Source organism: Poecilia reticulata, chromosome 16 (genome assembly GCF_904066995.2).
Source record: "Poecilia reticulata chromosome 16, P_reticulata-male-v2, whole genome shotgun sequence".
Lineage (NCBI taxonomy): Eukaryota > Metazoa > Chordata > Actinopteri > Cyprinodontiformes > Poeciliidae > Poecilia > Poecilia reticulata.
Window position 1 is genome coordinate 19470515 of NC_088845.1, and position 105559 is coordinate 19576073.

General features: G+C 38.1%; 9 protein-coding genes and 1 long non-coding RNA gene across 28 annotated transcripts; 8 read left to right on the forward strand and 2 right to left on the reverse strand.

Moving 5' to 3' along the window:
- Nucleotides 1–983: 983 nt before the first annotated feature.
- c4b (complement C4B (Chido/Rodgers blood group)) lies at nucleotides 984–20438 on the forward strand. The gene is made up of 41 exons (XM_008432456.2): nucleotides 984–1103; nucleotides 1360–1543; nucleotides 1631–1808; nucleotides 1895–1965; nucleotides 2046–2131; nucleotides 2213–2295; nucleotides 2435–2522; nucleotides 3251–3359; nucleotides 3443–3575; nucleotides 4461–4573; nucleotides 4699–4848; nucleotides 4930–5100; nucleotides 5223–5414; nucleotides 5660–5803; nucleotides 5897–6020; nucleotides 7868–7939; nucleotides 8027–8242; nucleotides 8339–8453; nucleotides 8598–8668; nucleotides 8763–8902; nucleotides 9003–9218; nucleotides 9298–9349; nucleotides 9433–9522; nucleotides 9603–9809; nucleotides 10372–10447; nucleotides 12625–12817; nucleotides 12908–13003; nucleotides 13396–13558; nucleotides 13914–14098; nucleotides 14219–14380; nucleotides 14461–14520; nucleotides 14602–14692; nucleotides 14765–14936; nucleotides 16885–16975; nucleotides 17882–17956; nucleotides 18032–18134; nucleotides 18208–18297; nucleotides 19321–19425; nucleotides 19667–19750; nucleotides 19853–19985; nucleotides 20059–20438. Exons 1-41 carry the CDS (start codon nucleotides 1039–1041, stop codon nucleotides 20198–20200), a joined length of 5091 nt encoding a protein of 1696 aa, XP_008430678.2. The 5' UTR covers nucleotides 984–1038; the 3' UTR covers nucleotides 20201–20438.
- A 2255-nt stretch (nucleotides 20439–22693) lies between these two features.
- tnxba (tenascin XBa) lies at nucleotides 22694–31330 on the forward strand. The gene is made up of 16 exons (XM_008432454.3): nucleotides 22694–24378; nucleotides 25150–25235; nucleotides 25445–26960; nucleotides 27048–27179; nucleotides 27258–28028; nucleotides 28145–28267; nucleotides 28416–28559; nucleotides 28647–28766; nucleotides 28878–29033; nucleotides 29114–29223; nucleotides 29289–29421; nucleotides 29504–29655; nucleotides 29731–29827; nucleotides 29948–30109; nucleotides 30628–30791; nucleotides 30879–31330. The coding sequence occupies exons 3-16, from the start codon at nucleotides 25568–25570 to the stop codon at nucleotides 30975–30977; spliced, it is 3756 nt and encodes a 1251-aa protein (XP_008430676.2). The 5' UTR covers nucleotides 22694–24378; nucleotides 25150–25235; nucleotides 25445–25567; the 3' UTR covers nucleotides 30978–31330.
- Nucleotides 31331–31425: 95 nt separating this feature from the next.
- Nucleotides 31426–37281, forward strand: cyp21a2 (cytochrome P450, family 21, subfamily A, polypeptide 2). Its single transcript, XM_008432453.3, has 12 exons — nucleotides 31426–31780; nucleotides 31882–32073; nucleotides 32154–32243; nucleotides 33248–33402; nucleotides 33501–33596; nucleotides 33837–33947; nucleotides 34039–34125; nucleotides 35129–35212; nucleotides 35332–35445; nucleotides 35543–35709; nucleotides 36237–36340; nucleotides 36425–37281. Exons 1-12 carry the CDS (start codon nucleotides 31666–31668, stop codon nucleotides 36664–36666), a joined length of 1557 nt encoding a protein of 518 aa, XP_008430675.1. The 5' UTR covers nucleotides 31426–31665; the 3' UTR covers nucleotides 36667–37281.
- A 2954-nt stretch (nucleotides 37282–40235) lies between these two features.
- LOC145547748 (uncharacterized) lies at nucleotides 40236–42894 on the forward strand. The gene is made up of 6 exons (XR_014084055.1): nucleotides 40236–40527; nucleotides 40604–40888; nucleotides 40964–41245; nucleotides 41338–41592; nucleotides 41674–41784; nucleotides 41949–42894. It is a non-coding gene; the product is annotated as an uncharacterized LOC145547748 (long non-coding RNA).
- A 299-nt stretch (nucleotides 42895–43193) lies between these two features.
- LOC103478542 (uncharacterized) lies at nucleotides 43194–45805 on the forward strand. Of its 5 annotated transcripts, none has more exons than XM_081597676.1 (9): nucleotides 43194–43396; nucleotides 43801–44082; nucleotides 44159–44443; nucleotides 44519–44800; nucleotides 44887–44988; nucleotides 45070–45147; nucleotides 45284–45346; nucleotides 45427–45452; nucleotides 45550–45805. In XM_081597676.1, exons 1-9 carry the CDS (start codon nucleotides 43324–43326, stop codon nucleotides 45661–45663), a joined length of 1305 nt encoding a protein of 434 aa, XP_081453802.1. In that variant the 5' UTR covers nucleotides 43194–43323; the 3' UTR covers nucleotides 45664–45805. The 5 variants fall into 5 exon arrangements, with proteins under 5 accessions (XP_081453802.1, XP_008430672.2, XP_081453801.1 ...); XM_081597675.1 differs by having other exon boundaries at nucleotides 43203–43396; nucleotides 45230–45346; XM_008432450.3 differs by having other exon boundaries at nucleotides 43197–43396; nucleotides 44893–45147; nucleotides 45230–45346.
- On the reverse strand, nucleotides 45687–51164 carry LOC103478539 (uncharacterized). Of its 2 annotated transcripts, none has more exons than XM_008432445.3 (8): nucleotides 50941–51164; nucleotides 47484–47822; nucleotides 47117–47392; nucleotides 46967–47020; nucleotides 46719–46874; nucleotides 46425–46481; nucleotides 46224–46286; nucleotides 45687–46141 (listed from the first exon to the last, which is right to left on the reverse strand). In XM_008432445.3, the coding sequence occupies exons 3-8, from the start codon at nucleotides 47286–47288 to the stop codon at nucleotides 46131–46133; spliced, it is 513 nt and encodes a 170-aa protein (XP_008430667.1). In that variant the 5' UTR covers nucleotides 47289–47392; nucleotides 47484–47822; nucleotides 50941–51164; the 3' UTR covers nucleotides 45687–46130. The 2 variants fall into 2 exon arrangements, with proteins under 2 accessions (XP_008430667.1, XP_008430666.1); XM_008432444.3 differs by lacking the exon at nucleotides 50941–51164 and adding an exon at nucleotides 47965–48487.
- On the forward strand, nucleotides 48809–50680 carry LOC103478540 (allograft inflammatory factor 1-like). Its single transcript, XM_008432447.3, has 6 exons — nucleotides 48809–48953; nucleotides 49096–49157; nucleotides 49241–49307; nucleotides 49396–49437; nucleotides 49588–49753; nucleotides 50295–50680. The coding sequence occupies exons 1-6, from the start codon at nucleotides 48935–48937 to the stop codon at nucleotides 50380–50382; spliced, it is 444 nt and encodes a 147-aa protein (XP_008430669.1). The 5' UTR covers nucleotides 48809–48934; the 3' UTR covers nucleotides 50383–50680.
- LOC103478541 (casein kinase II subunit beta-like) lies at nucleotides 50737–53809 on the forward strand. Its single transcript, XM_008432448.3, has 7 exons — nucleotides 50737–50868; nucleotides 51159–51234; nucleotides 52691–52793; nucleotides 52871–52986; nucleotides 53075–53150; nucleotides 53233–53422; nucleotides 53534–53809. Exons 2-7 carry the CDS (start codon nucleotides 51163–51165, stop codon nucleotides 53622–53624), a joined length of 648 nt encoding a protein of 215 aa, XP_008430670.1. The 5' UTR covers nucleotides 50737–50868; nucleotides 51159–51162; the 3' UTR covers nucleotides 53625–53809.
- A 1147-nt stretch (nucleotides 53810–54956) lies between these two features.
- Nucleotides 54957–95006, reverse strand: LOC103478711 (uncharacterized). Of its 14 annotated transcripts, none has more exons than XM_081597665.1 (34): nucleotides 94888–95006; nucleotides 79780–81176; nucleotides 78602–78880; nucleotides 78399–78503; nucleotides 78198–78316; nucleotides 76234–76452; nucleotides 75979–76066; nucleotides 75481–75633; nucleotides 75033–75130; nucleotides 74265–74437; nucleotides 74071–74172; nucleotides 73228–73434; nucleotides 72907–73026; nucleotides 72074–72793; nucleotides 71601–71762; nucleotides 71348–71479; nucleotides 71021–71227; nucleotides 70713–70895; nucleotides 70374–70607; nucleotides 70107–70280; nucleotides 69751–70014; nucleotides 69506–69673; nucleotides 68282–68482; nucleotides 67952–68143; nucleotides 67156–67361; nucleotides 66495–66563; nucleotides 66332–66382; nucleotides 65695–65757; nucleotides 63038–63217; nucleotides 58882–59271; nucleotides 58283–58405; nucleotides 57943–58059; nucleotides 57783–57863; nucleotides 54957–57408 (listed from the first exon to the last, which is right to left on the reverse strand). In XM_081597665.1, exons 2-34 carry the CDS (start codon nucleotides 81166–81168, stop codon nucleotides 57379–57381), a joined length of 6999 nt encoding a protein of 2332 aa, XP_081453791.1. In that variant the 5' UTR covers nucleotides 81169–81176; nucleotides 94888–95006; the 3' UTR covers nucleotides 54957–57378. The 14 variants fall into 14 exon arrangements, with proteins under 14 accessions (XP_081453791.1, XP_081453788.1, XP_081453787.1 ...); XM_081597662.1 differs by lacking the exon at nucleotides 94888–95006 and adding an exon at nucleotides 89231–89432 and having other exon boundaries at nucleotides 71348–71476; XM_081597661.1 differs by lacking the exon at nucleotides 94888–95006 and adding an exon at nucleotides 89231–89432.
- Nucleotides 95007–101086: 6080 nt separating this feature from the next.
- LOC103478538 (potassium channel subfamily K member 5-like) lies at nucleotides 101087–105034 on the forward strand. The gene is made up of 5 exons (XM_008432443.3): nucleotides 101087–101473; nucleotides 101986–102097; nucleotides 102415–102581; nucleotides 103575–103743; nucleotides 103834–105034. Exons 1-5 carry the CDS (start codon nucleotides 101291–101293, stop codon nucleotides 104532–104534), a joined length of 1332 nt encoding a protein of 443 aa, XP_008430665.1. The 5' UTR covers nucleotides 101087–101290; the 3' UTR covers nucleotides 104535–105034.
- The last annotated feature ends 525 nt before the right edge of the window (nucleotides 105035–105559 follow it).

Sequence of the window (105559 nt, forward strand, 5' to 3'; positions counted from 1 at the left end):
CAGTCCAATTCTTTTCTTGTTATTCCAGATAAGACGTATCTGATGTTGCAGATTCGGGTGTGGCTTCACATGAGCGATGAGACGTTTGTAGCCCCTGTGTGGAGTACTGCTCTGCAACTGTCTTAACACATTAATTGCTTGTACTTAATTGTCTAGGAAGAGAGTCTGTGTGTACGTAGTTGATTATCCTGTACATCTTTGTGTTGCTTTGTAATGGACTAGTGAGGAATCCAGGGTGTTTCCTACCTTATGCCAAATGACTACTGGAGACAAGCACCAGACCCATCAGTAGTGCTGCAATGATAAACAGATGTAAACTATAAAAGAATGTATGAAGAGGGCAGAGATAGGGTTGCAATAACAGCAAATAGCACAAAACTTCAATAGTGTGAATGATTTGCGATGGATACAATTTCACATTTTATTAGTTATAGTAAAATATATAACTGATAAATGTATTAGCTGTAGCTAGAAATTTCAGATAAACTTCTTCTTGACTCCTGTTAAAACAACACTTCATTTTTTTTTTTTTTACTCATGCACAAATAGCACTTGCTTTCTTGTAAATCACATGATTTGGGGTAAATTTGGTTCACTTGCAATGACCAATGAGAGGAGGGTTACACATTGTGAAACCTAAGTAAACACTTTTCCCACTGAGAGCCAAAGAGTGATATAACCCATCTTCAAAGCCAGAAAATCCACTTATCTTTTGCAATATGTGCTACAGAATGATTTTTCTTTCTAATGAATATGAATGCAGAAACCAAAGTGTGGTATAGGCAACTTTCCCTTTACCTTCTCATTCATATAATATTTTTCTGTAATTATTAACTGCCTATTAATATGATCAAGAATAGACAGCTATCTGAGTGGTACGTTTCTTCAGAAGACATTTCAAAGTTTTCTCAGAAAGGAAGAAAAGGTTGAGAGCAATGTGAGAGAGCCAGTGATTGAGAAATAAAGGGGTGGGACACCTATAAAACCACAGTTATGCCAGAGCCTCTGTCAGAGCAGAAAGAGTAACAGAGCTGCAAAATGAAGTGGTCTCTGATTTCACTGCTTCTGTTGATCTCAATACTGAAGGACACATTGGGCCAGAGGTAAATGAAATTCTAATTATCTATTTGTATGCAATATTATTATGCCAATTGTTGTTCACAATTAATCTGAACAATAATTCCATAATAGCCTTTGCATGTAACTTTTTGTCTGTGAAATATTGTCTAAATACTATTATTTTTAAAATGTTAAATATGTTGCACTACAATTGTTTATCAGCATGCATTGAATGCAGGCGATGCAAAGGATGCCATTAAAGGATACAACAAAATCTAAACCTCTTCAATTTGTGCACAGATTCTTCATCTCAGCCCCCAGTGTCTTTCATGTGGGTGTCAAAGAGAAAGTGCTTGTCCAGATGGAAGGTAAATACCTCAACAAACCTGTGAGTGTGTACCTGGAAGAGCAAGGGAAGCTTATGTCTGAAAAGAAACAGACACAATGTAGAACAGAGGAGGACATGAACATTGTTGAGCTAATGGTATGAACATTTATTTACATTCAAAAGATGTATTCTGGAAGAAAAATAATTGTATTTACCAAGTTTGTTTTCTTTGCATATTTATAGATAGACAGAGACAAATGGTCACAAAGCAAGAGACGATATTCAGAAAGACCATACCTTGATCTTGTGGCAGAGGTCCTCGATGACCGTACAAGGAAAATAACAAAGGTCCTGGTTTCAAACCACAGGGGATATATCTTCATACAAACTGATCAGCCAATGTACAACCCAACACAGAAAGGTAAAAAAACAATTACTTTGAAAAATCATCAACAACATAGTATAGTCAAGAAGTTTGGCATTTCTTATTTTCTATTTTATTTTCAGTGAACTACAGGATTTTCACTCTTAATCACATGTTTAGACCACATGAAGGAACTGTCTACATATCAGTGTTTGTGAGTAGATGTGTTTGACCCTCAAAACTCAAAACAAAAAATATTTTATACTAAAAATGTATGCACTTTGCTTGGAACAGAATGCTGCCGGAAACAAAATAATGAAGACCTTGAAGAGAACAGATGGGATTCTCAAAGGCAGTTTCCCAATACCGAGTGTCTCTGAGTATGTTTAAAGATAAACTGTGAAACCTGCATTGACATGGAAACAGAATCAACTGAAGTAATTAGAAGATTCTTTTTGTAGATCGGGCACATTCAAGATCACGGCACACTATGAGGATGATGAAGCGAAGGCTGCTGTACGAGAGTTCAAAGTTCAAAAGTTTGGTAAGACAAATCTTATCAAGAAATGTATCTCAGAGTAATTCACAAAAATATTTTTGTTATATTTAAAAAATTCAACATGATATAAAATGATAAAAAAAACAACCTTTTGAAACGTCACATTGTTTGGTCCTTTTTACAGTTTTACCGAGCTTTGAAGTGAGCATTGAAACAGAACGACGTTACATTTTGTTGAGTGATCAAGAGTTTAACTTCACCATTTCAGCGATGTAAGTGCCAATTATTGTGAATTTGCTCCTGCAGAAGGTTATCTTTTGAAATCAAATGGTCTTTGTCAATAATATTATGACTTCCACACTCAGGATCTGACCTTTCACCCACACTTCACCCTTCGGACCAAGCATTTTCTAAAGTTCTTCAACAAAACTTGATTGAGCTCAAATTATTTATTTTTTTTATCCCACTGATGATTTTCCTGACTCTGCAGGGTTATGATCAGAAACTGCAAGAATGAATGTAAATACAAATCACAGTGACACTTAAGGAGCATTTTATTCTACTCTAGTCAGAAACTCTTGAAATAAGCTATTAGTAGAACATAAAAGAAAAGTTAAAAAATTATTATTTTGTTTAATTGAGTGCATGTGAATCTGCTTATTTGTGGAGTATTGTGTGAAACATTGAATTAGAGGAGGCTGTTTTCAGTCATTGAGTTACTTTTATCAATAAATGTAGTTTAAAATGGAATTATTTTACATGTTTTCAGCTGTACAGTCTTCTCCTTTGAGAGGAGGAGTCACAGATGGACTGACTGACTGTTGCTGTTGGATGTGTCTGCTATCTATGTCATCCAACAGCAAATCTAATTGACAAGTGGAGACAATAAACGTTTTGGCCTAACCATATTCTAGGCATTTAAAACATGTCTAATACAAATACAAAATGCACTAATGATGCATTTTGTATTTATGCAGACTCTCTGTGCTCTGTTTTCCAGGTATTCATATGGTGAAAGAGTCAAAGGTGCTTTCCACTGCCAGTTTGGTTACATGACAAAAGGTCAAAAAGCACCTCACATCATCAGGGGTCTGGAAAAGACTGGTTCGGTGAGGAAAACACTTTCTATTTACAGTTTCTGCTTTTGCACGTTCGAGATGTGGGGAAATAACAATAAAAATTGTTTTCACAGGTCACAGATGGAAGAGGAAGAGCTACTCTTCGGCTAAAAGACATTGATTGGACACAGCTGAACCGAACCCTCTCTGACTTGCAGAACAGTGGATCTCAGCTTTACGTGGGAGTATTTGTCACCAACATTCAAAGTAAAAACCCCCTCAGTGTCCTACATCCAACACCTTTTACACTCAGTTCCAAAAGTCTTCCTGTTGTTATGTAACTAAAGAATGAGTGTGGAGATTATAATTACCAAATGGAAAATTGTTTCCTGTGTGTCTAACACTAATTCATTTATTGTGGTTGTTATTTTAAAGATACTTTATCATCCATTACTGCAACCAGTGACTCGAATACATTGGATTAATATTATTTGTGCAATAAACACAAGTAATAGGAAATAAAAATAAGATGTCAAGATATCTTAGAAAATATCACAGTGAAATTGAAGAAAAAAATATGTTTGCGAAGTAATTTTTAAAATAACATTTTATTAGCACAAAGGCAGAGTAAAAATTGCATCTTTCAATTTTACATATGAATTATCAGGTTATAGCGACATTTAAATCACAAGTGCAAGATAAATATCAGATTCAACACTGAAAAAGCTTTTTTTTTTAACTTAGATACACTATATTCAGTTTTCATAGGTTTTAGCACAGAAAGCAACAACTACGTCCCTAATTCCAATGAAGTTGGGACATCTTGTAAAACATAAAAATAAGGATACAATGATTCGCAAATCCTTTCCAAGCTTTATTCAATTGAATACACTACAAAGACAATATATATAATGTTCAAACAGATAAACATTGTGTTTGTGATGGAGCATATGTTGTGCTTTTAATGTAGTCTAGGTTAGATTAAATTATTAGAGTAGTTGGAGGGAGTATTTTGTTTTTAAGGCTTTACATTTTGTTATTAAACTATGAATCTATTTGAGTATTTTGTCTGATACTTGTTGATATATTGAAGATCAGTGTGTACATACGTGCAGAAAAAAGTGACGTTACTGTGTGAATTTATTTATTTAGATGGTGAAGTACAAGAGGAAAAACTTTACCTTCCCATCTTTCCTCATAAATACAGCATAGACCTGTCTCGAACTCGGTCGTATTTCATTCCTGGATATCCTGTTGAAGTGGTGGTGAGTTGGAGAGAGACAAAAGTTTAACATTTTAATTACAATACAACATGCCATTCCCCTTATGACTATTCTATTTTTATCAATTTGTTTCTTTATGGTCATTCTGCACCCCTTTTCTTATATAGGGGACTGTTCGACACCCTGACGGCACCCCTGTGGTTGGTGTGTCAGTAACTATTTCCATAGCAAACCAACAGGCTTCAGACGTCACTAATGAGTACGGGGGAGTGTATTCTGCCTTTAATTTTAATCCTACCTCTTCGGTTAGAGTTGATGTAAGCATTTACAAACTCAGTTACAAGAACTACCATTTATTCTAATCATTTTGATGCTCATTAAGCCTCTGTCTCTTATAGGTTTCTGCAGGTGATCTTCAAAGGAGCAAAATGATTAAACCTGCTTCATCACCAACAGAAAGTTATCTTTACATATCATTTACCAACAAGGTTTACCATGTGGGTGAGGTCCTATCTCTAACATTTTTCACATCAACTGTACCAAACCCTGGTGGATACATTTATTACATGGTGAGAAACTTAGACTTTGACATGTAGTATAAAAAGAAAAATAACCTATAAAAATAAAAATAACCATTTTTGTCAGTGTATGACATTTTTGATAATTTATCATTTAATTGCATGTGTTGCAGGTTTTGAGCCGTGGGATGATAATAACAAAAGGTTCACATCGCTATGGTACGCGCACTGCAGGCAGTGTGACGATAACGGCTGATATGGTTCCATCTTTCCGTCTGATTGGTTACTATCACGGCAACAATGGTGACATCATTGCCGACTCTGTGTGGGTCGATGTCAGGGATGAATGCGAGATAAAAGTCACAGTGAGTACACAGAACGGATAAGAATCCAGAGAGACAGCTAGCAAACAGAACATCAACCCAGTTTATGCCATTTCAGGGCATTTGATGATTTCTATACAATAGACTTACATTAATTGTGAGAAATGTTTGACAAGTAATTGTTGGAAGTTCATAAACTGAAGACTTGAGTTTATGTGAAGTATATATGATTTATAAGTTTGTATGTAAAGTATGATGAAACAAACAATATCTCTACTTCCCCTTAGGTTCAACATAACAGACAGCCTATACCAGGGAGACACATTAACCTGGACATAGATTTGCATGGCCAGACAGCTAAAGTGGCTTTGCTAGCCGTGGATAAGGCACTCTATGGTCTCAAAGCTGATAATAAATTGACAGCCAAACAGGTAATACACACTGCAGACAAGTTTTTATTATTATTATTATTATTGGAATTCTTAGAAATAGAAATTCAATTTTTTTTTTTTTTACTTTTGCAGATGTTTTCTACCATGGCTTCATATGATCTTGGTTGTGCCTATAGTGGAGGCTCTGACCCAGCAGAAGTGTTCATTGATGCTGGCCTTTCTTTTATTTCTCAGGCCAAATCACCATGGAGGCAAGGTAAGAAAGTAGATAATTCCCATTGAAGTGGCATCTTATATGTTCTTTATTGCAATCTACCCTGGTGGCTTTGAATAGGCCTTCTATTGAATTTCAAAACTTTCTCTTTTATCAATCTTTGCTATATATAGTTTATGGAATTTGACTTGAGAAATTCAATTTGAAAAACTAAATTGTTTTTTACTGATTGTGTCTCAAACTTCTGTCAAGAGAATCTGGCCTGAGCAGGTTACACAAATAAGTTTGAAAGAATTGTGAAAAATCGAAAGTCCCGCATATTGGATTCTGGCTGATTTAGAAGCCATAAGATTCTGATGTCCAACAGAATTGTTCTTCCTCTGTACTCAATTAATATTTAGCCTAGTCTTTAATTTATTTATTTGAATATATTTTGTTTGAATATATTATAATAAAGTTTGTTGAACAATGATTTAAACATTTATTGCTGTTTTAAATCCAATACGCAGATTTTAAACCTCATATACAAAGAAAGGACATGTAGTTCATCTAGGGGGAACTCTGACCTTTTTGTAAAATCTCAATGTTTCCTTTTTGGATTCAGCCAGACTTATGAGTACTTGATTTGACAGGTCTGGTAGTCATCAGTTTCTAGTGTGGTTACTGAAACTGTTTGGTTAATAATAGTCCATAACAGAAGCAGTTTTATGAATTCATATGTTGATTTGAAAAGCATTTTCCTTTTAATAAATAATATCTCACTTAAAAACTACACTTGGGGATATATATATAGCTCAAGGTTGGTCAGATTTATGAACGCTAATTTTGGCCAGCCATTTTCTAGCTCCCTCCTCAAGCACTCGGAGGTTCACTTCACTACAGTCGGTAACGCAATAAAAACACCGGGATGAAGTTTGTTTTGGTCTGTGGCCTGCAAAGATGGCACCGAGCGACTGGACCTAAATGCCCGACGTCTGATGCAGTGATGTTGGTTCCAAAGCTCTATTGGCCAATAGTAGACAGAGAAGGCAGCTCTCCTCATTAACATAACGATGCAGCAGAAAAACAGCAAACGGAAAAACAGCAAGCAGAAAATGGAGAAGCAAAACAAGGCAAAGCAAAATATCTATTTTCTTCACAGAAACTCATGTGTAAGGAAAAGGTAAAACTAAATATATATTTATGCTTTTATTTCTTATCAAAAATATATATTTATGCTTTTAATTCCTATCAAAAATATATATTTCGTCTTTTATTTATATATGTATTCTTTTATTTTTTATTATGTCGGATATATATTCTTTTATTTATATATTTCTTCTTTTATTACTTATTATGTCGGATATATATTTATTCTTGTATTTATATATTTATTATTTTATTTATATATGTCGGATATATATTTATTCTTTTATTTATATATTTATTCTTTTATTTCTTATTATGTCGGTTTTGGTCCTCCGCAGTAGAGTCGTGCGCTGACGACAAGGCAAGTAAACAGTTGTTTACATACAGTACCTTACGTACCACTAGGTGGCGCCTGCGGACCACCAGTGGTCCAGGGACCACAGTTTGAGAAAGACTGACTTAGAACTGTAAAAAAACAGATCCTTTGAAAGAAAGTTACCACATATATTTTGGTCCGCACTCTACTGCGATTGTTGCGTCAACATTGGACAGAAGTGAACCAGAGTTCATTTTAAATAGACTTATCACCTTGGGTGGGAAAACACCCTAAGGTGATAAAGATCTGGTTTGGTACATTCAAACCTTGCACCTTGCTTCTGTTTTGGGAAATTCTAATATTTATTTTTACTAAATAAAGATGTAACATGACTTTTCATTCATACTTTGTATATTGATCATATTTTAACAATATTTTTGTGCAGCTTTTGGGTGTGGATCACAAAATGTGAGATCAAGGCGTGCCGTGGACCTTCAAGAAGAAAAGAGGAAAATGGGTAAAATTTAAGGCCAAACCTTTTTGCTTTGATAATATTACAATAAGTGTTGTAACAATACTAAATATATATTATTTTCTTTCCCAGCATTAGAGTTTGAAGATGCTGAGCTGAAAATATGCTGTACACATGCATTTTCTCACATTCCTATGACTGAAAGTACATGTGAGACCAGATCGCGGAGGGTCCTTCTAGTGAAAAAGAATCAGATGTGTGCAGCTGCTTTCTTAAAGTGCTGCCTTGCAGCTGAGAAACTGAGGAAAAAAAAGATGCGAGAGGATCTTCAGATTGGACTTGGAAGGAGTAAGATGATACCCTGTTTTGAATTAAAGGAAGTGACATTTCCCAGATATAATTTAGAATCTTGATACAAATATTGCACTTTTTTCTTGCCTCTAGCTGCAACAACAGCTGACATTGAAGAGTTCTTTTTGGATACTGCTAATCAGTATATTAGACATTTTTTCCCCCCAAGCTTTGAATTCAGAGAGTTTTTGGTAACTGGAAAGAAAAGGTAAGACGGCATAATACTGGATTGTATATATAGTGGTTTATTACATCCACTGTTGCAATCCACTGCATCTAATAATGCCAAAACATTTTTAGAAACGACTGTTAAAAATGTATTTTAAAGTATAAGTTGCTGAAAATGTTTCAGGCACTTTTTGACGCTCCCTGACTCTATCACCACGTGGGAAATTCAAGTAGTCACTTTATCTTCAGAAACAGGTAAGAGAGCAGACTGTCAAAACAAGACTTTCTTTCATTATAGCTTTTAAATATTTGAAAAAACAAACTCATATCCTTGCTTTATTCATGTCAGGCCTGTGTGTTGTCAAGCCATATGAGCTCAGGGCTTTCAAAGAGTCATTTGTGTCTCTGAGGCTGCCCTACTCAGTGAAAAGGTTTGAACAACTGTCCATTTCACCTGTTATCTACAACTATGGTGAAAACGATTTACAGGTAAATAAGTTATATAGAATAATTGTTTCAGAAAACCGTTTACTCAAAATATTTAGAAGGAAATTGACATTGCTCTACTTTTGCACATGCATTTGTACAGGCTGCAGTACATATGGAACAAACTGAAGGCCTCTGCTCCCCTGCTTCCGCCACCACCACCTCCTTCACTGAAATCACTGTAAAGAACCACTCTTCTCAGTTTGTTCACTTTTCAGTTGTCCCCATGGTAACTGGTCCTATACCAATTAAAATACGTCTATATGACATTGGAAGGGAGAGCGGAATAGATGCATTGGAGAAAAACTTAAACGTAAAGGTAAGAGGTTAAGAGTTCTGCTAAATAATGATTTCCAATATCACATAGTAATCGGTTTCTCTGCTTAATTTTGTTGAAGACTGAGGGATTAGAGCAGAGAGAAGAAAAAACAGAAGTATTTTATTTAGATGGTGAGTTTTGGTTATTTCTTAGCGATTCTTGTTTGGTTGTTGTAAAAGTTTTTGTTTTTAAGCACACGTCTTTGTCATAACAGGGCGAAGCTCACGGACTATACATCTTGATGGAGCTTTGCCAGACAACACAGTTCCCGACTCCAACTCCAATATATTTGTTTCAATGGAAGGTGGGTTGCAGTTGGGCTCAGATTTACAACTCAGCTCAGAAATTATAAGCGTCTAAATCTTTCACTGCTCTCATCAACAGGGAATGGATTTGGGGGATCACATGTTAAGAATCTTCTCTCTCCAGAAATAGTTTCAAGGCTCATTGTACTACCCAATGGGTGCCTTGAACAGACAATGGTGAGACTAGCACCAACAACTTTAGCCATCCGCTACCTTGACCTGAGTGACCAGTGGTTTGACCTAAAGGCTGGCGCCCGAGATGAAGCCTTTGATAAAATTGAATTTGGTATGAAAACACCACACAGCTATTTACGCAGTATCACTGTTTGTGATGAATCTGCAGAAATCAATGTACGAATGAAGTTATTTTCTTGTAGCAACCTCCTTATGTATAGGGATGAGGAGATCTGTTACACTTAAATAGTATACCCTCTAGTTTTTTAAAGAGTGGCTAAGGCAATACCTTGGGGTTATTTTATTAATTTTATTTCAGGAAAACATGAAGTCATGGATTTAATATTAAATGACCATAGACAATCTACCTTTAAGCTGGTTAGATCTAACGACAATAATATTTTACTTCCCTTTGTTTCATAGTAATTGTGAGACTGCCATTTTGGGTGGAAGCAATGATTTCTTAGCATTATAGACTCCTCGGTATAAACGTATCTAGGGTAAAGGTTGGTCAAGATACAAGAAATTGTGATTAAAATGAAAATAATGGAGTGGAATCATAGTTTATTTTAAGATGTTTTCCCATCTTTATGAGAGTTGCAAGTAAACATGATGGGTTCAATGGCATTGCTTTTCTTACTTATGTAGAACTTAAATGGTTCAATCATTTTCAGGCTATATAAAAATTTTAACATACAAGAAACCTGATGGATCCTATGGAGCATGGTCATCTGTGCCTTCAAGTAACTGGTGAGTAATTATTCTAGATCGCTTCTATGAGTATGGGAGTTACTTATTTTCATGACAAATAATTTCTAAACCTTTTTCACCTTGGGTGTAATATTTATCCTGTGAATTTAACTGAAAAACAGTTTGTAGGGGAAAATTTATGAATTAATGACGGAATAGTGAAACAAAAATTTGTAAACCATTTATGCACATTCATTAACTACAGTCCATCAGCCTCATTCTTCTTGACTTGTTAATACTAACACACTTTTGCAAAGGATCTTCAGATTAGTAAGATCAGTCCTTCATACTCTCACACTCAAATAAGATGTATTTTGGAAGAGATTTTTCTTGATCCTTTTTGGTCAGCTTATATCTTGGACTATGCTGGAACTTTGTTTCAACTGAAGAAAAGAACCAAGAAGTCAGACAGCTATGGATGTTTTCTTAAATTTGATAAATGGCATACAATTGTTTGATTAGCTGCACAGCAGTAGTACTGTTGCCTTGCAGCAAGAAGGTCCTGTGTTCGATTCCTGGCCTGTTGTCTTTCTCCCTGTGCATGCATAGGTTCTCTCCGGGTGCTCTGGCTTCCTTCTACGATCCAAAAACATGACTGTTACATTGATTGGTCTGTCTAAATTCTCCTGTGAGTGTGTGTGTGGTTGTTTGTCCTGTTTGTCTCTGTGTGGCCCTGCAATGCACTGGTGACATGTCCAGGGTGTTTTTGCAATGCATTTATAGATACTTGTGTTCACACACTTGGTTTCATATATTCTGACATTTCTGTAGAATAGTCTACTCCAGATTTAAAAAGTATAGGTGTTGTAGTTTTGGAATAGGTGTTGTCCAAAAGAGACACTAATATATCCCTTGACTGGAATTTTTCCCCATTCTTGGTATTCAGTTTGTTCTTTATGGTAAATTTATGTTGTGCCTCTAACCCTGATTTTTTACATGTTCCCTGCTCCTCTCATACCATCTCTTTCTCTCTTTCTCAGCTTACCTGCCTGGTCTCTCCTCACAGTTGTACTCTGTTTCCAATCAGTTACCTCATCTTTGTCAGGAATCAAGTCTCTTCTGCAGGGGTGTCCAAAGTCGGTCCTCGAGGGCCGGCATCCTGCATGTTTTAGTTCTCTCCTTGGTTTTACACACGTGCATCAAATGATGGCTCATCAGAAGGCTTAAGCAGAAAACTGACTTCCTGAGGAGATTGTTCACTAGGGAGAGAATTAAAACATGCAGGCTGCCGGCCCTCGAAGACACCCCTGCTCTTCTGTATCTTCACTGCTAGTAGAGTCTAACATTAACTTTATGACACCTGGTTTTTGTTGTTTTTGCCACTCCAATGCCGTGGCTCTCTGTCTTTTCCTTTGTTAAGCTCCTGTTAATGCTTCTTCACCTATCGCTGTCTCCACACTCTTAAAAAGTGTATTTGGGCTGTAGTTTATGTTATGGACTTATTTACATTAATCTCACTTATTTTGTTTGGTTTAGTGATGACAATTTATTTTTTTATGTTGAATTACAATTTTTTTTAACTTAAGGAAACTTTTTACTTTGACTTAACTTGAATCAATAAAGTTCAATGTTGCGTTTGTATACAACTGATATCGTGATACAAGCTTGACAAGGGACAGATCCTCTACCAACCAGCATGCTGGTGGTGCAGGGCTAAAGCACAACCCAAGGAGGCCCTAGTCCTTGACGCGGCCGTCACAGGTTTGACTCCAGGCCTGAAGATCTTTGCTTCATATTTTCCCCTTCTTTGATTACTCGCTTCCTGAAAAGCTGCCTGAGCCAAAAAAGAAGATCCTTTCTTAGTTTGGTTCTTTATTTGAAGAAAACTAAATATTATGAGTAAGACTGACTTCAATTTGTCAAGTTAAACCAACTTATTAAGTTACGTTGGCTAAACTTAATTGAATTACTTGTTACTAATTGAACTCAATGAAGTTGGTTCAACAATTTTTATTTTTTCAGTGTGCAAGACCTGCATCTTGGGCCCAATTATCTCCAAAAATGATGACACCCCAACATATCTGCCTTTCAGTTATTTTTACAATGTAAATGTGATATGTTTGAGGTTATTTATCAACATGTCAGTTTTTTTGGTCTTTAAAACTTAGAATTTTACCAAAAGTCTGTAAACTTTTAAAAACCAATTCTTAATAATTTTTGTGCCTCATTTTCCTAAGGGTGACTGCGCTTGTTGTAAAAATTCTGTCACTGGTGGCAGAGCGTCAAACAGATGGTCATGGAGAGCGGGGTCGAGTGCTCAAAGTTGTACCAGAAGAAGAAATTCACCACTCTGTCAGATACTTGATGTCAGTACAGCAGAGCGATGGCTCATTCAGAGATCCAGAACCTGTGTTACACAGACATGTCCTGGTAAGGCACATTGGAGTGTATACATATTTGACAAAACTGCAATTCAATAAAAACTAGTTCAAGTGAAAGATATAGCTTTCCTTTATATAGAAAGGGAAAGACCAAGATGCCGCCATGACTGCGTTCATCACTCTTGCATTGATCCGGTCCCTTCCATTTCATACAGTTGAAGATCGAAATAAAGTGGTGAGATTTCAAAGTTCGATTTTTTTTTTTTTATCTTTAAGAATCAAATTAAAAATATAACATACTATAAAGCTGGTCTTATGACAACATGTCCGTCTATTATGCTTGACTGTATCTTTGTTGATTTTTACATTTTTAGACCAAATGTATTTTGTCTATTGTCTTCAATATTTTAACAAATCCTTGTCAGTCTTGCCAGAAGCACTTTTGCTAACACTTGCTAACACAATCATGAAAACTCCTTTAGCTTCATGACAGGGGTTATGTCACGTTGTCATGTTTATGACAATGTCATGTCATGTCATACGGCATGACACTGTCATAAGTTTATATATATATATGTTTTGTTTTTTGTTTATTTAAAAAAAGTACAACTTTTTACTTTTTAACAGGAAGCAACCATAAGAAAGGCAACGACATATCTCTCGTCACAGCTTGAAGAGCTGAGCCATACTTATGCAGTGGCTATAACAGCGTATTGCCTATCAGTCGACCAGCCAAAGGAGAACAATCAACTTCGTGCCTGGGAGAAACTTCAATCAATGGTTAAAACAGGCATGTGTAATCAAACGGATGCTGAGCAGGGGATATATCAAATTAATTGTTTGATATAACTTGTTTTGTGCTCTTTTATATATAGACAACATCTGAGGTTGAAAAAGATATGAAAATTATATAATGTTTTCTGACTCTGAGTCAGACTAAACCTTTCTTGCTCAAAGTAACTTAGAATTTCCAAAATGTCTTCTTTTTGCCATATATATGACAATAATACTGCCGTGCCCCCCACTCCCTCAACCAATGGATTTTTAGCTACTGCAACCTGGTATTCAGAGTACTTTTGATATGCATTGAACATGTAACTATTTATTGTTGCTTTTTTCTTTGTATCCTTTTTTTTTAAAAAAAGACGAGAATGGTTGCTATATGTGGACAAATAGCACCGGTCCAGAAAGACAGAAGGCCGTCACAATTGAGACAACAGCCTACGCTCTCCTTGCTGCAGTGAAAAATAACAACACTCATTGGGCAAACCTAACAGCCTGCTGGTTAGTCCGCCATGAAAACTATTTGGGGGGCTACCGGTCAACTCAGGTAACAGTCCTCTTTTTTTGGAGACTGTAGTTTTTGATATTTTTGTTGTCATATGTTATACAATAATCAGAAAAAGCAGGACAAGTTAAAGATAACTTAACAGGGTTTCTCTCTGGCCAGGACACCATCATGGCGCTGGAGGCCTTGTCAGAATATGAACTATCAAAGACTACTCCTCGTTCTATCATAGATGTTACAGCAGAGTTCACAGTCTCAGGAAAAAATGACATTATTGAGCTTCAACTGAAAAATGTAAAAGAAAAGGTGGAAAAAGACCTCCAGGTATTAAAGAGTATTTTTCCACACAATGGGAAAGGAACATGTCTTTCTCAAGTAATTTTTGTTCTTATCTTTCCTTTTAGAAACTCAGTGGGAAAAACATTACAATAGAGTTGAGGGGGCAAGGAAATATCAAGCTGAAAGTGAGCTGCTTTCATTTCCTCTTTCTGTATTTCATGACTGACACCTATAGACTTTACAGTAAATCTCCTACTCTATTGCAGACTGTGAAGGCTTACCATCTCTTGGACTCAGAGGAGGATTGTTCCAGACTTAATATCAGTGTTAAAGTGGAGGGAAAAGTCAAATACACTGGTAAGCCTTTTAATAATACTTTTAACAGAAATCAATAACACTTTTTGCTTACCAACATCTCTGTGTTTGCAGAAAAGATCATAGAAAATTATGACTACTACGACGACTATGATGCTACTGAGGGAAAGCAGACCAGAGAAGCACAATCAGCGATTGACCGGTTTGATGCTCTCACACGAAGCAGAAGAGATCTTGAAAATGATGTAAATTCAGACAGCATTGTTACTTACACTGTCTGTGTCAGGTTAGTTGATAATCCACTGTAGACACGGTACTGTGAAAGGAACTTGACCTATTATAGGATTCTGTTTTTAGCTTTCTTTCACACATAAATGTTCCAAATGAAGCAATTTCAGAAAAACAATAACCGTAGTAAATACAATAAGCAGTTTTCAAATGATGACTTCATTTATTAGAGAAAAAGCTATTCAAGACAGCTTCAACTTCAAAATAATTGGCTCCTAAACCTATGAAGGCCACAACAACAATTAAACCTTTGAATCAATTACTGATGTTGTCGATGTGAAAGAAATTTGACTCAACTTTTTGTTCTAATTATTTTAGACCAGTATTTCTCAACCTTTTTCGGGCCAGCGCCCCCCTAACCTTTAACCACGTCCCTCATCGCCCCCCACCAAAGAATTTGCAGGCTACTTTGCACTGACCATTATTTTATCATTAGTATTACTATCACTATTGTAGATGTTTTGATTTTTATGCTTGTTTCTGAATTTATCATCAAAAATTATTTCCCAGAGAACAAAAAAGTCATGGGAATAGAAATTATTTTCACAGGTGTCTACGAAAAATGCAATGAACATTCAAGTTAAAATTGGTAGGCCTAACAGCAGCCAGTAAGTGTAAAAAATATTCGTATTTTGTGCCATTTTCTAGTTGTTAAACCTTGCACAAAATGAGCAGATAAAAGATATACAACATGCCAGTTTAAACTTTGAACTATTTGCAAAACGACTGAGCTCTGCAACATTAAAACATGGATAGAACATTAACTACATTAATCATAACTCTTCTTCTCTTCAGTGTTTCTGTCGGTTTCTGGTGGTGCAGCTCTGTGCTGCCTTCAGGAGAACGGGACATCAGAGCATCATCCATAAAACTTCACCACATGGCATTTATTGTGCAAACCAGAGCTTTCAGTGGAAAAACAAAAGTTCCAGGTCATTTTAATGCCATACAAATACAGTATAGGACAGAAACATGGATTATATCTTTATATAGACCTGTCTATTGATTTATAGATTAATAGTTTTATTGGACAGAAATTACAAGGAACAAATCTGGTTCTTAATCAAATCCTAATGAGTCAAATTGAAAGTATCATGGAGTCATCAGCCTCATGACAATAAACCCAGACATGAAAAATAATATTAAAGAAATAAATATATCAAATCTAATTAAAAACATAAATAAGTGATTGATCAGTTCTTTACTGTTATGGTCTGTAACATATATTTATTCTCAGTACTAGATGTGGTCTCAACAAACCCATAACACTTCAACAATATTATTTTACCTTTTATCTGGAAATAGTGTATTTTTATTCTTGCCATACAGTCCTCAGTATTAATTATTGCTCGAAAGGTCTTGCCATACCAGTTTATTCCTCTGTATTTACTTTGGTTTCTTAGTTTATTCTTGCATTTTGTTCTTCATTCATTTCCATTTAGTTTCATTTGATTAGTATTATCCTTTCTTGGTTTATTGCTATGTCCACTTTAGTTTCTTTCCTGTTGCTACATTTATTTTATCTTTTATTTTTTCTGGCTTCCTCCCTAAATTGTCCATAGGTACGAGCATGACTCTCTGTGGCTGTTTGCCACCTCCAGTCACTTGCCAAACAGTTATGGTCCAAGTTTATTTGGACAGCTTTTGTAAAAAATATATATTCATTTGGAAACATGAATATTGTCATATATTCATATGAACCAGAGGAACAACCATATGTAGTTCCTCTGGTTGTCTTGAATGATAGTAAACTTTGTTTGATTATGACATTTAACTGTGACAGTAAAATAAAAACCTTAAATATTCCGCTAGGGGTCAAATATGTTTTCTCAGAACAATTTCCTTCTTAGAAAACAGAATTTGCAATAGCAAAAGAAGAAAAGGTAAACACACATAATTTGATTGATTTTGTTTGTTTGTTTGTTTGTTTGTTTTTCTTCTCATAGTTATAACCCAAATAACCCTCTCACTGGAATGGGCATTGCAGACATCACATTACTTAGTGGATTTGAGGTGAAAGTTGAAGATCTGGAAAGGGTTTGTTGTTCTACTTCCTCTTCAAAGCTCATTTGACAATGTAAAGGATCATTTTATATGTGACTCAGCCAGGCATGTCTTAATAATTGTTTCCAGAAATGTTGTGCCGGTCTTTCTTCAGGGGATGTAAACGTCTTACTGTAAATGTAAAATGCTGAACTATACAGATGTGTTGGATGATACATGTTTTGAAAAACAATAAGAATAAAACTACCTGCAAATTATTTACTAACTTTCAATACATGTTAGCAACATGTTAGCAATTAGGAGAATTTAGAGACCAGTGACTTGGTTAATCTGCAATTAAAATTCCCCCTATGTCTCCATAATTACAAACTCAATCACAAGATATAACAGTAACACTTTACTTGGAGGGGGTGCATAAGACTGACATGACACTGTCATAAATATGACATAACACCTTCATGAACATGAACAAGTCTTTATCAATGTTTGTGGTTGTTGTCAGGAAGAGTAATTCAGTAAATAATGACAATTTTAAAGCAAAGTTACCACTTTTAATGGACTTTTAATGTAATTTTTAAAGAAACTTTGCATTAAAAGTGTTATTTGCTGAATGACACTTCATGACAACTGTCATAAAAATTCATATCTATTCCTTTATGCTCATAACATAATAGGTGTTATGTCATGACAGTGTCATGGCAGTCTTATGCACACCCCTTCAAATAAAGTGTTACCAATATTACACAGAAAAATCAAATTGTGTTCAGTGTAATAAAGTTCAAACCAGTTACTGTCTCATAGAAAACTACTTTCCAATCATCTACTGCTCTCATGTATTTAAATTCTTATTTAATTTAGACCAAAACATTTTATCCAGTAGTTACCCCGAATAAATGTTTTGTCTATTTTCTCAGAGTTGATTTTTTTTTTCCATCTCAGCTTAAAGAACCCCCAGAGCAATACATTAGTCATTATGAGCTGTCATCTGGAAGATTGCTGATGTACTTCAATGAGGTGCGGTTAAAATTGAGTTAAAATTAGGATATTTCGGATGTCCAGTAGTAACATGGGTTTTCTCTTTGTCTCCAGATGTATGAAGCCAGGGAATGTGTGAGCTTTACTGCTACTCAGATGGTGCCAATTGGCCTTTTGCAGCCTGCCCCAGCTGTCTTCTATGACTACTATGAACCTGGTAGTATATTCTTTTCTATTTTACATAATCGCTTAATGTCACCCATGTTGAATTTATTATTTTTGTTTTGCAGATATAAAGTGCACCGTGTTCTACTCTCCTTCACGAAGAAGCAAGTTGGTCTCCACCTTGTGCTCAGAGGATGTTTGCCAGTGTGCAGAAAGTAGGCACTCGCTTCAAAAATATGTACACATACAGTATCTAACCATATTCCTACTGATTTACCTTTTCCATGTTATACAAACACAACCATTATTTAATTGAATTTGCATGTATTTGACCAACATGCAGTACTGCACAACTGTGTAATAGAAGGATCACTTTGATATGTTTTGCTGCTCTGGCCCCTCAGGTTTGGGTGGAAATCCTACTCTTTTTGGGCTTGGGATATCGCTTAATAACCTAAACCTGCTTTAAATCTTTCCACAATTTTCTCTTTGACCTATCTGCTGCGTTCCTCAACCTTTATGAGTCTGGGGATTTTTTTTGCTACTGTCCTCCAATGTCCTCTGAGGCTTTCACAGGACAGCTTCCATTAATACAGATTATCTTACATACATGCAGATTTTCTTTATTCACACATTTGATGCCATTGGACGCATAGATCATTGGCATGAACAGGAATAATTAGAAATGCATAAAATCCCTTTTTCTTTTTCTTTCTAAAATAATGTGAAAATGAATTATCACTATTTTCAAACCTCAGTTTTTACTATCAGACAATTTTTTTATTAACAAAAAATTATTTTTGTACTTAAACATGAATTGCAGAATCATAATCACTTCTGAACTGATATGAAAAAAGGCATCTTAAAATCAGACCTGGTGACTGTTATGTTTATGTGGGTAAAAAAAAGTGCTGGAATAAAGGAGTTCCTCTGTCTAATTGGTTTAGCTGGACACTGTCGCCTGGACTTTAACTATAATTTCTGAACAACCAACATGAAATAAAAATGATCAGACAGCACATGTACTGACTCTTAAAGTCCACAAGCACTTTTTGTGCATCTGTGACCTGGGACAGGTTTTTAGCACCACATTTTGCCTGTTTTTCTGTTTTGCTCCATTAAGAAAGTACATTTACGTATGTGTCTTAGAATTTGAGAAAAAGACATTTGGACCCATGTTACTTCTGTTAAGCATGTTTCACTTATGGATTGCAAATGTCATTGTGTGCTTTCTCTAGGACCCTGTCATAAAATACAAGAGACCTTCAAATCTAACCGAGCCAAAAACATAAGAAAGAATACTCGTTTTGAATATGCATGCTTCTCCCCCCGAGTGGATTATGGTAAGTAATTTCTAAAAGAATTTACTATTCTGCGAGGATATTGTTGGCAAATAACTCTAAGGATTTGCTGTATTTTTATCATTTTTATATCTATTGAGAGACACAATCCAATAAATAAAAAAAGTCATGTGCTACTAAATCATGTACTACTTCAAATAAAACCGTGATAGGTATGTTTAATTTAAAAATCTATCATCCATAACAGACTATTCAGATTTGTATTTGTGTGTCTTTATACCAGCTTACATTTTAGAAGTCCAGAATATTTCTGTTAAGAGCAACTTTGAGCTGTACAGCAGTAAAGTCGTCGACATCCTCAAATATCGTAAGTGACCAACCAAAGCAACCAGGGGAGGTTGAAATAGAGGTTTTTAAATTCTTTTTGGGCTTTTTTATGGTTAGAAATATATATTTTTTTGTTTACCAGATGGAGACCTGCGTGTGACAATCAACAGTGTTCGGGTGTTTGCCAAAAGGCTTCAGTGCAAAGGCCAGCTAGAATTAGGAAGACAGTATCTGATTATGGGCAAAGATGGATCCACTAAGGACTTAACTGGAAAGTAAGTAACATAAGTTTTATTAACAAAAATACAGTTTTAAATACACTGTAACTGTTTTTTTCTGTCTTTGTAGCATGCAGTATCTGTTGGAATCAAACACCTGGGTGGAAAATAAACCTCTAGATACTGACTGCAAAAAATCTGCAAACACACGTACTTGTAATGAGTTCAATGAATTTATTGACGAGTACAAAACCGATGGCTGCAGACAGTAAATGTGACTCATGAATCTGTTAACCTTTACTACAATTTACACCTTACAACTGATGGATAAGTTGCCTTCTGTAGCATAAAAAATATATCACAAAATTAAAAGTAATAATCACACTGAAAGTAAATTACTTGCTAGAGCGCCACTTTATTTTTTCCAGTTAATGCATTGTTTTTATTTCCTCATGTTGGAGTCACATGATATGTAGCTGAAATAAACAGGACTTCTTGTTGGGAAAAAAATGTGTTGGGCATTGCTTGTACATTTCAAAATTTACCAAGACTTTAAATTATTCAACTCTTACTGCAGTTTCAAGAGAACTGTCTAAAATGTTTCAAAGAAGACAGAAAAGGTCCTGGTCAAATTCACAAGTTTAAAGTCAAAAGTACAGAATCTATGCTGGCTGAAATTGGCAGCAAGAGGAAGTAATCAAAAGCTGTCACCAGTTTAAGGAGCCAGGTGGACAAAAACCCAAAGTGGTTTTCTGGTGACACTAAAGAATGAAGAATCTGCTGAAAAAACAACATGCCTACAGTGATACTCCTAGTCATCACTCTAATTTATAGCTCCCTCTGAAGATTCATTGTCTGATTCAAGTGTGGACTCTGGCTGAGCCTCTCCAAAACACTGACATTAATTTCAATCTGAACAAGCCTGCTGGTTAAATTTAACGAAGGTTTTAAGATGAAATCTGCAATTGTTTTGAATATTTCTGGGCTCCATGGTGCTAAGGTGGCCATATTTGTGGCCTGACTTGAACTCTAGCGAAAGTCTCCGCTACAAGTTGAAAAAGGAGATTGCAGCATGCAAACCAAAGGATATTGATGATATGGAGGCCTCTGTCAATAAGGATTAGGCTAAAAGGGAATTCACATCAGTAGAGATGAGTTAAATCAGTGCATTAATTACTGTATTTAACACAGATTATGCGTGTAATGTTGGGAAATGATAGGATCATAGTTATTACATTTGCAGCAGGTCATAACAATGGGTGGCTTCACTAAATCATGAAGATATTTGGAATAAAGAAACTTTGAGATTACAATATACAATCAAAGCTGCATTTTCTGTTAAACTTATCAGATGTTCACATGAGCTTTTTAAATTGTTCCTGTAGCTGAATAATTTTTCATTCATACTTAGACTGAAACTGAACATTGAAACCAAAGTGTAGATTTGTTTTCCCACCTTTCTTCCAGAAACATGATGCAGCTGGGTTTATTTTAGCCTTCCTGTGAAATACACTCATTTTTTTATGTTATCTTTTGCTTTTACGGGCAGCTAAGGATCTGAGAGGTTTCTCTGTGCTCAATTTGCCCTCCTCTTCCTGCTTGACATCTGCAACCAGAGGGAAAAGGAGGCGGGAAGGAGTGGTTTGGTTTTTTTTTTTTTTCAGGTCCATTCAGTCACTCTTATTGGACGGCCAGGGTTCAGATCAATCATACCCCTCATAACGACCAAAATTCCCCTTAAGAGAGAGTTTATGTCTCTTCTCCAATGTGGTCAAGCAGGAGACGTGATGCAGAAGGTTCTCAGTGCAATTACATAATTCAGAGCGAACAGGAGCGGGGAGGCCGTAGGTGAGGAGGCTGTGAACAAGCAAAGGCTTATGTGCCTATATTATTCTAATCTCAAGGAGCAGGTCCAATGTAAGCAACACGGGGGGACTGACCGTCACTTCAATCATAGCCTGTTCAATGGCCACACTGTTTCAGTCTCACTATTAGACATTTCATTAAAGTCAGATGAAGAAAGGGTAAATAAATATGCAGATTTCTCACATACTTTTGGTTACTGTCAGCAGCCAACATCATGATTCGAGAAAAGGAGCTTTTTGCCAAAGACTTCTTGGAATAATCAATGTATTATCAACAGTGAGAAGAGTACACTTATGTCTTTTTGAAGGATTTCAACTTTCAATTTGACTGATTCATGAATAGGCTGCAGCAGAGGAAGATTTGTGAAAGATGTCTTTAGGTTGGCTATTTCAATGAAATCTAAATTAAATGAATGCAGTTTTGAGAAAGATGCTGATCTCACAAATTTCCCTCAAACAACATCTAGAGATTTACAGGACCAGATGTGTTTTCTCAAGTGTGCAAGTCCTAGTAGGTGTTGAAATGAAGCTCAAAAGGCCAGGTCACGGTCAGCAGCCTGATGGTGGTCCATGATGCAGAGAGGTATAAGATTGGAGATGTTTTTGTAGGCTGCCATCTAACAGAGATAGACCACCTACTCTGGAGTTCATGGAATTTTTTATTTTCATTTGAGGCTGTTATCAGCAATTTGTTTGCAGAAATGTCACCAAAAATCTATTTATTGCATAAGATTGTGCTTGTGCTTGGAGGTTGGATATTTTTTGCCAAAGCCTTAAAAACATTTATTTTAAATTCACTTCTGTTTAAGTCATAAGGAAAACAAATCAGTAAAAATCTCTTTTAATGTCCTATTAAGATTTGGCCATTTACTGATAAGGATGCAAATTTTCAGGGTTATTACTTGCATTGAGAAGAGTGCATATTTCTGGGTTTTTTTGTTTTGTTTTTTTGCACAGAAATACAAAAATACCACCAAGAAACCACAACAATGAGCAATTCCATATGGAGAGTAACAGATGAATCAGTAGTATAAAGTGTTTTTCTTTAATACTTTAATCATGACCGGAGATAAAACAAAGTGTATTTTTTTCTTTTTATAGAATTAGTAATGCAAGAGAGAACACAACTAAAAGAATGACAGTGTAAAGAAACACCATACTGAAGAATTTAGTTTCTTCTTAATGTGTTAACATTATTTCAAAACAGATCAATCTACAGCACCCTCCACACTTATTGGTAACGCTTCTGAAAATGAGTGGCCATGTGGAACTTTTCCACATGTTCATCCCTTGTTTGTTCCTGTATGCAGTGTTTCCTGTCCAGAAGCTCAAATGTAGTTTTGTCTGAAATGGGTCACAATAGTGTTTAGGAACCTTCTTATATATTTGCATTTGTAATATGAGAGAAAAAACCTGCTATGCATCAGAAATAACCATTTGGCATTTTGAAAAGGAGTAATGGATCGTGCACTTCTGAAACATTTCCGTACCTCACTTTCTGTCCTACTTATCATTTGTGCTGGTAAGATAAACTTGAGTCATCACCCATCCTCCCTCGCCACTGTATTTCAATGATTTTGTTACATTTCTTAGTATTCCCTTAAAGTTAGACAGCAGCCCCCACTACTTTTGTGTCTACATGGTGATTCTACGTATAGAATACGAATAGATAAAATATTGATGTCAATGTCATGGTGAAAGCGCCACACTTAATTTACAATAAAAGGCTGTGATGATCTCAGCTGCTGTTTCTGACCTCTTGTTAACGTGCAAGAGCGTCACATACCCCCCGTTTGCTCTAAACCTTTTATATCGTTTTCTTCATGTGGTTTACAAAAGGTGGGATGGTGGGTGGCCGGTGGGTTAGAGATGCAATACCGGCACAGAGGATTCCTAACATCCTGCGGATAGTCGGTTGCTAGCACAACTCACGCACAGTTACATCTCATTACCTTCAACAAACAGCCGATTCATATATCTGGGGGGTTTCTGTATCCTGGAGTCGGCGCTGGATACTTACAGTGTTGGGCTTTGTATTCCAGCTGAATCATGCATTTACAGTGTGCGCTGATGGCAGCTGCAGCTGAAAAAATTCAAGACACTTGCAGAACATGATCAAATCAAATTGTAAGCATAGCTTTGCAATGTTTTTCATTTTAGCAACTAAAACATGATGTACAAGAAATTAATAATATAGTTATATATACATTTATTAGTAGATAATTCTGGTGCTGATTAGAGTAGACGTCAGCAAAACATGTTAAATGAAATAATAAGAATTTTCACAGAAAATGAAAGTGGTACATTTAAGGTTTGAGTGAGTGCAAAAGTCTCTGTTTTTTGTAACTCCTACACAAATATTTTTGCCCGTGGTCAGGCGTTGAGGGACCAGTAGGCGTGGTGGAGGTGTGTTTGTAATAGGAAGGTGTAGGAGGTGTTAGCAGGGCCAGTCTTCATCACTCACCTCCTTTATATTGGGGGTCCCTTTTTCAAATCTTTCCTCTCAGATCCGATCCCGTCTGCTGGAGTTGCTTTGGCTCAGATGGCGTCAGAGACATAAAGCAAACAACTCATTCATCAGTCAGGTAGGTTTTCTTCTCCATAATTATTTAAAAGAGATAACTGGACTCTTTCAAAGTAATAATACATAGCATTTGCTCCAAAGGTAGACATGACAGTGTATATATACTATGTTGTGTTGCAGTATTCATGGGGATTTACCTTGTTTTGTGTGAATTTTTTATTTGTTGTGATTTACATGTAATGCTTTTGATGATGGAATGAAAAATACATGGATATTGTGTATGTATGCAGGTTAAAAGTGTGTAAGTTGTTGCAACAAGTAAAACTTTATTATAGTGCTTAAAAAAATAAAGTCACACAAGTTTTCTTAGTTCTCCAGTTTGATTCTTCATAAATTTATAACAGCAACTGGACATTTGTGGGAGTTTTAGAGTTTTGGCTTCGCTGGTTTGTGCAGCTTTCTGTACCTTGAAAGGTCTACCTTGTCTCACAGTTCAGTACAGTGATGCTTTGTTACTGCTCAGCGTACTCTCACTGGTCAACTCTGGGTTTTCCACTCAAGTCTTGCTTCTTCCTGGTCATTTAAAAACTTGGTTTGGCAAGCTGTTCAATCCAGGGCTGTGTTTGTATATGTGTTAGAAAATTCTGTTTTAACTATGTAAATGTAAATACATGATTATTGGATGCAAAATCCATTAGTTTGGAGGACTTTATGTCAAATCAAAATTGTATCTTTTTGACTGTAGCATAGTTATTACTCGGTGTAACATTAATATGAAATAAAACAACCTCTATCCAATTACATATTCTCTTCTGTTTTTTAAACTTTACAGTCTGTTTAAAGAAGGTAAAGACTTTCAAAGAAGACATCTACGCTAGTTTCCAAAACAGCTACACAACTTTGGTGCAGTGTTTCATGGTAAAACACTACCCAACAAATACACTTGTCATAAATATTACTGATGTAAAAAAATACCTTATCTGAAGAGTGTAAATGGGAACTCTGTGAATCTGGAGCGAAAAAAGACCAAAAATACTCCTATAATCAGAAAAAGTGTGCTAGCAACTTAAACACATTTAAAAACTCATAGATCTGTAATTGTAATGATTTCCTTTTTTCATCCATAGGAGAGACCTGCCAAAGTCACCACCAGCAGCATCTCCTAAGAAGCATAGAGAAAATACATTATTGATTTTGTATAGTAGTTTTCCAAAAGTTTTACAACATCCCTGCACAGCAGCCATTGCAATATGCTAATTACCTTCGGACTTATCTTACTCCTAACCCCATTCCCCTCCTTTCAAACCACGACCCTTGACAAAAGAGATGCTGCAGGAAGCAATGTGACCAAAGCCAATACTGTTTCAACCTTATCAAAACCAAAAACCACTGCTGCCCCTTCTAAACAGAGTTTGAACCCCACCCTAAAGCCAAACACTGTCACTGTGACAATTTTACCCACTGCAGGCTCCAACCAAAAATCAGCAGCCAATGCTGCAACAACCACCAAGAGCAAACTCAGTGTTGCAGTGGTTCAAACCACTCCACCATCACCAGCAAAGGCTCCTAAAGCCACTGACAACAACAGAGACAAACACAAACTCAACCAGACAGCTTCAACTAAGCTTCTGTCACTTAGTGAAGAAAAAGCCAATAAAATGAAGTCTGAGCCTACTGGAGTTCACCAAGACCAGTCAACTATCACAAAGCTTTCCTCAGACAGTACTTTGAAAACCACCAGGAACAAACCTCAACAATCTCTCAATCAAACTACATCATCAAAATCTCCTTTAGCCAGGAATGAGAAGAATGCTGAGGACAAGTCCAGTCACAATGTTCCTTCTGTACCTTCCAGTGGCAGTAAGCCCACCAAAGACAGGGCTGCAGCTGGTAACCAGACTGTTTTTGATAATCCCCTCACCACCGGTGATGAGAAGCCCAAAGACAAGTTAACTCCAAATGTTCTGTCTTTACCTACCAGTGGTGGCAAAACTTCTCGAGTCAAGACAACAGCCTCTGGTAACCAGACCATTGCTCAAACACGCACCCCTAAAAGTGATGAGAAGTCCAAAGACAAATCAACTCAGAGCTTTCCGTCTTTATCTACCACCAGTAGACCTACAAAAGTCAAATCCACAGTATCTACTAATCAGACAACTTCTGATAATTCTCCTCCTAGTGGTGATAAAAAGTCTAAAGATGCTTCAAATACTCTGCCTTTACCTACAAATGGCACTAAAACTACTAAAAATAAGCATAAAGAGTCTGGAAATCCATCTGTTGTTGATAGCCAAAAGATCAATGATGAGAAGGCCAAAGACAAGCCTGGTGAAAGAGCCGGAGGATCCAATAAAGATAAAGAAATGGGCACCATTACTATTACTCAGAGTCCTTTAATCCAGGCAACCAGCAAAGACAATGCTGGTCCTTCACAGCCCCTTAAAGTGATCATCAGTTTCAATGGTGACTGGAGCCACACAAAGGAACAGGAGCTGACATTAAAGCCTGGTGCTCCACTGGTGATGACGCATAGCATCAACCTGCTACCTGGTGGGTGTGCAGGGGGATGTGAAGCTGAGGTGGCTGCTCTGAAAGGACGCCTGACCCAGCTGGAAAGAGAGATGTCCCTTCTAAAGGAGAAATGTAGCTATGAAATAAAAATATTTTAAATCTAACATCAGACAATGGAGACAGGGTTTAATAATCATGCTTCTTCTTTTTGTCAACCAGGTCCATGTTCTGCAAATTGCCCAAATGACTGTAGTGGCAATGGGAAATGTGAGAAGGGGAAATGTATTTGCCATAAAGGATTGATAGGTCTCGACTGCAGTAAGTGTGCAAAAGATGCCGAGTGCTTTAAAGGTAAGAATACGTTTGTTATGTTTCCAAAGTTCATTTTATTCCACCTCTAACTAACTTTAAAATTTCCCTGTTCACAAGATGAAAAGAAGGGTTCAAATACAACCACTGGATCTATGAATGACAGTGAAAAAGAGGTCCATGGAGAAAAACCAGAGATCAAAAAGCTTCCTCCAGCAACAACTCCACAAAGACCAAGGAAATTACCGCTCCAAGATGAGCCACGATCAAATGTAACACAGAGCAATGAGAATAAAACCAACAGCACAAAAAGCAAGGATGAAAACAAAAACAACTCTGTTGAGCTTCTCAACACGAACAAGAATCAAGTAAAGACATCCACTGACATAAACCGAATTCCAACAAGCCCATCAACAGAGGACAACAACAAAGTTCTTGAGAACAATACAATAATCGATCACTCCTCCAGAAAACATGGAGGCTTAGGATCGGTGAAGGCTGTGAACATCTCCACCTCTAGCTTCACTATCACATGGTTAGCGCCACACCGTATGTTCAAGAATTTCACTGTGATCAGAAGAGAGCCTCGCACTGACAGTGACACTGACGAGAACGAGGGGCTAGGAGAGGAGATTGTTGAAAGAGACTTGATGCCTGGCACTAGAACCTCAACTGAAGTCCACAGTCAGAGCACCAACACAACTGTCTCCTCTGGTAAAAGTGCTGAATCTAGAAGTAAAACTGAAACTAAGAGGATCTCGAGAGTGGTGCCTGGCAGCGCACGATCCTTCAAGTTCAGTAATCTCAAGGCAAACACACGTTACGTGGTCCACGTATTTGGTTCTACAGCAGACAGAAGATCCAAGGTTCACAGAGTTACAGCAACCACAGGTGGGATATGAAATACAAGAAACATATTTCCAAATGGTTTCAACACTCTCAAAATAGATTTTGCTAAGAAGCTCTGACACTAATCAATGAATAAAACTACTCGTTTCTATTTCCAGGTCCTGAGAAACCCACAGAACTGGTTTTTAGTAATGTAACAGAGTCCTCTCTGACTGTTTCTTGGACCAAACCAAACACCATATTTACAGGCTTTAGAGTAACATACATCAACATCGCAACAGGTTAGTCAAACCAACTTTATCATAAGACAAAGGCATTGATTAAAGCAAAAGAACCAAAGTCAGTAAATATAGACAGAAACCCTGCGATGTGGGTTACAAACTTGAAAGAGAGGTAAATGTAATACAACGCTTGTGTTCATGTTGTCAGGGAAAAGCCAGTTTGTGGCTGTGGACTCTCACCAATCAAGTGTTGTTCTGTCTACATTGTCTGCTGGATCATCCTACATTATTAGTGTCACTACAACCAAAGGAAGCGCTCAGAGTGATGAACTCACTTCAGTTATCACAACAGGTATTGTTAGAAAAGTTCACCCAGTACACATGGTGTACAAGAAGGTCAATTAATGTGCTGTGAATGTTTTTTTGTTTTTTTTCATAGTACCTGCTCCTCCAACACATCTCCAAGTCATCAATGTGACAGATAACACGGCTATGCTGCGTTGGACACCCAGCCTGGGGAAAGTAGATCGTTTCATTGTTGGCTATGGGTCCTCCAAGAGTGAGTTTGAACTGACAGTAAAAATAAGTGTAAACATGGAATTGAATGATCCATCAATCAATTGCTTTTTTTGTTTTGTTTTGTTTTTGTTTTTTATATTTTTGAGTACAGCTCCGAATGTTACAGTAACAGTGATGCTGTCAGGAAATTCAGTGCAGTACCAGCTGAAAGGTTTACAGAGAGGGACTCTGTATAAGGTCAAAGTGCGGACCCAAAAGAACAACCTCCAGAGTATGGGAATATCTACTTCATTTACAACAGCAAATGGTGAGTACAATAAGAATAACTGAAGGCTTTAGAGTTTTACCTTCTTAACCTTAAACATATGCACTTCTTCTGTTTCCTAGTGGTTAAGGCCAGTGAAATTGGTGGTCGGTCTGCAGTGATCGCCTGGAGGACTTCTGTTGTTTTTCACAGCTACAGAATGATCTATCAGATGGCAAAAGAGGAGGCAAAGGTGAGTGAGTATCCGCTTTTGATTGGACCAATTTGACCAAATTAAGACTCTACTTTCTGTGTTAGGAAGTCATCCTGGAGCCACCCATCACAGAGTATAAACTGACTGGCCTGATTCCGTCATCATCCTATTCTGTTGTGGTACAAGGCGAGAAAAATGGAAAGTATACGTCACTTGTCACGTCACAGTTTGTCACCGGTGATTATTTTTTTCTCACTATTTAGATTAGTTAGAGTTAAATATTCATATACTCTAAGGCACATGATTCTTTGCCTTCCAGGAAAATTGCGCTTCCCTTTCCCTACTGAATGCTCACAAGAATTGCTAAATGGAGCTCTGGAGTCAGGGGAAGTGACCATCTACCCGCAAGGGAAAGAGGGGCGAGCAGTGAGAGTTTACTGTGACATGGAAACAGACGGAGGCGGATGGACGGTACAAGAAACTGCAAAGACATTTACGAAGTCAGTTGGCGAAACAGGATGCAAAATCAATTTGTGTGCTTTATAGGTTTTCCAGAGACGGATGAATGGAAAAACCGATTTCTACAGAACCTGGAGTGAATATAAAGCTGGCTTTGGAAACCTGAGTGAAGAGTTCTGGCTAGGTATTGTTGGACATTATTGCTCATTTCATTATCCGGACGTTGTTGTTGCATTTTAAAGGAAAAGAAATATGCTTTGTTCACCTATGCAACTTAGTGTTTTTTTTTTCTGTCTTTGGCCAGGAAATGAGCTCTTGCACAACCTGACCAGTATTGGCCCCGTGAGCCTGAGAGTGGATTTGCAGTCTGGAAATGACACAGCTTACGCTCGTTACGTCAACTTTTCTGTTGCTTCAGAAGGGAGAAACTATACTCTTACTGTATCTGGATACACAGGAACAGCAGGTGCATTTTAAAGGAAAAAAAAGATTTGTAAACAACTCTATAAACATTTTTTCAAAATTAAAATACATGTGTGAAAACTCATGCTAAACATGGGTTAAAAAGTTTAAAATTCCAAGAATAGGCAAACATTACAACCTTAAATTTCCAAGTTATTATTTTTTTTTCCTTTTTGTGATATTGATTATTTTTTAAGCTTAATAAATTATTAAGCAAAACAAAAATTGCTGTCCAAAATCCTAGTAGGAATATGAAATCTCTCAGGAAACCACTTGCAATGGTACAAAAATTATGTTTTTGCATTTATTATTATTATTGCTTATTTATGGCACCTAAAAATGCTGTAACCTTATGTTTGTGGGTTTTGTTGTATTGTCCATGTTTACCGTAAGTTACAGGTTAGCATAATGTCCTTGGAAGTTTAAAAAGAACTTCATAGAAGAAACTGTAACAATCTAGTTTGGTTTTTTTCAGCTAGATATCAAACAGATCCTAATTTAGATGCTTTTTTTCCCTGCTAGGTGACTCCATGAAGTACCATAATGGCCGCCCATTCTCAACTCGAGACAAGGAACCAGACCCTCTGGGGATCCACTGTGCCAAGGCTTATGTGGGGGGCTGGTGGTACAAAAACTGCTACAAAGTCAACCTCAACGGCCTTTACGGCATGAACAGCAATAATCAGGTTACCAACTTTCCTCACATTTTTCAAATACTATGGGACTGCACATAGACCACAGATCAGTGATTTTCTGTTTGTTTCTGTTTACAGGGAATAGTCTGGATAGACTGGAGAGGCAAAGACGTGTCCATTCCCTTCTCTGAGATGAAGTTCAGACCGTCTCGGTTCTCCCCTGCAACTCACGGCTAAAGATGCTTCAAGCTCCGAGACTTGTACATACCTGCGTCTGCATGTCTACTCCCACAATAAATTTCATGTAGGATTTTTTTTTTCAGATACTACTGGAACAATCAGTGTATGTAGTTCAGTTTGAAATATGTTTGTTTTTGTTTTGTTTTGGGGGGTTTCTGAGCTATTCTTATGGAAAATAAAACAAGAGAGTGGAAGAGTAGCTCATTGCATCTGAATACTAAAGAAACCTTTTGCTTGAATATGATTTTATCTGTTTTACCTCTAATAAATCTATGTGCACCGCACACATTAATCCCACTATTACTGTATTATTATGCACTGTCAATTGGAATAAATATTGCTTAAGTGGGTCTCGCATGTCATTTTTTGCATTTTTCTTGTTTTAAACCAGAGCTATTTTGCAGAAAACTTGCACAGCACAAAGCTAAACATCAGCCTGACTGACATGTAAATAGAGGTGTGTTTTAATACCCTTCAACACGTCCTGACTGTGGTCATCACGTTATCTCTTGTTATATGTGCTGGAGTCATTACATCATTAGATATGTTGACCTAAAAAAAAAAATATTTAGCTATCCTTGATTACAGTGCAAACACTGACAGCTTATCAAACTGAGAAGTATAAAAGAGTAGTGTAGTGTACGGACCTGCTTTTTAAAGTAGGGGATGTGTGAGAGAAGACAAAATGGCAGTAGGGATGTCACTGGTCAGTGTCGGAGCATTATTTTTTCTTGCGCTGCTCATTTTGGTACTGATTGCCAGTCAACGAAACACTCATTCGCAAGGACAGGATAAAAAAAGTAAGTGTGCTGGAAAACTCTATTTACTGTGTGAATAATTCATATTTCATGTTTGCTTAATAATTCAACCGTACCTTTTTTTCTCTTCTAAAATTTGAAAGGAGTAAAAATTGGACTTCTGCAGCATCTGTATCAGTTTGTTCGCAGTTCTTCAAAACCTTCTCTCCCCGGCCCCCCGAGTCGCTTCCTTATTGGCAACATGATGGAACTGACACACGATCACTTGCCGATTCACCTGACCAATCTGGGCCAACGCTACGGAAGCATCTACCGCCTAAAATGTGGAAAAACAAGTAATTGTTCACATAAGGGTCACATAGTTTTTCTCTGTCTGACAGACATGTAACCCTTCATTTCTGCTCTGTTTGTGAAGCCATGGTGGTGCTCAACAGTTGTGAAGTCATCAGAGAAGCACTGGTGAAGAAATGGTCTGATTTTGCTGGGCGACCAATTTCCTACACAGGCAAGATATTCTTCAGTTTTCTTGATAGACATATCTCTATGAATTAGGAAGTTGATGAAATTATGCTTTGTCAGTAATTCAACTCAAAAGGGGAAACTTGATTTTTAACACACAGGATGGTTTTTTTCTTTTGTTTTTCTGTTATTTTGAACCATTTTTTCTGGCCCATTAAGAACAGGGACAGTGCAGGTAGGCGTCCATGTCCTGCTGGAAGATGAAATCAGCATCTCCACAAACCTTGTCAGCAGAGGTAATTATGAAGCATTAGGTGTCCTGGTAGGTAGCTGGGTTGAACGTGAATAAACACCAGCAAAAAAAAAACATGGCTTTTTAACTGAGCGCTGTGGAAACTTCCCTCTGGACTTCAAGCAAACTTGGACCAGACTTTCTGCCTCTCTGCCAGCAGAGAGACTTTTTAATCCGATTAAAAGTGGATGAGTTTAATGAAAAATTGTGTTTTATCTGAAAAGACAAAGTCGAGGCCTTTGCTAAGATAAGATGCATCTGGTGTTGTCCCAGATTTAGGAGTGAATCAACTCAAGGAGTGCAACGCTCATGTGAAGTAAACATTTGTGTGTGGTGGCTCTTGAAGAACTGACTCCTGCTGCAGTCCACGTCCTGTCAACATCCAAGCTCAAAAATTGTCCTTGCTTCCAAATCCTCTCAACATTGTAGCTTTTCTTGTTGCTGGTTCACCATTTTTTTATTTATTATTATTACTTTTTTGTTTTAAACAAACATTTTTTTTCTACTAAACTTTCCAATAATCTGCTTGGATACAGCAGTATACTCAGCCATTTTCTTTATCTAGTCTTGTGGCTTACCCTCCTTTAATTATTTATTCCCTTTTTATTCTGTCATGTTTATTCCTTTTATTAGCTGTAGCAGCTTTCAAAGTGAAATGTTCAAAAATTCTCCACTCTGTATAAACATTTACGTAGCTGAGTTTAACTTTACAATTGTAGTCTCTATATTCCCTGATATTTTCGTCACACTCGAAACAGGAGACATTGTATCTGGAGGAGGACGTAACATCTCTCTGGGAGATTACACCGAGGAGTGGAGGGCACACCGGCGTCTCGTCCACAGTGCCTTGCAGCGCTGCTGCCAGCAGTCTTTACATGGGGTGATTGAGAGACAGGCCTTGCATTTGAGAAAGGTACAGAAAACAAGGACAGGTCCAGTGAGACCAAACCGAATGCCGGGGAATTTCCAATGTTACACAACCTGATAAAGCGCGGCCTGTTTATCTCTCAGGTTCTGATGGATTATCAAGAAAGTGCTGTTGACCTCTCAGAAGATTTTACTGTGGCGGCCAGTAACGTCATCACCACTTTAGCTTTTGGGAAAGAAGTGGGTCTACTTTCTCCAGCTGTTTATTTTAAGCTCTTGAGTTCTGAGGACAGTTTATAAAATGTGTTTCAATGAACAGCTGTGATTGTGCCAGAGCTGAAATTGGTTGTTTGTTTGTGTTGGGGAGAGCGCAAAGTTTCTGTTTGAATAGTTGTGTTTAGGGGTGAGGGTTGCAAAAAGATGGTCACGTAGTCCATTTTACCTTAGAACACAGTGTGTATCCTTTTTTTTTTTTTCTAGTATGATAAGACATCACCAGAGCTGCAGGAGCTGCACCACTGCCTGAACAAGATCGTTGCCCTGTGGGGCTCCTCGTGGATTTCAGCCCTGGATTCTTTTCCACTGCTGAGAGTCAGTAAATATTTAATATTATGACCAACAGTCACCAGGTTATTAAAGCACATTTTATTCATAAATTCATGTTTTATTTCCTCTCTTAAAGAAATTACCAAATCCCGTATTTGCTTGTCTTCTCAAAGAAGTGGCCAGGAGGGATGCAATCATAAAACAGCACCTTAACAGTTACAAGGTTGGTGAATTTCAAAAATAGATAAAGCATGAAGCATGTCTATGTTTTGTAATTGATCACCCTGTTACCGGTTCATCATGCAGTTTTGTCACAAACATTTTCGTTTCACATGTCCGTGCAGGGTAAGTACCTTCTGATCCAACATCTGTAGGACCAATTTAGGGGTGCACCTTCCAACCACAGCACTTTTGGATAACTACATGTAAAAGGAAAAGAAATGTTTGGTTATAGGCTGAATGAATTATCAGTATTTATGCACAAATGCAAGAGCCAAGACACAGAAACAGCAGCACAAAACACACAGTAACGGCAGCTAGGTAGGTTAGGAAACTTAAAAAATAGGCTAACTGAATGACAGACAGTAAATTTACTGTTATGTAAATTTTCTCATACATAACAGTCATGAATGACACATAAATAGAGTAATGTTAGCTAGTTTGAGAACAATAAAATAGACTAAAATAATGGTAAACACAGTCACACCATAGGGATGGATCACACATAAACATTTAAACATCCACACACAGTAGTAAGGGCAGATTTTCCTCTCCACTGCTGCTACATGCATGTTCAGTATGAGGGATTGCTGGAAGTCAGCATTCAAAGTCAAGTGAACCTGATGGACTTTGATAACTAGCATCAACTGGAATGAGATTGTATTGAAATGATTTTTGTGAATTTGTAAATAATGACAATTTAATGCAAAGTTGACACTTTCAATGGACTTTCAATGCAACTTTTAGAGCAACTTGGCATTAAAAGTGTCATTATTTATCGAATGACACTTCATGACAACTGTCATAAACATTCATGAAGACTTCTTTATGTTCATGACAGATGTTATGTCATGTTTTTGACGGTGTCATGTCAGTCTTATCCACACCCCTTCAGATAAAGTGTTACCAAAATCTCAAGGATTAAATTCAATTAATAAGATGCTATATCCAAGTCTGTTTAAGTATCATTTTTAAGTTATTTTTGTCTTTCTACATTCTGTTTGCAGGCACAAAACAATATAAACGAAGATGCTATAACAGGATTCCTCCTCCAGGGCCTTGACAAACATCAAAGCACAGAAAATGGAGAGGTATATACCTTCATTAAGTGCCAGGAAATATTAAAAAGGAGATATTTATAGAAATACAATATTTTTAAGTAAGCAGAACTTAATCTGCAAACAAACTGTAGACATGTTCTCATTTCCAGCTCCTGACTGATGTCCATGTCCACATGGCGACTGTGGATCTGATCATCGGTGGAACAGAGACCGCTGCAGCTTGGCTCAGCTGGACTGTGGCCTTCCTGCTGCACAGACCAGAGGCATAGGAAACTTTTACCCTTAATATTTTTAATGCCATTTACACATCTTGCAGGTTGTGTCTGTGTCTCATCTCTTATTTTTTTTCCTATGGTTTAGGTGCAGACCAGCGTATATGAGGAGCTGTGCAGAGTTTTAGAGGGGCGGTATCCTAAATACAGTGACAGACACAGACTTCCTGTGTTGTCCTCTCTTATCAGTGAGATGCTCAGACTCAGGCCAGTTGCTCCTTTGGCCGTTCCACACAGAGCCATCAGGGACAGCAGGTTAGCTCAGCTACAATTGCATAATGTGATAGTGATTCAGTGCATTTGTTTATAATTTGGATTCATAGAGTTAAAATTTCTAAAATTTTCTTTACATATTTGAATAGAGGCTATTTAGTATACTAATATTTTTACAGAGCAGATGACAAATAAAAAAGTGGCTGGTGAACCAGGTTTCTTCTGAAATGTTGACAATTAACACTCATCTGTCTAAACTGAATGATACGTCTTTCCCATTTTGAAGAACAGCCATTGGGCTCAGTGTTACGTCATCTTTACTGACATTGTAAGAGCTTTCAGTAGTACTTTCTGAACATAGAATTTAATAACTCAACAGAATTACAATTAAAGGTTACAAATTTTCTAAATGTGATTTTCCTGCTTTTGCTATTGCAATAAAATATTTATTTAAGTCATTAATTTAAATGTATTTATCAATGTATTATCTTTACCTTTTTGTTTGCTTGCATTGCTTTTTCTACAGTGTTTTACTTGGAATTTGACTTTGATTTTGAACCCATGTGAAGCATCGCAGGTTATTTCATCCCGAAGAACACGGTCATCATTCCCAATCTTTTTGGAGCACATCATGATCCAGCAGTTTGGTCCGAGCCGTACAGCTTCAAACCTGGTACAGCTTTACATCCCCAGCTGCAGTGTCCTGCCTGAGCTGGCTCAGCAGGTTTCAATTTGAATCTGTTATTTTTGCTTTCAGAGCGCTTTCAGGAGGGAGGTGGCGGCTCCGCTCGCTTCCTGATGCCTTTTGGAGGGGGTGCTCGGCTCTGCCTGGGGGAGTCTGTTGCCAAAATCGAACTCTTTCTGTTCACTGCTTACTTGCTGAGAGATTTCCAGTTTGTCCTTCCTCAGAACGAATGCTCCCCGCCTGACCTCAGGGGGGTCGCCAGTGTTGTGCTTAAGATCAAGGCCTACAAAGTTGTGGCGTGTCCTAGGCCTTGAACTAGTCCTTGGGTAGTAGTGTGAACACGTTTTCATCGCTGTAAATGTTTTCCTTTTGTTGCATTTGAGTCAGAAGAAGTTCCTTAACAAATTCAACATGTGGATCAAAACTTCTGGAAAGAACAGAGCGGCAAAAATGTCTAACCTTAACCTCTGTGTAGCAATGCGCATGGATCCATCTGTATCTGATTATGTACTGGAGACTCTAATTTTGAAACAATTATGGCACCACCAAGTGGACAAACACTGTACATGCATGTTGCTTACTTTTTGCATCTTCATTTTTTATTCCAAAGGCTAAAAAGAGTTATATGTAGTCATACTTTAAGAAAATGATTAACATTTTTCTGGATTTGGTCACCAAATGTCATCAAGTTGAATGTTTATAAGAACATAGGAAACAAATCTAAATTTGGTCAAATACTGCGACCAAATTTACTCAAAATGAGTGAACTTATATTTACACTTGATGAACAGCTACTTATGATTGAATATTACATTTTGTCTATGAAGATTTTTTTTTAAATCAGTAGCTCAAAAAAATGGTTCAAATGAACCAAAATTATAGCTAAATTTTACATGCATGGTTTTTAGTAAAGTAAAAACCATAGCTAAATGTACCAGTACACACACACACACACATATATATATATATATATATATATATATATATATATATACAAACAATACAGAGAATTATTTTTTCAAGTCATGCCATGTGCTTATTACCACAGTTTACAGCTCAAAATCTAACTTTATTTGTTTAATTCCCAAATAGCTCCTGTGTTGAGAGTAAACTTCTGTTGAATCCGATGTTTCTATGAATTATGATTGTGGTTAGGTTTCAGAAAAGTCTTGAAGTGAATAATAAATGATAAAATAATTTCAGCTATTTTTATTTAACAGTTGTTGAAAACCCCATTCCTGCAGAGGACACTGTTGAGCTTATGTGTTCCCACAATACATTTATAAGATTTGTTCCCTACAAAAATAAAACAGGCATATCAAAAAGAAAACTTAATTGGGTATGTTGATTCAATAACTGGTAAAAATCCATCTGTTTACTTTACAAAACTCATTATAACCAATTAACTGAGTGACCGTGACAGGATATGGAAATGTCAAATAACCCAGAATGGTGAGGTTAAAGCCTGTGCTAGTTACAGGACAACATTAGGAGGTAATGCTCTTCTATAAGAAATTCAAACTGTGGTTAGAATGTGGTTTATGTTTATGTGGTTTGAATGAATTATGGCAAGTACAAAGGTTGAGCTTTGCTCTCTTTCCTGTAGATGGGCTGGAGGAAGTGTTCACAGCTGTTGGTAAGTCAGTGCGTAGACATAATATAAGGATAGACGCCTCATGGACCGTTCTCGCCCATTGTCGCTGACGAGATTTAGGGCGGCCATCTTGGAGCGGTCCACCGCTCCACTCAGCGTTATGTGTTTAGCAGGCATAATGACGTATCAGCGCATTTAATCGATCATAACACGCTTTTTTGTTACTGGAAACCATATTCAAGCATCTATCAAAGCTACATTTATAAACAATTGTATTTTTTAAGTATGTTTTTAATACATAGTTCAGCATATTTAAATATGATTAGTGACTATAACAATAGAATAGGAATGGAATATTCAGATATTGATGTATGATGAGCATATCACAAAGCACACAGCTGTTCATAATTTATTTACTAAATTATTTAGTAATATCAATACATATTTACATAACTATACAAACACAAATAAATAATGATTAATACTGAATAATATATATTGGATACATGTTATATGTATGTATGTATATACATACATATATAGATGTATATGTTTTTCAGCCGAGGATTTCTAGCTTCAGAGAGATTCAACAGCTGAGATTGAGTCCAAAATCCGATGTGAGATTCATCCGAGCTACAGTGAATCTGTCTCTCTTTAAGACATCTCCCTCTTCTTCCTCACATTGTGTCTTTAGGAAACCTTCAAAACAAAAACGGAAGATTTGGGAGCTATCTTACTTTAGCCAGAGTGAAAGAATTACATATAACAGTCTTTACCACCTCTTTAAACTTTGCTGGTGAATGTTATAACACATAATATAAGTTTTATAATATATGTTACACTGTTTATTTCTAATGTGTGTCAGATGCTCTTGTGTCAGATAATCTAAGTCAATGTTAGAGAATAATAATTTTTTTTAGATTTACGGAATCTCAGTTAGCCTTCATAGCGGGGCTGAACCCCGTATTACACTAAGCACTAAAGCTAATAGCTGGTATCTCGCCGGTGGACATAAATACACTTAAGTAATATTCTAATATGAATATATACACAATAATATGTCCATCTTACTTGTGAAATGTTGTCTGTCGAGCCCTCACATCAATAGTCCATCGATCTGAACAATATCCCTCAGTGCTGAGGCATCTTCTATTGTTTTGGTTGAGCAAAATATCAGGGACGACCGCTCCAAGATGGCCGCCGTATTTCCTGCGCCATCCAATGATTGGATGGCGCAGTGATTGGATGGGTCCAGTGATTGGACCCCATCCAATCACTGGACCCCAAAGATCACCTGGTGACATCATGATGTAGAGCTGTGTATCATCCGCATAGTTATGGTAGCTAATGTTATTTCCTGTCATAACAAGTGGGAGCATATAAATATTGAAAAGAAGAGGTCCTAGGATTGAACCTTGGGGTACCCCACATGTGACCTTTGACCTCTCTGATGAGAAGTTTCCGATTGAAACAAAGAAATCCCTGTTCTTTATGTAAGATTCAAACCAGTTGAGCACTGGACCGGAGAGTCCGACCCAGGTCTCCAGTCGATTCAGTAAAATGTCGTGGTCAACAGTGTTGAAAGCTGCACTGAGGTCCAACAGAACCAGCACTGTGGTTCTCCCACAGTCTGTATTTATATGGATGTCATTGAACACTTTTACAAGTGTTCAATGATTTTCGTGCTGTGGTGAGCACGAAAACCAGACTGGAAGGAGTCAAAGCGATTCATTATTGTTAGGAAGTTATTCAATTGTTTAAAAACTACTTTTTAAATAATTTTGCTGATGAATAGGAGGTTGGAGATCGGCCTGTAATTCTGCAGCAGTGATTTGTCTAGATTGTTCTTTTTTATCAGTGGTTTGATAACTGCTGTTTTCAAAGCCTGGGGGAAAACATCTGAAGAGAACGATGAGTTTACTATTTGGATCAGATCATTAGCAACGACGGGCAAAACTTTCTTAAAGAAATACGTGGGTAGGACATCCAGACAGCAGGAACCGGAGCTTAGCTGACTTTTAATTTCTTCAAGGGTTTTATAATGAAGTAGTTGAAATTGGGTCATTTTTCCTGCATTTATTTTGTTTGGGCATAGTATTGATACTGGCTTTGGAGTGGATGTGTAGATTAATCATCTGATCTTTTGAATTTTCTCTGAAAATAAACTGGAGAACTTGTTGCAGGCAGCATTAGATTGAAGTTCAGGTGGCAATAGATACGTGCTACCTGCTTTGAAAATAAATGCTCAAGACTTATTTATATTTTTAGTCTAAATGCATTGTTTTATTATTACACATAGATCCTGTGCTGCACTTTGCTATGGCAGGAGACAGAGTTACCTTGACATGTGGTTTACCTTCTACTGGATCCTGCTCTTCAGTAAACTGGACAGTCACAGCTGGGATATGGGATACAGATGAGGTGGTTACAGCTGGAAAAGTGACACATTTAAAGGAAAACAAGTATCGTCTGCTAAAGGATTGCTCCCTGGAGATCCCTCAGATGGAGCGTGATGATGCCAAGTTGTACACTTGTCAAAGTGGAGAGCTAAATTCAAGTGTTGCCCTTCGGTTTGTTGACAGTAAGTAGGACTGTGGTTCATAAGATCTTTTAAAGTGAATATTGAATGAGAGAGTAATTTTGATTTTATTCAATAGTTTCTGAGAACAAACCTCCAGCAGAGGGCACCATAGAACTTCACTGTTCCATCAGTAAATCTACAGGATTTGACGGCTGTAAAAACACAGACATACATATCACCTGGACAACAGAGGATGACGTACCAATAACTGGTGATAGATTTAGATTTGAAAATTAATCTGTTTGCCTCTCAAAACTCATCATTACCAGGAAACTGACCGACCATCACAGAATATGGAAATGCCAAATAACCCAGAATGGTGAGGTTAAAGCCTCTGCTAGTTACGGGACAACAGTAAGAGGTAATGCTCTGCAATAAGAAATCCAAACTGTGGTTTAGTATGAACAAAGGTTGAGCTTTGCTCTCTTTCCTGTAGATGGGCTGGAGGAAGTGTTCACTGCTGTTGGTGAGTCAGTGTCACTGCTCTGCAGAAACACTTCCTCTCTCAGACTTGGAGACAGAATAGAGTGGACACTGAATGACAAAACACTCAGTGATGTGTTACCTGAAAATGGCTCAACAAATGTATTTCATGTGATCAAAGACTCATCCTTAGTAATCAGCAAACTGACTCCTCTGTATGCTGGAGATTACCAGTGCATGGCTTCATCTGATGAGCAAAGAGTGTTACACAAAATTAGGGTTCACACCCTCGAAGGTCAGTGAGAAAAATAATAGTAAATAAATTCAGACTCTGAGAGCTATATAAAAGTTTCTTCTGACACTTTTTTTTCTATGTTACAATTGCAGCAAATACACAGCCAATAGGAGGAAATCTTTCTTTGACCTGTGTGCTTACTTGTGTTGAAACATGTGAAGAAAACTTCAACTTAACTTGGTCTGGAAGTAACCAAGAGCGTTGGCAAGGCAGATTATTTCATGTCAACAACACATTGATCAATGAGCTTCTTCTCCCGGTTTGGCCAGTTCGCTCTGATGCAATAACCTGCTCTGTGTACAGAGAAGGTTCACTGAGGGCGTCAAAAAGTTTGAACCTTGATAAAAGTATGTATGTGGGGTTACATCTATAAAAATTGTACAGAAAATATAAGAATACCAAAAATGACTAGACTTTAATCTCTTCAGCTCTGCAGCTTTCCTGGATTTTAGCCCTTCGTCTTGGCCTCGTAATATGTGTAGGTGTAGCTGCAGTTGGATTTTGCATCTACATGAAGTGGAAACGCTGCAAAAATGCAGGTACTGCTGATTTACAAAATGTCATTTGTTCTGAAAAATAAGATTAAACATGATTGTTGTTTTCATATTTTTATGCTGCTAATAAACAGTTTGTCAGAACTGAACGACTTTGCAAATCAGGCAGGAATGTTCAAATGTGCTTACATCAGTTTGCTTCTTCTTAGAGCCATGAGGAAACACACCGAGGTAGAAGAATCACAAGAAACAGAAGACAACTTTACTGCTGGTGTTCTACAATTTAAAACATTTATTTGAAAAATATAAACATTTTTGTGTTTTGTAGAGGGGGAGAAAAAGCTTATGCTCACCTGGCTGACATTAAATGTCTCTACATCTTAAGGCCTAAAATTATGATTCTGGACCATCACATGGCTCAGTGGTTGAGCCACTTTGTCAATGTTTGATTTTACAATGTTTTATTTGTCTATGCCACATCTTTGCATCTGTCATGTAAGATGTCACCTTTTAGCTGCTTATCCACGTTTCCAGCATGGATGTAACCTTCTGCAGTAGTGCTGTTCCTGGCTTTGCTGCTGAATATTCAGCAACCGGTAAGTTTGTTTATTATAGGAAATATGACAACATCTATCAAAATATAATAAAAAAGCCAAATAAATATGAATTGAGCAAAAATCTAGTTTACTTCTTTTTGAATAATTTGTATTGACATTTTATTTAAACTTGTTAGCACCCTTAACAATCACAGGAAAAAAGTATTACTGCAATCATACTATCTGAATAATTTCTGAACAATGTTTTTGCTGGTTTACAATATTAAGACAATTTTTGCTTTAGTTATGGGCTTCAAGTCTTTGGGGTTCAAAGGACCTAATCTTCATCTCCCTCCTCAGATTCCTTGTCAGATTCATCAGAGACTCCAGCTGGGTCAATCTGAAACTTTAATATACATCCAGCCAGAGGAGGCATGTTGGATAATATTTATAAACATCTGTAACCCTTAATCTGCCTGGAGTGAATGATGTTTGGCTGAGCTGTACTTTTTATTTGCTTTTCATTTGAGAATCAGACCAGCTTTCTGTAAGATCAGAACCTTTAGAGAAGAACCAAAAACTGAACCAATAATGTGAGGAACCTCACACTGGATCGGGTTTATCAGGCAGCTTGTGTTCAGTTTTCATCTTACAGAATAGACAATGAACTGGACTCATCCATGACCATGAAAAGAAAAAAAAACAAAAACACATCTTTGCTAATTTTGCAATAAAGTGTCTAAAACTAACTCTACAAAAAATATGTGTTAACATGTCTGGCATCCACATGAGACATGGAGAAGAATAGGCTGAAAGTAAAAGTTATATTTACTCAAACATCTGAAGCAGAAGAACAAATTACAGGGACCTGCAGAGCGACAAAAACAGCCCAGAAGAAGATTTTGCACACATTCAGTTTTGCATTGAAGTAACATCCTGTCATGTGGTGACAAAAATACTTCCTGAAGACGTATTTTAAGAAACGGTTGCCCTTACTGAACTTGGTCATATTTGTGAAGCATTTACACAAGAGTCTTATGAAAGGAAAATGAATTTCCAGCTTTTGATTGGACTGTATCTTATATCTCCTCTATGGGCTTCGCTGGCACTTCATTCATCAGGTAGGTACAACACTTCTATTATATATAATCAGCTCATCTAGGTTGTATCAAGTATTTAAGTAATTATTTATTGTGGTGATTTGCTTTACCTTACAAATTTTAAAATGTGTGTAAGGAGAAAAAACATCCAATACAGTACCATGTGCAGGATGCTTTCTCTGTATTCGGTCATCGATTGCTTTGAAAAGCCTCCTGAAGCTCAATCAGCATAGTCTGGTTTTCAGTTCTTTAATCTTGATTAATTTGTTAATTATCCAACACAGAAACAGAGAATCACCTGAATTCACTTTGCAAGTGAATATAGGTTGAATTACCATAGATACCTAAATACCTGCTTTGAAAATAAATACTCAAGATTTATTTATATTTTTAGTCTAAATGCATTGTTTTATTATTACATACAGATCCTGTGCTGCAGATTGCTATGACAGGAGACAGAGTTACCTTGACATGTGGTTTACCTTCTACTGGATCCTGCTCTTCTGTAAACTGGACAGTCACAGCTGGGATATGGGATACAGATGAGGTGGTTACAGCTGGAAAAGTGACACATTTGAAGGAAAACAAGTATCGTCTGCTAAAGGATTGCTCCCTGGAGATCCCTCAGATGGAGCGTGATGATGCCAAGTTGTACACTTGTCAAAGTGGAGAGCTAAATTCAAGTGTCGCCCTTCAGTTTGTTGACAGTAAGTAGGACTGTGGTTCAGAAGATCTTTTAAAGTGAATATTAAACGAGAGAGTAATTTTGATTTTATTCAACAGTTTCTGAGAACAAACCTCCAGCAGAGGGCACCATAGAACTTCACTGTTCCATCAGTAAATCTACAGGATTTGACCACTGTAAAAACACAGACATACATATCACCTGGACAACAGAGGATGACGTTCCAATAACTGGTGATAGATTTAGATTTGAAAATCCATCTGTTTGCTTCTCAAAACTCATCATTACCAGGAAACTGACCGACCATCACACAATATGGAAATGCCAAATAACCCAGAATGGTGAGGTTAAAGCCTCTGCTAGTTACAGGACAACAGTAAGAGGTAATGCTCTGCAATAAGAAATCCAAACTGTGGTTTAGTATGAACAAAGGTTGAGCTTTGCTCTCTTTCCTGTAGATGGGCTGGAGGAAGTGTTCACTGCTGTTGGTGAGTCAGTGTCACTGCTCTGCAGAAACACTTCCTCTCTCAGACTTGGAGACAGAATAGAGTGGACACTGAATGACAAAACACTCAGTGATGTGTTACCTGAAAATGGCTCAACAAATGTATTTCATGTGATCAAAGACTCATCCTTAGTAATCAGCAAACTGACTCCTCTGTATGCTGGAGATTACCAGTGCATGGCTTCATCTGATGAGCAAAGAGTGTTACACAAAATTAGGGTTCACACCCTCGAAGGTCAGTGAGAAAAATAATAGTAAATAAATTCAGACTCTGAGAGCTATATAAAAGTTTCTTCTGACACTTTTTTTTCTATGTTACAGTTGCAGCAAATACACAGCCAATAGGAGGAAATCTTTCTTTGACCTGTGTGCTTACTTGTGTTGAAACATGTGAAGAAAACTTCAACTTAACTTGGTCTGGAGGTAACCAAGAGCGTTGGCAAGGCAGATTATTTCATGTCAACAACACATTGATCAATGAGCTTCTTCTCCCGGTTTGGCCAGTTCGCTCTGATGCAATAACCTGCTCTGTGTACAGAGAAGGTTCACTGAGGGCGTCAAAAAGTTTGAGCCCTGATAAATGTACGTATGTGGGGTTACTTTTCTGTTAATGCAACCTTGTTTAAGCACAAAGAAAAAAGAAATAAGACTACATTCTCTTCAGCTCTGCAGAGTCTGGCATGGTTAGGTCTCCTTCTTGGTGTTTTATTATGTGCAGCAGCAGGAGGAGTTTTTATTCACTGGAAGAGGAAGCGTAACATGGATTTGGGTCCTGAATCTGGTAGAGGAACCCGTCATCTAAGCTTTCACTTTTTGATCTTGTACCAAATGTCACAACTGATGTTTTCTCTCTTTGTGCAGCTGATGAACCGTCAAGCATCTCAATGGTAAAAAGAAATAAGTATATATATCAACATTTCCATTTGATTTGTGTCGGTCTGATATATCCCAGTCTACTAATGTCATTCTGGTTGTTTCTACCAGAATCATGTTTATGATGTCGTTCAGGATGAGGAAGCACAGCAACCGGGACCGCGAAAAAGAGAAGTTGCCACCACTGATGATGGTTTCTACAATTTATTACAACCTGTCAACTAAAGTAAAATTAACACTGCTCTGTCTTTACTTAAATGCTGAAATAGTTTTATTTGCCAACACAAAAAACAAGATTTGCAAAATAAAATACACAAGAGAAGATCACATGTTCACTTTGGATGAAATAAAGCCTGTTGAAAGACAACAGTGTAGCAAACAAACTTGAAAAATATGGATCATTTGAAATAAACTGACTGGAAACTTTGTTAGGCACTTCTGTCCAGTGGTGTTAGCACAAGTAAGGAATCAGCCAATTACATTGTAGCAGCTCACCGCATTTAGGCATTTAGACATGGTGATAACAAAATGCTGAAGGTCAAACCAATGGGGGAAAAAAAGGATTTATGTGATGCTGAAGGTGGCATGTTTCTTGGTTCAGGCAGGTTGGTCTTAATTTTATTTTATTTTATTTATTTTTTGAGGGAACAGAGAAAGATCTTCAGTGTTTTCCTTGAGTAGCCAGAAAATGTCTAGATTTGAACTGCAACAAAAATGGGAATATTGGAATATTTGCATGAATCCTCAATACTGAAGCATTAGAGTCGTCATTGCCATATACTTACAGGTGAGTCCTTCTACGTTCTCCTCTGGGAAAGCATACAAGCTGTTGATTCGATTTGTAGTATCTGTGTGTTACACAAACATTTCTCATTTAAAAGGTGGAAAATGACTCTAGTTTTAAGGCAAGAAAATACAAATAATGAGGGGCAGTTTAGATATTTGATTAAAGAAAAGTGGCACCAAGGTCATAATTTTACTCTCACCTGGTGAACATGGAAGACTGACATTCTCATAAACATCTGCAGGCTCTCTAAAGCGGACTGATTCACAAGTGAAGAAAGGGGAAAACGCAAAAAAAAAAAAGAATATATATATAAATATATACACATACATATTTACATGGGGAAAGAGGAACAGAGAGAAAACGAGAATAAGTAAGTAAAGTTTTTTTATAAAGCGCTTTTCACAGACATAAAATCACAAATCGCTGTGCAATAGAAATCAACCATAAAACCTTAAAACCATAAAAAACAGAAAGAGAGAAAAAAAGAGCCCACCTGCAGAGTTCCTCTGAGTTTTGTATCTCCTGTAAATAAGCACTCCTGTTAGTGCTGCAAGTGTGAAAATCGTGGTGATGGTCAGGACTACAACCAGAGTCGAGGTTCCACCACTTCCTTTCGTCCTGTTGGTCTCCGAAGCAATGTAAGGAGAGGCTGGAAAAGACATAAAGATGAAGGGATTTCAACATCTCAATACAAATAGACCACTGTTACAGTGTATGCGGAAAATTAAGCAGAAAATGCACCTTGGCGAGTTTCTGTAAATGCAGATGTTGGAGTCATGGTAGTTGCGGACACATCTGCTTAATAAAACAAAAAAGTGGAGAAATAGTAACAGTTATCTAATATATAACATTATTGGAGGTAATACTGAAGAGATCTGTTTAAGATCAGACCTTGATGACCCTGAAGACGTAGATTGATCTCTGAGCAACGCTGACTTTGCCCGAGCATATAATCACACTTGTACCACCCGTCGTCACTGGCAGACACAGACTTGATTGTCAGGGATATACCCTTAATTTCAACCCTTGTCAAATTAACAGGTACAGAGTTTCTCCCTTTCATCTTCGCCCATGTGACATTTGAAGGGGCCGTTTCTGCATCCACTGAACAGTTAAGACTCACTTTCTGGCCAGGCTTTGCCACCTCTGGCTTAAGAGTCCAGCAGTCTAAAAAAATCATAAAGAAGCATGTGATCTACCATGCAGATTTTATAAATTAATCGTTAAAATAAAAAAAATAAAAAAATGAAGACCTTACCTTTCACTTGTAATGTTATTTGTGTGACATCAATTCTGTCCCATCCTTTCCAAATTTCTAAATTGTACTCCCCTCCATCTGATTGTTGCAAGGTTTTCAAAAAAACACACGTTTGTCCTTTCACGTTTGCTTCCAAATTCACACGTTTGGCATCCTGGGATTTCTTTGGATACTCAAATATAACTGACGGTTGCTTGGCATCTGTGTTGTTCGTCAATCTGATTCTATAGCAAATCCTTGGATCCGTGATGTTGAAGTTTAGACATGACAGAGCCACGTCTTGATCTTTAATAGCTGACACAAACTCGGCACCCGCAGAGTCAGATTTTAATGAGGTTGCTGAGACAGGAAAGACAAAAAATTACTGTATGTAGTGAATTACTAAAATGTGCAAATCTACAAAAAAAAAAGACATAAAATATATATTAACATAGAATATTGGCTGATTTTATCCAATAAGAAAGACCAACAAAAAACTCACCTCTGCATTTGGGAGGAACTTTTAATACAAACACTAAAAGACAAACCTGAAAATACAAGTGAGCCATTTTCTGATTAATGCAGCAAGGTCCTGCGAGAATTAGCTTTTGTACCCTTTAGTTTTAAGGTAGGATATTCTCAGTTCCTGTGAAGTGTCATCTTGAAACTGAAGCACAACGAACATAGGACTGTTTTCCTATTTTCAATTGAGCAAGAGCGCCATCGTCTGGCAAAAATAAAACATCACGGCAATACCGTGATTGACTTGTTAAGTGCATCTGAATAAACTATAACATCATCCATCCTTTCATCTAATGTCTATCCTGGCTTATCCTTGCAGGATCGTTTTTCAAGATTATTGTATAATGCTAATTACAAAACCATGTTCAGTTTCACAGAAATTATACTGGATAAAAAAATACTTTTAGTAGAGAAATGTCATGTTCCAGCCTGCATTTCAAATAAATAGACTCAGTAAAATTTTAAGGATATTTGATCTTTCTAACGCCGTGTATTTATGTCCGTGTATTAATAAAGTATTTATATTAACTGCATAAACTCTAAATTCTTGGCTTATGCCTTCATTTCAGGTAACTGAGTTGTCTCTTTGCTGACTAACAACAATCTCCCATGTTTCAACAATATTGCTTCCTGAAAACTGTGAAAACATGTAACCTCATTCATCGCATTGTACAGAAGTGAAACATAACAGTGAGCGCACTGTGGGCAGTACGCTGCTGCAGTAACACGAAAAAGAACCGAATGGCACAAGTTTTCAGACCCTGCATGCTGAAAAGATGGGGTAAATGGGAATTACATTTTTTGCATCACACAGTTGACCTTAGCTCTCTGCTGCCTTAAATGTAATGCAGGAACTTCACCCAGACCTCACTTCCTCTTCAGATACAATTTACAACCACAGCGATTAAAAACAGTCGCTGTTTTACAGTTTCCCAGCACAGTTCACACAGATGGATAACATTGCTCAAGGTAAGCATGCATTTTTCTACTAAAGCTTATATTTTAAAGCCAATTCAATTGAAAAAAGCTTGAAATTTCAAATTGATATGGTTTGTTTTTCTTCTCAGAATTCAGAAAATGATTTGCTTGATCACCGTTTTGTTTTTAACAGGAGGTAAAGCTTATGGGCTTCTTAAGTCTCAGCAGGAGGAAAAACTTAACTCCATAAATGAGGTGAGCTGGAATAACTGTCATATTTGGGTAGAGTAATTTAGCTTCATGGTGTGACCAAACAAATGAACTGATCCCCTTTTCAGGCGTTTCTCTCCGATTCAAAGTATGCAGAGGAGGAAGATCTGGCAACAAAGCTTGAAATGTTTAAAAGTGAGTTACTTGGAGTAATAAATGTCTTTATTTGCATTTAAATTGCTGGTATAATGTTCTGTAAAACACTTCCATGTCTTCCTTTTAGAGAAATACATGGAGTTTGATCTCAACGACAAAGGAGACATAGGTAAAGACTATCAAACTTCTACATAACAAAAGTATTTTTAGCTACCGTGAGAAATTTCAACTTGCTCACTCACTCGTTTTTAACAGCGTTTTCACAGGCCACTTGAACTTGTCAAATTTACTTCTTATGTATCCACAAACAATATTTCAGATATGATGGGGTTAAAACGTATGCTGGAAAAACTTGGACTAGCCAAAACTCACTTAGAGCTGAAAAAGATGATGTCAGAGGTAGCTGGAGGCCCATCGAAGGACACAATCAGCTACCACGACTTCCTGAATATGATGCTGGGGAAGCGAAATGCAATTCTGAAGCTGTGAGTATATTTAGGTTAACATGAAACTGAAAGGGTGTCTGATTCTAGATCGATTCAAGTTAGAGCTTTTGAGTATGTTTTTGAATGTATGTCTTTGAAATAAAAAAAATAAAATGGTTTTGTGCTTTGCTATGTAATGAGACCAGGTAGATTTTCATGTAAGCTCTGAGTAAAGAAATCCGTTGTACAAACACAATGCTTTTAAAGAAGGCTGTATAATATGATCGCATGGCTTTTGTTTTAAACTGTCAACTAATGCTAACTCTTACCCCTAACCACAACACTTTAAGCTAAAAGTGGATTTTCTTTGGTTTCCACACTTTCACCAACCATGTTTTTCGTGTTTCCATAAGTACGTGAAAAATATTATAGCTCCTAGATCAGCAGCTGACCAGCTGACCAGCTGCTGATCTAGGAGTGAATGACAGTTTTCACTTTCACAGCACTTTTTCTGTCATCTCATTAAAGGAACTTCAGAAGGTACAAAGAGTATGATTGAAAATTTGAAGTAATAACAAGTGTTTCTTCTTCCACTGCTAAGGATTCTAATGTTCGAAGGAATGGGAAAGGAGCAGGAGCAGAAGGATGTTGGTCCACCTTCACGCAAAACCTTTTCAGATCTTCCCTGAAGTCTTCATTACATCAGGATATGTTTTCTTTTTTTTTAAGAGTCCTTCTGGCCCAACCAAGATGTAAAACAGTGGGAAATTTGACTGAAAAAAAAGTAAATTATTTTAAAAGTATGGAGTGTTGTTGCATAAGTTTGATAATAAAATGAAAAGCATATAGCCTAATGTCAACGTTACTTATAACTGTTGGGAATTTTTTTTTTTATTTACCTGAGAAATATGGACATCAATGTCATTTTTATTTTTTTGTTACATCCGGTGTATTGGAATTGTTATTTTATTAAAAAGAGGAACAGTGTTTGAACAGTGTCGGTGTTTGTTTAAATTCAACGAGTTATAATTCGTTAAATGTTTCTATTTCCTGTTAGCCCATTATAATTAGACTATTAATTTGAAAACCTAAGACACCGGAAGTTGGTCATCGCGGAAGAGAGGAAAAGCTAGCAAAGCCTGCATATTAATACATTATAAGGCACATTTAAACGGGTAAGTGAAGCTAAATCTATGTTGTAATTTAATAAACTCTCATGTGAAAATACTTTTAACAGAAATACTTACCGAATTATGCACCCTAAGCTACATAGCAACACAATAGCTAGCCAGGTAGCGTGTATATGAAGAGCTAACGTAAGTTGCGGTGACCGTAAACTATATCGGAGCACATATCCGATAAGTGACGGCGTATAATGTTAGAATGGCTCATTTTTAAGTTTGTTTTAATGAAAGCTTCTGGTTAGCCGACTGGTGTGGATCTAAAGAGCTCTACTGTTTGTCAGGAGGATGAGCAGTTCGGAGGAGGTGTCCTGGATATCCTGGTTCTGTGGACTCAGAGGAAACGAGTTGTTCTGCGAGGCAAGTTCCACCTTTACTTTGAAAATATGATCAAAGAATCAAAAGTAACAGCTCATTTATAAAAGAATCGAGTCTGTTTTACATTTGTACCTCAACTGAGAGGCTTTTAAGTTGGGGTCGGAAACTGTTGGGTTCTGACACATTTCCAAGAGTATTACGTTAAAAACAAAACCGGTTTTACTAAACGTTGACTTCTAAAAGTCAACGTTGAGACATTTGAGAGAGTGGACAGCCTTTTATAAGCTGAAATTCTAGGGGTAAACCTCCATACACTATGTTGGGGAAAAAATGTTCTGTGCATGCGAAAGACACCTGTGGTGGTTCAAACAATACGTAGTCACGATCCTTTGGCTCAGTTACCATTCCTTTTCAGTAGTTACCAGAAATAACTTTTAAGGAAGTGTTTTATTTAACTACTGTAGCTTCTTCTTGTGGCTGCAGTGTCTGTGTTAACAAGTAACAGGTAACCTAAGAGATATAGTAAGTAGAGAGATATGTGTATGCACTGGTTGCAATAGTGTAGATATGTACACAGAAAAGAAGTCTACGGAAGATGTTCATTGTGTTCATCAGAGCCTGGATAAAGAAACTCTCTGTGGCAACTGGTTTTAGCAAATGGCGCCGACCTGAAATGTATAGAAGCTCTGATGACCCTCTCTATGGGTCTGATTGATTTGTGGCCAAGATAAACCACACAGTGGTGAATGTGCAGAGGACAGACTGAATAATGGCAGTGATGAAAATCACCAGCAGTCTAATCATTCCATGAGGCTGCTTTTCTTTAACAGAGACAAAGCTAGGGAATACTGGGGACACCAAGGAAGAATAAGAGGTTTTAACTTCGAGCAAGACAAAACCCTAAAACTACAAATACAACCAGAAAAGCAATAGCTAGATTTAGCTCTGAGTATATTCATGTGTGCTCAGAATATGGTCAAAATCCATAAATAACTCCTCATAAGATTCAAAAACCAATGGTGAAAGTTTCCTATAGATCTGCAATGCTGGTAGAGACATATCTCAAAAGATTCTATAATTGTTCCAAACGTGGTTCTAGTAAGTATTGACTGTAAAATGCAAATATATTTGGCAATCAGAAATCCTTTTCAAGTACTTTTGCAAACACTGTGTTCTCTACCGGAGAACATGGCAGCTTATACCAAACAAACCGGTCAGAGATCGTGTATGTACAAAAAACAAAGCAAAAAAAAAAACAGAATGAATTTTCCAGGAATTGTTTGTTCTCAGCATCCATCCAGTTAATCACTGGTTAGACCTGCACATGTGCACTTGTACTATCCAATTTCTAATTATAACCCCTTATTTTCTGCCCTGGCAGCAGCTGAATAATCCTGTTAGACGCTTCTCTAATGCTTTCACATCAGTGTGTGGTATTATTCCGACTGCAGCAACAGTACCTATTCACTGAACATACGCTGTACATGCTGTATTTCAGGTTGATGAAGACTACATTCAGGACAAGTTCAACCTGACAGGACTGAACGAGCAGGTCCCTCATTACCGTCAGGCTTTGGATTTGATTCTCGACCTGGAGCCTGGTGAGGTTATTAGACTTTGGATTAAAAGGAAGAAAAATTATAGTTTTTAACTTCCTGCGTGATTTTTCTTTTAACAGATGAGGAAACTGAAGATAACCAGAATCAGAGCGATTTGATTGAGCAGGCAGCTGAGATGCTCTATGGTCTTATACATGCACGATACATTCTCACAAACAGAGGCATCGCACAAATGGTACCGCAGTGCATAATGACTAGCGAGTCTCACTGGCTCTCCAAATCAGTCATCAGCAGCCATCTTTAATTTTTGTTTCTCTCTTTAGTTGGAAAAATACCAGCAAGGGGACTTTGGCTATTGTCCCAGAGTATACTGCGAGAATCAGCCAATGCTTCCTATTGGTGAGGTGGACACTTTCCAAACATTTTCTCCCACACTTGGTCATTGAGTCTTTCCTTACCGTTTGCTTTCTGACTAATCTAGGCTTGTCAGATATCCCAGGAGAGGCAATGGTGAAGCTTTACTGCCCTAAGTGTATGGACGTGTACACTCCTAAATCCTCCAGACATCATCACACAGATGGAGCCTACTTCGGCACAGGATTTCCTCACATGTTGTTCATGGTGAACCCAGAGTATCGACCAAAACGACCAGCCAACCAGTTTGTACCAAGGTTTGTTCACGTTTGTAAAGATTTATATTTAATGGTGTGTTTTAAAAAGTAGGAACGGGGTGTTTGTTGTATGAACCAGAAGCTAATTTCTTTGTTGTTTTTCTTTTTCAGGCTATATGGTTTCAAAATTCACCCAATGGCCTACCAACTCCAGCTTCAGGCCGCATCAAGTTTCAAAAGCCCAGCAAAGACAATTCGCTAGAATCCAACTCTGCGATGACAATGGACTCAAACATCATCATTGGACTTGTTTGAAGCAGTGAAGTATATATTCCCAATAAAAAAAGCTTGACATCTGCCTAAAGTAGTCTTTGTTTGTACTTTTAAACTCAGTCATTTGTTCTAATTTGGGGAATATAACAATAAATACACTTTTGCAAAGTTCAATTTGTGTGGATTGGTTTATAGGTTTGGGGATTTTAGTTTATAAAGGGATAATCCTCTATGCCCCTTTGATAGTTCACAAGTTTGAAGTGAATTTGCTAAAGTTGTGAAAAACAATTTGGAAATGTACAAAGATTTAGTTTACGCAGTATTTAGATGTTTTGTTTTTGCCATAGTTGTGGTACATTAATAGGAAACAAAAAAATAGGACTACACATGTAAGGAACTAAATTACATGGTCCCATGCATGCTACTTTTAGTACCAACTGTCTTGATTGTTATAGACACAGAACCTGATGCACATAGAAGTTTTAATCGTAGCTAAACAAAATTATTACAGTAATAGTCTTACACTAAAAAGTACAAATATTTTAACCCTGATTAATGAGGTTGTAACATGCAGAGAACAATCTGAGCACTCTGCTCAGCATTCTATATATAGTTCTGGATGCTCTTTTATCCTTTGGCACACTCCACAGATTCCTTTGAGAATGAACAGCATACACAGGGCCTTTGGAAAAGAAAGGGCCCATTGTTTGCATAACTGGGCATGTGGTGGTTTTCCAGGTATTTTGTTAAATGGCTCAAATTTGATAACTGCAGACAGTTCCAATTAAAATTCAAGTAGAAGGCAGCAATTGCTGGTACATGAGTCAAATTGTAGTTTTGGTGCCTCACTTACCATCAGTGCTTCACTGTGCATTGTGACCAAACATCTTAACCCTGTGTGGAGCCTGGCTTGTTCCAGTTATTTTAAACTATGTAATGATTGATCTGACTATAAAAATTAGCAAAAGAGAAGCAACTGTCTCCATTTCCTGACTTGAGACCAATGCTTTTACCTTATGTAAATGGCATGTCCACTCATCTTTTCCCATTTTAAGGAGTGGCTTAAAAGGAGTCATATTTGCCACAGGGAAGCATGAAGTCATGAACTACTAATGAAAAGCTTCAAAACACTGATTAGGGCTATTAGTCAGGGCAAATGAGAACAATACTTAGTCATGGTTATTAAAATACTGAGGATATATAAGATGGTGGTAGTAGGTTTTACATATCTATCAGGAGTACCAATATTTGTGTAAGGACACAATGAAACTTGATCATTGTTTATGTAGAAAGCTATATTTCACACACAACCCAACACAAATGCAAGTAAATGCATATTTTATTTTTTTTTCTTCATAAAAAGACAGGGAGAATTCACAAAGCAACTATAGTTTCTTTGTCTAAAATCTACTTTTACTTAATATGGAATACTACGTTTTCATCCTGAAGAAGATTGTGGATGTTTTTTTTTGTTTCTTTTTTAAATGCATGAAGCTATGATAAGAACAGATCCTGTTTGGACTTTAGGACAAAAAGGAACATGTTAGTAAGCAAGTTCTCTAAAAGTTAGTCAAGCATCCCTTTCTATAGAAAAAGCACAGGAAAACGGCAAGCGAGTGCAAATCTACTCAAAACTATGTGGTTAAAAAGGCTTTACAAACTTGTTTGATAATGAAAGTAATATATTGACATCTCTACCTGAAGCTTTGAAGCTCATTAAAACACCACAGTACATCAAAATCACATGAAACGGTTCCGACTTTACAAATAAATTACTGTATAGCAGAACATAAAAAAGACAACCTGTGCTCCTGTGGGAGGAAAAAAAAAGCCACGTATACTCGGGCAGCTGCCTTCATCTCTTACATGTGTGGTAATAGTGATAGACGAGTTTTCATTCTCATTGACCTCACTTGACTGAACATGAATGTACATTTACAACACAGATGGATATACATTGATGACAATCCCTTATACAATCATAAGGAGGTCTGTAGTCTTACATAGAACATCAAAACCTGAGATAAGCAGACCAAAGCGAGAAAAACATCTCATTGACCAAATAAAGTGGCTGAATAGTTTACACACCCTTGGTAAATTTGCCAGGTTTTTTCCTGATGAATCTGCACACAATTTGACATTTATCCTGTACAATTCAAGAAAGAAAAAAAACAATTGGAAAAAACATAAAAACATCTGAAATGACCTGGTTGGATGACCATGAACACTAATGCCTTGTATTCTTGACATTCTTCACAATAGTGAACTCAAGAAAATCCACAGAATTTTAGATATGACACTAAAAAGACAGTCATCAACAACTGGGCTTGTTAAAACTGGACATTTCCCTAAAGCTGATGAGAAAAAAAAATGGATTTGGAATACTGAAAGTAACAGTGAAGGAGCTACAAGAAGTTGCTAGTGGGTGTTTTTGACATGTCACCAATCTCAATAATGTCCAGACTAAACAGGAAAGCACCTCGGGAGGTCTGCAGTGCATCTCGTTGATCAACATAATTTCTGCAGTCCTGTTTGGTCTTGATTCAGAGAACTTTCAACAAAGCTTTAGTTTAGGGGTGGGCTCGCTTACTTATCCAGGTTGTTGCAGAATTTATTTATTTTCTTAAAAAAAAATAAAAAAGCTTGTTTCTGTTGAACATACAGGATAAATTTCACAACATGTGTGGAGATGATTTCAAAACTGTTTAAGACCAATTGTTGACAAAAAAAAAACCTGTCCTTTTACGGATGTGTTTACATTTTAAAGAAGCCACTGTTTGTTAAAAGTAATTAGAACTCTTATGATAATGAGCAAAACATGACTTGTTGAGCACTTCTTAGTAAAAAGATGAGAAATCTGGTATACTTGGTGTACTACAAGAGGAAACGAATAAGAATGATTCAGGTTCATTCAGGCAGAACAGCTCTTTAAATAACTGGTCACCTACAAATCGAATGAACAGATGGATATGAATAACTTAAAAACCTCTTTTTGTTTTTTTTACAAATACTATAAAAAGCACACTTTTAAAAAATAGAGAAATATTCGAAAATAGATAAATTTTAGTTCAAACTTTACAAGAATGTGTAGGCTACTGGTTCCACGCTGGTTGGGGGAAGCAAAGATTTGGGACCTCGCTTTTTTGTACCTGAGCAGTGAACAAAGCCAAAAAAACTTGTCCAAATTTGAGCACAGAATATCTTTGTTCACGTTTTAAATGTGAGGTATGTAATTTCAATAATAATAATAATTATTATTATATTAAAAAAAAAATCTCTCTTGAATTTAATAGACAACAACAAAAATAAGAGTTCACTTGAATGTCGTCTTAACGTTTTCCCCAAGTAGCACCAAGGGAATCACTGCTAATCATGGTTTCTTAACTGACGCTCTACTACATTTGTAGAAAACCACTATTAAACAATAAAAGCATTTTAAAGCAAACATAACAGACATCACTCAACTGAGAAAAGGCTGGTTATTAACCAATCAAATGTTCACACTAAACCCCGGGATGATAAGTGAAGCATTTGATCAGCAGTTCCTACCTACTGTGAAGAGCTCAACTTAGAAATCAAACATGATCTACAAGGAACAGTCTACTTCATAATCAGTCCTTTTAGATGCAGATTTCTGAGGTTTTTCTGTTGTGCGCAAACAGACTTGGTCACTGTTTGTGTTGAGTGTCGCGGTCTAAAGGACGTTGAAGGTGGCGAGTTAAATGGACAAGGGAAGGGCTCTGTTACAATGCTGATGCTCCGCCATGTTTTTCCTGAAAAGAAACATATATTTGTGATATCAGAATCAAAAAGTGGATTTTTTTTTTCTAATCTAAACTTAGAAGGAAAAAAACTTTTCCCTTGGCAAATCTTAATCATCAATTAAATGAAATATTTGCAGACCCAAAATATTAGGGGTTTTCTGACTTTTTGAAATTGATTGGTCCTTCATATGTTTTAAGAATGTTTAATTTTTCATATTTCCTCTCTATTAATCCTTCCACAATCTTCATTTCAGGGTCATCTAGACCCCACGACTTCTTTACTCTGTGCACGGTCCAGCTGGCTCGTGCTGACCCCATGTGCACTTTTACAAGATTTTTTTTTAAATTATTTTCAACAGCAAATGTTGTTTCATGTCATGTACCTTTTCTTGGTCAACATCAGAGTCTGCCGTGATGACAATTCTCTTCTCCACCCGGGTCTCTGAGGATCCACTTTTTACCACCTGAACCAAAAGCATATACAGTGTATTCAAGAGGCCCACAATCTGAAAGGATGAGTGGAAGAAAACTTGCACAGCTAACCTTTGAGATATGGGTGGTAGTGGTGGTGACAGTGGTGCCGCTGCTCGTCTCTGAGGTAACGGTCTTGGAAGTGGAAAAAGAGCTATCCTTGTCCTCATCTGTGCCGTCATCTGTCATCTGAGGAAAACACCAAAAGAAGAAAAAAAAACAAAAACAAACGATTAAGCTTTTCAAACTGATTTAACGCTGATGTTTTTCTTAGGAAGGTGCAGTAAAGCTTCTTTGCCCCCTGCCCTCCCTTCCTCTGCCGCCCCTTCAAGAACCATCATATTGTTAGCTTGTCAAGTTCTGGAGGCAAGTTGGATCTGGACTGAGCTGCTGCTGGAGCTGGAGCCCCTACCTTTGAAGACTCATAGGTGAAGGTCTTGGTTGGGACGATGGGAACTTCTGTGGTGGAGATGTCACCAGGCAGGGAGTTGGAAACAGCTGTGATGGTGACAGTGTGGGTCTGCACCAGAGGGGGCTGTGAATGGGAGCACAGCCCCGTGAGTGGCTGTTTAACCAGACACTTCGCACCTCACAGCAATCAGTTCTTCTTTCACACCATGCAATCGCTCTTAGTGCAAATTGTTTCCACCACCACCAGCCCAAACCCGGTCTGATTATCTCCAAAACAATGCAGTCACACCTCCAACTTCATTCGCAACACTTATAGGATGATTTTGTCACTTATAGAGTGATTTTAATCATTGTGTTTCAGCGTAGAAAGTGGTATTGTTATAGCAACCCGTCACCATAGACAGGATCTTGCAGCGTCACCGTGCGACACCTCTGCAGCACACTCTGTTTACTTTAAACTCAACTGCCACTCTTGCAGCATTGATTTTATTTCTAGATTGGTGTTAGTTTCTTTTGTTCTGGTGCTGCAAAGAAGTCAGCAAGTGTGGAAGCTGAAGGCCAAGAAAGAAAAGAAACAGCATCTCCCCCCTTTGAGACTACCTGGGAGCAGCGCATGACCTTCGGACCGTCACTCCAGAAAAAGGAAGGTGGGGAAAGTCCAACTATTCCCCCGGAGCACTCGGGCGCTACGAGACACGTTCCTTCTTCCTCCGGGATCTTATCTAAAGCTTTACAGTTGGACTCAACTGGGAGAGCCAGCTGCGCCATTTCCACCTCTACGAGCGGCACCAGGAGAGTCTCAAAAACCACAACCTCCTCGTGATCGCACAATGACTCTTCAACGGGAGCGCCGAGGCCTTCGACAATGTCAGGCTCGCTCTGACGGCTCTCAGAAGGCCCGGATGCCTCGGCACCCCCGAAATTGTTCCTGGCATCCTCATGAAGAGTTTTTGTTTCTGAACTTTTGCAACTGGGACTAATGCACACACTCTAAAAAAAGACAAACACAGTCACTATGATCATGAGCAGGCAAAGAGTTGTGAATAACAAATGACATTTACACGAATCAGAAGAACATGTTTGCATGCCATTTCCTTCGTACAACAGATATAAGAACGTGGGATGTCAACAGAAATGATTCAGTGTCCTTGTTTTCTTTAATAAAAATGATCGGTTTCACTGGAAAAGACGAAGCCTGCAAGCCAATCTGTAATCATTTCCATTCATGATAGTTAGCTGCTGAACCACAAGAACAAAGATTTAGATAAAAATGGTAGATTTCATCCATTCAATGTCTCCAACTTTACCCCCACAGTCCACATCATGTATGTTCAGGGACAAAAGAATCATATGAGGTTTATTGACAAAAAAAATTTAATTACACCCTAAGGTTTTTCCTTTCTTGTGTGAATTTTTTTTCCCCAATAATGTTCATATTGAACTAATACAAAACATGAAACTACTGCATTATTTAGGATTAGGGGTGTTGGGGGACACAATCAATGCATTTTTAAATGCATGGTGTCAAAGCTCCTGACTAAGATCAACTCTCGGGCCCCTGTTGTTGGTGTGATTTAAATAGAACAGGAGACTTGAACAAATATTTGCCATTTTGCTATATTTAAATATGTTTTTAAATTTTTGCTGGTTTGTATTTTGTTGTGCTCTTGTTTATCTTGACTTTAAAACACTTTGGTCAACCCGTAGTTGATTTTCTATGTGTTGTTGACTTTGAGAGAGAAAACAAAACACTAGAACAACAATGCATTAAATAAATGTAATGTTTAGGACCTGGTATTTCTATGATGAAATCCGACCGAATGAAACAAAAAAGACTGAGTTGTTTATGGAATGTCTTTTATTCCTTGGTCTAAGTTGATTGTCGAAATATCATGCAACAAGAACTCTGTTGTGGTGAAGGACAAAAATGTATTACAACTGAGCTGCCTCAAGGTTTCCAACAACTGGAAATGCTACTCTACGAGAAAGAATATGAGAAACATGTCATTCAAGGTTGTACGTTGTGTGTGTTCAGAAAAAAGTCACAGTGATCAGTTTATCCAAAGACAAAAATCCTAAAAACTACTGAAGATATAAATGCACCCAGCATGTGTAGAAAACAGGCTCAAAGTGATCTGGTCATGCTTTAAAAACTTTAAGTTGCAGTTATCTTTAAACTCCATCAGAGAAAATGTGAAACAGTCAATTCCAGTCCCGATCAGTCTTTACAGAGGAGGTCTGTTTCTGGCTGGAGAAACCAGGAGGTTGTGCAGCACCGGGAACCAAAGAATCAAAGTCTTTTCTGACAGATGTCTGAGCAAAGGGCAGCTTCTTGGGTGGAGCAGAGGATGGGAGGGGGGTGAAGAATGCTGGAGTGGTGTTGGCAGAAGAGGCGAAAGGAGGAGGAGAAGAATAGGGAAAAAAGCTAGAGAATGATTGATAGATGAGCGAGGCGCGGCCTCCGTGGGTCACATTCACACCTTTGTGCAGGGACTCGGCAGCGTCGAGGAGGCCCCCCCCCCAGCCTCAGCTGCGTTTGGAGTAGAAGTCTAGCAGAGGGCCGCGTGGGAGGCGGATGACAAACTGAGAGGGGGAGGAGGAGGAGGGAGGGAGAGAGATAAGAGGAAGGATTTCTGAAGAGTCTGCAACGATTGATATAGAACTGCTAGCATTTTGCAGTGTCTTCCTATTGATTGAAATGATAAAGTCTGGTGAACAAAATTTTTGAATGTTATTGTTGTTACTCAGAGCATGGAAATGTCAACACTACATGCATTTTAACATGCACTCCTTAATGTCCATGTCTAAGGATTTCATATTGGTTTGGAAAAGACAAAGTGATCCACACGTCCTGCGTCAATTTACACAACTAACATGGAATTAAAGTTCAGAGATAAAAATCAATCGATTCAATCACAGCCAGAATAAATGCGAGTTGATGATGGTATATTTAATGCATTTAAGTTCAGTGCAGTACTTCAAAATTAGATGGCTTCTCCCCTCTCACAGAATCATTCTGCAAACACAGAATGATAAATTATGTAAAATTAGAAGCAATCTTCTGTCAGGATACTTGATGTTTCGAGCTGATAATTGTTGACAGTAAGCAGGTTCTGCATGGGCCCCGTTTCATTTCCCCGTTGTGATTTCTGTACAACTCAACCGCATGTTGATGAAAATGTAAGCCATCAACCATGTATTACAACCACAGACATCAATGTAGTTTACTGGAATTTTGTGTGAGAGAACAACATGAAGTAGAGAATAATTTTGATGTGTATGAAGAGGTATCCGTCAACATCAATATTTGCGTCTTTGTACAGATTCCTATAATGATTTCGGTAGGGACACTTTGACACCCCAACTATTCCATTATAGCACTATTTGTTATGTTCCTCTGGGAAGGTGAACTTTCTCTCTAGTCTTGAATGTTCTGCAGTTTCCAACATGTTGTTTTTTCAGGATTGCCTTGAATTGTGCTCATCATTTCCTGCTTCTGCTGAAGAAAAACCCTTTTAATAGCTTGATGGTGCCGGTGCCATGTTACACTGTCAGGATGCTGTGCGATGTGTATCGTTAGTTTTCAGCTACGCAGAGAGCTACATGTGGGCCAAAATGTTTAATTTGGTCTCTTCTGACCTTTTTCCAGATATTTCATGTTTCCTACATGGCTCATGGTAAGTTTTAAGTGTGATGTTACAGGATGTCGTTCATTAATTTCTTCCATCCTGCCAACATCCCCGGCAGGACAGATTTGTGGAGGACGCATTTACTAGTAATCAACAAATTCTCAGGCCAGCTGAAATTAAACTGCAAACAGGCTGACTCTACCTTGTAGGTGACTTCTAAATGCATTTGTTGGGGGGGGGGGGCATCAGAGTAAGTGGGGCTGAATACAAATGTACATCTGTTCATCTTGAATTTATTTAATTCCTTTCCAAGTGTGTGGCACGTCATTCTGTCACATAAAATCCCAGCAAAATACGATAAAGTTTGCATTTGAAATGTGAAACATTCGTAACACTTTTGCAAGGCACTAAAAGTTCAGATGCAAAAGTGGATGAAACTTTATTTATAAAACACAACAGCCGAGCTAAAGCGGAAGCAAAGAAAGTGGATCAGAAGCAGAAAGGAAGCAATGAAGGAGGAGGAGAGGAAAGGAGAATAAAGGAAGCACTGCTCTGTGTCAGGACGTGCAAGCCTTCAAGAAAACTGCTCATATCTTAGTCATGCGCTATTCTTTCCGAGTCAGGTCCGTCAGTCATGCAACACAAACATGTCGGGAGTTTGGACACATCCAGTGCAGTTAAGACCCAATTTCTCAGAGATTGGAGAACCAGTCCAACCGAAGCCTCACGCTTGTCTGTCTCAACAGTGAGAGAACGAAAGCACCAGGCCTCGTTCCACCAGTCCAACTGCAATCCTTCATACGCATGCATGTGCCGCATACCACATGCCGTCAGTTTCATCAGAGAAGTACATGCATTCCCTTTGCACACAGTATCACACAAAGATGATCAAGAATAGCAGCTGGAGGAGACCGAGTCCTTCCTCTATCATTTTACATGGTCGGCAGATTTATTGAAGAAAACTGAAATCTTATGCAACGTTTACAGCAAAATAGAGATTTATTTGATACAAGAATGCACAGCGCCCCAAAATAATGTGCCAGTTCGGAACTGACCATCAAAATTCCCTACAACTCCAAAACCGGAAGATTCTAATTTAAAACGGGAATTATATCTGCAGGACTTACCCCATCTGCATTGGGCAGCGGCTGGCCATTGATGCCCACGGTACGGAACGGAGAGTGCGTGGACAGACGCTTGTCCCATTCACTCTGCCTCGGCTCCGGCACGGCCTCCATGAAGTTCCGCTTCAGTTCACTGATGCTGGCGTGGTGCCTGAGCAGGTCCTCCTGAGGCTTTTCGAACTCCTACACGAGTCAGAAAAAGTTGAGGAGAAGGACGAGGTGTTGTGGGGGAAGGACAGAGAGTGTGATAAATGGAAGGGACCATGGCAATGATAGACGCATGGAGAGAGAAGGATATTGGGAATAGAAGGAAATAAAAAAAAAAAAAGAAAAGCATGAGATTATGATGTTGCTTTACTAGTCCATCTGTGAGTCTGGTTTCATGAATAAGCAGAAGCGGAGTTAGCAGGTAGTTCTGTGGGAAAAATATTAGAGGTGGGGGGAATAAATCCAGATGTTTGTACTTCTTCATAGAAGTACAAATGCTTGGCTTTTTTCAAAGCGGGTAATCAGCGGTGCTTTTCAAACTTCATATGAAGTCTGGCAGCTGACTGATTTGTAGTTTTAAACAAGCAGAAATCGATCAGTAAGGATTTCAACTCCACAGCAATTGAAATTGCAATAAAAGCATCAAGAAAAACAGGCTGCAAATCAAAGGGGCAGGAGAAGAGAAGACGGCGGCCGGCCATGGTCGAGATTGCTGAAGACGCAGCCCGAGTAGAAGAGACACGTTCATTTGGAAGAAATGAACAGATGCGACAGAAGAAGCGCTGATTTGGCAACATTTGGCAGCAAGGTGGAATGGTCAAGAAGATGGTGGCAGGCGTATTGCAAAATCAACTGCAGATTGTATAAAAGGAACTGGTTGTTGTTCTTGAAAGCGGCGTTTCTCCAAACGTTATGTTGGCTACACATCACACAACACAAAGGACTTTAATTATTGTGAGTTTTATTCTACAGCCAGTTAGTTATAACTGTTGCAAAAGTGCAAAGCATTTATGGTAATTAAGAAAGACAATGAGCAAAAGCAGAATCAGGAGAATACTGATGGTCAAGTATAAATCTATATCTGAAAAAAAAAAAAACGAAGCAGCTAGATCAACTATAAACCGAACATACACTAATCACAGATTTTGTCCCCAGTTTTGGAAAGGTTTGACCTGAAGAGATTGAATGAAAGTCTTACATGTTTTTAATATCTGGTTAAATTCTCTCTCCAACAGTATAACCTGGGTTCGGGTTACCGTTTTAGGTATTCTTCCCCAAACATTTCACAATAAGTATTGGGATTTTGGCCAATTCTTCCTGATAAAAGAGGTATAGTTGAGGCAAGTATGTGGATCACCTTGCTAACACACATCTGTTTTCAGCTTTGCCCACATATTTTCTATAGGACTAAAAACAGAGTGCTGTGAAGCCCACTCTCAAATAATATTTTTTTGTTCTTAAGCCTCTTTTGTAACTAATTTGACATCATAATTTAGGTCAAGAAAGAGGTCTCGAGAAGATGCTTTAATATTTCCATGTCATATTTTCTCTTCAAATGCCATCTAATTGTGTAAAGCAAAACACACCCACAGCATGATGCTGCCACTCCTGTTTTTTCTAGTTGGAATGGTGTTATCAGACTAAAATGCTTCTCCATCTTTTCTCCAAATATAGCAATGTTTATAATGCTCAACGCTTAATTCTTTTTAATGATCCACAAGATATGTGTCAAAATATTCAGATATCCATCCCTTACTACAACTGTTGTATATATTTCTGTTGCTTTTGGAGTGATCTCATACCTTGTGTTGTGCAGGTTTTACTGTGGATAATGATACTTTTTTTCCAGCTTCAGCAAGCAAAGTCTTTTACTTTAGTTCTGGAGCTGATGAGCATATTTCTTACCAAAACACGTCCTTTTCTGGGACGCAGAGTGGACATTCAGATGGTGCTTCTACTTGTATTTGTTTGTATAGATCTAACTTTTGGAGTCCGTAGTTCTCCTGATATCTCAGCTGATTTCTTTCGATTTTCCCTTGGTGTCTCAGAAGAAAGCAATGTGCTTGAGGCGATGCCTTGCAATACACACACAATGGCGCCTAAATAAAGTCAGAAAGCGTGAGCCTATTGGAAGCTTACAAAGCCATGACTTCATTTTCTGGTTGTACTCAACCTTTTTAAAAGCATATTAATCTCAGAGTGGGTAAATTACTTAAATAAGGAACGTCAAAACAGAGTCGTTTAAAAAATTTTCAAAATTATTTTTCCTTTCTTTATTCTGTTTTGTTAATCTTCACCAATATTGGATAACGGTATGTAAATATCTAGTTTACTGTTCAAGTATGCTGTATCTACTGTTATGAAAAGTAGTTTCCCAACAGCTGAACGTCCATCATCGCAGGTTATGGTCAACAGTTTATTCCTGTGTCTTATAATTAGAGCAAGTAAATGAATCAAAAAGTTAAGGATGTTTGTGTAAACCAGTGTTTAAAAGTTCAGCAGCACTCTCCTGAATCAACCAAGTCAATTTGCCTCACAATTACTTATTGCTGATGCAAGAAATAGTGCGAATCATGCCTCATGCAAGCGTGAGATTAAACAGCAGCAGCAGCAGCCGGTTGTGCCAAAGAGCAAGAAAAATGCAGCTTGATAGCTCCGAAACAGATACAAACCTCCAGCATTAACAGGCTATGTCTGATATAAATTGAGTCACCCTCAATTTTCTTAGCTCTTTTCTGTGAAGAATGAAAAGAACAAAAAACAAAAAAAAGTGTGGGTTTGTTTCAGTTTCCCTGTACGCTGGCATCACACTGCCGCATGGTGGACATGCATTGTATGAAGTTCACTAATGTGTTAAACACAACAGATGGGAAAGAACAGAGAGGCGTTCATGCAAAATGATTTGGTGCAAAGTGACCAAAACTGTCCTATGCTAGCAAAGAAGAAGGACTTCTATAATGAAAAACTGAACAAAAACACCTGTTAGTCTAAGATCATGCATGTGTGCATTCCAGTGTTAAAGACAGCAAGCAAAACTTTTAAAACGTACAACTTATACTGAGGCGAGGAAAGAATACTTAACAAATCAGACTGCCTCTAAAGTAGTCTTCAAGACCAGATTCTTACACATTCTGTTCGTAACTGCATTTCGTCTGGTTCTTAAAAATAAACTGTACATCTCTTGAACCTGATATATTTAAGTTTACACCTAGCTGTACGGAAGCACAACATGAGAAGAGGGTGGCATTAGTCCTTTCAGATGCAAAAATCGGAAGTGGAGAGACGCATGAGCGGCACCGAGAGTCTGACCTTTCGCATTTGCACCCCTTCCACGATCGTCCTCTCGCTCTCAGACTCGTGCTACCCCGGGGGGAGGAGAGAGGAAGATGTGTTAGCGCCCTCTGCTGGTTGCGTTAATAAAAACCATGTCCTGTGAGGGTCAGTGTGCTACAGGCTTGAGCCTGCCACTAACCTGGATGTACCCATTGATGGTGGATATCAGTGAAGAATCTACGTCTCTCTGCTCCCTCGACACTGCTGACTACAGCAGCAAGAGACACAGTTTACGCTCATGCATAAAATGTCTCTGTACACGTTACGCTCTTAGGTGTTCTTTCTGAATCAGTAACAATTTCAACATATTTTCAACCATTCAAGATCATAGATAAGATTTTTACCTTAAATGCATAAAGATTCTACACAGTTGACATACAATTATGGATGTAGAAAAATTTAGTTGGATTTCCCTACAGGTCAAACTGGATTAACACTGTACTTAACAGTGTTATGTACTATTCAAATTCAAATTCATAATACTTTATAGATCCCAAAGGGAAATAAAACATAACAAATATAATAAAATATAATAATATGTTAATGTGTGCTTTTCCACATACTCATCTTCTGTTTCACACAGTTCCAGTTAAGTTTGGCAAACTTTACATGTTTATGTTTGAGATGGTAGAACAGAAATGGTTATTTTCTATGGTGTACTAACTCTTTTTACCCATCTTTACAAAGGGTGCCAAGAGATTTGTCCTCATCTTTATTTTGTTTTATGTTGCTTTCCTTTTAGACATTTGTGCATTTGTCAGCCCAGACAGATACAAGAGTAAATAAAATGAGCTAAATACCTTGATTTCAGACACTGCCTCTATTTTTGAGGGCTCTGCAGCTTCTACCGTGACTTCCAGCTTCCTCTCTTCCAGGCGACTGGTCTTTATGGGAGTGGAGGTCTGGGGCTGGTCGAAGGGAGCCATGGGGATCCCTGCATCCGCCAGCGCGGCCTGAGAGAAGACTGGAGCACTGACAGGACGTGCGCCCCTCTGCGTGCTCACAACTACAGAAAAAATGTAAGGAAAACTGATATTAATAGAAAGAATTATTATGTTTGCGGTTCTTAGGTTAACATGTTTAATAACTAAGGTATTTTTTTCAGATGTTCGCACATCGTTAAGTTTTTAAATGCAACATTGTCACAATCAGCAACCATACTTACCGCACTCAGTCGCCCTGTAATGAAATAAATGCAAAAACTGAAAGCGCATACTGTACCTCATGTGTTTTCAGTTCGCTTGGTTTTAAAAGAAAAACATATGAGAATAAAACTTAGGCAAGAAGCATAAATCCTCAGGGGGACATGATGGAAGCAGCGTGTTTTAATTAAAATAATCCAATGGTTGCGCAAAAGCAGTTAAGTCAAGTCGCATAATAGGCAAAATGTTCATGACTCATTCAAATGTCGAGAACAAAACAGCATTATTTCTCCAGTCTGCAAAAACTGCCAGGTGGAAAATGTGAGAGGAGGCCTGGGCATCAGCCCGTGTATCCAGGCAGCAAATGTTAGTAAATGTTTCATGACGCAAAGAAACCCACAAGTGAGCATTAGTCAAAAACACTCCACACACACACAAAAAAAGTAAACAGTACCTGACTCTTTGGCATCAAAATCTAGCAGAACAAACCAGTCATCAGTGACATCTGTGTGTATGACTGGACGCCTTTCTTCCAGGATCCGCATTTCAAACTGTGGCTTCTTCTCAGAAATTTCAACCCTTTTTGCGGCCACAGCAGATGGAACTCTGACCTCTGATCGGACCCTGAGGCTTTCAGGGGCAGCAACTAGCATAGATATGAACGAGGCATTATTGTGGAAAAGAAGTGAACAGCATCAACAGCCCTCAGGGCCTTCATAGCATAAAACTGAATTTACACAAGTAATTTGTACGTGTTTCGTTGAACCCTTCTTTCATAATATACCTGATGTTTTTAGGTCTGGATACAGAAGAACAAACCAATCGTCTTCCACTTCTATTTGGGGCTGACGTTCCTTCACTACTTCTTTCTTCTGCCAAGTCTCATCCACAATAGTAACCCTCTGCTGTGTTCTTTTCTCTGTGGCTACAAACTTTTTGTCTGTTCTCGCTTCAGGAACAGGGAAGACACGTTGCTCCACAGCCACTGGCACGGAATCAGAAGGAAAAACTAAAATGAAAGGTATTCTGGGGGTTTTCTTTCTATTTTAAAATCTGTATCTCAAAAAGCTCAACAAAACCAACAAAAAGTATGCCGTTTCAGACTAAGTAGAGATGCACCAATTCCTCTGCATTTGATGTGAATGAAACGATTTTCCTGTTGGCCCATAAACACACTACAACATGCTAACTTGTGATACTCGTATTTTAATTGCGGAAGTTTCTCTAAGTGAGGAAAAAAGAAATGGAACCATTTATAAAATCAGTAAGGATTAGCATTGTAGGCTACCGGACCTGCGGCCCATAAACTGGGGTTCAACGGACTTACTCAACTCAGCAGAAGGTTCAAAGTTAAAAACATCAAATAACAGCAACTACATGATTATATTTAGATATTACTGCAAAAAATGAGACTACATGCACCTATTTCCATAAAAGCTAGCATTAGCACTGCAGCACAGCTAGCTACAACAAGACTTGGAAAAGTGGGACCTGTTTAAATTTTCCACAAGCCATTACTTTTGAAGTAGTGTGATGCTTTTAATGAATATTAATTGGTTATTAACATCCAGAATAAAAATGGTTTGGTGAGAAATTTTCACTTGTGATTCCCGTTTACAATGTATCACAAGAAACCTTGGTCCTACATTAGCCTTTGTAGATCAAAGACTAGTGTGATTGCTTTATAATTGAAACTTGAACGAACATCCATTACCACTTAAATTTGTGAGATTAATTTTAATATATAGCATGTTGGACTTTGTTTTTATCATTCTAAATGTCTTACTATTACTACAACCACAATGTTATTGTAACCAGAACCAATAAAAAATATATCTATTGGAGAAAAATGGGAATCAGCTGAAATAAAAATCCAGAGGTTAAAAAGTGACCTCAACAAATTGGTAATTGGTACATCTCTAGCCCCCAGTAACAGCATACTGGTTGAACTGTGGAATAGACAACATATCTGCCTAATTGAAATAGGCAAACAGCCATAGCATAGTACCTGATACTTTTGGTGCCACATCTAGCAGCTCAAACCAATCATCATCCTCATATGTTGGTTGTGGCAGGTTAATCACAGTCACAGCGGGTGGCCTCAGATCCTCCTTGACGAACTTTGGTTTTGGTTCACTGGGTTCAGGTGTCTTAACAACCCTCTGAACCTCAGCAACTGACACAGAAAAATTAGGATTGATAAACTTTAAGCACATAGCAGAGTATATACTGCCTTTAGCCAATTAAAAGTACCTGGTGCAGTGGGAATGGGTTTTTCTTGAGTAATGTTAAACAAGACAACCCAATCATCGTCTTCCATGTTTGACTGAGGTGGGGGCTGGCTTGGCCTAATTTTAGGAGAACGAGTACCCTCTTGCCCGCTGGTCGCACTAATTATCACTTCTTCATAAGTTCTAATCTCTGTGGTTTTTGCTTCCTTGTACGCTGCAATCTCTGTGGTTTTTGCCTCGACTTCAAACGTCTCTGCCATCTTTTGAACAGACTCAGCTGGGGCAGCTGGTGCACATAAAATATGCAAATGGTTGAGTTTCACTTGTGTACATGAATCTACAAAAAAAATGTGATTACAACATAAATTGATCTTATACCTGTGGGTATGATAACTGGCTTGTCACAAACAATGTCAAACAGCATGAGCCAGTCATCATCTGTCTCCGGAAGAGGCTGGAAAGGCTGTGGACTAATTGGATATAACCTTTGCTCTACACGTTTTGCTTCAACTGGAACAACTGGACTGATTTTAGCTGGTTCTGGCACAGAAACTGAAACGAATAAAACAAACATTTACTTATGACTCCTGTCAAACATATTGTAGGAATTTTCTCTAAATAAAGACATTTGAAGGATAAAGGTACCTGGAGGAATATAAGACTCTACTTTGGGCGGTATGTCCAGCAGCAGATACCAATCATCGTCTCGGTGGCTCACTGGATACAACATTATCTGCTCTGGAGGTTTCTTGTCATGTTTCTGAGTCACAGTCTCCTTAACTACAACTACAACCTCCCTTGTCCTCTCTACTGCCTCTGAGACAGTGACAGTTGCCTTCTTTTCTTTGGGAAGAATCTGAACATATTCAGGCATTGATGCTATAGACAAAACAAAAGTAAGTAGTATGCTGTCAGAGACCGGCAATGGACTTAAAAATCAGTGGTCAGATTTGGATTTAAGTGTACAGTATACAGTAGTAATACCTGGCTGTAGAAGTGATGTTCCCCTATCTGGAAGATCAAGCAGACTGAACCAGTCATCTTCTGCTTGCCTTGGTATTTGTTTTCTTTCAGTATCCTCTACAAAAATCTCAACTCTTTTGTCTCCCTGATCAACAGCTGGGACACGTTCAATCTGGGATTTGGAGACACCTCCTGATAGACTCACTTCAACAACAAAACCAAAATAAAGCATAATTCAGTCTTTCCTGTCTGTAATACGATAAAGAGAGTGAAAGAACCGATCCAATTAATCTGCAAAGCAGCATGGGAGACGGTATGTTTGTCAGTACCTGGTTCTATATATGTAGTTTGTCTAGGAGGAACGTCCAGCAACGCAAACCAGTCATCATCCCTCTCAGTCACTGACTGGATTTCTTTAAGACATCTTGGAGACTCTTGGGTAATCTGTCTCTCTTCAACTACTACTTTGTAATCTTCTGAAACTTCAGCCACAGGGACAAACTGCCCTTCATCCATCTGGGCTTCCTTTATTGTTACTGATAAATGGAAGCAGGAGAGGACTTTTTCAATCCACAGGCGTAAGCACATATTTTATCTGCAAGCAAGCAGAATACAAGGCAGAAGAGCAAATGCAGCACACACTGTTTCAGCAGTACCTGGTTCTATCCAGGTTTCTCTTTGAGTTTCTTGTATCATCTGTCTCTCTTCAATTTCCACCTTGTAATCTTCTGAAACTTCAACCACAGAGACAAACTGCCCTTCATCCATCTGGGCTTCCTTCATTGCTACTGATAAATGGAACCAGGGGAAGATTTTCTCACTGTTTTATCAACAAGCAGCAATACAGTGCAGAAGAGCATTGTTCATTTGGTTCATTTGCAAAAACAACATACACCATTTTAACAGTACCTGCTTCTACATATTTGGTTTCTGTTGGAGGCCCCGCAAGCAACACAAACCAATCATCCACCCTTTCCACGAGTGCTGGTTGTTGCAGGATCCGTGTCTGCTCCTGAATTTCCTCTTCTCCTACCTGTCTCTTCGCCACTGATCTTAAATACGTGCTCTCATCTACAGCAGTGAATAATCAAGAGGGTAAAGACGCAAAGAAATTGAACAGAGGCGGCAATGTGTTCTGCAGGCCAAAAGCAGCAAAAGTCCACACGTGAGGTTGTTCCCACAAGAAACTTCTCATGCAACCTTCTAATCCACAAAGGAGCACAATAGCAGTGAGCACAAATGCAATTCAAAGAACAGTAGTAGTAGTAGTTGGTGAATGTATTATTAATATTTGCCACATGACGGCCATCTCTTGCAAACCGGTTAGAGCATTAGAAAGATTAGTCGAAGATCAAAATGGCTCACAGAGTAACATACTGTACCTGATGGGCTGAAAACTGGCGGGTGGTAAAAAAGCAGGTACCATTCATCCTCATTTTCTTCCTCAACTGGATTTCCAAAATAAAGCCTCTCTGTGACCTCTCTCTCGGTCTGTTTTTCTAACATCCCATTTGACTCCCCGCTCTCATCCACAATCATCACCCTCTTCCCGTCCCTGCGCTCAATCTTCTGCATAATCACAACAGACGTGGCCCCAGAAACATCTGAAGAGTCAAACTTTTGCTGGACGTCTTCCTGCCATTCCTTCTGTATCTCTCGTACCTTGGCCCTCAGACTTTCATCTAACTGATTCAGATCGTTTTCCTCTTCAGGTACCAAGCCTTTTAAAAACACAGCTTTAATTTGTTCTTCTAGTTCATCCACTTCATCCTCATCTGTCTCCATCCTCTTCATAAATCTCTGTAAAACCACCTGATCCAAATCCCCCTCTTCTGCTCTTAATCTTTCAACCTCTTCTTGCCCCAGTTGCTCTTCGATGATCCTCTGAATCCTCTCTGACACCTCACTCGCTTCCTGTAGTCTTTCCTCCAAGTCCCTCACTTTTCTCAGTTTCCCCTCCAGATCTTCGATCTCTGTCAATGTGTCTATCAAGGTCACAGACTTCTGCAGTCTCTCAATGACTTGCTCGGTAGTCTCTTCTTGTTTGACCACTGATGTGACAAGCTCCTCCAAACGGATCTGGGACTGGATTTTATGAGAGGCTGAGAAGAGCAAAAAGATCAATCAAACACCTAACTAATCTAGAATATATGGCAGGCTGTTAAGTTTTATTAAGTAAGTTTGAAAAAGTTAATAATTCCCCCAAACAACTCACACAAAATATTTTCTTCAGACTCAGATAAGAACCGACCAAAGTATAGGTACCAGTCATCCTGCTGGTATGGTGCAGGTTTATGTAGAGGGTCCGGAGAGGAGTATCCAGAGCTGGGTTTGGCTGGCACCAGAGATAATAATAATGATGTGCTACAATCAGTTAATTGTCCTTTTCTATTTGTGCAAAACAGTAGCATGCTTACTTCAGCTTTTCATATTGAGGGAATATAATAATGACCCATTTATAAACATTTTAAACAGCTACATTGTGATTAAAATAGAAAATGACAGAAATGCGGATGGGCATCTATAGTGAAGGTACCTTGGTGTTCCACAAAATCAAAAGTCTCCACAGTGGCTACAGCAGGTTGACGATACAGAAGGTCAGACCACTCGCCTTCCTTTAGGTACTGCTGTTGCTGTTCACTGATAATTTGAGAGCCACCATCTATGGTCTCAGTGCCCTGCCAGGTCACAGACTGTTCTTCCTCCCTGGACTGAGAGGAAGTCTGCTCAGACTCCCCTCTGGCTGTGAAGAGATGGTGCGGTGATTGAAGTTACATAATGATTCTGCAGAACAGATGACGACTGTTGTGGATGCTTCATGGTGCTTCAAGCAGGCTTTTAGCCTAGTTAGGTGCAAGCATTGTTTGTTTTTTTACCTTTGGACTTGGATTATTGTAAGTCCAAAAAGATGAGGTTAGTGCCAGCAAGATAAAAAATGCAACTCATCTTCTAGAACAAGAGCAAAATGGCTTATTATTGTACCTTGCACAACCTTGATTAAAGAATGCTGCTGCAGAAGTGATGAGTGAGTTATTCAGTTAGGAGGTAATATGAGGTGAAAGCCATTTGTGAGATAAAGCTCTCCACTTTAAAATGAGGAAGCACAATTTCAACACTGGAAATTACTCCGACAGAGAAACAAAACAGGAAGTCGGAATATTTTTGTTCCTTTTACCATGCAGAGTAATCAAAAATAACTGATTCTTGTTACTGAACGTCCACAATTGGTCGTAGTTACCAAGTTGAAGAGCTGCATTTTTAAAATATTAAAGCGATAAAAAAAAAAAAGAAAATGTGAAGGCATGTTGATAAAAGCGATGACGCTGAAAGCAATTAGCGAGAAACCGGCAATGTGTCCGCCTCATGTGCATCCTGGTACCTGGAAATTCCACAGAAGGCTGGCCAGAGAATGACCTATCATCAGCCTCAGATCTGCATGATTCAGAGAGTTGCTGCAGAAACTGGAGAGTCTCATCTCCAGCTGCAAGTGTAAAACAAGTCATAATGTTACTTATCAACCTTTAAGCTTATAGCAAGAAACAAACTATTTCAGACACACACACTTTACCCTACCTCCATCCAAGGTACGTGACAGCCTCTTGCTAGCAGAGCGTGTGAATCGAGGCGCTGGGCGGTCAATCATGGAGCTCGCCTGCCGGGTCTGGGCTTGAGTACGGCCGCTGTACCGGAACTTGGAACCCAAGACAAGAAAACGACGGGACGATGGAGGCTCCACTAATGGAACCCTGAGAAAAAGACACATTTTTTTTGTTTTATAAATTTTTTTATTCTTAAAATAATCGGAATCAAAATATATATATATATCATTAAATTGTATGAGTTGTAAAGAAGTTTATATATTATCTTTAATATCTAAAATTCCTTAAAACATTTATTTTAGCCATGACCTTTGTGGCTTGCACTCTTTCTGGAAGCTGTCAATAACTGACAATTTGACACCCATAACTTACATTTCTCTACTAAAGAGGATTTAACTTGGTCTTAAGATATTCTAGTTTTACTGAGAAAGAATTTCAACAGCTGTACGATAGATTCTCTAAAAGAAACAGTTATAAATCCTTGAAATATATTATTCTCAGTGTAATGAACGTATAAATGAGTTTAACTTTTCAAAAATATAATTTCAACTGTTTTATTGCGATGCAAAAAAATGTTAAAGGGCTAATGCTTAGTCTTGAACAACGAGTATTTAGCTTTTCCTAAACACTCATCAACATGAGTCTTAAATTACTGTGCCTTGTAAGCCTATCTAGAGTATACAGAGAAACTGAGAATTATCCTTTGTTTCAGGTAAAACAGTGAAAAGAAACTTTTCTCTACCTGAAGAAAGTATGATGCTCAACGCAAACTTTCCAAAGTTTCTTTGAGGCTTTGTAGTTGGGCAGCTTGAAGCCAATTGTGCTCTCATACTGCTCTTGCTGCAGGGGAAGAAACAAATCAAAATCAAGAGACATCGCCTGCAACCGATGACAAAATCATTTTGATGTCAACTGAAATAAAGTTTATATTCATGTGTGCATCTCAAAAGTATATGCCTCTGTGGATACTTAAGCATCAACTTCAATACAACAAATGCATACACTTCATTAAAATAATAGGATTTTAGTTAAACAATTATAACCAGTTAAATTATAATGGTGAAAAAATGGATGAGAAAACTAAGAATATATGGTTAACCACAGTGGGTCTCATAAATTAAGGTTCTGACTCAGAATAAGTATAAATGTTTTGATCAGATTTAAAATCAAAATGACTGCCTGAGGTTTACCTCTGACGCTCTGATTTTGATAAAGAAGCTGCTCCGTTTGTAAGAAATTTTAAGCACTTTGGGCCATGGGAAACGATTGATCCTCAGCTTGTCCTTGTAAACCATCAGACCACTGGAGCAAACACCCAGTGTGATGTCGACACCATCGAGATCCTGCAAGCAAGAAGGAAAATGTCAATAAGTGTCATGGCATGACCTCTTGGTATTTTCAGAAAACAGTCACAAGGGGGCACTCTTTCTTTCCTAATTAATGTTGTGGAGGTCATGGGGTTTGAAACGTTATAATCCTTTCATTTTTATCTCAGAAGGTTATAGAATCAATTTTGTTATTAAATCTTAATGATGCAAAACGTGACTGCTGCCGCAAAATATTACCAAGAAATTAAAAACATGAAAAAGGAAAAGTACAAAAATTTCAGACACAAGTTTATTTGCAAAGCATTAAAACAAAATGTCAAAACTTTTTTAAAATGTTAAAGAATTAGGAAAATTACCCACCTTGGCTTGGTGCAGGTCAACTCCGTACATTGCAAGTTTCTTGGCATTTTCCAGAAACAGCAAATCTGCTTGGGCTGGACTCATTGACCTTCACATGAAAAGAGAAACATTTTCAAAGACGACTCATTCAAAGGTTAAACAAAAATGCTTACCGTTCAATTGAGCAAAAACAATCTTACTCGTACTTAATAACCACGATAAAAATGATCTGATGACAAATTTCTATTTTTCAAATCATACAGGCCCTTTAATGACCTGTAAGTGCGGTGCAGCTCCATCACTTTCTCCTCCAGCTCCTTGCTTTGTCCGGGTGCCAGGTTCAGATCTTTAACGTAGTCTGTCCCGTGAACCTCCGGGTCGTATTCTCCCAGCTCAGACTGGACCGTGTAGGAGCCCAGCAGGGACAGGGTGACAAAGGAGCAAGGAAGAACACCTTGCAGAATGTCCTTCCTGAGCTGGAGACACAGGAAATATCTGCGAAAGAAAGACAAAGACGTGTTAAGATATTTACATGGGAAGTTGTTTTCAAACAACAATGAAAAATGAAAACAGAAAAAAATTAGCCGATAGAGACAGTCCATCACTTTTTAGGTGATGTTCTGTTTAAGAGTTTATAATGAAATATCTTTTTTCCAGTAAATATCGCATGACACTGTTGTTCAGAATAAATTCAGGTGAGTTAGTCCCAGACGTTGAAGCCATCAGCTAAATTGATAGAGGTCAACACTGATATGTTTCTTTTGTCTTAAAACAGCACCAATGTAAAAAAAAAAAAAAAAAAAAAAACATTAGCAGTTTCAGCTAATTTTAAGACCTCTCAAATTATTGTCACATTTAAATTGGGTGGTTATTTACACAGACATCAATGGTATGTTAATAGGATTGTTCATCTCTGGTCTGTGACTGACAGATGCGTATCTTGGCACACTGCCAAGGATCTGGCTCCTTGGTAAATTCATGGATTAAAAAGAAGAAAAACTAAATGAGACAAGACAAGACAGTTTACCCTTCAATAACAATATACAATACTTATTTTAGAGCATACCATACACCGTTCTATACGATGTGAGTTGTGGTGAAAATTTGTTTCAAGCAAAGCTGAATTAGTGGTGAACTTCATTGTCCATTTTGGTCGTCCAAACATCAAATATACCTGACCATGCATTGATACACAGAGTAGACTTGCTCTTCCTCATCTTAGCTCTTGGGGGTATAGCCAATCAGTACTGAGAAAAATGGATGGCTGCTTTGCAAATGCCAGCCAGCACTGTGTCATGGTATCTCAAGTTTTTCAGATATTCTTCACAGCTGCTCTACCAGCTGTGAAAAGCTGGTAGAGCAGAATTTTATAGCTGTTGTGAAAAGCTGCTCTAACCAGCTATATTGAATCTTGCAACTTAGTGAATCTCAACATCCCTAGTTTTTTGTTTTCTACATGGGATACTAATGTCGGAGTCACCACCAAAAATATTCATATGTGAAACATGTACTGAGGAGGGAAAATTTAAACATAAAATGTTTTGTTTTTTTTTGCTTTTTACACATTGCTTACTTTTTTTTTATCAGACATTTACTAAAAAATTTTTGTGTTCTGTTCTCAATATGTTTGTGTTGCACCTAATTCTACCTCAGTATCCTTTATGAACAGTCATTATTCACATATCCAAGCTTTTTGTTTGTGCTGATGTCTTTTTCTTTAAATTTAGCTTTGTAACAAAAAGAAAAGAAGAAAAAAAACATATGAGACCCAAATGACACTTTAAAGGTTCTTAAAATTAGCATTTGCATAGACAATTAGGATGTTTTTCAGATTGTAGTTGTTTAAGATGGCAGAAGTCCCCTTCGGTCTTGATTTCTCACAGACAAACTGTTAGCCAAATCTCTACCAACTGATCCGGATTTACACTAAAAGAAGATGCTAAGAAAGTTATCTACTGTAGGTAAAATATCAGGTTGCTAATAACCTTTCAACAGAGCCTCATTTCAAAGATCATGAACCGTCCCTTTAATATCATCATGAAGCGGAAGAGGATGGATGGATGGATGGATGGATGGATGGATGGATGGATGGATGGATGGATGGATGGATGGATGGATGGATGGATGGATGGATGGATGGATGGATGGATGGATGGATGGATGGATGGAAGGAAGGATGGACTTTTCATTGAAGTTATATAACTTCAACGAAAAAGTTAAAGTTGTACATTTGCATATACCTGGTGAGGTCTTCTGTAAGCTGCGCTGGATCAGGAGGGTAGAACTTCACATTAAATGTAAACTCATAGACGCCACCTGATACCTGTTTCCGAATCTCTTTGATGGACTCCAACCATGTCTGCAAGTGAGGATAAAACAACCACAAGTCTCAGCTCAGTGTCTTCATCTGTTTTTATTAATCAAATAAAAATGTTGCTCACCTTGCTGGTTGGGGTTTCCCAGATCGCCAGGCCAAAGTAATCCTTCTCCAGGAGGTTGACATGGTCACACACTTTAGTTAAAAGCTCCTGACCTTTAGCATGCTTCTATTGGTGTGGACATAACAGAGATTCTTCAGTCTGAATACCCATACAGCATTACGTAAGCATTAGTGAACAAGGTATAAGTTGGGTGTTTTTCTTACATCTAGTTCACACTCAAACAGAGTGTCATCCAGTAAGGTGACTTTGCATTGCATGGCTTTTGGACGTTTGGGGCCTTTAGCCTCCTCTGCCTTATTTTCTGTCTTCTTTTGTTTTGGAGGTTTCTCTTTCTTTGTCTTCTCTGTTGTTTTTTCTTGTCCTTTGGTCACCTCCTGCTGGTCTGTTGGCTCCTCCTCCTTTTCTGTGCCCTCCTTTATTTCTTCTTCTACTTCAGGCTCTTTCTTTATCTCCAGTTCTTCCTTTTGCTCCTCTGGAGCAGGCTGATTGGTTTACATGTGGAAACATGTGAAAAAACATGTCAAATTTGATGAGACTTTATAAAACGTGCACTGTGAATGGAAAACATTTACTTCATAATTACATTTCCCAACCAGAGACCAGATTTTTATAAGAAACATAATCATCAGTGGATGAATAAAGTTGTTTACTGATATCTAAACAGCCGTCAAGTTAGCATGATTTAACATGGGGCTGTATGATGCATTGTGCTTTTGGAGTGGGCAAGTTACCAGTATATTAAAAAGGTTTTAAAGCCGTAACATATTAATGTATTTATGACAGAAAAAAAAGATTAATATGTACTCTGATTTTTTTTCTCCTAATTTAAAACATAAAAGTAATTACTCTGACTGCTGCTAAAATAACACTGATTATTACTTTACAGGGATAACAAGAATCAGATTCTTGTTATGTTCAGGAAAGAACATTTTAACATCTGGTCAATTTACTGGCACAAAATAAGGCTTTTATTGGTTCTTTCTTACTGGCTGCTTAAAGTCTCAATGCTGAAAACTAAAACTAAAATGCATAGCAACAGGTGGGGGAGGGGCAGAGCTGTACTACTCCATACAGACTAGTAAGGTCTATCACCCTTTCTGGCATCTCAAACTGTGTTTGAAAATTTCTGCAGTTTTGGAGCCATGACTTTTAAAACCTTGGTATAACTTGGTACCAGTTATCCCCCCCCATGCTTCCACCCAGTGCCTCCTCCTGATTGTTCTGCTCCACATTTAAGTTTTGAGGAACATTGATGTTTCTTGTGAGGCTGGTATTTTTTATGGGTTTTTACGGGATGTGCGCGAGTCTCTGGTATAAGTTATTGTAACATTAACTAAGCCGCAGGAGCTCAGTGATAATCAGGCTCTCAGGTTTGTCTCACCTGTGTCTCAGCGCTGCTTACTGACTGGTGATCTCCAGCCTGTTCTGTGTCCAGCTCAAGTTTTAGTTCTGGCTCTGGAGCGGCAATTGGCGCTTTCACTTGCTCCTCACTTGGCTTATTCTCCTCTTTGTCCTCCTTCTTTCCTTTGGTCTTTCCCTTCTCCCTTTTCTTTCCCTTTTCCTCTTCTTTCTGCTGCTTTTCTTCTGTCTTTTCCTCCTCTTTCTCTGTCTTCTCCAAGTGTTTCACTTTTTCCTCTTGTTTCTCCTCTTTTGGTTTGTCCTCTTCTTTCTTTTTTCCCTGATCTTCTTTAGCTTTTTCGTCGTCCTTCTTTTTTGTCTTTTCCTCTTTAGTTTTTTCTTCTTCCTTTTTTGTTTTCTCTTCTTTTGCTTTTTCCTCCTCTTTCTTCTTTGTCTTTTCCTCTTTAGCTTTTTCCTCCTCCTTCTTTTTAGCCTTTTCCTCTTCTTTCTTTTTCAACTTTTCAGCCTCTTTGGCTTTTTCCTCTTCTCTTTTTTTTGCTTTCTCCTCTTCTCTCTTTCTTACCCTCTCTTCTTCCTCTGCTTTTCTTTTTGCTTTTTCCTCTTCTTTTTTCTTCAGCTTTTCCTCCTTTTCTTTTTTCTTAACTTCCTTCTTATCTACCTTGCCTTCTTCTTTCTTTCCAGCTTCTGTCCTCTTCTCTTTAATCTGAGTGGTCTGCTTCTTTTCTTCTTCTTTTGTCTCTGGTTTTGCTTCCTCCTTTTCAACAGTTGTCTTTATCTTTTCATCCCTGTTCTCCTCTGGCTTTCCGGGCTTTTCTTCCTCCTTTATTTTCTCGTCCTTTTTCAGTTTGCCTTCATCCTTTTCCTCTGCTTTCTTCTTCGCTTCTTTCTTTTTCTTTTTACTGCCTTTCTTCTCAACCTTTTCTTCCACCTTCTTTTTCTCCTCTTTTTGTTCTATTTGCTCTTCTTCTTTCTTTTTAACTTCTTTGACTTCTGATTTTTCCTCTACTATTTTGGACTCCTTGTCCTCACTCTTCACCTCTTCCACCTTCTCTTCTTCAGCGTTGTCAGCCTTCTCTTTGTCTGCCTTCTCGTCGCTGGCTCTCTCAGCCTCAACGCCCTCACCGTCCGAGCACTGAGAGCGCCGCTTAAGGAAGGAGGAGAAGAGGCGTGAGAGGCCTTTGCCGGCAGAGGTCCTGCTACGAGGTTTGAGCTGCTCCTCCTCTGGGGAGGTAGCTACGTCTGCAGGCCCAGGCTCAGCAGCCTGCTCCTGGGCCTTGTCACTCGACTGCTCCCCCTCCTGCTCAGTAGAGGTCGTTTCCTGCTGCACAGGTTCGGCTTCTGGTGGCGCGCGGCTGCTCTTCTGCTTGCCCTCAGTGTCGGCCTCGTTCACAGCACTTGCCTCTGTTGTCATGGTAGCCACTGGGAAGGAGAACAGAGGGGAGTCAGAGATTGAAAAAGGTCACAGTGCAGCATGGTGTGTGACACTACAGCGGATGGTAATTGCTAAAGTGCAACAAACAAGATATTACAGCTACATGAGGAAAACTTACACAAGTGTTCTGAATAGAGGTGCAACAAAAAACAAAACTGCCTAATGACCGATATGCTGGTCAGTAACCAAAAATTCAATCAGGTTAAATGCCACAACCGGGTTTCACTGACAACAACACTCTTCAGTGTCGAGATTGTTACTTAGTGAAGACCAAAAGTGTGATATTTGTAGTGTTACTGAGGTGTTTAAAAAAAAAAAAAGAAGTCAAAAGGATCACAGAAAGGAAGCTGCATTTTATACTGAAGCATCTTGGCAGCACATTCCTGGCTGCTTCAACACAAAGTTAGGCTTCTGCAGGTAACAGGAAGATGCTCCATCAGTAATTACTATGAGCAGTGCTGCTATCTACTCTAAATGGATCTTGTCGGACAAAATTTTACGTGATGTATTATATTTTTAGTGTGCTAAAAAAAAAGTTCAAGCAATATTTTGTTTCATAAAGTAAATAAAATAATTGGGTTTATTTGTACATATATATTTGTCCCAGCCTGTATCTTCTCAGAGAAGCAGATTACCTCTTTAACTTTGGGCTCTTTTTGAGAAGCTGTTGTTTTATATTACAATAAACATTTTTTTCAAGGCTCAATTAAAAGAATTACAAAAAAAAAAGAAAATGTTTTTTACTGAAAATTCTTAAACAGAAAAATAAATCCACTGAAATTTAGCAGCTCAAACCTTTATGAATCGGTGACTGAGGACATGCAAAGAAAAATCTCTGATTGGTGATCTGGGAATTACATTTACATGATGAAGTGTGGATCTTTGCTCAAAATTTCGACAAAGTTATCTACAGAAGATGAACAATATCTCTACATGTCTTTAGGAAACAGGCAGATCTGGTGAAAACATGATACAAATTATCCTGTTAATTATCCACTACAAGTCAAGTTTTTAGATAACAACTGTCCTGGGCGATTTAGAAATTGATTATACTGTTTAATGTGGGATAGCATTTCATGTCTGTTTGCAGCAAACTGGTTCTTACACAAGGTGCCTGTAATGCTCAGTTAAAGAGCCGGTTCTTCCTTTGACATAAGAAGCCTTTTCATGCCTGAATATCTCACTGGTCACAATCAAGCAACTTAACCAACAAACAAATAAATGTCTGAAAACGGGAAGGTACTGAACTGACTTTGCGTCTATACATCTTTGATCCAATTGGCATCCTTCATTCCATGCCTACATATTGCCATGTCACTACTCCCTGATTGTTTTGTAGATTAAAAAAACAAAACTTGTTCTATCCTGATACTTAAATCCTGGCACATAATATTTTTCGTTTTAGTTAAATAGTTTTGAATATAAATATTAATGATCATGCTCAAGCATGCTCTAGAATTCAATTTAAGTGAATTAATCCCTGTTTTAGATCCAATTTCAATTCATTTTGGTTCTAATTTCCAGTTGGGCCAAAATATTTATTAGCACCCATCTGCTGGTATATGTTATTAATGTGACTAATAAAACCAGAAGCACACATAAAATGGCCAAAAGAAAATAGACTTTGTTAAACTTGCGTCTATTAACAGTCAGAGCAATAACAACTGAAACTGTGTGAAACAAAACTCAAGTTTATCAACACAAGGATGGTCCATCTAGAAAATCACCAAAGCTCACAGAGATGAGAACTGTGGGAAAAACTTCAGTTTCATTTCATTTTACAACAGATGAATTAATTTTTAAATCTTTAAATCTGTGCCATTGTGTATGGATGGTGCCATGTATAGATATATTCATTACGCACCAGACATATGTTGCTATTAAGTTAAATTTACCCAGAAACTCTAGTCTCCTATCATCTACCCTGCTGTTTAAATAAAAGACATCAAATTTCATTACAGACTTATTTTTTAAGGAAATATGAAGCAAACTGTGACCCATAATTTACAATCTAGCACTGACACATGTACAGCCCATCAGCTCATCACACAATAGGCCTCCTTGTTGGAGACTGAGCCAACATGGAGTTCTGATGGCGTATCATGGACTCATTAAATCGCCCAAGCACAAAGAAGGTATTCTGCTCAAGATCTGCCTATTAGCGCCGCCTGGCTCATCTTCAGCAGGCAGGGCTGGCTCTTTCTATAGCAACACACCCATTCTGATCTGGGAAACAAATGCTCTGTATACAGTAACAAAGCATCCAAAGTATCTAGGTGATATATGTACAAAACAATGACATACAGAGCTGTGAAAAAGTCCTTGGCCCATTGCAGAAGTCTTCTGTTTTTGCTTTTATGTCACATTTAAATGTTTCAGATCAATCTCATTTTAATGTTACAGAAATAATCTCAAATCCGATTTAAGTCCAGACTTTGACTAGGCCACCCATTCAGCGTTGAACTTGTTGGTGGGCTTGAGATCCTTGTTCTGTTGCATAGATGAGGTATGTTTGAGCTTCAACACACCGACAGTCGAACCGTCTTCTTAAGAAATTTTTTGTTCTATCCGTTACAGCAAGTTCTCCAAAACCTTAAGTATCAAAACTAGCACATAATATAAAATCAAATAAATAATTCTCCAGAGCACTTTTTAGTAATCAGTCTCATTGATTCTATGAGTGAATCACAGTTTTATGAGCCAATAAGCTGCAGAGGGTTGATCTGTTTTGCAGATTCATAAAAATGAGTCAGACTTGATATTTTTAGAAACTTGCTGATTAAATTACCCAGAAGGTTAACATAAACTCCAGATATTACACAACTACCCAATGTTTCTGTTGACTTTTATAATATATATATATATCTATATATGAATAACTTACAGGGCCTCCACTGTACAATCGATTCACTTTGATATCACAGACAATTATCGTGTCTCGCCACTGTTGAACTGGTGAATAATGCTTTTGTCTCCGATACGTCTTATGAAGAGGTGTGGGGGGTAGCAGACAAGGCCGATCCTCCAGATGTACAGGGCCGCCCAAAATGGTGCCTCCCGGATCTCTACACCATACACTTCCCACTGGCTCTCCAGGACAGGAGGAGGAGGGGGGCACTCAAATAGACCAAATCCTCTTTAGCCCTCCCCATTGTTTGTGTCCAGTGACCAATAACTGTGCCGCACTCTATTACTAATCCACTCTGCCCTTCCCCCAACAGGACCCCTCACCACCACCACCTCCACTCCATGGGTCTGTTCCCTGGGTCACCACGCACACACAGACGCGCACACCTTTATGCATCGATGCCCACGGCCTCCTGCGGGCGTCTTAATGCTCCGTCATCTCAATTCTGAGTGTCAGGAAACAGACACGGTCCTAATGGACCAGCTGAGCTTGTGTCTGCTGCCTCCTCCATTTTGTGTTAGCCCATCTAACATCTCTGCCGTCGGCCAGCTGAGCAGGGCCGACCCACGTCAGGACCGACGTTAGACGACGGTGACGGCGCAGGGTTTCCCAATGCACCATCAATCTTTCGTAATGTGACAAATAACACCCGTACTTTAATGGGAGGGGAAGGAATAGTAATGAAATGTCATATTTTTTGAAGAAAAACGACGGACCTCAATAACACACAATTAGAGCCTGTAATAAGATGAATTATAGATGAAGTAGGCCACCCTCCAAGCAAGAGTGAGCTCACAGAGAGACTGATCAGATGCAAGCAAAAAGACTAGAGATCCTCTGTGATTAGAATTTTAGGTTATTATTCATTTTAACTGGGTGTTTCTTTTTTCAATTATGTAAAATCTAAGTATTTAAGTTTTCAATCAAAGTTTAGTTTTAGAGCAAATTTAACAGAAACCAGTGTAACACAAAGAGCTTTGCTTAAAAACTGATGGAGGAACGTTAAAAAAAACATACTAGAAATGCCAAAGTTTTTTTGTATTTGTTTTTTTATCACAATGGAAATAAGTTTAAAAAAGGAATTGTGGAAGGGTAATAATGCAATGAGAGATCGAATAAAAACAATACGAATGTATAAAGACATGACAAACCTGAAACATAAACCATAGACAGTACACATGAAAACAAAAATAAAAATATCTAAATCTAAAATAATGGCAAGTACAATATGATAAAATATATACATTTGGAAATAAAAGTAGCTAACTTTGTCAGTTATTAATAAACCAATTCCCAAATAAACTTAATGGGTTTTTTTTTAAACCCAACAGAGGTGTTTTTGTCTGGCGTAAGGAAACCAAAACCATAAATTGATACACTTCAAGTCTCATTTATACCTTGTGCATCAAAATCAGAGGGGAGGGGGGGAGAGGAAGAAGAGCTTGCAGAGAGAGGAGGAGGCAACAGTTTAAAAATAGCTAAATGTGCCCAAGATGCTGGGACTCATTAGTAGGCCCAGCTCATATCTATTTTTGTTCACGCCTCGCTTCACATAACACGCATATGCACATGTGCGAACATGTGTGCACAGAGGCAAGAGCTCACACAGCATTTACATCCACATTTTTAAGAGAGCTGAAACTGATCCATTTGATTTTCTTTTGCACATTTATGCTACTCTTTCCTAAAATAGCCTGGTCACATATTAGAAGGAGTCCTCGATAAAATAGTATATAGAAGTGAACATAAAGAAAGCATGTTTCCTGGATACTGAGAGCAGGCTTAAGGAATTAGAAGGAGTTTAGAGTTAATCAGCCCTCAAGTGACCAAGTGAGATTATCTTCTTCTACCTGCCTGCAATATCCATCTCACTGTCTCCATTGAATCTTTTTGTCTGCCTTTGCAAGTGTGTGTGTGTGTAGTGATGAAAATAGTGACACATTGTGCTGATTCATGGTTTTATGAGAAGCCCCACCTACCTGGCTGGGGAAAAAATATGCAGTAATGTAACTCAAGACTAGGATGTCAGCCTCAGGTCACTCTTAGTAAACACAGAATGCAGGCCAGCGTATAAAGGTGGACTCTGCAACAAACTAATGGCATGTTCTGTCAACACCCAACCTTGGCCTGCAACATTATAACTATTCTTCTTTGGGTTTAAGAAAAGGTTCATTGTAAGTGATGTAAATATATTCAGTTGCAGCTGGGCAATGTACATGCACCAGGCAGATAGATTTATATTCCAAAATTTTTTTGAAAAGTACACTAGTTTTGACGCAGCAAAAACAAATCTCAGATTTTCTTTTCTTTGTAATTAGCCTGCCGATCAATGTCAGCATGGTACATTGTAGCCACAGCTGGGACAGGCTGACAGAAGAGAGGCTGCCATTCAATCGGCTCCACTGAGCCATCTGACCAGTACCAAGAGGGAAGGCTTTGCCCAAGGACACAACAGGAAAGTGACTGAGACAGACAGAACTGGGATTTGAACTGGCAATCCACTGGTTACAGGATGAACCACTATCCCTTGAACCACTGCTGCTCCTTTTCCCATTCATTGTTGTTCTGATCCACAACTAAGCCTATTGGCGCATTAAATTATGAGAGATAATCACTCCTGATAAAATGAAAATATGCAAGTGGCCTCCAGCTGGAAGATAAAATCACATTTTCAAGTAACTTCTTGAAAATTTTTCAATTGCTTTATTCGTTGGCTGTCAAAAAGGTATGAAGTGCTTAAATAGGCTTAGGTTGCTATAATGTTCCCACTGCATAATAACCTTCAGTTGAAATAGCACCAAGTATTAAATAAAAAAGGTCTAACATTAATCACTGCAGAAAATCACCAGGTCCCTCTTGTGACTCAGCAAGGACAATCGTTTTCAGATAAAGGATAGATAGATGGATGATTAACATGATCTAATTTCTTTTAAAGGAAACAATACTCAGACTTCAGCCAACTGTAGTTTTAAATCAGTGTAGTGCTTTTTGGGCAGCCAATTATGCCTGTCTATCTTGCAAGCCTGGGGGAAGTGTAGTAGCTTTATTTCAACCAACTGAGTGACAATGCACAGCAACATGTAGGGGAGGGGCAGCGAATTGCCATATGGACCTTTTATTGAGAATCCATATCAAAATGAAAATGTTCTGACACCTTAGTGTGGCTTGTCCCCAAGAAAGCTTTGAACTGAAGAATGGTTCAGACACATAAGCCTTGCAGAAAGGAACCTTTTTGCATGCCAAACAACCAAAATTGCAAAAATACAAACTAGTACAGAGGCAAAATAACCAGATCACTTCAAAAATATGTAGAAAAAAATGTCACATCAAAGAGTAATCCACAGCCCACATCTTCTGTAAAGTGAAGACAGTAATCTTTGCCCAGGTCTTTGTCTCAAAATGATCAATACACACAGATGGTCTGTGAGCCGGATGTTGTAACATGAAACGGCATGGGAAAAGAATGAAGCAGCATGATTGATTTAGTGTGGCTTCACTGAAAGCAATTTAAAAGCCATTCTGAGCATCAAACTCAGCCAAAAGTGCAATCAGCTAATAGCAGAGACATAAATACATTTGAACATTAGTGAAAGACCTTAAAAGCAGAGCTCAAAGGAAGGTGCCTCATGAACTTGGTGTCCAGCTTAAATTCACGTTTTTCGTTCAGAAAGAACAATAGTGGTGAAAGATGTGTGGATTTCTTTCCTGTTTGGGTCTGCTCACAGAACAGAGCAGTATGCCTAACTGTACGAATGCATCATAACTCCCAAAAGAGGATTACACCAGCAAGCCCTTCTGGGACCTTAATGACCTCACTCTGTCACAGCAGAGCCGAAAACATTGTTCAACATCGCCTCAGGTGCTTCCTGTGTGTCTACACCACCACTGCTTCACCAACAGGAGATCCTACCAGGGCGTCATCACTAGTGCTTTTTTAGGTTCTATTTACTTCTGTTGTTTATTAAAAAAACAAATAAAAAACTTCCTAGTCCTGTAGCATTAACTCTGCCTCATCCCCCCATGCGTCACATCTGCAGCTCCTCACGAAAGATTATCTGACTATATATATTCAGCCGTATCGATGGAGATGAGGCTTATTGGATGAGATGCTGTTGAGCGCGTTAAACGTAGGGAGGGCTCCGTGGAAACCAACACAATCTTCACAAACTGCCGCCCTTTTTTTCCAGCTGAGGTGGGTATTTTTAACCCCCTGCATTCCTCAGGGAGGCAAAAGCAAGGCAGGTCAAGCAGAAAGAAAGTAAATGCAAAGCATCACTGAAACAGTGGGAGGGGGAAACACCCAAATAACATCTGAACATTGTGGACGCACATCACAGATACAAGTGTATTATTTCCATGTGGTGTATTTCTATATATTCATGTCATCTTTAGGCATTTTACAAGACAAAAGCATCTAATTCATGTCCAGGAATAAACCAGTCTAGTCATATGTGAGAGTCAAACTTAACACAAATTATTTCACCATATATCATTAGGATTCTTAAATATTATTAATTCAAAGGATAAAACATCAGCTTCCGGATGATATTTTATCCAAGTATGTACACTGTACGTAAAAATAACTATTTGTTTTGCGGGTTATTGGTGTTCCAAAGGCATCAATCAACAGAAAATGCACCAATATGCTTAACTGGATTTAAAAAGTGCATACTAACCATTTATGTTGTTAGCAGACTGAGTCTTCTTTAAATGTTCGTGTTTATGCCATGTTCATTCATTTTTATACACAACTCGCACATGCAAAAACAAAAACAACACCGCTACCTCCGCCAGGAGGGACTACTTTTAATTGAAGATGCTGCAAGAAGACTGCTACTGGGGTCTATACCCGAACGAAATAGGTTATATAACTTTAATTGCCCTAAATATTTTTTTAAAGATGTCTGAATATGTCGTGGCAGAGTCTAAAAAGCATCGTTTTCCCGCAACTTATTATTATTATTTTTTTTTTCTGAATTAAAGTGCAACATAGTAGCGGGGCTGTGTCGGACGAACGTGCGCCGGGGTATTTAAAAAAAAAATCTGTTTACGAAAAAAATGGCGCCGAACGCACAACAAAACAAACACCCATTCAAACGCACCCACCTTACACCTTAAATTGGGCTTACCTACTCTGAGTTTAGCATCAAGGGAGACAAAAAAGGGCCCAAAAATATCCGATAATTTCCCGGTATATATTCCTGACGTTCAGGAGAGTAACAATGTTTCGCAGCGACACATGCTTTGTTGTGCTGAAGGTGTCCTGATGCTCGTAAAGGGGCGGAGTCTCCGGCTCAGCCAGAGCAGCCTCAGCCATAGACAGAAGATGGGCACAACTTTCATGCAACCCTGTATATGCCAGTGAATGTCAGTCGGTGCTGCAGGATTCCAGTTTGAAAAGAAAACCAATCGATACTCTCAAGGGCTGTTTTGAAGTAGTCGTGTTTCCATTTATTGTCTGTGACTGTGCTGCAGTAGCCATAAAGTAGCTAAAGAGAGCAATTATTAACAGAGTTCAATGTCCAGAAGCAGAAGGGGTGAGGGGGGTGGGGGGGGGGGGAGCTGCAGCATGATTTCTTTCCCTCCATATTTACATTTTTATTAATCTAGGCACCCAACCAACCCCAACTACACTGTTTAAATTAGCTGTTAGAATTAGTTGATATTTTGCCTACGTTGCATGTTAAAACAAAGGATTTTCTCTTAACCCTTGTGTTTAGAAATGGGCTCCAACCGACCCCACACTCGTAAAAGCTGTATCATTTGCCACAGTTCTCTACGTTTGCCTCAGTCCTCGCACGCACAAGTATTAAAGATCATGTGAAAAAAATTTAAGTGATCATTTTGATGTTTAGAAGTAAACTAACTAACTTACCAGAAATAGTTCCCTTACCAATAGTGGACCTGTGTCATTTTGCCACGAGTTTATAGAAAATTAATAAACATACAGAGTACAAAATATAGTCAGTTAAGGCACTAACTATTTTAGCCATTTAAAACGAATCACCTTCGTACCAAAAAGAAAAATTCCTATACAAGTGGATATTAACAGTCTACATTTTCACAAGGGTCTGCTTAAAGTTAGCACAACTTTGTGTTAAAACACTAAAGTTACTTTGTGTCAGGCAGCCTCATCAGCTGATTTTGAGGCTGTACAGACAACTTTCCAAATTTTTTCCAGACCTGGAAAAGCAAAGGAATTGCCACCTTCAATTTCACCACACAAATGACAGTCTGTGGCAAAATTTGAAAGTTTACTCTAATCTTGGTAAACTCAAAGACAGTGCAGCCAATTTGCCCAGAAAACAGCGTACCACAAGCGTAACCCCATGTAGTATATAATTATATATCCAGTTTACCAACATACACATGCACACACAAATGGTGGCATTTATGTTTGAGCTGTACAATGTTGCCTTTTAAATAAAGTTTATTGTCATAAAAATACATAAATGTTACTTGAATAATACTAAATATATTAAATTTATTCTAAAATTTCAACGACAGCATGGCACCATTTATTGACAATAACTGGACTCTACTGGATAATGAATAGGAAAAGCAGCGAATGGAACCAACATGCTCTTAAATTCCAATTAAAATGTTACATTAACATATTTTCGAATGTAAATTGGATAATGCAATACTGATGAATTTGATTATTTAAAATATAAAGAATTTTAATGGCTATGGCTGAATACCCACCAAAAATCGCTTTTTATAGCACAATGAGCGGTACTGAAGCTGGAATATTTTGGGAGATATAAGGAAATTAGAAATTTGTCAGGAAAACCGTTACGCTAACACACCATAATTCAAAAAACAAACACATGTGCTTGATAAAACGTACACACAGTAGCTTGTCTTCATGAAGCCCGCCACGGTCCCCACCCATCTGCCTGACCCCATTAGGGACATACGGCTTATAGGCAGAGTGGGTAAGAGGGGGTGTGTGGAGGAAAAGAGCGTTTATTATTCTCTTAACCATAAGGGGCACGGCACCATCTTTTTTTGTCTCACACAGCCAAACTTCTGTCATTTATACTCAGTCACAATTGATTGAAAAAGAATTATCTTACCGGGTTAAATGTTATTCCATAAATCCGATAACTCTTATTGCTGTGAACTAGGCAGCAGGCTTCACGAGACAGTAAGGAAACCAAACCAAGAGAAACTATGTTGATTGTTATCTGTTAGACTTTGATCACAGAGCAAACTTACTATACACACAGCCTGCCACACAGCGATGTTAAACATTTACAAAAAAAAAAAAAAAAAACTCATGGGGGGAAGCCAGCAAACACGAAGGCGTGTTTTGTAGAAGTTTTTTTTTTGGTAGAATCTGCTTCCTTTTGCTTTAGTTTTTTTTTTTTTGGGATCTAAAGAGCAACCAGGTAAAACAAACAAAGAGGAAGCCTTCAGTTGCTTGGAAACCCCTGCCCATCCCTGTGCCTATGCTGCAAGGAGCAGGTGTTTAGCTGGACCCAGGAGAGGGAGCAGAGACAGAAAGCAGAGGGGAGGAGAGCAGCAGCAGCAGCACTTTACAGACCCACAGTCCCCTGAGACAGTGACAGACTGGAACCACAGACAGCGAGACGACCCACTCCTCAAAACACACTCACACTGTGGACTGGACACACCCAAAAAAAAAAACAAAAAAAAAAAACACTGACACAAACAACTCTGCCTCCTTGTTCTCTGCTGTTCAAAAGGCAAAACACATGATGGTGCAGTGCATTACTCCAGCTGAGTGCTTGGGGGTTATGTTTGTTTCGAACATCTTTATCCCTCTCCTGGCACGGCCACTCAGTGATTACATAACGACCCCCATCGCAGTGCTTCCGCCCAGTACGTCTCTGTCTCTCTCTCTCCCTTTGACTATCAAAACTGCAACTAGGTACAGATCCCCTCACACGCAACTGCACTGCCACGTCTCCAAGTCTTATGTAAAACAGCGTGCCCAGCTTTCAAACAAGCTTTAAATATAAAATCACATTGCATGTATGGGAGGCATGGTTGCAGGGGTTTTATTCGTGCTGAGCTCTCACGAACACCGAGCGGGACGGAGGGGTAGCCATGTATTAATATTCATAGTGCGCCATTATGTTATGAAAAATTTATGAATCGGGAATGGTTCGTGCCTCTGTATTTTTTTTTTTTTTCTGCAAGCATACATTCATGTTTTGTTTTTCCATCAGCTGGAATTCTCAAGCCAATATAGTTTAAGCAAAGGGAAATTTTAGGAAATTACAAATCACTTTTGAAAATAAGGGATTCGGATTTTTGCAGGTAAAACAAAAATGCTATTTGCAAGCACTAAAAACATTAATTTGGATCCGAGGCTCGCAGTGTGGTACGCAAGTAATTCTAGCAGAGATTCTAGGCCAACTGAACGCTTGCTGAATTGTGTTCAGCAGGATTATTGCTGTCCTGGCCAAGCTGGTTCACACTGCCATCTGGTGGATAAAATAAATACAGCATCTAGGCAAACAAAAACTCTGCATGGTATTCAAATTCAAATGTAACTGAAGCCAAAAGTCTACTTCTCAAACAACTAAATAAAAATTGATAAAAGAAGTGAATAAAGAAACATGCTATTTCATGAAACCAAAGTTTTGTACAACAGATAAAATTAAATTAAAAACAACATAAACATAAACAACAAAAACTGACAATAAAGTCATGGCAATAGGTGCTTAATAAAACACAAAGGTTTACATCTTTTTCAAAGTGCCTAAAGAATGAGAAAAAAGTCAAAGAAGCAAACTGTTCCACAGCTTTGAAGCCACACACTGAAGGACATCATGGCCCTCAGTTTTTAGCCTCACAGAAGAAACAATCAACACATCCTGAGCCTGGGACTGAAGGTCACAGTCAACAGTATGTTTGGTTAAAGGTTCCCTTTAATGTGTCGAGTTTTTAAACTTGAAACTTCAAAATAGAGTGAATAAGATGTCAGTGGCAATGGATAAATTCTGTTGTTTTGAAGATATAACAACAAAATAGAAAGGTACTTCTGTTGTACTAGTTTTAAAATGCAGTCAAATATGGCTGCACAACAGCAAGAAAACATTTAATAGTCTACAATGCTGCTAAATGTCACACTGATGATATGATGTGCAATAAATAAAAGCAAAATATGCAGTGTTGATGTCTTTCTACTCATCGTTCATTGTTTTGGCATTGAAACAACTTTGCTGCATTGCAATGCAGTTTGCTAAGAACTCAAAAAGTATCCTTAAACAATACTCCACAGATTAGCACTACAATATTTACAGTGTAACAGGCATGCAGAGCATGAATACACAGTGCATATTCTTGATGAGTCAGTAGGGCTTTTACCACCCACTGTTTATTTTGTGTTTTCTTTCAGGTCTGACCCGTAGACAGTCAAATGAGCCGTACCCTCTGATTTAAAGCCACAGTGCGAAACATGAGATCATGAGATCCATCTCATAACTTGGAAGCACAACTTCAGCAGAAGTTGTGCTGAAGAGGAAATCTCAGGAGAATTATGATTCCAAACTCCAAGATCTCATTATGTTCTGCCAAAAGCACAAACTATGGACCCTACTCTATCCAAAAACCTGTGCTTAGGAAATACCATGTCGTTCATAAGGCACATACCAATAATCCTGAGCTGGAATATCTATTTTTAGGTGATGCTGCTCGACTCCATGCATTTCTCCCAAACAGGCTTTATCCGAATAAATCTCAGTCTAGAGATTGACAGGAAAACTAAACCTTCGGGGAATCTTTTAGTAAGTGTTTGAGTTTGCAAAAAGAAAACTGCCCAACATTTCTCTTCTTCCTTACTTGCTTTAGAACAGGGGTCACCAACTCCAGTCCTCAAGGGCTACCATCCTGCAACTTTTAGATTCACCTATGCTCCAAAATGTCTGAATTTCCTCACCAGCATTCATTCCTCTCTGCAATAGGCTGGAAATGAGCAGTTTATTTGATCCAGGTGTGTTTGAGCAGAGACACATCTAAAAGTTGCAGGACGGTTGCCCTCGAGGACTGGAGTTGGTGACCCCTGCTTTAGAACGACAACAAATTTGACCCATTTTGTTCTGCTTGGCTTTGGCATAGTGTGTGAAGTGTTCCCAATGCAGCTGCATGCATAAAAAATAAAAGCTATATTGGGATTTCTGGACTTAACTTGCCTTTTGTAAAACCCTACAACTGTAGCTTGACGATATACTTTACCATGAATTAACTGATGGGGATTCCACACCAGGCCAACTATGTTTTATCAGTGAAGTGTAATGGACTCTATGAGCGTGTGTTCCTGATAGATAAAGACGTGTTTGCGCTCAGAGGCCTCGGGGAGACACTGCCACAGCACCCCTCCCATAGTGGGTTCAGCTGGCAGCTGAACTTGCAGCTGGTTGACAGAAACTGTTACATTATTTTACCGCCAAGCTTTCCTTGTAATTTCTGCTTGATATTTTGCTCAAATTGGTCTTGAAAGTTGGCACACAAAAAAAAAAGACATCGTGCCAAAAGGAAAATAAAGTAGTGTTCCCTTCTATAATGAGAATACAACGTAGTTCAGTAGAAGGGATTAATTATAGTGGACAACTGCTCAAATCAAAATGTAATTTAAAAACGAGTAGGTATGACTTTAATGAAAAGCTTTAAACTCTAATGAAATGCTTAACACTTGAGGAATATTGTTTAATATTTAGAGGCCCAAGTTAAAGCAATGGCGTATGATTATGTGTGATATCAGACTGCGACATAAGCAACAATAGCTCATTAAAACTTGATTTTTATTTGGTACTCACATATTTCGTGTTTAGCAGGTCATCACACGTTGTGTTGGCAGCCCCAGTGAGAAGACCACGCAGAAGCAGAGACACAGAAAAAGTGTATCAGATCATGAAAAACAAATATTTATTTGAGTTAACAAAACATGCAAATTAACAGGAAAAGAACAAATTTATCTAAAATGTATGTCATTACAGAAGTCTCACAGCAGATTTAAATTAAAAAAATATATATCAAGTTTGAATTTGAGTTTCTGCTTTAGTTTTCAGATCAACGCTGTGTTTTAGTTCATTCCTTCAGGCTTGCAGCTCTTTATGTTTGGATTTCTATGTATTTAGGGTCCCAGATATCAGAGTCCAACCAGCTTTATCGTGTATTTCTTGTCATTATTATGTCATTGAAGCACTGCTTTAATCTAAGCCCCCTGCTTATTTCTCTTCCCCACACACAGTCTGGCGCCACAAATACCCCTGACCTGGTTGTGTTTGACATAATCCCACAGCACAAGCTACACTGACTGAACTCTAAAATAACTGCTGCGGTGTGGAAACCAGAAAACGGGAGCTTGCTACGCGCAAGGTGTGCAAAAAAAAAACACAAAAACACAACACAAGTGGCGGCGTCCCGGAAGACAAGTCATACCTGAGCTGATAGGTGGCTCCTCTGTGGGCTCTCCTCACCTTTACTCCATGTCATAATCCTGCTGCTCGGCTTTGGGTCAACTCAGAAACTAATCGATCAGGTTTCCACTGAGAGCGACGGAGACCCAGAGAGAGAGAGAGAGAGAGGCGGTGACGCAGCTGCAATGACGAAGCACTTGCTGGGGATGGGTGGAGATCAGATCAGAAGGTTTAAGCTCGCTCTGCCTAAAAAAAATAGCTCAGGTTGATGGGTGGTCTATACAGCACCGAATCCCGTAATGGTCCTTCTAAAAAAAATCTTCATGCTTGTGCGTGAAAATATTACTTTTAACACGTCAGGTGAGTCTGCGCCTTCATTTAAACAGACATGTGATTCAGTCTCAACACTTCGCAAACTAATGTCAATGAATTTCAGTGAATAATAAACTTTAAGGTTAGGTCTTTCTGGCTGAGACCACCGGCACATAAACTCGTGTCAGCAAATAAAAACACCACTTACGAACTTTATGATTAGTTCCACATGAGGGCGCTGTTTAGTTCTTTCACAACTTTCTAGTGCACAAAATGTTTTAAAGACCTTTTTTTATGTTTTCCAAAACATGTTATTTGGAACTATGTCATTTAGTTGGATAAGAGCTTAGTTTGGCATAGCTATCCCAAAGTTCTGTAAAGCCCTGAGCAGAATTCTTACAAAACTATTCACACTTATCAAACTATTTAAATACAGAGTAGTGAAAATATTTTACACCTTCATAGATCAACTATGAAGGTGTAAAATAAGTATTCAAACTTAGAAACTCAAAAAGGACTCTCTCTATAAATTAGTTGAGTTCTAAACATCTGGTTGCTCTGGATTTTATTTTGTGGCATCAAAGCAAAAGGGGTTGAATCCTTATGCATGCCATGCTTTTTTTTAAATAGTTAAAATCATGTGTCGTGTTTCTTTCATATTTCACAACTGTTTTGAAACTCACCTAATCTTGAACAATTAGCAACTGATTATCAGAGGAAATGCAGTTTTACAGTATAATAAGTTGGAAAATTGTATCTCTTATTTTTGGTTTTCTTTTTTTAGAGCCAAAAGATCAAACTCATTGTTGTTTTTACAAACAAAAGCCTGTTTGTTTGTAAAATCATATATTATCATATATAAAAAGTTCACTGAACTGTGTTTATAGCTCTGACAGAAACTGCAGAAACTACCTATTTAGTTTTACATTATAACTTTGTTAGCATAAGTATTAATATTTTTCTTATTGTGTGTGAAGCTGGTGCAATTACCTACCTGTCTGGTATCAATTTATTTTCTCATGGGGCCTTCCAGCCAGCAGGAGGAGGACCTGAGCACCTGCTTGTAGCTTGGACAGGCCCTGCATCCGAGGAACAGCTGAGTCGGGCCAAGTTTAGAAGTTGGCAAACTTGAATCTCTGGCACAGTGACGATATCCATCTTTAGAGTGGTATCTGTGATGTGTATCTGTGCTTCCTTTAACATGGGAGTTGAGCCTACAAGGTATAATGACTCAACAATAATCTTTGACATGGCTTTGTGTGAACCAAGAGATTCTTGTTTTGTTTTTTTTTCCATTTATAAATATTGAATTTATTTGCTAGTAAGGTTGTTAGGACACTGCAACAAGAAAACAAACAATATCAGTTTACCCAATTTTAGTCCACTTCAGTGTATAATATGCAAATATTATGTAAGCAATTACAACAACCCAGTTTAATGCATTTATTTGTATTGATTTATTCATAGTAGGATGATATATTCCAGTGGAATGTCGTGGTATACATATCGGATTGCAAGAAATCATGCTTCTTCCTCCATTCCAACCATTCACATAGCAGAAGGTGACAACAGAGAGGAAGAACTGTGCATGAAAAGGAAGAAGCTTTTCACAATATCCTGTTTTAGACCAAAACGGTGGTATTGTTCTCATTATCTGTTACCAACAATTAATAGTAATCTTTATCTTGAAAGTTTGCTCTATTTTTGTAGATTTATTGAACATCCTGTCATTTAATGATAATCTCATTACCCATCATTTAAACAGTAAAACACATTATCGAATTATTGTATTATTGAATATTGGCGTTATTGAAGTTCATTGCATAGCCTAAATATACTTTGCGTACAGAGTTTGTTTGACGTCTGCACACTGCATCAATGGCTGAAATTATATTTATATAATGGGACAGTGTGAAATCCCGAAGGGTGAAGCAGACCTCAGTTCAGCTGCTGATGCACCTGGAACATCTGTCTCAGTGTAGCATAAATCCCAGTGGCTCTGTCCCAGGAGGTCAGTCAAGCACATCTGACCTTAGACAGATGTCTAAGGTCAGATGATTTATTTTTCCACACTTATACTGACGGAGGGCTCACGGCGGAGTGGGAAAAAAATATTTTCTTAGCTTGAGCCAAAAGATCATGTGCAAGTCAAACATTTTTATCTTGTTTTTTTAATAAATCTGAGATAGCTCAAGCTCTTCAGCAGCAATAAACATGTATTTAGCTTGTCAGTACAGTAGACTGTATGTTTATACTGCAGACTACGCCTCCCTTCATTATCACACACAGCTGCCAGGATCCACCCAGAGCGGTTAACTCTGCACGCGTCTGACTTCTGAATGGTTGTACACAAAGATATGGAAACTGTCCCTGCCGGCTCCTGGTACAGTTTCGTTTTTACTGATTGAAACGCGAAGATAAAAAAAAAAAAAGTCTGACTGGACCAGAACAGTTTTGAAAACATTGTGTTTTTTTTTCCTTTCCCAAATGCTCACCTTTTAAATTAGTGTAGTAGTAGAACTCCAAAGCAGATTGTGAACCCATTTTGTTAAACTCTGAAGAAACACCAAGAAAATATTTAATACTAGTTATGCCTTTAAAAAGCCTGGATAATCTTGAATGTACGCTTTATATGTACCAAGCTTAAACTTTTTACCCTGTAGATTAAGACTGCAGTGAATGTCTGCATTGTTACATTGTTTTTACTCAATAGTTTTGATGTGATTTAATATTTTTGATTGGTGAATGCATTTGAACTTTATAAATATACATACCTTCTTTGTACTAAAAATAAAAATCATAGATGAAATGTTCCTTGTACAGCACAATTTCGACAGCTTCTGACACTGACTCCATTTGTGTACAATAACGTAATTAAAAATCCAATATCCATGTCGAGTACAAACACCCCTCCCTTTGGGTATACATTTACACACAAAGTAATGACTATGTGCAAACAAAACCCACTTAATTATTTATTTGACATTTTGATTGTTGGGAAATAGCTTTTTGTGTCTCACACTCTGCAGGGCTGCTCCATTTTATGCTGATTAGAATTTGCCTGTGAAATCAGAGCAGTGTGTTAAACTGAGCAAGCAAGGTCCAATGTTTGCTTTCACTGATAACAGAAAAATGGTTCTTTGAGGGAAATTAACTTTTGCAGGTTTAAGAGTGTGATTTGGTAGAAGTGATTACTTCTTGCCTGTGTTTTTTCTGTGTCTATAATTAAATCCTTCCTTGGGTATCCTGACAACTTTTAAAGATTCCAGAGAGGCCACATCTTTCACAATTTAGATGTAAAGCTGAAAGACAGAGATACTTCTTTAAAGTTTGTGACATTTTTCTGTTTTCATTGTGCCAAAATGTTAAAACTTTCCAGGCGTATAAATAGTTTTGTAAGGCTTAGTGTTCTCGATATTGCTGACTGAAAATCAGCTGCTTTCCAACAAATCAAAGAGATAATTACAAAAATAGTGTTGCTTTTTAGATGAGCTAACAAAGGAATTCAACCGAGGTTCAAACAATTGGCTCCACTGTAAGCTCTTAATGGCCAAACCACATCCTGTCTCTGTCATGTATCGTCCCACAGAGAGCCCTCCTCCTCAGGATATGGGTAAGCTGGTTGTTCTCAGAAGTTTTAAAACAATTCCCAGAATTTCTAAAAAGAGAGCTTTTAATTTTAAAGGCTCCCTCTTCTCTGGAATCAGCTTCCTGTCTAGGTGTGACTCACTCGCACCCCCTCTTCTTCTAAAACAAAGCTTAAAACCTCTCTTTCACACAAGTTGTCTTATGGTGGAGGTAACTCATGTGATGCTGGTATCCCATCTTAGATTTGCTATAGAGTCGCCGCGATTTCTTTTACAGTAGCAGTGCTTCTTGCAGCATTTTATGTTTGAAAAGTGTTGTGCAAATAAGCAGAGTGGAGCTCCACCCTTGTTTTTTTGTCTCCTTATAAAATCCTTCACAGCTTTGCAGCATTTAACCCTTTTCTGCCTTCCTTTCAGTAATGGTTTCCACACTTCCAGTAGAGCTGTGTCGGGCGTATCATATGATGCAGGCTGAAACGAATCCAAACTTGTCCAGCAGGTCAGCCCGAAGGCCCTGCTATTTGTTCATTACTCCAAACCTGATGGCTATAAAAAGTCGGAACAGGTATTTCAAGATTTCTAGCAGCTGTATCAGCCTTTGTAAATATTAGGAGTCACATTGCTCTCAGAAACTCATTTTCTGCTGCATAATTGATAAATATTCAGCTTTTTTAATATTCACTATAACCTCTAGTTTTCATCCTTGGGATTCTATGGTCTTTATAATTACTTTAAAAAGTAAAATCAAGAATGCATATTTCTATTAATATTCTATTTAAGAAAACATTTAGATGTTAGCTAATCATACATACAAAGTTTTAAAATTTTTACCTCTATCAAAATTTTGCCATGAAAAGTGATTGAGCTTTTATTGTAAAACCGACAAGTTTCCGACTATCAAGCAAACTTTATATAAGAAAAGACAAGCTGAGTAAATAGAAAATTCAGTTTTCAAGTAATAGTTTCATTTATAATGGGGGTGGAGGGGATCTATCCACAGCATCCTGTTGCAGAAAAAGGGGGTAGCATTTCACAAATTAACTGATTCTATACTTTATTACTGGCTAAGCTGCAGAAACAGTCGTTGATAAGCACCTATCTGACAACATGAAGTACGATAAAAGATCTTGCTGTAAAAGATGAAACCTTGAATTTTCCTGTCTACCAGAAAATCCTGATGGAGAATGTTCAGCTCTCAATTCACAATATTATACAGCACATTATGCAGCACATCATGTCTAAATAGTAAAAATGAATAAATAAATAAATAAATAAATAAATAAATAAATAAATAAATAAATAAATAAATAAATAAATAAATAAATAAATAAATAAATAAATAAATAAAACTTTCGGAGTGGTCCAGACAAAGTCTGAAAGTGGACTGAGGTACTTTTCATCCCCTCCAATGTCGACTGACAAAAATATTATGCAAAGTAGAGTAGGCAACATTCCTCCACACACAAATGGCTGATGGCAACTGTCAGGTTGAAAGGGACAAATGCTTTATTTTATTAAAAAAAAATTTTTATAGGATCCGACTGTTTTGAATAACTTTCTCCCATAAAATAAAATCAGTCGAAAACTGCAGTTTGTATTTAGCCAGGTTAACTTTGATTAATACAATTTATCTGATGATCTAAAACATTTAAATGTGGCCAAAAGCAAAAAATTAACAGCGAAAAAGGAAGAAAAAAAATCTATAAAGAGGGGAAGACTTTTTCACATGTTGGGACTTGGGGAAAGTTTTAGAGGTCTCGCTGCATGTCCCGCTCCGAGGGCAGCTTTGCCAACCCCTGATGGTAAAACCAGGAAGAAAAGGGGACGCGCTAAACAACAGTCCTCTGTCGGAATGCGCCGCTGCTCGCTGTGGAGGGAGAGTGTGAAGTTATGGCTTTAACATGGCCGATACAGGTCCTTTCTTAACTTCGTGCATCATTTTCTACCTCTCGATCGGTGCCGCGATTTTTCAGATTTTCGAGGAGCCAAATTGGAAAGAGGCTAGAGACAAATACATTGAGCAGAAGGAAAACATCTTGAGGAGTAGCAACGTCACAAAGGAAACCCTAGATGAGATACTGAAGGTTTGGAGCTTTTCTTTTTTTTTTGTATAATTACGTATAGAAAAAAGTTCGTTATGACTTGTAACATCATGAAGCGTTTATAAATGTTACTAGAAATGTGGTGTATTAAAGTAAAAATAAATAAATAATAAAAACACAATTTCTCTGCTTAACAGTACATCCAGTTACATTTGAGTCGGGATGTTTTTATTCATTTTTACTCTAAAAAGACATAACATACTTAACTTAAATGCAACAATTACAGGTAAAAGTTCCCCTTTGATCATTCCCTAATTATACAAGTTAGTAACACTGAAAGTCTGACTGAAAGAGCAGCCACGACCACACGCCGCTACACGTCTGAAAGTTTCCAAGGTGTGTTCACCTGTGGGGAATACTGAAACGTAATGTGTTCACATTGTTCCAAATACAGTCCGTTTGTATAGGTAAAACACTAGCAGGAACTATGTTTAATACATGTTTATTTTGGGGTTTTTTTTTTGGAGATTACATTCCTGTGTTTTTCCCTCCAGATAGCGTCAGAGGCCGCCGGCCAAGGTGTGGCTATTACGGGGGACAATCACCGCAACACGTGGGACTGGAGCAATTCTGTTATCTTTGCTGCCACCATCGTCACTACTATAGGTATTACACCCATCCTTGGAATCTGTAACTAAACTAGCCTGTTGTTATCCTTCATAATGAGCCCATGTCTTCCATTGCTTCTAGGGTTATTCAAAGTACAGGGTTTGCTATAAGCACATTGCGCATTTTACTTACTAATGTTAGCTTAATCATTTGTGATAACTTGACCTTTTGGACAACTCAAATCTGTAAAATGTAACTAATAGGATACTATTCTTAACCTAGCGTCTATCTACTTATCAGTAGTTGTATTAATGATTTGCCGGCTTTACAACTGTCTTACCTCTGGTCAATTTTCATTTTTCTTTCATCTGAAGGTTACGGTAATGTTGCTCCCAAGACCAAAGCTGGCCGTGTGTTTTGTATCCTGTATGGCCTGTGCGGGATCCCTCTCTGCCTGGTGTGGATAAGCACACTGGGGTCTTTCTTTGGAGACCGGGCTAAACGACTATCTGGGATTCTGATAGAAAAGGGTGTTTCAGTGGTAAGACTTTTGATTGGATTTAAATCTGGACATTCTCACATGCTTTGATCTCAATCGTTCCATTGTGGCTCTGCTAGGCAAATCTCAGTCCCAATCTCAAGACTTTTACAGCCTCAAACGGTGGTGCTCTGTGCTTTGTTTCCCAGGACGGCCCATGTTTTGCTCCATTCATCTCCCTATTAATTTTATCCAAATTTTTTCCACTTGCTGAAGAAAAAGCATGCACACAACATGAGGCTGCCATGCCCAATTTTAATCTGCAATGCATGTTCAGTTAGGCCTAGAAGTTGTGTTTTGGACTCGTCTGTGAGTTGGGAGTTTACCATTTTAAGCCAATGAAAGTTATTTAAAGCACAGGGTGGTTTTGACATAACTTCAACTAGTATATTTAGCAAAACAAAAAACATAAAAAGAAATCAAAGTCACTATTTTCTCTGAAATTGATGATTTTCATGTTTTTCTGCTGTAGCGATGTGTTCATGGTTTTGCCGTGGCGCCTCACTAGCAGTCGTCCTTAACTGAACTGTTTCTTTTGCTCCTTCAAATTTATGGACCTCTTGACTTCTCTTATTATTACAGTACTTGCCCAGACAGTCAGTTCAGGTGGACAGCCGTGTCTTGGTCGATTCATGGTTTATACCTTATTCTTTCCATTTTCATATGATGAGTTGAATAGCCCTAGTATGCGATGTTTAAAGTTTATGATTAAGTTTTGTAACATTGCTTTAAACTCCAGAACCTTCTCCTGATGTGTCTGCTGTGTTCCTCAGTATTTCTGATATTCTCTAGGAAACCTAGGAAGCCTTCATAGAACAGTTATTATACTGTAATATAATTGCACACACTGTGACTCTATTTACTTATTGACTTCTGAAGGAAGGTTCACAAGATTTTAACTTGTTTTACCAGAAAAGCACTTTCAAAATGTTATTTCTAAGAACATTTGAACAGCATGCTTTATTATACATGCATTTCTTCTCTTGCCTTTGACAGAAAAACGTCCAGCTCACATGCACGGCCTTGTTCCTCCTATGGGGCTTGCTGGTGCACTTGGTGATCCCTCCGCTTGTTTTCATGTATGTGGAAGGATGGAGCTATCTAGAAGGGATTTACTTCTCCTTCATCACGCTAACAACAGTTGGCTTTGGAGATTATGTGGCAGGTGAGACTTTTCACTCTGTACAGGGTGGCGGTGTGAATATGAAATTTGAAATGAACTGCACACACCTGAGAATCATTTCACTCATTGCAGGCGTAAATCCTGACATCGAATACCCAAGACTCTACAGGATAATGGCAGAGCTATGGATGTACATGGGACTGGCCTGGCTGTCTTTGTTCTTCAGCTGGAACGTCCACATGGTTGTGGAAGCGCACAAAGTGCTGAAGAAGAAACGGCACCATAGGCACAGGAACAGACCCTTGTACATGGAGCCAGACTCCGAGGAGGAGAAGCAGAAACTAGAGGCGAGGCCGACTGTCGTTGACATCTTCAACTTCCTTTCTGAGAAGGACGAAGACTACAGCACGGTCATCAAAGAGATCGGGATTAATGCGAGGAGAAGGAAACCACAGCCAATACAGATTATAAGCCGCTCCAAGAGCTGCAGTGACATACTGGCCAACAGCATCCAGACCTTGGAGCACTCACCGCGGCACAAGAGACACATCAGTTTAAGCGAGGTGTTTGCAAATGCAATGGTGGACGAAAGCAAACAAGAGGAAGAGGAAAACATCAAGAGACCCACATCAGAAACGTGTGAAATAACAGTCCATGAGGAAAATAAAAATCACGGTTCCTCTGAATCAGTAACTGATGGGATCAAATTCACGGCACCAGACAGAGATACTGCAGAAGAAGAGAAAGTGCAGCATCCTGATGGTGGGGAGACTCGATTTACGATATCTAAGGTGGCAGAAAATGACAGTATTTGTTTAGATGAAAAAGGATGATACATGCTCCCTGGCGAAACAGAAACAATATTTTCAGTTGTATTTGATGGTGAGGTCACAAATACTTATGGGAAGTTTGGCTGTTTTCAGAGAGCCGGCTCTTGTGTGTCTCCCAAAAGATTTTTTTTTCCATCTGTAGCCTCCTATTTTAGCTTAAACTTGGCAAATCAGAATATTTTACATGTTTAGAAATCTTTTTGCATTCAATGTTTAGATGGTTAGAAAAACATCTTAAAACTTGCTCAGTTGCATATAATCAATGTCAGCATTGATTTTATGCAACGATTTATGTATTTCAAGATTGTTTAACATTTATTTCGTAATGCTATTTTGTGGTTTTATTGCTGTATTTATTATGTGCTTTAACATCAACTTGTCAACAAGACCAGAGATGGAAGTTAGTGACTATAATCGCATGTATTGTAAATGTTCATTAATACGTATTGTCCAATTTTTAAAATAAACTTGAATTTATGATGGCCTTATATTGCCAAATTTCATATAGTTGTTGTTTTGTTGTGAAAGCAGGTACACTGAGTAATATTTTAATTAAGCTTTAGATTTTTTTATTTAACACAAAAAATGAACAAAGCAAACAAATTTACTAAAAAGAACCATTGTAACAATTTATTAGATTATGTTATATCTTTGAAATGAAATGGAAACTGAGTTGGGAAGAGCCATGATGGCTAATAAATGGTAACTGGCCAAACCCACTTTATCCAGCCCAGAGGATTTGACAAAGTGCAATTTAAAATATATTGCTTAAAATAAGAGACATAATAACCTGGCCCTGATAAGAGCCTTTTCAGTAAATGTGCTTTCTCTGTTGATTTTGGTAGGTATGAAAACAATAAATGATTATAAAATTGTGAAGTTTTGTTGAAAAGTGCTATGTAAAGTTTTATTGATTGATTGATTGAAAGTATACATTTCCAGACTGCGTAAAAAAACCTGATGTTTATATTTGAGTCATTATGCATAACTGCTACCCTGTAGGGGCCAACGGGAAAATCCACAATAAA

Bases quoted from the DNA above. Each gene is read 5' to 3' on its own strand.
- c4b (XM_008432456.2), top strand. From the start codon at position 1,039: ATGAAGTGGTCTCTGATTTCACTGCTTCTGTTGATCTCAATACTGAAG. The intron at 2,296-2,434 runs GTAAGACAAATC...TCCTTTTTACAG, and splicing joins GTTCAAAGTTCAAAAGTTTG to TTTTACCGAGCTTTGAAGTG. The intron at 19,751-19,852 runs GTAAGTGACCAA...TTTGTTTACCAG, and splicing joins CGTCGACATCCTCAAATATC to ATGGAGACCTGCGTGTGACA.
- tnxba (XM_008432454.3), top strand. From the start codon at position 25,568: ATGCTAATTACCTTCGGACTTATCTTACTCCTAACCCCATTCCCCTCC. The intron at 28,767-28,877 runs GTGAGTTTGAAC...TTTTGAGTACAG, and splicing joins TGGCTATGGGTCCTCCAAGA to CTCCGAATGTTACAGTAACA. The intron at 29,422-29,503 runs GTGATTATTTTT...TTTGCCTTCCAG, and splicing joins CACGTCACAGTTTGTCACCG to GAAAATTGCGCTTCCCTTTC.
- cyp21a2 (XM_008432453.3), top strand. From the start codon at position 31,666: ATGGCAGTAGGGATGTCACTGGTCAGTGTCGGAGCATTATTTTTTCTT. The intron at 33,597-33,836 runs GTGGGTCTACTT...TTTTTTTTCTAG, and splicing joins CTTTAGCTTTTGGGAAAGAA to TATGATAAGACATCACCAGA. The intron at 34,126-35,128 runs GTTGGTGAATTT...TTCTGTTTGCAG, and splicing joins AGCACCTTAACAGTTACAAG to GCACAAAACAATATAAACGA.
- LOC103478542 (XM_008432449.3), top strand. From the start codon at position 43,324: ATGAATTTCCAGCTTTTGATTGGACTGTATCTTATATCTCCTCTATGG. The intron at 44,801-44,886 runs GTCAGTGAGAAA...TCTATGTTACAG, and splicing joins TAGGGTTCACACCCTCGAAG to TTGCAGCAAATACACAGCCA. The intron at 45,347-45,426 runs GTAGAGGAACCC...CTCTTTGTGCAG, and splicing joins GGATTTGGGTCCTGAATCTG to CTGATGAACCGTCAAGCATC.
- LOC103478539 (XM_008432444.3), bottom strand. From the start codon at position 48,031: ATGGCTCACTTGTATTTTCAGGTTTGTCTTTTAGTGTTTGTATTAAAA. The intron at 47,021-47,116 runs GTCTGATCTTAA...TTTATTAAGCAG, and splicing joins ACGTCTTCAGGGTCATCAAG to ATGTGTCCGCAACTACCATG. The intron at 46,875-46,966 runs GTGCATTTTCTG...TGTCTTTTCCAG, and splicing joins ATTTACAGAAACTCGCCAAG to CCTCTCCTTACATTGCTTCG.
- LOC103478540 (XM_008432447.3), top strand. The intron at 49,308-49,395 runs GTGAGTTACTTG...TCTTCCTTTTAG, and splicing joins AAAGCTTGAAATGTTTAAAA to AGAAATACATGGAGTTTGAT. The intron at 49,754-50,294 runs GTGAGTATATTT...TCCACTGCTAAG, and splicing joins CGAAATGCAATTCTGAAGCT to GATTCTAATGTTCGAAGGAA.
- LOC103478541 (XM_008432448.3), top strand. From the start codon at position 51,163: ATGAGCAGTTCGGAGGAGGTGTCCTGGATATCCTGGTTCTGTGGACTC. The intron at 52,794-52,870 runs GTGAGGTTATTA...TTCTTTTAACAG, and splicing joins GATTCTCGACCTGGAGCCTG to ATGAGGAAACTGAAGATAAC. The intron at 53,151-53,232 runs GTGAGGTGGACA...TGACTAATCTAG, and splicing joins TCAGCCAATGCTTCCTATTG to GCTTGTCAGATATCCCAGGA.
- LOC103478711 (XM_081597661.1), bottom strand. The intron at 57,864-57,942 runs GTTAGCTGTGCA...CTTTTGGTTCAG, and splicing joins CTACCACCCATATCTCAAAG to GTGGTAAAAAGTGGATCCTC. The intron at 57,409-57,782 runs GTACATGACATG...GTTTCTTTTCAG, and splicing joins CTGATGTTGACCAAGAAAAG to GAAAAACATGGCGGAGCATC.
- LOC103478538 (XM_008432443.3), top strand. From the start codon at position 101,291: ATGGCCGATACAGGTCCTTTCTTAACTTCGTGCATCATTTTCTACCTC. The intron at 101,474-101,985 runs GTTTGGAGCTTT...TTTTCCCTCCAG, and splicing joins CCCTAGATGAGATACTGAAG to ATAGCGTCAGAGGCCGCCGG. The intron at 102,098-102,414 runs GTATTACACCCA...TTTCATCTGAAG, and splicing joins CACCATCGTCACTACTATAG to GTTACGGTAATGTTGCTCCC.